At 40.8% G+C, this 144179-nt stretch overlaps 2 protein-coding genes across 3 annotated transcripts; both read left to right on the top strand.

The window, feature by feature from the left end:
• Positions 1-16416: 16416 nt before the first annotated feature.
• LOC139346791 (phospholipid scramblase 1) lies at positions 16417-21982 on the top strand. The gene is made up of 7 exons (XM_070986076.1): positions 16417-16503; positions 17135-17222; positions 18083-18125; positions 18213-18433; positions 18623-18784; positions 19300-19461; positions 19965-21982. Exons 2-7 carry the CDS (start codon positions 17154-17156, stop codon positions 19992-19994), a joined length of 687 nt encoding a protein of 228 aa, XP_070842177.1. The 5' UTR covers positions 16417-16503; positions 17135-17153; the 3' UTR covers positions 19995-21982.
• Positions 21983-29428: 7446 nt separating this feature from the next.
• On the top strand, positions 29429-62330 carry plod2 (procollagen-lysine, 2-oxoglutarate 5-dioxygenase 2). Of its 2 annotated transcripts, XM_070986391.1 has the most exons (20): positions 29429-29801; positions 41201-41292; positions 42291-42427; positions 45502-45665; positions 48076-48188; positions 48280-48343; positions 48656-48753; positions 50502-50603; positions 52574-52699; positions 52811-52932; positions 53679-53783; positions 54734-54859; positions 56226-56367; positions 57110-57172; positions 58413-58526; positions 58835-58900; positions 59104-59208; positions 60723-60869; positions 61110-61235; positions 61395-62330. In XM_070986391.1, the coding sequence occupies exons 1-20, from the start codon at positions 29699-29701 to the stop codon at positions 61548-61550; spliced, it is 2271 nt and encodes a 756-aa protein (XP_070842492.1). In that variant the 5' UTR covers positions 29429-29698; the 3' UTR covers positions 61551-62330. The 2 variants fall into 2 exon arrangements, with proteins under 2 accessions (XP_070842492.1, XP_070842493.1); XM_070986392.1 differs by lacking the exon at positions 57110-57172.
• Positions 62331-144179: the final 81849 nt, after the last annotated feature.

Here is a 144179-nt window from a genome sequence, read left to right on the forward strand (position 1 = left end):
AGGAGTAAGAGAAAGACAGAGAGAGAGACCCCCCTCCGATGCCTCCAGACGCATCTCGTCCCAGCCAGTTTGCAACTCAATCAGTGACATGTGCGATTTTAAGAGAATTGTATGTTTTGCCACTCTTTCTTTCTTTCTTTCTTTCTTTCTTTCTTTCTTTCTTTCTTTCTTTCTTTCTTTCTTTCTTTCTGTCTTTTTTTTTTTTTCAGATGTTCGAGCCGGGGATGGTTTTGAACTTTGACCGCAAAGTTATGAATTTTCTTTTAAGACTCAGAGGAACCTAAGGAAAATATTTTCGGGACAATGTACACAGGATATTCATGTTTCAAAGCAAGTTTAGATTTCAATAACGTTGGGAAGTCTGGCTTTTAACCACGCTGTTTCCACAAGTTTGTTTTCTTCATTCTTTAGAACATTCATAATATTGATGCAAGGAGTTTAGACAACCCAAATACAATATTGATACACTGCTGATCGTAGGACACTTATTAGCTCATTGACTCAGGAAGAGATCATATTTGCAGATGCCTTTTTGTGCGACTTTATTTTGCCAAAAAACACATCAAAGAGGAGAATTAGGGGCTTTCAAATTGCACACTCTTATTATTGATCAGATGTGCTTTGCTGTACACAGCAGCCTGGCCACATCCCCGTGGCCTGTGATCACGCCAGAGGCAGCCACTCAGGGGGTGTAATGCTTGCCAGGAGGACCAAAGATGCTGGAAGGTATTTTGTACGTGGTCAAAGTGGACCTCGAGGGACTGTATGAAAATTGTGAAGAGTGAAGAGGGAGCAGAAGATTTTATTTTTCTTTTAGTTGAGGGCAGCAGTGCAGTTTCAGAATTGTATACTCTTTGGGAGAGTGTATATTTTATCTCAGCCTTCTTTTGCAATATAGTTGATAGTAATGGTGCACTTTGCTGTATGCAGAGAACAACAGCTGCTATACTTGGCTTTGAATAATGAGCACATTGAGGGTGTACACATTATTATTATGTACACAAGTTCCATTCATATATTAAGGTCTAAGTTGGGGTGTACAAATAAACAAGCGTCAATTTAATACTGGTACATTACTTTATGGAACACTTTATATTAAGGTACACATTTACACTTTTAACTAGTTTCCTATTGGCATGCATATTAGCAGCATATAGGCTCTTTATTAGTCATAATAAAGCACTTACTTAATGCCTTCTTCTTCATGGCCGTGTTCTACAACTATTAAACCCTTAGAGTTTTCCCACAATGACATCCTAATGAGTTCTTATTGATAGTAATTAAGAAGTTGTTGCACATGGCTTTATAATGACTAATAAAGAGGCAACATGCTACTAATGTAATTAGTAATGCTAATAAGCGACTAGTCATGGTGAACACAGTATGTGTGCCTTAATACAAAGCGTGATCTTGCTTTTAGATGTCGTAGGAAGGGTGTTGTTTTTGTAAGCCAAGAGAAGGGTTGAAGTCAACATTAATAACCCTGGGGACGGTCTTGCTACCCTCATCGCACCAATAATTTTCAGACGATCCCTAAAATTGTAGCAAGTTCAAGTGCTTGGCTCACAAAGTGGGATTACAAAGTAATCTGGATAACTTGGCTAATTAAATCCCAGAGCACACTTGAATCTGAAACCTGCAGGGCTAAAGTAAGTTACTTTACTTTCCCTTCTGTTCCAGAGAAAAATCACCCGAAAGACATGCAAGCCCTCGTATCGCTCCCTTACCTTACCCAACGACAGCTGCAGACAAGCTGAGGAGGCTGTAAACCACTAAGGGGACATAAAATAAATAAACAACAATAATAACACTTAGGTATCACAGCCTGTACTTAATGTTTATCAGGTGTCGTGGCGGCCATGACACCGTGCTGAGTAAGATTCTCTACAGGAGGCATCCTCTTGGCCTCGTCGCCAGCATGTGGGCACCAACGGGAGCTGAAAAGGCGAGACAAGAGATTAAGGAGGCAAGAAGCTTTGTCTGTGCACCCTCCCTGCCTCAAACACAACAACCTCTTCATACCCCCCTACCCCCACCCCCCTGCAACACACACATAGACTCTCCCATTTTTTCTTATTACCGTAAGCACAAAGGGAAAAAAGGACAAAGTAGTACTTACTAATGGACTAAAAATGTCCCCAACTCCCTACCCTTTCACTCTGAAACAGCCCGAAAAACCACTCACCAAATCTGTTCTCAGTCTCACCGTAGAGGACATTTAGTCATCATACAGCGCCCTATAAGGAATGGATTTCGGGACATCTTGTGAGACTGGGTGAAATGTGAGTTAATGGAAAGAGAGTCGGTGGTTGAGTGAAGAAGCCAGGCAGAGTAGGTAGTTAAAGAGCAGAACAGTGCCTTAGGGGTACTCAGTGTATCCGGACTCACACTGGGAAAAGTGTATTTATCAACTTAATAGCAGGTGTCTGATTGAACATGACTATGATTACAGTAAGTTGTTCCTCCTTTTGGCTCCTCTCCTCCTCCTCCTCTTCTTCCTCCTCATCATACTCCCCCCCCTTACTGCTCCTCCTGTTTTCCACCTTGCCATCCTCTACCTTCTTTTCAAAGCTACAGGAAGGTGGTATGGTGGGTGTCATCATTGTCAACAAAGCGCGATTTAATAAACTTACAACAGCGTAATGTATTGAAGGCACAGATCATCTAGAATTCAGTTTACATGTCAACAGCCTGTGTGTGCAGCAGCGCTCTCATGTTTCTAATTATCTTTTTATTGAACTTTTACAGTGTTCCTCATTGCAAAGGGCAATGACGGACAGTTCACATGAGCTCGATGTGGAGACAAATCTGGAATGTCAGGAGCGGGGACGGTATTCTGAGAGGAAAAACAAGTGAATAAACATGAAGAGGAATCTGGCTTGTGGAAGATGGGGAGCGGGAGCCATTTAGCTGATAAGGCAGGGAAGGCCCTTCAGGTGTCTCCTGCTCCACTGCTGTGTAAATGAGCTCCAATTAAACAGGCGGCCCCTGGCTCAGGGTCTCCCCGCAGCCCTCCCCAGCCTCCTCAGCCTCCTCCATCCCCTAAGCCTCCCCCAGCCCCTTGCTGCTCGCCGTAAGGCCCAACCCACCCCATGGCTCCTGCAGCTGCTCGCTCACTCCCACTCTCTGTTTTTCACTCACACTGCGTGACCCAAAGGCCTGCTTAACTCGCATGTGTACGCGCAATTGTCTGTTGGTGTGCGCGCCTCTCGATGTACGCCTGTGTGTTTGTTAGCCCTGCAGCATTTCAGCTTATTGTCAACTTGTGATAAGTGACAGCATGGTGGAAATGCTGCATCCCAGTGTCTGGTTGATTTGTGTATATTGTAGTAATTGCTCTGAAACTGGAAACTTATCCTGACTGTTGACGCTCAAACATAAAATGGAAAAATAAGCTTTTACTCCATACTGATCCGAACTTTTTCTTATCTAGACTTTACAACCTGGCTGTTCCCAACCGTTGGAAGAGTCTCCGAACGCTGACCAAACACAACATTAACAGTTTGCAAACATTGTCTGATTCCTCAGAAGGCCTTTGCCACGCAGCAACGGGGGTCTGAGAACAGCAGGTGATTTGGCCAATTAGATGAGGCGGTGATTTAGGTGGCCAGATTGGGAGTGTCACTGTTGGCTGCTGGCCAGGACGCTGGGGTTGCCACCCCTGAACCTCGAGAAGCCATGCCACGAGCTCCTAAATGACCACAGCGAGGGAAGAGGAGGGAATGAACATTTGATGACATGAATGGCATTCAGTATTAGCTTCTTGGTCACAAAGAAGCCTAAAGGGGTTTTAGCTTAGCTATTTCCATTACAGAGCGATCTGTTGATTACTCAAACAATAAAATGTACAAAAATAGCTAAAATGTCCATGTCGGCATCTTACGAGCAGCACATTCCCACAACATTTCTTATTGTATCGTCGTGATGAAAAGTCAGACTCAGCTTTGTCTGAGAAGTGCCATTGTTTACGATGCATGGGTCAGAGCTGCGAGTCAGACTCCAGCGTGAGTGTAACAGATCGCTCCTACCTCCTACTGTACGAGGAAAGCACAATTACCTGTTCTTGTCGTGGCATACAGGCCCTGTCAGCAGCGCCTCGTGCATAATACATACCTGACATTCTGCTAACGTTACCTGCCACATGTAACCAGTCACACTGTAAAAGGTGTTTGTCTGCTCCCCTGCCACTCCAAATGCTAGATATTTAAAATTAATGGCTGTGATTAAGATACTTTAAAACCGGCAAATGGTATATTTAAATATTAAGTCACATGTAATTAAGCAGGGAGAAATATTCATTCCCGTTGTTAGGGCAATTATAACAATTTCCATCAAGGGATTTCTCAGCTTGACTTTTGTTCTGAGCAATAGTGATTAACATTATGGTTAATTGAAGTCATTTTCTAAGACTTGGGGTATTTCTTATTCCCTGGCCTTAGAGAAAAGGAAGCTGGACAGTGTGGACGCAGCAGGCCTGGTGTAGAGTCTTAAGGACATGATTTTCTCCTCTCTGGTTCCTTCCTGTGAGCATATTTAACTGTGCGTAGGGGGGTCGTCCCCATGTGGCTGAGGAGGTCAGTCTCCCCTGTGGGAGCGGTGAATCAGTGGACAGTCGGAGATGAGGGCCCAGTGGGGAAACACACCTCGGGTTTGCAGCCATTTCCTTACATCACTGGGGGAAAAAAGGGATTTGCTGGTGTGATGTCCACCTTGCTGGTGATAACAGCTTTGTTATAACGCACCACCGTAAAGCTTTTCCTTCTCAGACAATCCCATTAAAACTACACCAGTAATTAAGCCATTAACTGAGTGGTGGGTGCAAATTATAGTATGATGGTTAGGGTGTCCTCGACTAATCAACAATACGTTTTGCTTTTTGTCACTTCGACCTTCACTGTGCAGAATAATGTACAGTCCAGATTCTAAACAACGCTGTGTAAACATAAATAAAAACAGGATGCAAAAATTTGCAAACAAACTGTATTTACCCCAAACGTATTTACAAAGTGTTCCTGAGCACATGTATTAATATCCTTTATACACTCATGCGTTCACACAGTAGTGAACCTCGCTCTATCCTCGCTTGTGATCGACTGAGCCTTCCCAGGATGCCCCTTTCATACCCAATCATGATACTATCACCTGTAACCAATGAACCTGTTTACCTGTGGAATGATCCAAACAGGTGTTTTTTGGAGCATTCCACATCTTTCCCAGTCTTTAGTTGCTCCTGTCCCAACGTGTTTGAAACGTGTTGCTGCAGAATAAGCAGATATTTACAAAAGTCGATCAAGTTGATGAGGGAAAACTTAAATCATCACGTTTCCTTTTTTTGGGTATCGGGGGTGTATGTGCAGAGGCTGATTTTATCTCCTGAAAGGTGAAAGTTTCTCACCTTTAATCGGAGTTTAGGAGGACTGTTTCACTACTGTTTCATGTAGGAGCATGAATTAGTGACGCCACAACTAGTTTGTAAGCCAGTCATTTGAAGTGTGATGTGGAAATGTTGGCGCCTCTGTTGTAGAAGAATGGACTTTTCAGTGAAGTAGGGGACATCTTGTGTCTAATAGTTAAACTTTGAAGTGGACAATATTTGCATATTCATAGATAATGGATTTTCCAAAGAGGAGAACAAGTAAACATTTTTTAAAAGAAGACATTTTAACAAGATAACTGAACTTTCTTGTGGAAAAAAAACATATCAGACACACATTATCATTCCAAGCATATTCATATGCTGCTTAATAGGCACAGTATGTAATTTATGCCGCTAGGGGGTCAATTAAAAAAAGCAAAAAAAAACAAAAACAAAAACAAAACAAAAGATGTAGATTGATGACATCTTTAAGTATCATGGGATCATGGCAGTTTTTGCCTTTATTGAAACTCTGATGTAACTCAGGCAGAGACGAGTGGTCGAGGTCTTGTATTAAAGTTTTATTCACGTTCGGTCATGTTTGCCGACTTCCTCCCTCACTCTGACGCATCATCTGGTGTTTCACATGTGAACAACCAGAGGGTGTAATGACATGCACTGTTACCTTGTATAAAATTATGAATTTCTCTGGGTGTTGGAGACATCTGAGATAATGTAAGTACACAACTCAACAAAATATCTAACATGCAGTCGGTCTAATCTTTTTCAGACATTTGAATCCGGAAATGGTACATGTGCATTTAAAAAGCTGTCCAGAGGGGGTCTTTAATACCAGCAAGATTACATCAGCCCATACAGTTCCTGCATCAGGATACACTAACAAGAAAATCCCACATTTGTGCTTAACACGATGTTTGCCCACTGCCTCATGTGGAATTCATAACTGCCAGTGCAGAGATGAAGCTCTAATGGTGATGTGGTTGAGGAAACGTATAATGTGAAGCAAAAGTAAGTATGGCTGACATTTGTCAGTCAAACTGACAAACTGTTGGACTGATCTATTAATGCGAGAACTTCTCCTTTATTGTTTTGTCATTTGCAAAACTGACATTTCATTACTCCAAATCTGTTTACGCGATGATGTGCCATGATATCGGCTAATTGCTCTTGTACGGGGAGCGTGCCGTCAAACGGTGGCTCTGTTCAGATGCTCAAATCAAGACGTAATTGTCCCCCGGCATTCACACCAGACAGTACAACTCCATTTCCAAATGTGCAGTGTAAGTAATACCCCTGCATACTGTCACGAGTGACACGGGCCTCTTCTCTGCCACGCCATGACCCGTTTTAAAGATCAACGCCAGCCCGTGAGCACGCACCCAGCAGTTGTCCTCCCTCTGAATGTTATTACAAAGGGAAGCAAGGTCAGATTGCAGAGACGATGATACATGGGAAGCACTTTTGAAATAAGAAAGTCCTCTCTTTTTTTTGCTGCTGCGTCGCATATTGACCTTGGCATTTCTGACAATAGCATCCATCACACACGTGAAACCTTTCCAACAGGCAACACTGGTCTGCTGAGCAGCCAAGTGAATCAGATTAAGGAATAACACCAGTAGATGGATGCCTGACGTCAAAGCGGCAGAGGGATCAACCTCCCTGTTCCTCATGCATTCCACTTCCTCTGCACGCCCCCTGCGCTGCCTGGCTGGGTTATGTTTCTCCGATTTTGACACAAATGATTAACGGCCCCAGGATTACTGTGTCTTTGATCGATACTACAGCATCACGACGGTGATTAATTCAGCGGAGCATTGAGAGGTTGTCGATTGAATCATCTGCCAACCGGGGTCCACCAGTTTAGAAAAAGTAAAAGTTATGTGAGAGTAAAGTCTATCACTCATGTATAATTTAACCACTCCCTCCATACTTTGTTTGTTTTTTATTAAACATTATTTTTATCATGTTATTACAATTTACTATAATATGAAAAGCCTGCCTTGCAATAAAGTGAAATTCAGTACTTTTATGGGCTTTCCAGCTAATCACTGCAGGACATCCCTTATAGGACTAATGAAATACCCATTCACTGCACAAACCTTGTTTTCAAATATCTTGTATGTCTGGTTTGAATTTTCCTGAACCATTAGCCGTTGCGTTATTGTAAAATAAATAGAAAAAAAGGTGAAATTAATCATTTTACGGGGATCCCAAAGTCAGATTCTGGCTGAAGGTTGCTCCGCTCTGGGGTTTGAAAGCAGACTCAATGTGATTTCAGCAGTGCGCTCGTACAGAGAGTATCCTGCAGCATCTGTATAATCTGTCTGATGACAGTATGACTTGATCACTTTGCTTTATTTAAATTTAAGACAACTATCTGTGTTTTTTGCTGAGACTGAAATGACCCTAATGAAATCAAACTATTAAAATAATCAAATCAAAATAGAAATATGGTTTCAGTTTTAATGAGAATTTCTGACTGATTTGCTTAAATATTATTAAAACATTTGACGATCAACACTGTTGTTCTTAGCAACAGAGACAGCATCCCCCCGTCTGTCCAACAATGTCTTCATGACACAGTTTTCACTGATGATATAATGAATGAGAAAAACATTCAGTTAATGCTCAACTTTCAGAGAGAAATGCAGACTACAACACCGCCAAAGCTTTGTACGGGGTGCCAGCATGGAAAAAGACATTAACACAGTGTGTGTGTGAGTGTGTGTGCGTGTGCCTGTGCGCATGTGTGTGTTTCAGAGAAGGGCTGCACTGAAATACTCAGCTGGGAGCATCCAGTCAGTGACCCCTGTCTTTCCAACTGTGTGGAGAGAACTCTTCAGTGTGTCTGCATGAGTGTGTGTGTGTGTGTGTGTGTGTGTGTGTGTGTGTGTGTGTGAGAGAGAGAGTGTGTGTGTTTGCAGGGCAGAAAGAGAGAGACAAAGAGAAAGTGAGATAGAAGTACAGCACAAAGAACAGAGGAGCATTGTGCAGCGCTGAGACTCCTCGGGGCTCCTCCGAGCACGTCGTCCACATGCTGCGGCTCACGTAGCACGGCCTGAGGAGAAGTCCTGAACCGCACTGGCCTTTGCACTTTGCACCGACGCCGACTCACACAGGGCAAGGTGGCCGCCTTGCTGCATCCGTCTGGCCGGGCCAGGTTCAACACACTCCCTGAGAGGTGGAGGAACAGCGCGCTCACTGTACGCGTGGACTTGTTTCTCATTTAACATTCAGAGCTGGTGCACTATCCTCAGCACAACACGAGCATTTTTTTTTTTTTTCCAGCACAGAAGTGGAAAATGAAATCATATAAATTCAAATTTGACACCGAAAATGTGTTGTGGAAGGATGTTTTCTAAAATAAAAATTAACAGGAGTAAAAATTAGAAATGAAACTGTGAAAATAAACATTTAAAATATGTACTTTTAAATTAAACATAAAGTTGAAAATAATTTACTTTAACTCTTTAACACACAGTTATTTTCAAATTACACTAGACGTCAAATGCTATTAATCAGAGCATGTCTAAGCATCTGGACTCTCTGGCATGCAACATTTTTCTTGCAAATAAAATCCCTGTTGATTTATCATGACAATAATTTAGACAAAGACCTTGACTAAATATCTAGTTATACTCTAGAATATAAAGAATAATAAAATAATATATATGAAAAAATTGACAAAGAAATTGGTGGAAAGTAAAAAAAATACTAAGATAATTTTTATCTGCTAAATATCTATAGATGCCTGATCCCTAAAAATTTTAGAAACCGTACATCATGAGTAAATCTTTGTCCATACTGTAAGATCATGTGCCAGTGCCACGAAGTTGATGGTTTTCAGAGGAAAAGGGGACCTGCCGCTCAAAACCAAATAAAGTTTCTGTACTCGAACAATCATTTGCCAGAAATCTACAAGGGTTTTGAAAATAAAAATAAAAACCTTATTTGCACACCAATTTCTTTCCCTCCTCTGCTGTTACAAACAAAATTTGAAAATAAAAACATCTCCTATTTTTCCTTTTATCGGACTCAGCGTGACGGTGTTTTCCACAATCAAGTTTTACGGTGTGCCAGCAGGACACCGTGTCCACAGGGACTCTCCAGAGAAAGAGGTGAGTACCAGGTGCTGCGAACCCTCTCATGCTATTACCACCACACTGTCATGGCTTTCTGTCCCATTTTACCTTGCATACACCCACCCCCTCCACCCGCAAGACGAGAGGGTGGCACCACAACAGCTGCATGTTCTGCAGCTTTGTCCATTTACGGCATATTTCATAGTCTTCAAGGATTTTTTTTGTCCCCCTTTCGTTTGGTGAAATGGAGACCGCGTTGTAGCACTAAACATGGAGGACTCATTTTGTGGAGGCAACTTGCGAGCATAGAGGCACAAAACTAAAATGGAGAGGGGGTGATTTCATTTTTTGGAGGGGGAAGAGAAGGCAGTAGTGTAGGGTTGCAATGCACCGAACAACATTCTCGCCTCAAACATGGACTTGGAGCACCCTCTACCCATCGCAGGTCAAAATGCAGGCCCACTCCAGAGTCCTCCCATTACTACGTCTATAATTGTCTGGGAGCCAGGCCTCGCTCCTGCGCTCCCCAGAATTTTAACAGAAACCATGAGAGGGGAGGCTTCTTTAAAGGCTTCATCAAGTGTGACCAACCGCCGTCAGCAGTAACCCATGTTATACAGGCCGCAGTTATGACACCCTCAAAGGGCTGCCCCCAAGGAGGCAGGCGACAGGGAGGGGGGTACAAGGGGAACAGGGCCTCAGAAGTTTCCCACCTTCCCTTGAACCGCAGCCGCACACCCTCGGCAGGAGGTGGACAGGGCCAGCTTTGAAAAATAACACCTTTGTGATCCCCGGTGTTTGGGGATGGATCGTGGTCTGCAGATGGCTCCGGATACTCTCTCCACGGACGGATGGGAAAGACAGAGAGCGGACCGAGCTCATCCATTTTCTACCTGAGACAAATGCTTATCAGAAGCCTGACCAAAAAGATAACAGTTAATATGATTTCTAAATATTATTCCAACTAAGTTATTGTTTTGTTCGACCAGTGTGGTTTCAAGATGACGTGCTTCAGCACATCGTCCACGCTCAGTAACGCTGACAGCACGACAGAGATGCTCCACAGTCACAGTGATGAATGCGGGCTGCAATTAAGTTATACGCGAAGCCGCCATCTTTCCCAAAGTTCACACGTGTCTTGCATGTGGCTAGCTAATGGGCATGAGTGCAAACCTAAGAAGCAGACGTAGGAACGGAGAGCCAGCAGAGTTTTGTACAGGCGGGAGTAAATTATTACTGGCCCAGCAATGGTGACAGCGTTTTTCCCTCAGTCTGAGGGAAGAAAACAGCGCGCTGAACTTCTAACCCCAGATTCTGAAATCATTTTTAGCTGCAGTTGACAGTCAGTAACCAGCACTTGACAGCGAGCTCACGGAGGCTGGTGACACTTTCCCGCGGCTCAGCGGGCTCCTCGAATGATCCAGCCCTCTGCAAAGGTGATCGGCTGTTGTGCTGTTTTTCTTTCCCTCCTCTTGGCTCTCACTACGGAATAGAGCAGGTTTGATCCCTTTTCCACCTCATTTGCATCTGTCTCTCTTCTCGTTCGACTGCTAGCGTCACATAAAGATCAAATAATCCAAAGGCAAATGTCACAGCATGAACATCCCCTTTTTAGTGACCAGTTAAGGGCCAATAAAAAATATCAGTGACAAAAATGATGGATTTTATTCAAGCAAAATAGCCAGACTTCTTTTGGTGATGTTACTTCTTTTAAACTTTATTCACATGGGCCTTGTCTTGGAAGGTTTTCTACCCACAAAATTTTATGTGATGATTGTGTTACAGTTTTCAAATAACAACTCAGCTTACAAAGTCAGCGTGAGTGCCAGTCTGGGAGCTCAGTGCAGAAGACAGTGCCTCGCGAAGGCTTGTGTTGCCTCCAAACAGCTGTGGTGCCTCTTTTGTGTTATTTGGAGGGCCTGTTGCCCCGGCTCTATTCAGGGCTTTCACACCAGTCTCACTCACTTCTCACTCCCTGGGTTCCTCCTCACAGGTCATAAATTAAGCAGAGGGAGGGGAGGCTTGAGATCAGAGAAAAAAAGATCAGTCAGGACCTCATTTCAGTTTGGTTTTTATCACTCATTCGGTGATATAACAGCGCCGAAAGACTCGAAGTTTCATAAGCAACAGTAAGAAGCGAACCTGCAGCTCGGGGGGCAATTCTCTGATGTGAAGACGAGACAGTGGATTTGTGAGTTGAGACAGAGCATTTTGGGTTTATCCACTCGGGGCCACACTGCTGTTGACACTATATGTTATTTTAATGAGTGTTGCGGCGTAGTGGTTAATGTGGCCACAGCTCATGGCTCAGAGGTGCTGTGCATATGTGTGTGTGTGTGTGCATGAGAGACAGAGAGATGGTGGGGGATGGGGGGGGTCACAATATGGTTATGGTGACAAGCGTTGGGATAACTCATACCGCCTCTCCTGTCACAACAAAGACTACTTGAAGTGAATGAGGTCAGCAGCGACGTACTTTACGGCAACTGGTGAAAGCTGTTGGTGCTGCAGACTTTTCTTTTCCTCCATGTGCTCAGAAGGACTTCAATCTCATTTTCCACTATTCAGATTTTTTTTTTTTAAATGCTTCATGATGGACATATTGTATTCAGTAAGGTCGCCATACTCAACCCAGCAGTGCATACTGTGACAATGACTTAATGACATCAATAGGGGAAATATTGCACAGTTCAGTGGCTTGTATTGCGTGCTATTATCCCTTTGTGAAACAGAAAGATCAAAATTATGAAATATCATGCGACGCATGTGGGATCTATTCAGCAGTATCACAAAACTCCCATTGAAAAACGGTTAAATGGCTTTGCATGAGGCTGTGTACAGAACCATATGGACGCCTCCACATCTCCTCATTTCATACATGTTTCTTTTGACATCAATAATGCCTCGGTATCCAGTGGCGTTTGGAACGCATCCAAAACAATTATAAAGTTGCCGTGGAAACTGAGGTCCTGTGCCAGGGTGAGGCATACTGTCTCCGCTCAGATAACCGCATGGAAAGTCACAGCAAACAAAGCACTTGACAGGGGTGCAGAAATGGGAGAAATAAAAAGAGGGAGGGAGGTGAGGGATGGGCAGAGGTGAAGAGACAGAGACGGAATAACAAAAGCGGTGGATGTGGCAAATTTGGACATCCACAGATGATGAAAACACACCCGATAGATCTGCATTTTTTTGTGTGAGTGTGAATTACAGACACATTGCTTCAGAAAACCCTTTGATGTGGACATTTATAAGAGCTATCACTAGGAAAAGTCAGGTTTAATGTCATGTTGAGGTTCATTTAAGGGTTAAGTTTAGGCAGCCACAGTAACACTATGTGTGTGTTTGTGTGTGCGTGAATGAACATTATCATGGCAAACTAACACACAACCCCTCAGTGACACATGCAATTTCGTGTGTGGAACATTGGGACTGGTGTAATGTATTGTAACCTTATGCTAACCTAATGAACAAGAGGATGAAAGCCGTGTAATGGAGGCATTTTTACATTCATCTTTAGGCGCCTCATTATGCGCCGAATATGACAGCCTCGTTAGGAGTGCACGAAAGATTACCCATGCGGGTAAAGAGCACCACCTTCACGCACAAAAAAAAAAAAAACACAAACACACAGACAAAACAGGTAGGAATGTAGAGAGCTGAGACTGTACAATTGGTTAACACACACACACACACACACACACACACACGCACACACACGCACGCACACACACACACACACACACACACACACACACACACACACAAACCCCTGGTGGGAGCAACTGGGCTCTTGGAGTCAGGAAGACAATCTGACCGGCTTTCAAAGACCCCCTGACTGTCCGGTCTGTTTATTCAGATGGGAGCACAGAACGCCATCATTTCAAAGTCATTGCATTACTTTGTTTTGATCTCACTGATGAAGAACATAAGTTTCAGCGCTCTGGTTGGACAGTTGGGGTGAGAAAATGGGCCCTTGATACTCCCAGCAGTTCAGCTTCATGTGATGTAGTGACTTTAAAGCTTAATTAAATACATACCTAAAAAATAAGAATATATAGCCATTAAATAAATAAGCAGAAATTGAATACATTTGTTTGTTTGTACAGCAGAAAACACACTACTTACTGTGTATGCAGTGTTTTCCAGGCTATGTCAGGTCACTATAGGCAATTACTGTAACATGAATCAATTAAAACATGTTTTTAGTTGTCTGTGCCTGAAGTGTCAGCAGATCTGTGTGCGAGTCATCATTTGTTCTCATTAGTGTTTCATAGAGAAATCAGTAGCGCTTGAGGAAATCAGGTAATTTGTATTCGCAAATAAGGATACTCGACCCAACAACGTCACGTCATTTGTAACAGAGCAGTAAGTGTAATGTGTGTGTGTGTGTGTGTGTGTGTGTGTGTGTGTGTGTGTGTGTGTGTGTGTGTGTGTGTGTGTGCGGTGTGTACATCAGTGTGTGTCTATTTGTGACCATTCTGTTTTACAGTGAAAAGGCAATTTCTGCATTAGTCTCAGTAATGGCCATGAGGCCAGCATCATTAGCTCAACACTGCCCTCCAGTGGACACAGAGTGTAACGACTCACACGTGAAGTTCAAGTGCACATCTGCTGAGTGAAGATTTTTCTCTTTATCATGTAGTTTTGTTACTACATTGAGGTTTCTAACTCTCAGTCTCTCAGATATTATGGGATACAAAGCAGCGCGAGACTGAACAAAATAAACTTTAATATTGGATCGCTTCATGTTTTTGACAGGTTTGCTCAGCTTCTTACTACATGCGAATAAAAGGTTATGATATTCCTCTTCTTTCAGTTGCATGAGTGGCGATGCAGTTCATAGTTTCAAGTTTTGTCTTGTTTTGTTTTTTTTACTGATCATATTTCACATGTGGCGCAAGTGGTGGAGATCTCCCATGTGCTTGTTGTGTAAGGGATTTGATTCTTTCTCCAGATTACTGTTAGCATTGATTATATCAGCTACTATCAGATGAGAAGAATGAGCCTCGAGCTAAAAGGGCGATTCTTTCAAAACGGCAGAGCAATCTGGCGGAGATCTGACAAAATAATCTTGGATTATTGACAGAATAATCTATCTCCAGCCAAAAAAAGAGAAGGTGATTCAAGAAAACAAACACTTCTTAGAAACTGCCATCAAAGCTTGAGGGCATTCAATATGGCTGCCAGGAGGTTACATCATCCGAACGTCCTCTACCTAGAGCCGCCTTACTGTTAATGAACGGAGCACAAGAAATGAAACTAACAAGATGAGAGTGAAGCTCACACACAACTTAGTTAACACACTTTGTATCATACCCTCTCATCTTTTTTCCCAGGAGTCCACACCAACAACCCCCACATACTGTGCCTGTACTCTCTCCCCGAACCCAGCTGCTGCTTCATCCTCTGATGAGTGCAACCTTGATCTATGTGCAAACGTTTCCAGATAACTTTTACCTTCATGTCTCTGTGCTTGTGTGTGCAGCTGAGTGACATGGGGGGCAGCCTTGTGGTCACGGCTGTTAACAGTTATTCCCCCACAGCCCTGTAGGGCCAGCAGAACTGTGGTCTCTCTCATAACATGCAATTTGCTAGAATACAGTAGACGCAACACATACATTTCTTGACATTCGATAGTATAAATATACGGAGGAGCAAGGCTATTCCTGAAGCATAGAGTTCACTCAGTCTTTGTGTGCTGTATCTACACATACTCCACATATTTATTGTGTAAATGTATTTTTAGGATTTTTACGTGTTTTGTTTATGCCATGCATGTCCGAATAACCTGCACAGACTCATATTCTGACCGTTAGGAAGGGTTATAGGTATACCTGCAGGGATATTAGGACTTCAAAAACACCATCTCCTAAAAACATTTGAATAAACTCAGAACAGCATCTTTAACAGCGTCTTCAAGGCCAAACATCCATTACTATATTTTTCTACCCGACAAAGCCCAACTGTTGTATGGATGGAAAACCCTTAGACATGAGAACACTAATTAACTCATTAAAAACTATGAATTAACAACACAGGTACATCAGAGAACACGCAGAACCATCTCAGAAATAACACCACTATCTGGGAAGACACCACAAAAACTCGTCTCATAGCTTAATCGCAGCTTTTATAAAGTACTCTTGCTCTACGCGCCTGGAAAAAAAGGAGTCCTCGACTATAAAATTGTGCCTTAATGGACTGATCAGTACAACACAGTGGAAAGAGTGAAGTTCCTGTTGAAAGATTCAGCTGCACAGTTCAACAAGATCTGCCAGCTTCAAATCAACTTCAAGCCTCAGTCATCAGCATGCAGAAGTTCTGTTTTCTTTTCCACTTCACCTTTCATATTTAGCTGTCTGGGTAAAGTCTGCGTGTGAGCGAATGTCTGGATGTGTGTGGTAAGGCAGGTATGAGGAGGCAGGGAGCAGATCTACTGTAATCTTGAGGTAAAAATAGTCCAAAACAACTTTTTATTTAATCATATGCATTTTATTGATACAAAAACTATTTTACAACAATAGAAATAATCAAAAATGGCCCTACTGTAACCGATAAGGCTTATTGTGAGCCTTGTTTTTGTTGAATATTGTGCTGCACACGTAATGTGCGATAACACTGCAGAGACTTTTCACTCTGCTATATTTGTGCCATCTAAAATGTGAAAATAACCCCCCCAAAAATATGAAATTTATTCCTGAAACACACACCCTAAACAAAAACTTTTTTGAAGGCTGTAATGTGTTCCTCTTAATCAGAAATCTTGGAGAAACGGAGCAAATCAATGCACTGTGTATGCTGTCTATGCTGCAGGTTGTGTAATTATACAGACTGGCACCAACTCACAGTCTGGCATGTTCTATTATGTTTGTTCTAGTCTACCCTGCTCTGCTCTGTTGAGTGCTGTTCTATACTCCCGTGCTATCATTGGCGCATGGATATGGGAAGTGGGATGACGTCGACCAATGAGATTATAGGTTTATTCCATAGTCCTGGTTCCGGAGTGGCCTGTTATTATATTAAGTAGCAGGTGAAATATCGGTGAGTAATTCTGATTGTGATAAAGCAGCTGTCTGTGTCGCGCTTATTGTGAGCTGTACTGACTTTAATGTAAGCGTTAACGATGAGCTCGTCGCTTTAAACAAGTCATCTTCTCCTTTGGACGGAAAGTAGGCGCGTCAAACCTCGGCGTGCGCTCTCCTCACCAGCAGAGCAAACGTCCACAGGCAGGAAACATCCCACTTTTAACACAGTGGGTCGCATAGATCCCGCACTGACAGGCTGGAGACGGCCGGGGTCGCTTGTGTCGGCTTTGGGCCTGTTGTAAACAAACGAGCTAAGAGGATTTCTCATGGTGTGGTCTTCCCGTCACAAGCCCCGTCACTTCCAGATACGAGCAAGATTATGTGTGTCGCCCACCATGTAAGGTCTGAAGCCGCTGCCCTGCGCTGTGGACGAGCTGCTCGTTTACGCACCACAAAGCGCATGAACGCGGCGGCAGGGAGGACAAGGGGGGTCCGGGCTGTCCTGTTAACTTTACGAGACAGCTCAGACAAACAGAACAAGAAGTGCTGTGTATCTGCCGCGATGTGTGTCCATTTGTTTATGAGTGTCACCTGCACGAGCACAAGATGGCGCTAAATCTCATGGAAACCATTCCATTTATCAATAGGTCTCCCTCATCTGATAAAATGAACATGTACGCTGTGCCCAGCCCGGGAATACCAGGCTGTCCACCGGGGTTAGAATACCTGACTCAGGTAAGGAATACAGCCGTTTGAGTTTTCCTTCTACCAGGCCTCTGGACTCAGTGCCGAAATACTCTGAACTCTGGTTATGTGTTTATCAAGTATCACATTCCCTTTTTTAATTATTTAACACTCAGGATTCAATATCACCAACAAGCCCAGTGCACAGCAGAAACTAAAGGAGCAGGTAGCTGATACCATCCCATTCAAACTGCTTTTAAAACATATTTCACACCTAAATGTGAAGACACAGATGTTGTCATGCACTTCTGCAGAGTGAAAGCACAGAAACCAGAGAAAATTACATACAGGTCCAAGTGACTGCACCTGATTTAACCAGTGCTGCACAAAGTATTCAGATCCTTTACTGAAGTAAATGTACTAATTGCACACTGTGAAAATACTACAAGTAAAAGCATGTAAGTATAATCTGCAAAATGTACTTGAAGTATCTGATGTTTTTGGATTAATATCACCGCTGCATTAATGTGTGTGTTGTATTTTGCTGCTGCAGATGTTTATGGTTAAGCTAATTTTAACTACTTTATTACTTTTGAATAGTTTGATCAACAGCAGTGCATCGCATTGTTTAAGATCATGTGTCGTTTATGGCAAAGATTCACATTCAAAATCACCAAATTTGGAGATACGTGGTTGTCACTGAACGGGAAAGGTATGGAAATTTGTAATCTGAAAAGTAAGAAGTAACTAAGGCTGATGGACAACTGTAGTGGAGTAAAAGTACCATATTTGCCTCTGAGATGTTGTGGAGCAGAAGCGTAAAGTCACAAATATGGAAATACTCAAGTCGCCATCTTTTAGTGGCCGGATGCAAAAAGTGAGCATGTTTATGTGGTTTTCTGGTTTTCTAGGTGGATCAGCTGCTCGTCAAACAGAAAGTTGAGCTTGTTGAAGGTATGTAAGCACTCAGAGAATATCTGTCACTGATGCTGCTGGTTCCGCTCGGTCCAGCGATGACATGCATGTTGTCCGTCCACGCAGCCCTCGTTGGTTTCGAAAGCAACAACAAGTACGAGGTCCGCAACGTCATGGGCCAGAACGTGTTCTACGCCGTCGAGGAGAACGACTGCCTGAGTCGACAGTGTTGCGGTCCCCTGCGCTCCTTCACCATCCACGTCCTTGACAATTTTGGCCAAGAGATCATCACCGTCACCAGGCCGCTTAAGTGCATGTCTTGCTTCTTCCCTTGTTGTCTACAAGAGGTGAGTTACACTACTTTGAGACAGACGCGCTCACTTTGTGTCCCTGAAATTACAGTGCTCCAGGCGGTTCACCACATCACTGTTGTTTACACTTGACGGCGTCTGGTTTTACATGTCCCTTTAAAGCACAATTTCTTGTGAGGATACGACTCCAAATCACACTCTTTTCTCCCATGATTTGGCTCACAGCTGGAGGTGCAGGCTCCCCCTGGTAACACAGTGGGGTATGTTATGCAACAGTGGCACCCGTTCTCGCCTAAATTCATCGTTGCGAACGAACACTCCGAGCCTGTGCTGAAGATCCACGGGCCCTTCTGTGGATGGAGCTGCCTTCCAGATGTTGACTTTGAGGTGGGTTTATCTAAACACAGAAATCCATTAAAACATAACAGGACGCGGTAACATTCTCACCCTCTGGACTTTTTTTTTTTTAATTTCGGTAAGGGATCCTCCTCATGCTCTGAAGCAGGAAATATGTTTCCAATCAGAGCAGCTGTAGCTCGGATGAAGCCATCGCACAGGGCATGCTCTTGTGTGGTACAGTGTGGCCATTGTTCCACGGCTCAGCTGGTTTTATTAGATTGAGCTGTGGAGGGGATTTGGGTCAGTGATACAGACCTTTTACCAGGCCCAGAGGAGGGGTAACTGAAGCATGATATTACCATCCCGGTTCTTCCCTAGCAGCTTTGAAGTCATCATGGGGATACAAAACTCAAGTTACTGTGGCAGCGGGCAAAAAGATGAAATTGGATGGGATTATGAATCGTTCCATGATCTGCCTCCAATAACAGCAAACAAGTTTAGGGATTGATCTCTGTCCTAGTGCAACACATGCCAGCGTTTCCCTCTTCTCTGTAACTCTGCAGATTTTGACAATGGATGAAGTCAGTAAGATTGGGAAAATCAGCAAGCAGTGGACAGGACTTCTTCGGGAAGCATTCACAGATTCAGACAACTTTGGCATCCAATTCCCCATGGATCTGGATGTGAAAATAAAGGCTGTCATGATCGGCGCATGCTTTCTCATTGTAAGTGCAGGAATCAGCATTTTTATGTGTCCTTCATTGTTGATCAGCATGTCAAAAAACACAAATTATAGTGAAATTCGCAAAATCAGAGTAGCTGTTGTGGCTGATACAGATGCAGCAGCCTCATTTGACCAGGCTTTCATGAGGAATTATGTGTTTCTCTATGCTGGTAGTCGGAAATTTCATGTACCCACCACTTAATGTGCCACTTAGCCCACATTTTGTGGGAAATGTGACCTGAAACAACCCCAATCACTACAAATGCAAAACAGCTTGTCAGAGCTACTTTCTGCAGTGGCACGAGTCACATTAGCTAAAATGCTTAAATGCTAAATGTTCAGCATGTTTTCACAGTTGATTTGCCAGTGACATGTCACTGATTCTACACCTGGGCTGTTATATGGCTGGTATACGGTATTTTAACTGCAATTAGACGTTAGATCTGTGTCAATTTAATGCTTGTGCTCCTCTATTAACACCTCCTCCTTCTTCTTTCCACACAGGATTTCATGTTTTTTGAGACCACCAACTAGGAGCCAAACAGGATATCCATGTAATCGTACAACATTCCTGGAAGAACGAGGCCACAAAGCCATACCGATCAGTCCCAAATGCCCTAACATAGAACAACCTTCAAATGTTTAAAGTTTAAAGAAAGTACCCCAAAGGTACCTACATGTTACAACTTTGCATGAACAACGAAATAGAAGGTTTGTTTTGGTTTTAGCTGCTCAGGTTGGTTGTTGAAACAGTGAAGTGTTTTTAGACAATGCTTTTCAGGAGGTTTTCATTTGTGTTTACATTATGGTCGCTGAGGCCATCTGGGCCCAGACCCTTTAGTAACGACTGAAAAACGAACAAACAGAAAAAAAACTTGAAGGATAATATCCATGTACAAAAAATGAAAAGGGAATATATTACAGGTGAGTGCTACTGTACAGCTTGTGAGAGGAAGATAGCAGTCATTATGGTTAGGATGCAAAGGGGTCAGCCAAATAGTACTCGTGTAATTTGGTCATAGTAAAGATGTTAATTTCTATAGAACACTATGCTCGTAGCTATATTGTGTGAGAACTGAAGGACTCATGTAATGCAGTAGTTTGTAGTTCAGATATCCGATGCTCTTATTTATTGATTTATGTTTGGTCTGTTTAACAATTTGTCAACATAGAGACAATGTGTGTGTGTGTGTGTGCACTGCTTTGTGTGCGCGTTTGTGTGTCTGTGTGCTACACGCGTACTTGTGTGTGAACTGAAACATAAACTATCATAAGATTCAATAATGTTTTCGCTGCCATAATAATTATGCATTGTCAAGCCGGAGGAGGCTGTTCACTTGGGAGCAGATGGGTAATGGCTTGAGCTGCTGTCCCAGGCTTGTCCACAAGAGGGAGCTGGCTTTTCATTTAAGAAAAACCCCACACAGCTTATGCCATAGGTTTTTATTCAAATATTAGTGTCTGGTGACATTGTACGTTTCTGGACAAACTCAGGTTGATGCATGCTTCTGTATTATAGTGTTGGATACTGCTGGCTCCGGGAATTACACACCTGCACCTGATACTATGAAGATAAAGATTTTGGTTGTGGTTTTGTACATTCAGTCATCTAAATATCAGTTTTTGCGTACATTTCCTAGAATATCAACTTGATTTTGATCTTTCTCACCATTACATTACACATGGTGTGACAGCTATACTCGTGCACCATGCTTCATTATGAAAGTGAAATATGAGTATGACCATCAGTCTGATTAGGGATGGTTAAGTATTGTAGCAAAGACATTATCTACTGTGTTCTTTTGTAGCATCATGATAAAAAGTGTTTTTCACCGCATGCGTGTCATCTGTGGTTCTGCAAACTGAGAAATAACATCCATCTTAGGTCAATTATGAACAGATATTAAGTCTTAAAAGTCTAGGGCTTTTATTTTTGTAAAAAATATGATTAACTGGCAGTTAGACGAGCTAACGTTTCCAGTGTGGAGTTAAATTTTCTTGTGTCAACAGTGTTCGATTCTGCCTTTAATACACACTGACTCTAAGTGAATTTATCTCACCCTTTATGAGCAGCAACTTGATTTTAAGGCTAAATATATGATTAAATGCCTCCGATGGATTTTTGTTTTTTTCAGGCTTTTCTGTTTTCACGGCTTCTTGTTGGAAAAACTTTAAGTACATTTGAATTACATCGTTGCTATTTAGATGAACCTGATCATTTGACATGTCTTGTTTGGTCGAACGTGTTAATAGTATAAGATGCTGGTGCTACATCCTCTGAAGGCTCTTTGATTGTGTTTAAAAGCCAAAAATTAAAGTCAGAATGTGATACAAAGGGGATTTAGCTATTCCCAGTCAGTTATATATTTAAAAACAGTTTAAGTACTTATTCTTCTACTTTTGCACTAATACTGTGAACTAATAAAACATTTAGTCATGCAACGATTACAAACAACCTCTGAGCTAAGCTTAAATTGTGCAAATAGTCCTTGGAAACACTTCAATAAAAAATAATATTGTGATGTGTGCAGTTCTTTTGATTTTTGTTTCTTCATTTACCCAATCCATTTTGCATGAAACACTGATCCTCAAAAACCAGTCACTATCAGTGCTTTCAGTGCAGCTTGTAACTATGAGTGTTACATGGTCAGACCATGCAAATGGTCATGTTAAACCACTGAGTCTTGCTTGGTAATTAGTTCAGTGCTCTGCATACTGTAATTGCCACCTTCACCCTTTAAAAGCAAGTTTTCTTGTGAAATGTTAATTTTTTTTTTTAGGAGGGGCGCCTGAAAAAAATCTGGCTTGCAGAGTAATTGATTGGACCGATTACTTCAAACATAGATGTCCTTGAGGGATAACATGAAAAAGGAAATGAGAACATTTAATTTTTCTGCCTTTTCAAGTAAGCCGTTAACCTGAAGCAGTTAACCTTGTGTGTGACCGAAAGGACTCTCATTTAAAACGGCCTTTTAAAGCTTTTTTTAATCACACATCAATAAAAAGAGCTACTCTGGGACTGAGTAAAGAGCACGGTTGCTGTTTCTGCAGTTTGGAACAGCTCATGCAGAATTTTTTTCACAAAGTGTTATGTCTGAGGGGCAAAAGCACCTTTTCATGACAGATTAAAAAAAAAATCCCTGTTTTAGAAGTATTCTCCAGGGACTCATGTCAGCGTGTTCATTGACACTGTGTTGAATGCTCATTCTTCTAATCCTAAACATTCGAGACCACAGCTTACATTCAAATTCTCGCACTGCATCTCAGACGTTCTGAAGAATTTAATTTCAGTGAGTCATGGCAAATACCACATTTTGGGATAATGATAGATTTTGCACATTGCATGGCATGTTTTTCTGGAATATATGATGCAGCAGTGCCATAGTTACTGAAGCTGTGGTTGGAAAACAATGTGAACTGTGGAGGCTGTACGTGGATAGAGATGATGTCTTATTCCATTTTCTTGTGACCAGGAGATCATATTTAATCCACAGCCAAACTGCTCTAGGGACAGCAATTGCATTTGATTTGATGTGCTACTGATCGAGGTGGATGTTGTGCAGTGTAATTCTCCACCCAGCTCAAAGATGCTGAGACACTTTGCCTCCCAAGATCTCGCAAATCTCCTTTTTTTGTTTTTCATAGTGGTTCGTCCTGTTCTTTGACAGCTGAATCTATTTTCACATTAGTTTGTGAAGTTGACGCGTTACTCAGACTTGTCACCTCACAGCCAAACAACTGAATTTGCTTTGCCATTGGGAATTGGTTGCCACTGATAGCAAACAGAAAGTCAAGAATTGGTTACTAATATCTCATTATGGTTGCCAAGGGTTAACTGCTAACGGTTTGTGTTGAGCCCTGCAGATTATGACAAACAGTCATGGAACATGCTTGATTTTCATTCCAGTAACTGTAGAAGTTCATGAGAATCTAGCAAAAAGGTCCACACGTGTAAAACTCCTGGATATGTACCAAAAACGAATCACTTGTTCACATAAAGCTATCCTTTAGCGACATTTTCTCTTGTTCCCTCTGCATCCTGACCACCGTGGGTGCTTGGCTGGTACCATAAAGTGTTAACTCTCACCCCACTGACCCCACATTTCAATTAGCTTCACTGAGAGCTTATAAAAACAGTCAGTACAGGCACAGCTGTGGTTTCCAAAGATTAATGTTAAACTCCGTAGTGTTTTTTCCTTCTGAGCCAACTGAGGAGACTTCCTCAGAAATCAGCCTCTCTAGGGGTAGTCTGTAACAAAACATTCATTTCTGGATTTGCAGTAATTGTGTTGTAAGATAGTATGTTACTGGGGAACTCTCTACATTCGGTATGAACTCAAATTCCGGACCACACATTAGTGATGTCACTGATGTCACTGCAGCAGTGATTTGCTGTCCGAGATGTCCCAGACTGGGAGAAACACAGATGTTTTCTCTAGCGACAGTATGGCTCTGTTTTGCGCAACATACCATTTAATCGACTACCCTCATAATTAAATACGTAGTACAACTTTGCAGCCCATAAAATGTGAGATAATTTTGTGTTACATGTCTTTAAAAATGACACAATTGATTACACGAGTGAATTTGAAGTCTGGAAGTCAGGAGATGCAAATAAAGAACAAGGCAAACAACTTTAACATGCTTTGCCTCGGTGACTGACGCTGACATGTCAGCTGGGGGCAACCAGCCAGCCATGTGTTGTCATTTATTTATATTACTGGCACATTCAGGAGCTGTGGGCTGAGGTCTTCTATTGTTTGCTTCGTTGAATTGCTGGGTTGAAGTTCTGCCCACATTTTGGGTTCTGTGACAGTCCTTAAAATGAATTTTAAAAGAAGGCTTTATGTCCTGTAACATATTGTTACAGTTGCGATAACAAATCAGTGAAACCAAAGTCTTCATGGAAAATATGTTTAAATTCTGCATCCAGCCAACATGGAACAAAAAATATACTCCTGTGATCACTTTTGGAGCCCGACACAGACTGAGAACGAAGCAGACACTCGCTGCAGACACCATACAGTATCTGGAATTTCTGCTATCCGTGCTTTAAACCCACTTTGACAAACAAATGACTAAAGCAACATCTGTGCAAACACAGCCAGGAAAACACCATATACACACAACTGGCACAAAGAGAGCAGATGTAAAATGTAAAATGGGGGATGGTGATTTACTTTTACAGACTGGAGACTGTTTAGATCCCACCAATGCCGTCTCCTAAAAGTGTCGCTCATACACGTGCAGATTTTATTTTTTATCGGAGCATTGAGTACTTCATTTGTTTCGCCCACAGTACATGCTCCTTGACAATTGCAATGGCATAACTGGTGTTTTTAGGGATCATGTTTAGGCAATTCAAGGCTTGGTTAAAGTTAGGGAAAGATCATAGTTTTGGCTTTGAAAAACGCAGGAGACAGGACACATTGACTTATATTTAACCAAAACCTGACCTTTAACCTTAAGCCTATTAGCAGCTAGTCCTAACATGTGGGACACAGGAATCCCAGTCAATGGTGTCAAAAGCCCTGAGCTTTGTACTGCAAACTAACCAGCCACCCTAACAACCTCCCTGTGACTTCTGGGCAATATAAAGATGTCATCCTTCCTGGATTGGAAAAATCGTCATCACTTATCCACGCAACAACTACGTACCCTCTAAACTGTATTTGGCAAAGGAAATTAGGAGTGTATAAACATGTTTTTAAGGTGATTAGGTGGCACGTTATCAAGGTAGCTGGATTTGTGAAATCACATGAAAACACACAACATGAAAAGTTATGTGTTTGTGGCAGAACCACAATCGACCAATCAGCATCCAATGAGGAACTACAGGTTACTACAATTGGGTATGCTTTAGGTGTGACGATGCGGAGAGAAGCGTGGAGTTACCATCGATGCTGCTCTAGCATCAGTTTTATTAGAACTGGAAATTATTTCTTCATTGGAAGAAGAGCAAAAAACAGCGCTGAAGGACTCCATGGAAAAGATGTTTTTGCTATTTTCCCGACGTCATGCTACAACATAAGGTTTGTTGATCTGATTGGTCGAAGTCAGCCTGTGATGCACAGTGACAGATGGTTCATCCAATCAACTGCCAAGTGTTTCTGAAAGCACCTGCCTTTTTTCCCAACAGTTTCCATCAATGATTTCGCAGATGGTTCTGTGTAACAGACCATGAGGCACATCAGGTTAGGTGGCACTGGAAGGACAGGATTAATGCAAGCTTGAATCCTTCTCTCCTCAACCTACTTCTGGGATGTTTTTGGCAGCCTTGCGGTTTTAGCATGGCCGCCTAATGATGACATTCAAATGAAAGGCTAGTAAAACAGCTCATTATGTGTAATTTTGAAGGAACACTGCCCTAAAACTCCAGTCTATCCGGTAGAAATGCAAATTTATAGGAGTGAAACTCACACAGGTTTGAGAATTGCAAGCATCTTCACTTGTGCATTTAATATAATTTGCTAATCAGATCTCTACAGTAAGCTCATGCTTGCAGTCTGAGACAATAGATGAAAGACCGCCCATGATCAAAGTGAAATAATCCATGTCGAAACCCTTACCCCTTTTCGTGGCCAGACCCAAGGCAGACATTAAAAATGTACTTGCTGTGCTCATTAAAGTTCTTTGGTCTTAGATTAAATGTGGTGTTGATGATATCCCCTTCCTTTGCCCCCTCCCAGCAACCCCTGGACCGCACCCTGGGCCAGCGGATGCCCTGTGGCCTCATAAGTAGGACCTACGTAGACAGAACTGAGCCAGGGATGACGTAAAGGTAAATTCTCAAGAAGACGAGCTGACTGGGGGAAAGGATTGCTGCCCTTTCCATTGATCTGGACTAGTAATTAAACTTGCTGTGGCGTGATCAAAGCCTTTGGGATAAAAATAATACCCATTCTTTTACAATCATGGTGCAATTGCGGGTTCTCAGGCAGGGTTTAGGGGGCCAAGTGACTCACAAGTGCAATTGCAAAACCATCCAGTTGTACCACCAAAAGAGGGTCACGTCAAAAATAGAGTAGAGAGTAGAAAGGAATCTAAGGTGTGTCTCAACCACTGACAGTTTTGCTTAGATATCTCTTAAAGCAGACATAAATGAAAGAGACAACACATTGTTTTTTGGATTATATGCCTGACAGTTATATATACATATTGATGGTAGTCAAAAAGACATCAGGGAAGGAATGGAGGCACAATTTCAGCTGTATTTTCCCCATGTGTCCCTTTCTCACCAAGTTCTGTTTTTCCTCATAGGAATTTTTTTGTCTAATATTCAGTATTAGGCATCTCCTATGTAGTCTGCCTTCTAATGAATCATCTGTTTCTTCTCTCAGCTTCATTAAGTTTAAACAGTGCCTGTCAACCCACTGTCTCCACAACAGTGCTGAAAATAGAGGACGGTCGAGCGTCTTCAGGAAGCTGCAACACTGTTTAGTCTTTCACGAATGCAGGGACAGTCGAGGCTGGAGACGCGTGTGTTTTACTTGGCACTGAAATAAGCCAAAATGAAAAAGCCGGTGCAAGAGCACACCACCTGTAGTGTTAAAAGGTTCCACATAGTCTGTGCTCCCTTTTAAGGTTGATAAACAGCTGTATTTAGCTGAACGTCTATGTGTGCTGCATTCCAACGTCTGCTACCTTCTACAGATACCCAGGCAGATATAAAGCAGGGATAGTTATGTACGCCTTGTTATCCTCGCTTTCTACTGGATCCTCACCCCACTTACCACAGCAGTCTCCAAGCTTCTGTATCTGCCAATTTTTGTGTAATTAAATGCAATTTTCTCACCCACACCGCACACATCCCAAATTTAATCATCAGTGCCACTTCCACCACCACAAGCACTTAAAACATGTCAGAAAGGTAAAAGACTATGAGTGGCCTCATGTTTTTTCTACAGTATCTTGCTGCTACAAGTACAAATCTCCAGTGGGATATTAAACTGCTCATATAACTTCTGGACTTTTTGTCAGTGTGTAATCAAATCCAGAGGACATTTCCCCAGCTACTCCAAATGTGTGGTGGGTGTTCAGACTTAAGCCAGTGAATTGAAGCAAGACACAGCGCATTTCCTATCACATGCTGCCAAGATCTAGCATGAGGTTCTGTACCACAAACACTTATATTTTCCAGCTGCAGAGAGTTCCCTCACCAACCCTCAGGGCAAAAATCCCTCTCAGTTATTTGTCACTGAGCCGTTTGATTGCAAACAATAGGACTGGTCACTGCAGTTTGTATTAGTCGGAGTTTCACAGTACAGCCTTTTTTTGGTTGTACGTGTTTCTACTGGAGAGACAGGCGGCAAGAGCTGAAGTGGTAATTTTCTCATGACACACCAGTTTCCATAAACGTGCCTGACCAGTGCTCAGTACAATAAAAGAAAGCCTGAAGTCCGAGTGTGCAGAGTTCTCTGGCACAGCGCTACATTTTCAGGGTTTATCAGGGCTTTGCTGGAGAGAAGTGATTTACCTCATAAAAAAGTGTGGCCTCTACTCCCTCTGCATTCAAAACCATGAACCCGGTGACGTCATTAAGTAAAACAATCTGGGCACCGGCAGCCACTGCAACTACTATGCAAAGCTTCCACCAGACAGGAATGGTTTTTAGCCGGGGGGCAAGACTGTTACTCCTAATGAAGAATGAGAGACACAGATGAGACAAAGCGTTTCAAGGTCAGCTGAGACACTGGAAGACGATCTGACGGTGAATAGAGGCTGGATTCAATTCTTTCCCCCCTTCATTTCTCCCTTGTGTGTGTGTGCATTGCTGTAGGGAAGCAGGAGCAGCTCCAGCGTCTGCAGCATCAAGTTAACTGTTTCATACACCATCAATGGCTAGATGAGGTCATGAGTTATCTACAGTACTGTATCGAGGAATGGTGGAAAGTAGAGCTGAAGTCATTAGATGATTGAATGAGGTGGAGCAAGAATTCAAAGGGAAGTAACGATTTTCTTTGTCTTAAGTTACAGCAAACTGAGTTATTAATACCACACTATAAAAATACTCTGTTACAAGTAAAAGTCCTGCATTGAAAATGTTACTTAAGTGCAAGTATGTAAGTATAATCAGGAAAATACAGAAAGTGCAAAATGGACAGGTTACGGTTGTAGTAGGTTGAGGTGAAGCTTATTTTGAACTATTGTGTACAGGACAGCGACTGACAGTTATTTTCACTGTGGATTTATTAGCACAGTACTTGAGTAAATGTACTTTAGTGCCTTTACTCCACTCCAGTCCACAAGGACATCTTCTACAACATGTCAGAATATAATATGCATGATAAAAATGATGCATTGTTATAGATCAACCAGCTTAACAGAACAGACCTCCACCTCCAACAATTAGGCTACATGAAAATGCTCCACACATGTTAATATATTCATTTAATAATATACAAAGTACTTCTGACACTTAAAGTACATTTTTCACGTAGAAATGTAAAAGCATGGATTTACTGTAACACTGTATTTTTCCACTAGCGTTTAAGTCAAGGATCTGAATACTTCTTCCATTGCTGTCTGGAGGCATTTTCTGTTTTATATAACCCCATATAGGAGCGTGGTAGAAGAGGGCCAAGTCACGTGGGTGATATATGATCTGAAAAAGGGAAAAATGGGGGGAAAAAACCCTACAAAGCCAATATTGAGTAAAGCCTCCTGCAGTCTGTTGAACATCATTGTGCAGTATTTTAAATCCGACTTTGTCCTTTTCTTCAGCTGAATGAAAAGTCTGTTATGAGTAGAGCAGTGCTGGTCAGGCAGGCGCTCGGTGCTCAGGGGGAGGGGATCAGGGGACCAGGGGAGGGGTATTTAACAGTCAGGGGGCAGTGCTGGGGGTTCAAACACAGCTGGGCTTTATCACACTTCAGCCTAGAACGGCCCTGTGCCAGGGGGGGTGAACGCCGTTATCTTTCCTCCACTGTTGCTCTAACTTCACCGGGAACCCAAGTGGACGCAGCTGCAATTAAGGAACCACGCCTGTTGCGCTCTAAGCCCGCTGCACTGCACTTCTTATTCGACCCATCCCTGCAGCGAAACAGCAGTCTCAATAGCTGCTCGTTCACAAACTTCTGATTCATTGGAGGACTTTTTTTTTCTTTTTACCCCCCCTCGCTCTCATCATTTTATTATCGCGAGAGCGTACATTAGGACCCTCCAGGGCAGAGCCTGACCACTGCTGGGAGGTGGGCAAATAGTCCAGTCGGTCACCGGGAGCACGCACTGTAACAGCAATGGAGTACCTCAAGTTTTGTTTTGTGTTTTCATGCTGGCTGAAGTTTGCTAATTCTGTCTACCCTACTGGGACACCTCAAGCTCCTGCGCCTATTCCTAAAGGTAAGCAGCGATCAAACTTTTGTTGATCCTTCCGACTGTTGCCCCCGAAGTCAAACACAGCCTGAAGTTCTGTCTCAAAGCACGCAGCTCCATCACGCTTTTCCACTTTTGAGTCCCACATCTTCGATCCGCACGTTCAGAGCTGTCATGTGAAGTGTGCAAACAGGGAATATCTATGGTTCAAGATGTCATTTAAAGGCTGCATGATGTTCCTGTGCGGGGGGTGCAGGTTGCATGCCACTGAATGTGCATATGTTCCGCGCTGCATATGCTTGGGGCGTAAAATTACACGATAGCGTCTGCGGTTTCACACAATCCTGTTTTTATTTCATGTTGTTCGGCTGCGTGCAGCCCCGACGGTTATACACAGATGCCAGGCTGTAAAATGCCAGGGCGAGGAATAACTAACCAATTAGAAGCGAGACTTTGATGGTGTGTGTACGTATCCCCTTTCTTTGCATTTGGGCTTGAATGGAAAAAAAACAGGACATTCATACACTTATTAGCCATGATTTCAGTTAGAATGAAATCAGTTTTATTTAAGGCAAACAAGCAATTATGTGCTTGATAGAGAGAGAGGCAGTTATAAACCTGGTGTAAGTGAAGGTTCATGGAGTGGAGCCAAGTACAACCTGCTTGAGAGCTCAGCTATAGGCTGTACTGTACATATATAGGTCTTTGCTCCCCAAAGTGCCCCAGATGTGTCACAGTTTTATTGACTTGTTTCAGAGCCCTTCCCCTGTTAGCATGTCGCTGAGGCTAAATTGCTCTAAATTGCTCTAAAATCATTTCAGTTAAACACAGCTCCTTTCACAGTCCTGGGCATCTTGTAAAAACCTGCAAACAGCAACATAAGTGGATACATATGGGTTTTTTTATATATATACCGGCGATGATGTCATGAGTCCTGTGGGCTTATGTTTAAGATAAGTCTGGAAATCTACTTTTCTAATGATGCAGTTTGCTGGGGAAGGCAGCCTATCAGGGCGCAGCAGCTGCCTTCAGGCTCCACAGGCTTGTTTTGTCCTCCTGTGTGGACTAACTGAGTGTCTTTCACACAGTAGCCACATTAACTTTACGAGGGGTTAAAATGTTTGCTTGTGAAAGCCTTGTCTGTACACTTGGCAGAGATAACAGCACAAGTGATGCAGCTTGCTAAGATGCACACACAAAAATCTACTAAATCTCTCATTTGAGCTACTTTAGTAAGCAAAAAGCTTTCATATATGACCATGCATACTGAAGGTATTGAACATTTCATTTAATGATGTCAACATGTCATTATATTAAAGTATTTTAATTTGAATTTGTGGAGGTTTTCAGCAAGTAACTTTCTCAGAGAATGCAAAATAGCGAAATCTAGACTAGTTTTTGCAGTCTTTATGCAGTCTTTAACTACTTAAGACGGTTTTATGAACTGAACAAGGCACTGGTGAGTAATTCTACTGGCTCAAGTAATAGTTTATGCAGTATAACTACATGAATAGTTTGCAATGCTACAGTAACGTGTCACGAAGCACAAGCCAAATAGACTCGAGCCCCAAAGCGCAGCGCATTCGACATGCATTATAAGCCAAATTTTCAGAAGTTCTTTTGTTTCTCTCATTTTATTATCCAAATAGGAAGCATTTGTTTTGAACTGGGACACACTATAGTGATAAGTCCATCAGTTATGAGCCATTCTGGAGCCTGTCTGGGTCGTAATGTCGAAACACTGCGTTAACACATCTGATGATGTGTTAACAGTGAGGAATATTATCTTGATAAACAAATAAGGCCTAAACCTTCTTCTTTAGAACAAGGCCAGGTGACGTGTCATCCATCATGTCAAGAAGAACATGGACATACTGTTTTAGAGTGACTTTCCTTTTAGGTGGGGCAAGATGCTGGTCATCACAGTGATGGAATATGACAAAGCAGAGACAGTGGTCGGTAAGAAGCCACTAAAAGGGCTACAGAAAAAATAGATTCACAGGTAGCATACAGGTATTTGTAGTCCCTGGTTTGTGTTGCATGCCAGCTGTGCAAGTAGAGACTTAATGCAGCTTTGTGTTGCAGCACAGACGTGAACGGTGTGATTCATCAGTGAAAGGGGGCAGCGGAAGAAGCAGCCTGCCCATTTCTCACCTATGTGCACCTGGCCGGCCACTGTGAACAGCAGACTTGGCTGCTGGTTTGGCGGTTTTGGAAAGTTACAGAAATTGAGCAGCGCGGACCCCCACTGTCCGGCCATCTGAAAGGAGCCTTTCACTCCTCTCGGACTCGCTGTGTGAACAGTACTTCTGACAGAGTAGATACTTCATTTAACGTGTACTTCTTGTGGTGCCAGCCTGAGCCACTCCATATCGCTGAGCACGACTCCTTTATCCTTTGCTACAACACTTAAACCCTCGTTCAAATCATTTTTTTCATGGTTTTGATTCGATCATTTCAGTCGTTTTACAATATTTGTGTCCACCTAAGTAAAACAAAAAGTTCTCCTCCAGCGGTTTCAGTGTCTTCGGCTGCTTGGTAATGTATGAAGTTTGAACATGAAGTGTGCCACTGTCTGAAGGCTGTAAAGAAGATCTAAATGAGTAATCTGACCTTTTTCTTGGTGAGTGAGTGTGTGCGTGTGTGGGAAAGCAAGATAAACGCAATTAGTCAGTATGATCTTGTTTGCTCCACTGTTCCATGGAATAGGCGTCTCTAGATTAGACCTTTCCCAGACATCACTGACGTGTCAGCAGGCAGTGTTTTATAGAGAAGAAAAGGAAACTCCACCTAAAGTTGTCCATGCCTTATATACTGTATAATGGCGCTCTCTATTGCCTGTAATTCCAGTCTGACAAACTAACAAACCCTGTTGGCAGGCCAAGCCTGTAATCATGTCTTAGAACATTGTCACTATATCACCACAAGGTTGGTTCCGTGCCTCATTTCCAGTCAAATATGTGTTGTGTTGTCTACTTTTTCACTCGTCCTCTTTTCTCTTACCTCTGTCTGAGGTGTTTTCTGCCAACTGTCACAAAGATAAAAACAGCAGGATATCAAGCTGACAGTTCCCATTATGCAAACTCTTCCTCTTAAGCAGTACTGAAAACAGATGATGTTTCAGCTTGTTGTCAGGAGTATGGCTGTAGTACAGATATCCCATTGTTCTACCTAGCAAGTCGTTTTAAATGATGACGATCTGAGAGTGGGACTTGAACAGCTGTTGATCCTTTACTGCGTTGGCTGAGTCTTGTCTTGATAAGACAGTACCTGATGGTGTGCTGTTGAAATTGCCTTGTTTTGTTCAAACTCCTTGAGCTTTGTTTTAAATTGTAGCCAGAAGTTGTCAAGATATGACAGACACTAAGGTTTGTATATTAGCTGTAACATACCAACGTGACACAGCTGTTAAAAGGACAGGCTATAGGAAAGCTAGACCATCACAGTAAGTGCGATTCTCACTGCTCTTTCACAGCTTTTTACTTGGTCACATCACAATGATTCATTCATACTACCGAGACAACAACAAAGACATTCACTCTCATGAAAATGTTCTAGGCTATTGCTTTAGGTAATTGTCTAAGTATTCCACTTGTAAAATTTCACAGTGCAGCCTTTTTTCCTGTCTTCCTATGAGCCAGGGATTTCAGTTTGTATTTACTAATCATTGAAGTCCGTTAAAACAAATCTGCTAGCTGAGAAAAACATGCAGAAGCCAAACCATGCACTTAGGGAGCAGCTTAATTCTGGTCTTTAAAGCATTTTCAGTTCACTTTCCATGTAGAGAAACAGGAACTGTGTCGATGTTGTGAAAGTGGGATTAAAATGCTTGGCCCATGTCCCCTTTGCAGCAAATACTATCAAAATATAATAGCTCATATCATAAAATTGTGCTGTTTTCCACTTACAGTAATATCGGCATAAAATAATTAACTAATTTATTCAAGCATGCTGGTTAAACCTAAACAGTCAACCTCTGTAGTGCATTATGTTGTATCAAACTAGCTCAGTGATGAAGAATCTAAAGCTCTACAGTGACGCCGGACTGTGGCCAACGGAGGAAATGACGGTTCTAACATAGTCATTACCGCTGATGAGAGCACTGCATGACGTGAACCAGATGAAATTAGTTGTTTTTCTCTACGTTCTAGTTGTTTTTATAGGATAAAATAAATAAGCTATTCTTGAATAAAAATGATGTGTGACGAGACTGCAAAATTGTTTCCTGGCCCAATGCTGGTGACATCATGCCACATCCTAAGGCTGTAGTGCCTGTGGTTTGACATGTGTAATTGAAAACACAGCCTTTTTCTGCGGATGCACTTCAGCGTTCTTGTATTTTGGATATGGTTGTTTTATCAATTATGGTTGGTATGAAACGTTGCTAGAAAATTAACTCTTTTCTGGCTGTGGACAGTTAAAATAATGTCCGACTAACCAACCTGCAAGTGTTTTGTAGTCCCTTGGGTATCCATCCCACAAATATGGTGACTACTGCTAATTACAAACACATGGGGTGCTCTCCTAGGTAGCAACAGTGGTATTTTTTAGGTGAAAAGGAATGTCTGCATGTCTGGGGGCTCCTGGCTTTTAGACATCAAAAGCGCTACTTCTGTGCAAAGCTACTTGTACTTTCATTAAAGTTCTAATGTGTTCTGAAGCTGGAAAACCTGTTAAAGTAGGTTGGGTAGCGTGCTTCTTCTCCATTTAGCCTCCATATATAGATTCAGCTCCATGCACACAGTCTACAGATGTGTGTAAGTGCAGATCTCCATCCTGAAGCTGCCAAGTATGCTTTAACAGAGCTGCTTGTTGGATCCAATGGTCCAATGGCTTCGGGATTCCACCTCCCCTCCATCGTCACATTTGGGGGACCATTTGTGCAACTTTCTAAATCCCTCAATCCAATAGTCATACCCATTTCATGCAGCGATTAGGAGGATAAGGAGCGAGGGTATGAACTTCTCTCTCCAGCTCTCTTTCTGTCATTTTTAATGTATGCAACACTATAAATGCCTTCCAGATGAGACTGTCTGAAAATGTGTGTTGTCGTCCCGATATCTAAATGATATGGTGTCTCTCTTTTACCCTTGATGGCAGGCTTTTCATCCCACTTTCAAACGTGTCTGTTCCCAACAATGGTCAGGCAATACAATAAGAACTGCTTCTTTTCTATCATAACCCAACCCTTGGCCTTAAAGCAGCTGTGATTTATATATTTATAACAATATATCAACTGACAATGTGAAAACAATGAGCCAATATGAGAGGTCGCTCATAGTGATGAATCTACAGTGAATCATCACACGAATCTGCAGGACCCCCGAGTTCGAGCTCATTGTTTATCTGACCGGTCCACAACTTTACTGTTTTGGTTCACTCTGACTGTTCTAACAGCACCAGCTGTTTTCAGTGGAAAAGCTCTAGAAACTGACTGCATGCTTCCTACTCAGCACCACAGAGCAGACAGACACAGTTAAATACCTGCTGGTGAACACAGTGGAGCATTTAACAGGTGTTGGCAGAGACCAAAAACAGATGAAAGATTATTTTGGACAGAAACATGACCTAGGTGATGATATATCAATGCTGTGTTAACAGCCTGTTTCCACTGCACCAAAATGGCCAAAACCTTTGGAGGTTTATTAATAGCATTATGCCTTTCTGAAATAGGCCAGAGATCAGTAGTCATATCTGACTTTACAGGTGCACATTTGTTCTGATAATCTGATTAACACCTTTCTGGTTCCAGGTGTGACCCAATATCCCAACAGCAGCACTGGTGACTAATTAATCCAAGCAATGAAACTTTTTTTCAATGATTTTTAAAGTATAACTAGCACCAGAATTGTAGGAACCTTTACAGCACAAAAGAACATAACACATGCCCTTTCATTTAGATCCATGGACACTGAGGTGGACGGAGATGAGCTCTGTTGCTGCTCAGCCTGTTCAGTGTCCACAGTATGGATGGTGGCTGTGTCTTTGTCTCCTTGCTGTGGTGACAAAATTAGGCCGTTGACTTGTTTGCCACTTCTCCCTGCTTAGGCCCTGCCTTTCATTTACTTTGGACCAGGTGACAACTTTCTCCGTTCGCATTACTCACTTAGGTGGCCAAACTATATCAATTTCAACATGTTGTGTTTAGACCTTGGAAACATACCAAAATGTTGTCTTCTGCCAACTTCGCATTACGTATTGACAGAAAGCTGTTGTTAATTCCTATATGTTTCTTCTTATGCAACCTGGCTCAAAATGCTTTTCCCTTTTAGAGAAAGTTGTTGCTAGGATGGAAAAGTTGTATGCTGCCTTGAGTAATACATACCATCATACCATTGCTGAAATTTTGGCACAGCTCAAAGACCCAAGGCCCATCCATAAAAAGTAAATGCCTGGCAGTCTGTTACACTTGGCATGTTTAAGCAATTCCGGACCACTCTCCATGTCCCCTGACACTGGTGTCTACTTTAATTATTTCACATGCAGGGAAGGAACGTACAAACTGACTGGAGTTAAATTCACATTTCATATGATGAGGGCTGGCTTTTCAGGAGGGTGATCATCCTGAGGCGACTCTCTAAGTATAGGAATGGCACACAAGGTTGCCCTCAAAAAAGCATAATTAAGCATCAATGTGCAATCCTCCCATGGAAGCAATCCTTTTTCTTTTTCCAATATTAAAGCGTCTTGATTTGCCTGGATTTACCCTGCCTGTGTGGGCTATCAACTCAACGACTTGCACTTTCCTTTGCCTGACACTTTCTGGATAATTGTGGTAAGCTTTAAGGTGAACTTGCTGTGGTGGCTTATTTATTTGGATGGCCAAAATAGAAAGAACAGGAGTTTGTGTTCACTGGCCAGGATTGTCTCATCAAAGAGGAAAGATCCTGTTATCCTCATGTTCAAGGCCAGGGCACATTCCCATGATACCTCTTTCCGTTCTGCAAGAAATGCTTACTTAAGCTTAGCCCCAGCCAGTGAGTCAGAACTTTTGCTCATTGAAGTGTGAAAGTTTACCTAGACGGCTGAGCCCCATGTGGCGCAGAGAAAGAGTAAAGAGTGCACAGTGAGAGGGAAAGACCACTTGCCTTTCTTTGAGAGGAGTTATGGCAGTACTGTATGAGCTACATTCCTCTCCCCCCGTGGACTGTTCTTACGGAACTGACATGACAGTGTGCTGTGTTTACTCTGACTAGACACTCATTCCTCACTTATTCATTCCTGTTGCCTATAAAACCTCTCCCTTTGAGTGTTGCCATCTGTCTCTCAGTTATGCTTAATTATTAGTGTGATTAAAGTGTTTACATAAAAAAAACACATCAATGGACTGGACAATTGGCCCAAGATTACATTTTGTAATTAGATTTGGAGCTACATTTGTACTTCTGTTGTCTGGAAACAATTATTGTTTTCTCTCCTTGAAGATTAATTTGAACAATATGTGACAAGCTGGGCAGTCTATTACTTTCCTGGCAGAAAATAATACATTGTACAGTCTGAATGTTACATGAAAAGGACAAAATACCCAGAGTGGTCTTATGACTTCTGACACTATTTTAAAATGTAGGCAAAGATAATAAAGGGAGACATTTTGGCTAGACCAGAGTGACTGAATTATGACTTTTTATAATAGAAATCTATTTATATTTGGTTGGTGTTTGTGGTTTATGGCTAAAAGCAAAGCACTAACCAGCACTGTTGTGCAATCATGAGCTCACTCAATAAGACAATCCCTTTTTTCCTTAATATAGTGGCAGAAATGCATGGAATAGCATATGACTAACAGCTGGTAACATGTAATATATGCGTATCAAAATTAAAATCAGCAACTCTTAGGTTGTTCACCTAAGATTTAACTTTTAAATAATAAGTGGGTGCAGATCGTCCAATGTAAAATAGAACTGGATATCATCTGCGTATATGTAGAAGTCAGTACTATGCTTGCGGACAATTGATCCCAGTTGAAGCTACATAAACAAACTGAACACTGGGATGAAGTACTCACCTTAAAGGCATACCTCATGATATGTTTTCTCTGCATGAGGAAATATAACCTAAAGTGACATGATGTGCATCGTTACCAGTTAACTGACCCATAACATGTTAATTAGCTGTAGACCACTTTGTCATATTTCGTTTGCTGTACAATCAATCCTCTTTGTAAGTTTCAGATAACATGTGAAGGGTTTATCCCTTTACATATTTTTTAGGTGTGCAGAAGGATGTGATATAAGACTGTGCTTACTTTTATTTATGGTGAACAAGGTCTTTTGCAGAAGGAAACAGAATTTATTTCTGTGGCAATATAATGTACGGGTGAACGTCAGTTTAAAGTCCATTCAGCACAAAATCAGTACATCACTTCATACAGGAGTATGCTCTGTGAGGTCGTTCACATTTAGCCTGTGAGCCACAGTTAGATTTATGGATCACAAATTTACATGTTCATAGTTGGCATTCAGCAATGCTGGCAGATCAGAATTCTGTCCTGTGCACTTTGTGTTGTATTTGGAGACAATATCATAAGTTCCAGCCAAGGTTTCCAGCCATAGTTCGCATGAGGACACAATGAATCCTAAGGGATTTTTTTCCCACCAGGAATTGTGTATGGAAAAGCCATGAAAGAGACTCACCAATGTGTTTGAACAACAAATTTAATGTAGGAAATAAAAGTGTCTCATCTCTTTTAAATTAAAGGTGGTTTGCATCCCCAGGCTGTACTTAACTGGGAGCTTGCTTGCAGGGGTGCACTCTTGTGGCCTGCATGTTTACGACGAGAGGGAAGTGTGTGGTCCCATAAGGTCAGGGCAAAGTCACGGAGGGTTAATTTGTCTAAGCCATCAGCCAATTTCTTACTGATGGGAAGTATCTCCTTGACATCACAGGCAAGCCTTTAGTGTTAGTGTTAGTGTTTTGGAAATTGAAATAGATAAGTCATGCTGAATAGAGCAGGGGTTGTAGCATGAAGCTTGACAATGGCTTTCATTGCACAAATACAAACAAAGCTACTAGTGGTGAACTCCCACTTTATGGGAACAGAAACATGTATTGAGATAATTACAAGGAGAAATCCAAAACGTGTCCTGGCTGTAATTACAGCAGTATGAAATACAGAATTTCATGAAGCTTTCAAAATGTTGACAAGAAAACCCAGCAGAAAATAGTCAAGACAGCAGTATGCTCTCCTCAAGCAAGGATGGAGGGAGGTTCACCACTTTGTGATCACAAGATAACGGATATTACTACATGGGTTCAGAAACACTTTGTAAAACCTTTGTTACTAAACACAGTGTGTTTTAACTTACGTTATACACAGTGTTTCAACTTTTTTTGATTGTCCAACCATTTCCGAAGCCAGCAGTCCATCACTTACACCCACTTCAAGCATTCATTGGCCAGCTGTGCAGAGGTGAGAGAGTAAGCTGGGTTTGAACTTCTTCCTCAAGCTCACTTTTTCATTTATTACTTCACAATTTCTGGCACTTCTTGCATGCATGACACTGTGAATGGTTTCCAGGAGAGACTGAAGCTGTGTCCAGTATTTAAGCCATATTAATAATAAAAAAGCATTGCTTAAGATATGCTTCACAAAGCAAAAAAAGGGAGGAAAAAAGTGACTAATTTGATGTATTGGATGTGTTTTTGCGAAATGAACTGGCCTTCATGCATGGACATATTGCATTTAGCATGCATAAATGCCTGACCGAGGGTTAAACTTTGCCTCTGTGATAGTCTGGTGTAGGGTGAGGAGAAGAATGTAAACTTTTCCTGTCACCGTTAAGATGGCTGCATCGAAAATGTGTTTCCCAAACGTGAGAGACGCCATCCCCACCCTGCACTATGCTTGATCGTCTTCTCCCTCCAAGCCAAGAATAAGAACAGGGACACACCTGTGGCTCGTAACAGACATCCCTTCCCTCTGTGCGATTTCAAACTCATGTTGTTCTGAATCTGCCCAGTCCTTCGCTATATTTCATCTGATGCTGTTAGCTCCCTGTCTGCCTCTAACCTATTTCCAACCTGTAACAGAACCTCTGTGTCAGAGGAGCACTGGAATGGCTGTTAGAGCAGTGACAGGGCCACAGGCTAGACTGGGATGAGAGAATGGTAAAGTCACATTAACAGGAAATGGATGGAAAAGCACTGCAAGGAGGCGGCTTGTAATGTACTTTAGTTAGGACGAGTGGGTGGAAGGCGGGTGATTTCGATTTTGCTGACAAATAATGCTTCAGAATAAGAGCTAGGCTTTTATTTTGCGCTCTCGGGCATTGTTTCATTTACTTGTGTAGAAATAAAGCACAAATACAGTGTGTGTCAGGAATCTCAGTTTATGTTGTTCCATGGCAACCGCAGTGGGTTTGTGTGACCACTCAGTTGGGGTGAGGGGAGTTGACATATATAGCTTGGATGTGAATGTGTATGGTGAGATTTGCTGTGCAGTCAACAAAACAAATAATCAAAACCACACAAACAGAAAATTGCCTCAAAAGTGACACAATAAAGACCTGTTAATCTTCCTCTTTAAAGATTCCCAGCTATCTAACTGTGCTCTGCGGCAGACTTTGTGCTTTCTTGTCTTTCACACTTCCAATCCGACTTGCCAGTGTCCAATAAATAATTTACAAGGCTTTAGTGGAACATAGTGCTGTATATTAAATAGAGGCAGATTGCCTCTTGAAACATGAAAAGCAGGATTAGTATTCAAGTGGTCTTATAAAACCATACTGAAGTGTCATTAACTTTTTGTTGGCCTGTGTCCATACTGACATGGCACAACATATTGCACATTTTGAACTGATATTTTTGGAAGCTGGAAATGAACGAGCCCTCTCCCTTCATGCAGCAAAAGAGTTTGATGAACTAGATCTAGAGATCAGGGTACTTCCCTTCCCTGCCTCATAATAACAGATTGCAGTCTTTCTAATCAAGGCCACCACCAGAAGCATAACAGACAAAGTGAAAACTAGCTTAGTGGCTTTAGCCTTCCACTCTCTAGCTTCACATGAGGCTATGGTGCTAATTTGTATTTGGTCTAACCCTTCTTCAAACCTCAGCCTTCAGCACTTATGGCCACTGGAAATGTCCTGGAGGTTTGTGGGAGTTTGTTTAACCCGTATAGAAAGATATTATTGAGTCCACATTCAAAAACATGCTTCTTTTTCTGAATCAAATCAGAACTACAGTAGACGTTGCTAATTTGAGACGTATGTTCAAACTGCTAAACCAAATAGCTACCAGTTTGTTGACATAGGTCTGAGGTTTACGACTGGTTCACTTGGTTCAAAGAAGTGGGATTCTCAATGCTTATATTTAAGCATCAAATAATATACATATTTGTGTGGATATCCTTCAACGGAAACAATGCAATGGTATATTCCCCACACCCCTATAATTTTATATGGAAATTTTTTTTCTTTCTTTTCCAGAAAAATTGCTCGTCCTAACTGTTGCAACAGAGGAAACCGATGGTTTCCACCGCTTTATGCAGTCTGCAAAATATTTCAACTACACTGTGAAGGTAAGAGCTTGTCATATTCAAAAATTATGTCTCTCACTCACGCACACACACCCACACACACGCGCTGTTTCAACACACTCCCTGATTGATTAGCCTGTTAAAGGAAACAATGAAGTGCAGCAAGCTGTAAAAACATCCATCTTAAAGGGACGCTCCTCAAAGTGGGTTGGTTGAAGCCAGCAGTAAAAAAAACAAAACAAAACAAAACGAAAAACTTTGCCTTTTTTTGGTGTTGTTGATCAGAGCTCAGAGTTGAGGCGCTGCAACCATTTGGTCCTCCGCTTCTCTGTCTGCTGCACCACTTGCTGCATCATTCCGTCACCTGCAGACACATACATACGCTTTGGGGCCTTTACTCAAAATGTTTGTGAGAGGTCTTTCTGGATTAGTTAATGCCAGTTTCCTGTTTTTCTTTGCTTTGTTGTTCGCCTTGATGTGCACCCATCTCTGTACAGAAAACCCAATGAGACTGCATTAGCACACAAAGAATAACAGCGGCCTGACATTTTGAGTGCAACTGCCACAGTACTGCAGGTAACTGCACGTGGATTATCAGTATGAGGCCGACTTAAACTCCAAGGCTCACACTCACAGTGAGATTGTGTGGAGGTGTAGTCTGGCTGCAAATAAACAGTTTAGAAAATGGGCCATTCTAGCTACCACTGGAAAATCTGCCATTATGGTAACATAATGGCTGTTTTTTTCCAAAGCAGCTTCTTTAATCCATTTTCTTAAATCAAGTGTAATTTTGGTGACATTAGTGGACCCATCTTACTCTGTCCTATTTTTGCAAAGTTCTTGGAAATGTCTGCATACTGGGAAGCCAGTTAAAATTCCCCACGCCGCTGAAGTGGTTTTGAGACAATAAAATTTAAGACATTATATAACGTAAAGACAAAAAAAATAACTTGTGAAAATGCATATTTTCACTGTGCTGTTTGTTGTCAAGCCAGTTCGTGTCAGGCTCCACAAGTTGTCTTTCGTGTGTTCTGTTTCAGGTGTTGGGAATGGGAGAAGCATGGAAGGGGGGCGACGTGGGTCGTTCTATTGGTGGAGGGCAAAAAGTCAGACTACTGAAGGAGGCCATGGAGGCTCTGGCTGATCAGGAGGATCTTGTTGTCCTTACTGTGGATAGGTATGGTATTTTATTTAGCTTTTTTCCCTACCTTTCCTCTGTAGCCTGACTTCTTAATAATTCAAATTCAGCATTTTGTTGAGTTGGAGCATCCGTTAAGTAGTATCTCAAGGTCTAAATTAGTCATCAGTGATCTGCATGACTCCCTGAGACATTGATAATGCCAAGACATATATTACTTTCAAATGTCCCTCATCCTGGTTCCATGTTTGCAGCCAATAAGTAAAATAACAAAAAAAGATCAATTCATTTATTTTTTCTTTGCTTGCTTATGTTACTTTTCTCAGAGATGTTCTCTTTCTCCCCAAACATTAGTTTGATTGAGCTTTGCTATGATTTAGCTTTGATTTGAAATATAACACATTTCCATAACAAGAAAGGGACGCAAAACACCTTTAATTGCTGTGCAGATCCGTGAATTAGAAATCAAACTAATTTTAACAATCGCAATAATAATTGCTGTGAAAGCCTCCTCAGTGAGAGCTGCTTCTGCCCATTTATGTTGCGCTAAACCACCTTCTACTCATTCATGTAAAGGCATTATTATAGAGCATTGCCAAATATATGAGGAGAGTAATTTTCACATGCAGGTAGCTGAATTATGAGTTTTCAAAGCCAGTGGAAAGTTTTCCTGAGATAATGTGAGTGGTTTAGAATAATGACAGCTTTGCAGGCCATATTTCCTCAAATAGAGCAGAAGATGATGATACTGCACCATGTCACATGAATAATGTTAGCTATAATTGCTGTGCAAAGCTGTCACACCCTTAAAACAGGTAATTGGAACGGTTATTTTTCTTTTAGAGGAAATGACTATAGACTCACAAACTGCATGTGCATTTCACTGAAGATTATGAGCAATTCAAATGTATTTTAAAGTCTACAATCCTGCTGGACCACCTTGACTGTTTTGACAGTTTCTGCCACTGATTCAGTCACAGTTAAACACTTTTGTCCTGTATGTAATTCACTGACTGTAAGCGACATTGAAATTCATTCACTGTGTTGTTGAGCTTTTGAGCGTGGGCTGAATTCCCAAAGTGAAAAGAAAATGACTACATGCAATTCAAAAGCCATACACCTTAAATGGAGACCACAATTGCTATTCACAGACAGAAGGTTTTGCATGAGTTGGCTATACATCAGTCACTTCATGCACATTCGAACTGGCAGAAATTTGTCATGTGTGCAGTAATGACTTTTGGGCTGCAATGGGAAATTTAACCACTTAGGGAGGCTACACTACTTCCAAACACCACTCTTTTTTAATGCCAGCATGAAAATAAAATGGTGGCGCTTCTGACTTTTAAATTCATGAGGTATGTTTCCTCTCACGGGTGCACAAAAATTTCATACATGCGCTCCAGTTTGGGTGGGTGTGATTAGGGTTAAAGCCACTGCATCAATGGTGAAAACCCAACAGGGTTCCTAACACACTATGGAGTGTTTTGTGCATCATTAAACGTTGAGCTGTTCTGAAACGTTTGACGCTTCAAAGCTTCATTCGTGACATTCGGCAGATCATAAGATTGTGGTGTTTTTCTATCTTCAGTGTAGAGGATTGTGATATTTATTACAAATTCAACTCCTGCTGCCTCACTTTCTAAACACAGCAGGACTGGAGCAGTATGTGTTCTGTGGCACAGTGGCCTTCCATGTTGATAGGTGGTTACTTATGAAATGTAACCAATCAGATGGTGCTGTGGGCGGGACATTGAGCGAGAGAGGCAGCTGTATCAGAGCTCTAAATACATACGTACAGTACATGTTGATGAAACAGACAAATTATATTCATTAAAGAAATTTTATTTAATGAAAAAATACTCATTTAACCCCATGAATTGCTTTATTCAAACTGACGATTTTGTTCAAGGATTTCAAAAAAATTTTAGGGTGATGACATAAAATTTGACAACAGACATTCAAAGCTTAATTGAAAAACCTTTTGACTGTCAATTCTATGTTAATAGTTTAAAGAGGAAACGTAGCTGCATGATTTGCAGCAAGACATTCAGTGCAGCTTCAAACAAGACCCTGGTTTTGAGCTGAAAACCATTAATGCTCTATAACCAAATCAAAACCAAATATCTCACCAAGGTTTGCACCTTTTATAGAAGCAAAGCAGTTCAGTATCTCAGGACTGTGATTAAATCTCTTAGGTGATAAAAAAGGCAACACCCACAATGAGTGTAAAGTTCATTCCCAGGCCAGGTTAGTCTTAAATTTATTTTCAAAGAATGAGCTTTTTAAACATGGTCATGAACGTCTTGTCATGCACTGCAGGTCTTTTTATACTGCAGCAATAACTAGATGACTTAACAGAGGACAGAGGGTTTTTCGCATGACCATGTGTCCACCAGATGTGGATATTCTACAGCACACAGGCCTCCTCACCTATGTTAAGACTTCCGTTCCTCTTATTACATGCCTGACTGAGGTGGTTCAGGTTGTATATAGAACAGGATTTTTTGGGACGTCGGTCAATTTTAGACAAGTCCACAATCAAAGTCACATCTAGAAGAGGGTGTTTTATAGTCAGTGACTGTGGAAATGGTGTCACCAAAATAAATCGGCTCTTTTACTGTTATGACTTCACACCTCAAAGTAAAGTCACCAGAAACATTAGGAGTTTCCACATCCTAAAATATCTGCCCTTTGAATAATGGCATGCTTTTAAACAAGTCGCCACCAGTCCATGGGAAGCGTTCTGCCCTTTTTCCCTCTGACTATCACAGAACTCTGTAGGCCATGCATGCATCAGATCAGTTTACGTCTTTAGTGTTGTAACCTTGAGGAAAGCAGGACCCTTTTGGAAATACCTTCCATTCCAATCCAGAAATGCTTGCTGTACAGTGCACAATGTACAATGCTTGCCTGTACAAATGCCCACTCAGGAAGAATCTCCACTTCTTACATTTAGATTTCTATCTGTCTCAAGCAAGTTGAAGCCTAGGTTGTGTGTCAGATGTAAGACAGAACACAGTTGCTTAAGAAAACTGTCAGACTGCTCTGAAAGGAGAAAAAAAAAGAATGATAATGATCTGTTGTATTTCATCTTCACTCCTCCCTTTTAGCTATGATCTTATCTTTGCTGGAGGTCCAGAGGAGATTCTCAGGAAGTTCCAGCAAGCCAACCACAAAGTGCTTTTTGCTGCAGAGGCACTGATATGGCCAGATAAGCGGCTGGCTGACAAGTACCCCTCAATCCGCAGTGGCAAACGCTACCTCAACTCTGGAGGTGGGTTCCAAAAATTGAAACTATGATCAGAAATGCTGAAGTTGTTGAATCCCCTCCATCATGGCTGGCTTGGTGCTGTGTTGGCAATTTGTTTGGAGAATGCAAAGGTGACCCCCGACTAGCCAACTATCAGTTCAAATTTGAAAGACAGTTCAGGTGAATTATGTGTATTGTCTTCCATTTTACAAACAGAACTATGGTGATTATGTATTGGGTCCTCTGCGCCACCAAAATGTGTGTGACCCATATTCAATACTGTTCCTGAACGCATCCTGTGTAGACGGACGGAGGACTGAAGCTGCTCTGCTAACATGCTGCTCACGCTGTACCTGCTGTGTAGACATGGTGTATTTCTAACCCTTCCCTGACCAACATTTTTCTCCTCAACTTTACCCTGACCCCCATGTTTAACCCTATCTCTACCCAGATCCCTGTTTTACCCTAATCAACACTATATGTAGCATCAACCTGAAGATGAACCATAACCCCGCTCATCTGTTGAGAAAGATTACTGTGATGTTCATTCGTGTGGGTCAATATGGGACAATCCAAAAGTAACTTGCATTATCTGAAGAGAATATTGAGATCAGTGAAGCAATTTTATATATGTTATGTGCATATCAGTTTTATGTTTGGGTAGACTGGTGTTGCAGTAACCATAATGTCTGTGGGTGTGTGCTGGTTTGCATTCCACCATCAGCTGTCGAACTCGGAAGACTTGCAGGCTGAGTTGGAATTCAGGGGGCTGAGCTGCAGTGCACCCGCAGTGTTTTTGGTTTAAAGAGTGGTCGAGCGACCTCAAGGAATGACAACAGGCTGGTGTTAGTTTTGAAATATAAAACCGCTGGACTTTTATTCTTATCTCGTTCTGTAAAATTGAAGTGTATTTCCCTGTAAACTGGCTCCCTGAGGTATTTCCTGTCCAAGTGGACGGGAGTTGACAGAAGCCCCATTCATGTGAATATTAACTGCATTCTTGAGATGTTTTTTTAGTGATCACCCTCCTTGAGCATGCATTGGCAGACTGCACATATGAAGATGTTTGTAGGCATCAAGTACACAAGAGATGCCGAAAGAGGAGAAATTGCAGAATTTGTGCAGACATTTTTAACAAAAGAACCATAACAGTAGAGTACGTTCTCATTCGTAATCCACGCGGCATAGCTGGCTGCCAATTCTCAGGACCCATTCAGGACAGAGAATTACTACTTTCCCTGTGGTCATCAGCCTGGTCTGGCCTCCCATATGGAAGCAGAGCAGCCTCAGACTGATCAGAGACTGTTTTTAGCATTCGTTGTCATTGACATGACATGTGGATTTGTCTTGGTTCTCAGAATGTGCTGCAGTTTGTGTAAAATTGCCGGTTTTGTTTGTGCTCAGACAGCTACCACCCAAATGACTATTGAAGACCGTTTTATAGCATCTGGACACACACTACGGTGTCACAGAGAGTGCAGTGTTTCTTGGATGGAATCAAGATACAGTAGGGTTGTGTTAGTCTGTGGCCATGTGTGTTTATCCAAGCATATTAAATCTGCCCACTAACAAACCTTATGATGGTGGAGACCTGTAAATTAAAGTTTCCATACATTTTCAACAGTCTGTCAAAATAGACGCATATCATGGTAAATTCTATTGTTCCCTGTGTTCTTTCTTCTAACTTTGCAGACAGAATATTATACAGTACACTGTGTTCCAGCAAACAGTGAATTTTTCCAAAAGCATTGGGCCAAAAAGTCATGCACTTCTCAGCACTTTCCGGGATCTGTTGATTTAAAGCCATCATTTTGTGGATAAGCTACAGATTTGAGTAAAATGTCATGATTTCCTTTGAACTTTTTCTTGCTCCAGCCATTGCGATTATGTCATGTCTATCCATCGACTTGTTTACAGTGTCTACGGCTTTTTTAAAATGATGGGATGCAAAACGGCGCACACCAGCTACATAGCCAAACCCTGCAATCTGTTACTGTGGTCAGTGTGAGTCCCTGAGCATGAGAAGCAAATAAGAGGGGACAGGGGAAAAGTGGAGTAGACGTTGCTATGAGAATATACATTTGGCAAGAGTGAAAGTTACTGTACTTGGACAGACTGTTCCAGAAGCTCAGTGAGTTGTGAGACAGAAATATCCTTCAGATTTGAGCTTTCTTACAGCCCATTGCTGCACTGTCTTTTATCTACAGACTGAGAGAAATTCCATGCACATTTCTTGTGTGTTTGGGATTATTGCCAAAAATCACACTTTATGTAAGGCATTCAAGCTTCCTAGAGTGAAGTATTCAGACCAAGGAGCCAGCAGATACTGTGTAATTGTCACCAACAGTCTGCCTGTTGTATATGACCTTGTAAACGTCTCTCAACCCTGTACTTTAAAGCTGGATATGTGTTTCACACTGTTTATTACTTGCAGGTATAATCGGCTACGCCCCATACCTAAACAGAGTTGTTTCACAGTGGAACCTCCACGACAATGATGACGACCAGCTCTTCTACACTAAAATATACTTGGATCCTTTACAGCGCGTAAGAATCTTGTGTTAACGCCAATACTTATTTTGACAATATGTCCCTTGAAAACATATCTTTGATGGCTAAGATACTCTATGTCTTTCAGCAAACTCTCAACATAACCTTGGACCACAAGTGCCAGATTTTCCAGAACCTGAATGGGGCAGTTGGTGAGAAATTACAGAAACTGATTCAATTTCCTACTAATCTGTGTGTTACTTTTAAATATTATATTAAAAGTATGTATTTTAAACCCTAGTTTTGCAAATAATGAACATTTGGCTATTAATAACTTGCGGCACCAACTTAAAGGGACACTGGGCTGTTTTGCTCCCACACTCTGAGAAATATTGCATATTTTGAGGGAGCTTGTAGGCTTGGCAATTCCCCCTGCAAGTTATAAACCTTCACAGCTCTTGTCCATGTGGTAAGTCAATTTTCATAACCTGGCCTGAAACGTCTCTTGTTCTTCTTCTTGGCAGATGAGGTGCTTCTTAAGTTTGGAACAGGCCGCGTAAGAGTTAGAAACACAGTGTACGACTCTTTGCCAGTGGTTGTCCATGGCAACGGAAACACCAAAGTGAGTAAGAAATGATGCTCTTGAGTACACCTAACATAGTGCGATTACGGCGCAGTATAGATACTTTGAAAGTCCCCATTCAACGGGCAGCAGAATGTTATTTGACTCAGCATATTTAAGTGTTTCCTGTGAGAACAGGCAGCAAGGGAGGGACACGTTGCGGATATTCATTGCCGTTTACAGCACTGAATGTATGTTATTTAGCACCACGTAAAGCTATACGTCCTTGGGGAAAATCTATATATCAACGAGCAGCTGGAGGACATCAGAGAGAAAACCAGAAAATGTTTTCTCCATAAAATATGATCCAGTTTCACCCAAATCAGGGAACAAAGTTATAAAGTTGTGCTTTTGCAAAGAAATCGGTGAGGCCTGGCCACAAGAAACACTCCAGTGCTGTCATTAAAAATTCAGAAAGAGTTTCACTGGATGCAATATTAGTATACGCCCTGCAGTGCAGGATGAGTCATCAACATTTTTTTTAGCGTTTCCAGGAAACGACAAACTCTAAAATACCATTAAGGATACCTATAAAATTACTTTTTTGTTTATGTTGGCCAGATACTGATGTATAGGTGATGATCAGAATCATTATAATCATTATTTTTTTTATTTTTATTAAGAAAGAAAGACCTTAAACATCTATTGTGTATCATGGGAACTTTAAGTTAATCATTCTCACCTCACCCTAGCTTTGGGGAGTTATTGAAGTCTTTCATTTGCAGATGAGTCCCTGTTGGCCAAGCCTTTTGAATTTTCATCCAACTAACATTAATTACCAAAGCTTGCATTTCAGTGCATAAATTCCCACACATTTAGGAAATATACATACTGTTCCTATGATACTTGCCAGTAACCCTGGCCATAAAAATCAGCTCATTATTCAGTTGAGAGGAGAAGTCTAGCCAGAACTAGGCTATAATTCTTAATGTGTCCCCCATTTTATTTTCGGCATCACTCTGTGTATTAGAGTGAGGGGTCAGCCAGTTGAAAGGCAGGATGTCCGCATGCTTCCGTCATCATTCTGTGGAATTTTTTCTTTGGCTGGCCTTGTTCCCTCCCCCAGCTCTTCACAAGTCTCGCTCCATCACCAGCTGCCTGTCTCCGGCCTTCCTTGGTAATGAACCATTTCCAGCAAAATGCTGAGTCATTCTTCCCAAAGGCCTCAACATCTGGAGGAGAAGCTAAATGCTAGATCACAGAATCCTTGTCCTAGCAGTGGTTTTCACTGTTTGGAGATGACTAACCAGATCTGTTGCCATTAGTTTATTTTTATCATGCCAAGTACAATTTGGTTACAAATACACAATCACAGTGTTAACGTCTGCAGTAACTGATCCGTAAACAGCAGTGCACTGAAAGTATTATTGTCTGCATAAATTTGAACTTTTCATCTACACTAAATACAGCGCAGACATAATTGTGATTACAATATGCTGACATTTACAAAGAGAATTGAAAAAAAGAATAATGACATCAGACTGTAAAGTTGCAATTTCACTAAAAGAGACATTTATAGCTCTGCGGTTGTTAAAGTCTGACAAGTGAGTCTGCCTGCTGATTCTATTCTATCTTCTCCCAAAGTCCAACAATAAATCAGTGGATTGAACATCCACAGTCAAAGCAGGATATTCCAAAACACACTGTGATGATAAAAGGGAGCTCTGCCGGATCACAGAAAAGATTTGAACTTTTTATCAGTCCCCTGTAACTTGGCATCCACCTGCGCTGAATTCTTTCCTTTACAGATGTACTTGAACTACTTGGCCAACTATGTCCCCAATACATGGAACTACGAAAATGGCTGCAGCCACTGTGATGACGATGTTGTGGACTTGTCTCAGTTAAAAGTAAGTGCTTCAAATTAAGCCATTTTCCTCCTGTTTGCTGTCCTTTTTCTGTCCATTTTTAAAGTGCAGCTGTGGAAAGTTTATATTAAGCCACCTCCCTGTGGAAATAGGAAATGATGAAACATCGCCTGCTCTCTAGCATGAACCATCCATCAGTGTCTGTCTAGACAGTAGAGGTGGAGACCAGTTTGTCCTCTTTCAACAGATAAGCAAGACTGTTGGTGCTGCGCATGCTCCCTTTCCAACAATAACACGATGTGCCTGTTGGTCATTTTGGACCCTTTTAAAAGAGCATCAGTGCCAGGGAAACTACTTGGGGAAAGGGAAGCACTGCACAGCTGTGGTGCAGGATATGGCTTCTGGGGTTTTTAGAAGGGCTCATTTAAAGGGGTGTCACTGTCGACCAGCTTGCCTTTTAGTGGGCTTCTCAGTATGGGTTGTATCCACAATAGTAAGTTATAGTGGTTATGCCGAAAATTTGTCACAGAGTTCAGCCAAGGCTGGCTACGTATAGGCAGCAGGAATGGCAGGCACTAGGAAATGTTTCTGGGTGTGTGGCTGCATCTGTCAACAGCATTACCAGACTTGTCTCTTTATGGGCATAGTAGTGAAGCACAGGGAGGATCCCAGTAAATCTATTCTTCTATCCTTGTTTTTCTACTTTGTTTCTGCATATTAGTTTGACTCAGACCTGTGCAAGAGTGCAGAAAAATGTGTATTTGTAATTAAATAATGACAAAATGTAAAACTGAGACATGAATTCCTTAAGATTTACTGTAACCCTGTAAGTAAATGTGCTGCAATAGTTAAACTGGCGCTGATTCAGTACAAACCCAGCTGCATGAAAAGCATCTCTGTGAAAGCTGCTCTCTGTGACCTTCCAAAATGAGTGCAGAAAAACACTGCTTCTCAATAATAGGCAAGCTAGTAAAGATATTTCATTCCATTATGCCACTCTGTGTGTTTGGGACAGAGACTTCTGGAAGATTGGGTCATGTGGAACACTGGTCATACTGTGGTAAACCCAGGTCACTGGCAGCCTAGCTTGGTTTCTTTGTGTACTTTGGTTTTGGGAATGAGCTTAGGCCTTGCAAAGGCGCTGTGAATGTTACACTTCCAAAGCCGTCCACTGAGCTAGCCAAACCCCCCTTCACTGCCGAGCTTTGTGTTCAAATTAAAGTCTGGTTGTTGCTCCTGTCTGCTCTAATAAATGCTTTAGTCATACCTTTCTCTGCCCTTTCTCCACTCCTTTTCTTTTGCTGCCTGCCGACTGTACAGTGTGTCCATAACAACTTGAGCTCACATTGGCAAGATGCACGAGTTCTTCTTCTTGTGCCTGAAACACAGTCATTGCGGAACTTGCTAATTAGATGGTTCTGCGCAGATCCCTTTTCATCCCTGGCCCAGACCTTTGCTGTGAACTGGTCAAGAGGATCAAGAATCCAGACAGAGCTGTGTGGGCTGGAGCTAGAGTATCATGGGAAAACGTTTCCCTCCTCGCTCCTCGGTGTCTCTTGCTTTATTTCTCTGTATGTCTTCTTTGCCCTGTCTGACCAATAATTTTGCACAAGGGCTGTCCTCTGGAAAGAGTTAGACGTGGCAATCTGGAGTCAGAAGTTAGAGTACCTGTAAAGCAGCACAAGTGGGAGTCACTAACATCAACTGTCCTGGTCTGCAGCGCCAAGAGATGTCATGTTTTGCAGATTGTGCTAATAGTAAACGTAAACAGTTGGAATAATTTTTCATAATGTGAACAGAAGAGAAATATCAAGCATCACATTAGTTAGATAAATGATATTAAAGCAAATAGTCTAATGCAACTTGCTGCAACTTGCAGACAGCAAATTGCTGTCTGCTTATATGTCTGAGGGGAATGTCAAAATCATCAGTGATTTATGCTAAACAGCGTTCCATTACGAAGCTGTCTTGTTTAAAATAGCACTAATTTGTCTATCCTCTAATCTAAACAGGAGTATCCAAATGTGCTGGTTGGAGTATTCATCGAGCAGCCAACTCCATTCCTACCTGAATTCTTCCAACGACTGCTAACTCTGGATTACCCCAAGGATAAACTCAAACTTTTCGTTCACAATAATGTGAGGATATGCAGCTGCAGCTGCTCTTGGGTTTTCTTCAGCAGTAAATCTCTGCCATGCATTGCTCATCATATGAGACTTCTAATCTATTAATACTGGCTCCCTGTTCAGGAGGTTTACCACGAGAAGCACATCCAGAAGTTTTGGGAAGAGAACAGGAATGTGTTCAACAGTTTCAAGGTTGTGGGACCAGAAGAAAATTTGAGCCAAGGAGAGGCCAGGAACATGGGCATGTATGTGTTCGTCCTCTTGAAATCATCTCTCATCTCTCAGAAATCTGTGGTTTGAAGTCCAAAATCGATTTAACCAGATGATGGTGCTTTTGGCCCCAATTGATCATAGCTTTAAGGAAAAATTGCCTGTTACTTTTAAACCTCAAAATGATGCTTGCATGATTTCTATTTGATCAAAAAGTCAGTGTATGTTGCAGAACAATGTTAATGCAGTGTTTCTCAGTTGGTTATGATGGTCCTTCTCATGTTCATGTCACACTAAATGTTTCATGCATGTATGTAGTGTAGCTTAAATATCATCAGCTCAATAGTTATCTCTCCAGACTTGTGATACTGTCTCCCTTCTTGGCCAGAGCATGCAAAATTGTGCATGTGATGTACTATATAGCAGTTAAACAGGTGCAGTATTTCTCCCAGATTCCCCTCATATGGGCCATCTCTCTCATTGCTCAGTGCTAAGTAATAGTCTGTTGTCACGGCAGTAATTCAATCTGAGACCTCAACCCAGAGATCCTATCAAAAGCACAGCATGCCCAAAAGCACTGGTCAGGACAGGCCTGTAATGAAGAAGTCTAAGGTTTATTAGCAGTCTCTAATCTTCCTAAAATCACATTATCCACTGGAAGCTTAAAGATAGTCGGTGAGAGTCTGACTCTCCGTGATTATTTCCAAGTATTTCATTGACTGTAATCAGCTCTGGATTGAATAATCACTCCTTCCTCTGCCATGTTTTTTGATTTCATTAGGGATCTTTGCCGTAAGGATGCCACATGCGACTACTACTTCAGCATGGATTCAGATGTGATGCTCACCAACAGACAGACACTGAAGCTTCTCATTGAGCAGAACAGGTAATCGCACGGCAACTGGAGCAGAAGCCACGCTGCAACCCATTCGGCAAGCCTCCCTGGTAGCTGCTGCGATTGTTGAACCATTGAATTTATCCCTCAAGTGGTAAAGCCACAGGAACATTACAGCGGAGTGAATGAAAGTTTAAAAATAAGACGCTTTGGCTTCCTGTTTGTGCCTGGCCACATGGAAACACTGAAAGAGCCTACTGCACTAACCCCGAGATGCCACTTTGCATTATAGAAAAAACAAACATGCAATCCCTTTCCCTTCTGCAGCTCATGAATGTGAAGAGACTTTCCCATAAACTACATGTCACTGTGGCAGCGGCATGGTATTATAACCTGTTAGAGGCATGCAAAGTAAAAGCCTCTTCTAGGATATTTAAAGACAGCATGAGAATTCTCTGCCGGCATTGGAGTTGTGGGAGGAAAATGCCAATCTATCTTAACCAAGAAAATTCAGCATCAGTATACAGTACGGTAGTGCATCCATATCAACCAACACTGTGATTTATGGCTCAATTATTTTAAGACTGCTCAGTTTATTTCATAATAGGAAAAAAAAACCCTTTCATCGCGGTTTGGGTTTGAATGACTGAAAGAACAGCAGTGGAAAAATCTTGTGTTACTGTATTTCATGCAAATTCTAAGAAACAGACCAGATTCAGGGTTTAGAAAAGCAGACTTCTGCAGCAAGCCGTTACACTTACTGAATCCAGTCCACTATGATTTACAGTTCTGGCTTGCTTTATGCATTTATACGATCTGTTAGTGACTCTGCAGTGATCATATCTTTCCACGTAGAGGTTGATCTCCTTGATGCGGCGCGCTAGTTTTACCACTTAAGAGAACCAGTACATTAGGCAGCTGGCTGTCTGTGAGATGTCACTGAATTTTATCTGCTCTGACAGAATTACCATCTCTCCACTCTGCCTCTTGCTTCCCTACAGAAAAATAATTGGTCCCCTTGTCACTCGTCATAGCAAGCTGTGGTCCAACTTCTGGGGAGCCTTGAGCCTGGATGGTTATTATGCTCGCTCTGAAGATTATGTCGACATTGTGCAGAGAAAACGTGTGTAAGTGCAATGAGGGTACACACAGCAATGGCTTTGCATTTTTGTGGTTCGCACACTAGCGTTGGATCTCTCAGCGTGTCCACGACTGAAATAAGTCTTTTCATATGGTGCAGAAACTGTTCTCATCCATGTTTAGGCATAAACAGCCATACCCCAGAACACACATATGAACAGTCATTAAAGTCGCAATCAACCTGAGCAGAGGCTGGAGCGTGAACAAAGCTGTCAAATTCACGTCTTCTCTTTGACTGACTCACTTTTTCTGTGTTTAAAAATAAGTTGAAATGGTGACCAGATGGCGCAAAGGAATAAAACATTCAGCCACCACAGTAGAAAACCAGGTTTAATCACTCGTGGACCTGTGGGGAGGAAGACAGTGAGGGATCGGGTCCTTGTCACTGCACTAGCAACTCCTAGTGGTTGGTCAGGGTGTGTGGGCGGAGAGGGCTAGAATCTGGAGATAGCATAAACCTCCAAGACAAAGACCGTAGAGCAAGTGGAACTGGCCATAAAAGGGGGGTAAATTTCAGGAAAAAGAAATTCAAAAATTATATAGCACCAGTCAAAAGTTTGGACACACCTACTCTTTCAATAGTTTTTTTTATTTTCATTACTTTCTACTTCATAGAGTAAAACTGAAGACCTCAAACTGCAAAATTATACATATGGAATTATATAGTAAGCAAAAAAGCATTTGCTTGCATTTTGCTTTGATGACAGCCTTGCACGCTGTTGGCATTCTCTCAGCGAGCTTTAGGAGGTAGTTGCCTGGAGTGCTTCTCCAACAGTCTTGAAGGAGTTCCTATATATATATATATAAGCCAGTGTGCTTTCATTTTTGAGTAAAATGGCAACAATATCACCAGCAAAGCACCTCCACACCATCACACCATACATCATGATACCATCTGTTCACCTTCTCTGTGTCTCACAAAGACAGATGCAACCAAAGATTTAGACCAAAGCCACTGGTCCAGTGTCCATTCCTTGGTCCCAGCAGTTCTCCTCCTCTTGTCGGCCTCCTTAGTTGTGGTTTTTTTGCAGCAATTTGACCATGAAGGCCAGATTTACAGAGTTTTCCAACAGTTGATGTTGAGATGTTTCTGCTGTCTGAGGTGCCATTAATTGGCGATTTCTGTGGCTGGTAAGGGTAATGCAATTATCCGCTGGATGAGAAGCTGTGTTCAGACTTTGGACTGGTAAAGCATAAACCAAAGACACAGAATGAATAACATCTTCTACCACATTTCACATGCTGCCTTTTTTTTTTTTGACCATGTACTTCACTATTACGTTCTCTAAGAACAGTTGCAACACACCTGTAGTCATGTGCACTTCCTTTCTCTTGTTCATGTCTTGTTTCTAGGGGTGTGTGGAACATTCCTTTCATGGCACATGTGTACCTTGTCAAGGGCAGTGTCTTGAGGAATGAACTGAAAGAGAGGAACTACTTTGTTCTGGAGAAACTAGACCCAGATATGGCTTTGTGTAAAAATGCCAGAGAAATGGTAAGACTACTCAATCTCCATCTTTAGGGATTCATGTCTCAGCACTGTAAACCGTGTAGCATCTATATAAACATCTCTGTTAGGGACATTTATATGAGAAAATTCTGTATTTACAGAGTAGATTCAGTAGTTCTAGTTAAAAACACAGTGAATGTTAACCCTGACAAAAGTCGACAGCTCAACGGATACGCAAGACTGGCAAGTATAAGCGACGTGACATGTTTTTGTCTGTCATCGAGGCATGCACGTCCTTTGTGTATGGTTGCTCTATGGTGCTTTAAGGTTCTGTCCTCCACTTGTATCCCATCATCCTTCACTTCCTTCTTCCTCATTGCCATATGACCATTGACAGTGAAATCAGTTGCGGTGCCTGGCTGGCTAGCTGACAAAAGTTGTCTTGTTTGTTATGCGTTTTTCAATCACTTGTAAACCGTTCATCCAGCTGCGTTTTCTGTCACCGACGTGTCACCCGTGCTTTGCACTAAACAACAAGCATGCCTGATCCAAACCTGGTGTACTTTTGGATTTCTTGGCCTTTTCCCCAGCATGCATTATCTCACATATTAACCCACAAAAGACATCAGCTTCAGAGGGAACCTTGCTCCTTTTTCATGCAGTCGCATTTTCTCTCCTCCTGAGTTGCTATGTTTGTGACATTTATATTTCAACTGTCACCCTGTCTCTTATTCTGAAACAATTACTTATGTTATCCTATTTACATGATGCTTCTCCTTTATTTTAGACCAGTCACAGAGAAAAAGACTCCCCTTCTCCGGAATCATTCCATATGCTCAGGCCCCCAAAGGTTTCCATTTGTTTTGATTATTCTGTTTTCTGAAACATCCATTTCCAATGGGTTAACACGCAGGAACCATTCCAAGCTTTGGCTCATTTCATAGGTAGATGCTTTTTCAAATGCCAAAGACTTGTACCTGATCTGATTGAGGATTTCTTGGCATCACTGGGTTAAATTCTGTTAATGTGTAGGTGTTTAACTAAGTAAAACAGTGAAATTCAGGCTCCGTTTCTGTATTCTCCATTGGTTTTTATATGACTGACAACAATATCCTAATATTTAGTTTTTGTGTCTGCTGCTGCCTAAACCCTCACATAAGAAATCAGGATGTCTGGCAGCTCTTTGGAAATTGATGTTGACATTTTGCTTGAGTTTAGGCTCAAAAGCAGATATTTTTCTGAGCGAGAGAGAGAAACACCTGTTTTGTGCCCTTTTTTTTTATTATGCCTTCCAAGAGGAGATCAAGGAGGAGAAAGACGGTTGGAGAGACAGTTCACATGCAAGTCCCCTGTCCTGATGCTTTACCCTGAACAGCCTCAGAAACACACATGTAACCAGCTGCTTCCTTTAAACACACCGACTGATCTCAGACTAGGCTCCAACAAATATTTCTGTTTCCTCATGTAAAGCGCCTGGTCTAAATCACAGCTGTCACAAGACAATTTTGTACACGAGCAATTGGAAACTCACACCAGGAAATTGCCAAACACTTCATCATCTCTTGTCCTCCACAAAGCCTAGTCTGATAGTGAGTCCAAATCCACCCCTACACAGCCAACTCCCCATGCTTCACTGTAGAGGGAATACCACTCCTGTATTTGCTTTGTCCCGAGCTCCCCAGCACCCCTCTGTTCCTGTTTTCCCATCCCTCTTACCTCACTGCCCCACCCTGTCCTGTTCCCAACCCACCAACATCCTGCAGCCCACCACCCATAAATAATCTTAGATTATTTATACAGCATCTGTGTCTCTATCCCAGTTGAACATAACCGATTTCAGTGTGTTAAAACGCACTTGAATCATCCTTTATTTTCATTTTTGTGCAAATGAACCTTTGAAGTAGTTTGCCACAAGTAATGGTTTGTCAGTTTTTAAGCCAGTGCTAACCGTGTTCAGGTCATAAACAGTTACTGTCATTCGAACCTGCAGTGCGCGTATGTGCTGTAAATGTGCACGTGTTGTGGTTGTGAGAGTTCAACGCTAACGTTTGAGAAACTGACTGAACTTTTTTTTCGCCCATTTGCTGCAGGGAGTCTTCATGTACATAACAAACCGGCACGAGTTCGGGAGGCTCATTTCCACAGCCAATTACAACATTTCTCATTATAACAATGACTTGTGGCAAATATTTGAAAACCCTGTGGTAAGTCATTATGATTTCTCATTATTCTTCATTATTCCACGAAAATGCATTTTTCTAAATAGCTGAGATAAACAGCAGTTACCTGTAAAGGTTATTAGCCACAATGGAAGGATTGCAGATGTGAGTTGATTTTGAAATAATGACTTCAGTGTGATAAGAGTCCTGACTGATAAGGCTTTGTGATTTACCACTGTATCTCACACGCTGGGACCTGCCCTGTGGGGGAGGGGATTAGCTGTGTGAGGTATGCGGGTCAGCAAACAGTCCCAAAAAAATAGCCACTAATCTAAAATTCTTTCTCTTTGCAGGACTGGAAGGAAAAGTACATCCACCAAAACTACACTCGAATTTTCACTGAGAACTACACAGAGGAGGTTTGTGTGTGTGAGTGGGTGTGTGTCTGCATGCGTCTGAGACACAGACAGAGACTAAAAGAGAATGACATAATATTGCACAGAAATCCCAACATCTGTTTTTAACATATCTGGGCATTATGTTACAGCCACTACGGCTCAAGGTGAAGGTGTGACTCAAGTCTTTTCTCAGAAGTCTGTCTTTCTGTCTGTGTGTATTGCAGCCTTGTCCAGATGTGTTCTGGTTCCCGGTGTTCTCAGAGAAGGCCTGTGATGAAATAGTTGAGGAGATGGAACATTACGGATCCTGGTCTGGAGGCAAACACGAGGTCAGTGCCGTTAGCCCAGTTTCACTGAACACAGAGCTGTAGTCAGCATGCTGCAGCGCCACATGTGCGTACTTTGTGGTTATGTTCACACATTAGTTTAAGGGCAACAATGTGTGAAGAATAATGTTATGACTATGAATTATTATTTCTATTATTCTTTAACTGTTTTTCATTTATCGGTTCATCGTTTCACCAATGAAATGTCGATTGTCAACAATAAAGAGCAAATGTCCGTCACATGTTGCCAGAGCTAAAGATGTCCTCGTCCAATCGCTTGTCTGAACAGTTACAAAAGACTCGATAGTTAACAGCCACGCTAGCAGCTCTGTGAAGCTACACTAAAACAATAGGCACAGCTGTGCTTTGAACTAAAAGCTAACGTCAGCGTGCTTACATGCTCAGAATGACTGCAAACATGCTGATGTTTAGTAGGCAGAAAGTTTGCCATCTCAGTTTCATGTGTAAGCACGCTAACACTCGCTAACGCTGCTGACCCAAAGAGATTCAGTTAATGATATGAAATTGAAAAAAATTGCAAGTCCTCTCAGATCATTTTCATTTGATAAATTACCTAAAGCTTTCATCTTCAAACTGTTGACTTTTTTCTTCTCTCAGTAGACCAATTATTTTAGCACTAAATAACACCATCATCAAAAGTTTGTAACAATAGGTTGGCATCATTTCCAGCAATGGTTGCACACAGTCAGCACAGTTGGAGACACCAGGTCTCATTTTCTAACCTTCAGTAGAAGCCATTTGCTGTAATTTATTCAATACGCATAATAAAAAAACTTTAAAAACTCTTAAATTGTCTGAGAGATAATTATCATAGAGATGAGGCCTTCACTGTCTCATTTTGGTTAAGTGTTTGAGTGTCTGTTTTTGTCTGGGCGTCTGTCTCATATTGCCTTGTAAACAGCTACGTCTTTGTAGTTTCTGGATGAGCTGTTACTTTCAAGTGCCTTCCACACCCTTTTGTGGGGGGTCAAATGTTAGAAAGATGTAGCGAGCAGTAAATGGACTATGGCAACTTGTTGAATTTTTATGACGGATATTTGTTAGGACATGCACAATCTCACACAGACACATGACGGGCGCTGAGGGTACTTGTACACACTTGCTTAACTTTATTACCATCCTCTCCAGGTCCGTCATTTAAACGCAGCCAAATAAATGGTTATGATGTTGTGTTTTGCGTTTTATGGTGTCTAATTCATGTGGCCTTTTTTATGTCGTTTGAAATTGGTAATTAACATGTCGAAAAGTTTGCCTGGTAGACTGAATGTGAATACTTTGACTAACTCTGTTTGGGAAAAGGCTGAAGCTGGATGGGTCATTAAGCCTCACGCAGGCAGACAACAGTACAGCCTGCGGTTTTAAAGACACACAAACCCACGCACTGACACATCATCATCATCATCATCATCACTTTGAAAACTGCAGTCACACAGTTGGGTCATTTGTTCCGTCATTAATCACACTGCAGCATGCTTCATTTTCTCTCCTTTTCTCAGGACAAGCGGATCACTGGCGGGTATGAGACCGTGCCGACGGACGACATTCATATGAAGCAAATTGGCTTTGACAAAGAGTGGCTACACTTCATCCGAGAGTTCATATCGCCCGTCACGCTAAAAGTTTTCTCTGGATACTACACTAAGGTTAGCGTGACCTCATGGATACACGAAAGAGACATAAACAGCAAACCCTACCTCTGTTTGCCCAGAAGCTAAACCCAAAGAAAAAGCTGTCTTTTTGTGAAGCCTGTGTTCACATGTATTAGACATTCTTTCATGAAATGTGAGCTTTAACGAGTGGCTGACAGGTCCTCCACTGAATCCTATGCTAAAGGATACGCTGGCTGTCAGCTGACTTGATGTATTTCTGCGTCTTCATCACAGGGTTACGCTATTATGAACTTCGTGGTAAAATACACACCTGAGAGACAAGCGTACTTGAGGCCCCATCATGACTCCTCCACCTTCACCATCAACATCGCCCTCAATAACAAAGACACAGACTTTCAGGTGTGGACTTTTTCCTTTTCTCGCTTTAGGGTGGGGGTTGCCTAAGGGAGAGGAGTCATGCTGATGTCATCCTCAAGTTTCCCACTTACTTCATCTTCCGAATGTGACTTATTTCACAATTATTAATCCAACTTTTAAAATCTTTTGTTACTCTCTTAGGGCGGGGGTTGCCGTTTCCATAGGTATAACTGTTCCATACATTCACCAAGGAAAGGCTGGAGCTTCATGCACCCAGGACGACTGACTCACCTCCACGAAGGCCTGCCCACCACCAATGGGACACGCTACATTGCAGTGTCCTTCATCGACCCTTGAGCTATCGGATCATGCTGTAAATTAGTCTTTTGACCGTGCTTTGCTTTTTTCCCGTCATGTTTGTTTTGTTTGGTCATCTGATGTGTGGTGTCCCAGATGTTTTGCTGATGCAATTCTGTTTCAAAGCAGTTGCTTTAAAAGAGTAAATAGTTGCGGTAAAGGATTCTCTGTCAAACAGAGTGTGGCGCGGAAAGGGAAGCGGTAAAAGTAATTCACACTTTAGATACAGAACTGAGAAAGAAATATATGATAGCAGGGCACACAATTGAGTCACACACCCATTTCCATTTAAACCATTCACTTTTACATTAAAACCAACATCCTATCAGGGATTATTGGTACTGTAGCTTGTCATATACTCATTTCACGTTGTCCTGGTCAATGTCATTAACACACACTGGCAGCTTTACTAGCAGTTAGCATACAGACAGCTGTTGTGTATCTGTTTGTATTTCAGGTAAAATGTCAGTGAATGCATTTATACTGTAATAACTTGCCATTGTTTCAAAAATGACTACTGGTGCTTATCAACAATCCATGTTTTTGCCTTAGAGTTCAGAGTCCACTTGTGATTTCAGTGAAATTTAAGTTTGACATGTGCCTAGTGGAGGAAAAAATAAATCTATTTTTGAAATTTTGCACACCAAAAAAACAAGACAGCAGAATTCAGTGTGAATTCTGTGTAAATGAAGTTCAATATTCAGTTTTACTTGAAAGGTTTTCCTTCTTCATTCATTTGCTTTCCTGAAAACATTTCTGCAAAACTTTTCTGAGAGATGTGTGAATGGATTTTGAAACAAAAAAACCTAAAGTTGTTTAACTTATTGTCAAAATTTAATAAAAGTCTTAATAAAAATATGTTTGATATCTGCATCATCTATTAGTCCTCAATAAGCCTTTTTCTACAAACTCATACAGCTGATTCAGATTCTCAGCAATTCAGTCGTCTCTGCTGATTCACGAAGCAAAGCAATGTCTGGAAGTGATCTCTCAGCGGTGCAGACAACCCTCCATTGTGTTATAACTGTATTACTTCATCTTCTAAGTCTGTCAAGTTCTTCTCTACTGAACACGTCACATGTAGAAATAATCTGGGGGGAGCAGCACTGGAGTGTTTTGGGTGTGGTGTGATGATGTACACCAGTGCAGATGCAGTTCAGTTTACCTTAGGGGACGAGTGTAAACATGTACACGTAACCATATGAAAGTTGCAGAGATGGGGGTTGTAGGACTGATGGCAGAACAGAGGGGGGAGTATGGAGGGTGAGGTCTACAGAAAAGGTGTCATCTTTCAGAAAGGAGTGTCAGAGCTCTTATTTATGTCTCACTACCATTTTAATCTGCAGGTTGGATTCAGCAACAGGGACAAACTGATGAAATCTCACCAACGGTTGAGTACTGGAAACATAGAAACGACAACTATGAGCAGTCCCATGTCTCTAAATGTGTACTGTCTAGAAACAAAATACAATCTCAACCTTAGATCAGTGCCTCACTCATGAAACATCATCTCAGGTCTCACCTCGCTATCAAATCTCATTACTGTTTAGCACCCACAGCCTCTGGAGACTCATCTCCCGGCTCCCAGAGGTCTATGTTTTTTACCCCACAGCACTGACTCCCTGACTAGGCACACGTTTCTGCTCCCTGCGAAGCTTCAATGAAGGCTGAATGTCTGAGTAGCTGCCATGAGGCAGAGAGGAGAGGGGAGGGAAGGAGGAGATTTAGGTCACGCTCTCTTCTGCTGAAAGAGCCCTTTGTGGCCATCGTTCCCCCTGGTCTGCCCTGTGTTCGGACCCTCTGAAAGGTGACATTGATCCCAGCCAGACACGCAGGAGAACCTGCATACCTACTGAACGAGCAGGTTCTCACAGGAAAAACAGAAATGGAGAAAAATGTTGAAAGCCTTATTTATTTCTAAAGTCAGAAGGAGAAGAAAGCAGACTGGGTATATAGAATGCAAAAGCAGGTTGTTTTAGACACTCTTCCTCTTTGATTGACAAGATTCAACTCCAAAGTGCATGTTTTTACAGTAAACGCTGAACACACCAGGAGGCCCGAACTCCCTGTTTATATAGTCATTCTTAAGGTCAGTGGCTCTAGAGACGGGAAATGTGATCCTATACCAAAGCAAATCCAAGCGTGCCACTAACTGCAGGGTGCCCAGTGACATATAGTGATTTAGCCATTACTGTGGCATATACTCTGGTCCTGACTAAACACAGGATTTAAATTAAGTGTTTGCAACGATGTGAGAATGCGAGTACCCGAGGCCACTCAATGTGTGGTCATATCTGGTGCCAGTGGTTTGAAGGCAGTGGCGCTTTGGGGCAGTCGCGAGCAGTTTGCTCCTATTATGTCTGCCATTGATGCACCACTGATCTTCTCAAGATCAAAGAATTAATCCATCAGCCTTGTGACCTCCTGTGTGCCACAAAGATTTCAGAAAAGGGACAAAAGGCTTACGGGATGGTGAGGCAGGGCCAAAATCAGGTAAAGGCAGTCCAATTAGGCAAACAAATCCACCAAGGAGCTGGCCAGAATAAAAAGTCCAAAGAAAGGCAAAGTCCAGGAACACGAAATAAAGATCCAAAAGACACCCGGAGAACTAAACACGACAGGCTGTAACGCTTGACACAGGGTACAAAGACGAACTGGCACTGAAAGACACAGACTAAATACGCTAAGGAGGGAAGGCTAATGAGGGGCAGGTGAAACTAATCAGGGCGGGGCAGACAATCACACAGGTGGGAAACAGACAAGGGCAGGAAGTGAAGTAACTGAAACCAGAGGAGAGGTGAGTATTTCAAAATAAAACAGGAAACAATGAATGACATGAAACATAGAAAGACATAACCTATGGAGGAGGGCGGGACGCATCAATTTGTCCTTATGCAAAAGCTTTGAAACAGATACTGTGTCTTAATCACACAACTGACTCATTTGAAATCTAGTTTAAATTAACATATACAGCGATTCCTGAGGGGAAAGTCATCTGTGCAGGATGCTATGCAATGTGACGATCCAAAAGCATCATACGAAGCAGGTCAACTGTGTGTGCGTTTGTGTGCACACGATATATACAATGTTCCGCATGATTAACTCCCTGTAAATTTCTCAAATTATGTTTGAAGGAGAGTGCGGAGGGGTGGGGGGTCTGCGGGTTCAGATACAGAGCAATCATGAGTCAGACGTTAGTGGAAAAGTACTGGGATAGAAGACAAATACAGCCAGGAAACATTCAATACAGCTGGGCACAGATGCAATCGAGTGCTCGTGTGTGTGTGCTTGTGCTGGTGGGTGGGCCTTTGTGTTAGGGGATGGGTGAGGGGTAAGTTTGTGTCCATTATTTTTTATTAAATTTTATATTTCATGCAAATGGGACTTCAGGGAACAAAGCATTCTGGGAACTGTGTGTGTGAGTAAGATACATGTAATACACGAATGTCTGAAAGCTTGAGATGAGGCCCCCTCCTGTGTAATTTGCTACTCGGCAGTATGAGGCCTCTGCCGAGATCCTTCATTTTTAACATTCCTTGAAAAATGGGGATGATGAAGTGCGAGGCCTGCTGTTGTTTTGAGACGTGTTCATTAAAAGGTACCAGCATGAAACCAAAGGAAAATGAGAATGAAATAAAGACGCATCAAACAAAAAGATGTTCAGGGCAGGTACTTCTCAGTAAGTTGCACTATTACACCAAATTACACGAGTACGAGTTCAACGGGATTTTTCTGTTTAAAAAAGTACAGGAATCTACATTTAACCTGACTGTATTTCCTTTTTGATAAAAAGCTGTATACGTCTATCATCACACGCTGAGGTGAAGTGATTTACTAGCTGAAGAGGGGGAGCCTTGAATTCCTTAATTTTAACAGCTTAAAACCGCTGCCTCTGGCAACAGTACAGCTCTGACACACTGTAAAAGTAAAAAATCTTTTAGTAAACTTTATTGGGCTCTTTAAAAATGACCACGTGTGCAAAGTCTATGTCCATTTTTGTCTCCCGTTCTGGCATCCGTGATTATACAACATGTGATACAAAGGTGGATTCAGACATGCCAGTTAGAAAGTGATGTAGTGAGCGTGATCCATATTGTATAATTTAACCAACTACTTATTATTACGAGCCTGCCATTATGCCGATCTCCCAGGTAAGTCATCAAATATGTCCACAGTCCACAATACCAATTATAGCTGATTGTATGCTTTGAGACTATCAGCACACTCCCTTTTTACCAGCCAGACTGTTTACCATCTCAGAGTAAACTGGATGCAAGTACCATTTAGCCAAATTACACAGCAGCACTCCGTAAAGACAATCAGGAGCCCCACACTCCCAGACATATTGATTTATGGAAAAGACAAAAGTGAAATGGAAGACGGGTGGAGGACGGAGAGCTGTCGAAAGCCACAGAAGCTCCGTTTATAGTAAGCACAGAAAAATGTCACACAAAGTGCCTTTTATGAGCTATTCTGGGGTCTTCTGAATGACGCTTCAGTGTGTTGAGTCTGGTTTTGCTCCTTCAATCACTGCTTTGCAAGTTGGAGTGTAGATAATTCTGGTGTCAGGGTGTGTGTGCCCCAGTGTACTGTATGTGGCTGCTACGTGTCTCAGGTCAACATGGGTACAGAGGGAGGAGCAACAGGAGGCCAGTGTTCAGACCCCCAGAGCCCTCGTGTGGGTATAGACCGGCTGTGCTATTTCTACAGTGGACGTCAAACACATTTGCCACGGTGGAGTGAGGAGTCTGCACAGTCAGAGGAGGCTCTGCTTCCAAGATGTATCACAAGGAATCAATCTTTACTGATTCACGATAGCTGCTGCAACAATGACGCTGGTGGTTCTGGTTTTCTCATGGCACCGCCAGTCAGAAAAAACAGAAGTGAAAAATAGAAAAATAGAATATTATTGTATTAGAAATAGGGCAATATGGTGATGAAACGGGTGAAGTGCTGCAGTGAAATAGCCCAAACGTCAGATGATGCTACTTGCTGCAGAGTTTGTTGATGCTTGCTGATAAACTTTGTCTCTGTTTGTTTACATGCACTCAGTTTCCTTGCTAGTTTAATCAGTGTTAGTTTGTGATTTTTGGCACAGTGTTGGGGATGGCCACCCACACTCGCCACGTCCATGATGCATGACAAGAATCTGGTGTTTGAGGACAGTGGGTTGACCCTCTACTATCACTGTTAATTTAGTTTCTGCTATTTGGGGGAAGGGGTTTACTGTAAGTAGGTTATGAATCACAGATGGAAATCTACAAGAGGTTTTAATATAAACTTCAACACCATAGGGCCCTTTATGAATTAGGCCTTGCAGGTAAACATGCTTCTCAGGCTGTGTATTATTTTTACTTTCTTAACTATAGTAGGATAGCAAAAACAAAAAATCTAACCGTTCTTACCCTAGCAATCTATAGCAAAAGGCATTTGAGAGGCAAAGCCTGAGTGCGTTGTGTCTGTTGACTGTCTAAGGAGTGTGGAATATCATGTTTATGCCTGACTGACAGATGAAAAGCCATGTCTACAAAAATGAGGCCTTGAGACAGAAAAAATGTACAAAATAATTTGGAGTGCAAGAAAAGGTGGTGAGTATCAGTGTTCAAGATGAAAAATTCTGAAAGTTGACATAAACTTTGAGGTGACGCCAAAGTTTCTGCCAGACAGGTTAAGTACAGTCCACCAACAGTGCCATATCAGCTTTAACAGTAAGGGAGAAACTTAGGGGAAAACCAAAGAAAAACATTACTTGGTGCTTCCTTACAAACATCAATGATGCCCTTAGCATAACTGTGGGTTTCAACAACACACTGACTAGCAACCATCTACCTGAACCAGCAACTGCTGTGATGAAAGACTGATTCAAATATCTCGCTAATCTGAATGCGCCTCAAGGCATAATCAAGGCTCATCCAAGAACACATAATGAATCCACCACATTCATTTTTTCCGGTGCCTAAGTCTATATTTATGCCACTTCTAAACTGTGTGTGAGTGTGTGTGAGCGTGTGTGGATGAGTGCTTCGTTCACAGAGGAAGAGAAAAAGAAGCAGGTTCTCGCAGTATTCGTGACACAAGAGCATTCCCAGCATTGCTCCTGACCTCATGCCATTTCTCCCAGTGCCTGTCTATCCATATTGGTATGACATAATTGTATGTTCTCACTTGTGTGGCTCTCGCTGGATTTGTAGTTTGCACTTCGTCTTCAAGTCCTATCAGATACTGAAGACGAAGGATCTCTCAAGAAGGGTGTGTTTGTTTTCAGGCATCCATGTGAACCTGTTGCCCTCCGAGGAGCCACAGGCAATCCAGCAGCAGACTGGCAATCTGGTGACCACAGCACATCAAGACAAAACCAATGGTGATCCACCCTAATCCTTTTAATTGGGTCTCTGGCTCCAGCTTAAAAGGCCAACCACAAGTTTGGGACTTTTTTCCCTCGGATACCTCTTGTGCATGTACTAAAGAAATCTTCCACACTGAACGTGGTCTGTAGCTTAGTGTTGTGGCATTCGGTCTTGGTCTGGGCACGCTGCCATAACCCTCTTTTTGTTTTGACTCTCACAAGTTTACATACAGGGATAATTTATGATCAGGCTCAAGTGTAACTAGTCATGCAATCCTTCAATATCGAATTTCAAGTGGGGGATTTTGTCAGAAAAAGGCACACACCATGCATACAAACACTGTGTGAGTGAATGAGCTTCCGTAAAACAAGTCAATAAATATTTTTCCTTGCTGGAATTTAAAAAAAGATAAAGATACCAAGGGTTTTTTATTCCCTCGTTAACAAAGCAGGAAAGCTAATAGCAACCACAGATTGACACAGAACAAAATGTTGAGGTAAGAAGTGAAACCTGAGCAGATTGTCACTGTGGTTACAGTGTGATCAACCTCCAAAGATAAATAAATGAACTAGAATAAGAGTCTACAGCCACGCTAGCAGCTGTGTGAGGCTGTACTGGGCTAAATGCAAATATCAGCGCGCTGCTGAGGAATTTAACTCAAACACGACACAAACCTTACAGTGGCACAAGAAGAAAAGCCAGGGGACCACCAAAGTCATCAGTATACATCCTCTGGGAACCATGAATGTCTGGACAAAATTTAGTTCCAAACCATCAAGCAGATGTTGAGATATTTCACTTGAAATGTGGAAACTTTGGTGATGCGCTGAGTTTACATCTGTCGTCAGTAGCAGGTCAAAGTCATTAGGATGCATCCTCTGAGAACACAAATGTCTGTCCTAACCTTCATACCTACCCATCCAACAGTAATGGAGATATTTCAGTCTGGACCAAAATGCTCGACCAACCGGCTGACGGACCAACCAACAGACTGACATGGTTATTGCAATCAAATAGGAAGGGCTATGATGCACTATTTTATTGCACATTACTGGAACAAGATATTATATGAGACAACTTTTGGCAAAAAAAAGCAATACTCCAGGTAAGGTTGCAGGATTGTCTAATAGCTTTTTCCTGTTTTGATGATTGAGAATGAAGGCCAACGTGGTGGGCCGACAGACTGTCATTGCCACCCTAAATGTGGCTAAAACACTGTAAAAACAAACTTCATATCAAAATTAACTGCTGACCAACAGATGGAATTATGTGTTTCCATGACCAAGTGAAACGCACTTACGAGGATGTCTATTCCTACAATCTGCTTAATCAGAAAGCAAAAGCTTGTATTACAAAAAATCTCAAAACTGCACTCAAAAATGTCTTGTCTTCTTATCAGAAAGTGACTTTCATGTTAGTTATTTCATATTGTTCGTGGTGGCAGGAGATGAACTGCATTGCTGCTATATCTGTCAGGTGCTGCTCTGTGTAAGATTAGGGCTGGTTTGATACAATTACAGAGTGAACTGGACTTAGCAGTGGGTCCTGTCTGTAAGATGGGAGAGTGCATTTCATCTTCGAAGGTCAGGGCTTTGCTGGAGAAACAAGTGCCAAGCACAACGCCAAAGTCAAGTGGTGGTCATTATGGAGGACACATGGGAGCCACACCCCAACACCCTCACCCGCCCTCCTTCCCTTAACGCACACATAAACACAGAGGTTAGAAACCAAGGAGAGCTGGGAGAGCTCGAAATCACACATTTCTCTAAAGCAACACAACCTCCCAGGAATGCAAAGCCTGAGACTGGCTCACAAGGTCAAAAGTTCTCTTCGCTCTCTCAGATCTCTTTCTCTGTCTCGCTTCTTTCTTCTCCACCACTTTTTCTTTTTAAACTGTAAAAGCATATGAATGTTTAAAATAGTCACAGCATGCTTTTGATATCTTCTGCTATGTGGCTTGGGAGTAGCCAGTGAGTGCATTCATGTGGCAGAATTCCACACTATCTATCATTCATTGCAGGAAATGTGCACACTGGAAACGTACACATGTTTCCACTTTTGTACATATAGCTTGACTCGCGCAAAGCCCTACAGGGCTGCTAACCCCTGAGCCCATGCACTGTCGCCCTCAATAAGCTATCCCTATGTTAGCTTTTCAACAATTGCCCTAATGTATCCTCAACCTTGGCAGCATTATTCAAACTTTGACTTCAGCGTGCTACACCTTGTCGTTTGAGTCTCCTATCGTCCGCAAAGCGTCAATAGATTTACAAGACATGAAAAAATTGTGTCTTTATAGAGACTGCAGGTAAATCAGCTTGCCCACCGAAAGTCTGTCTCATTTAAGAAAATGCACCTTTCAAGAGAGGCAGCCATGATGACCGCAATGTCACGTGGCAGTAAAATCAAAGTTTTGCTGGCGAGAAAGGAAGACACTGCAAAACTGTAAACACCCTCATAAAATCTTAAAGTTATCATACATTTATGTCGATAGAATGTCTCCATCTGCAAAGCATTGTGTAGTCTCTTGACATAACCTAATAACTCATTGCTGTCTTTTTGCTGGCATGCCTCTAGATGCTCACAGAACAGCTGGAATAGTGTATACTGTACATGGGATAGTCATCTCTTCTGGCTAGTCACCTCTTTGGAGCTGCAGGTGATTAACCCAGACTTCAACTGGAAGATGATCTGGAACATCCCTCATCTAAAAACTTGCCCGCCAAAATACTTAATCATAAACTTCTTCACAGGCAACATTGACCTCATTCCTATGTCTTGCAGACACATCCCATTGGAGGGGTTTACCATGTGCACTTCAAATCGTTTGGGAGTTTGTATTGTTCTGTATTTTTGTTGGGAGCTTTATAATCAATCCAAATAGAGTCTAGCTGTCGTATGAAAGGTCAATTTACATGTTTAAATGAGCAAGAAGACAGAACTTTGTTTGAGAATGCGTATAATTTATAAGTCGCATGGGTAAAATACTACCACTGCATTTTAATTACAAAGATTTCAGCCACAAAGCTACAAAGATAAAGTCATAAATATGCGCACATGTTTGTTTGAATCTACTGAAGGATTTATAGTTTGGGTATATAGAAAGTCAGACTCAAATGGGATGATTTTCCCCTGCAAGAAACACTCATATGCACTTTAGACTGTGTATGTATATTGTAGCTCTTTCAAACCAATCATTTGATTGCAAGCAGGCATGTTAATCTGCATGAATGTGCTGAAGACAGGCAATACCGCACTGCACACACTCATCTACTCATGTACACAGAGACTATTTCAAGCCATTCATTTGATTTAGTCAGTAGGCTGAAATAACTGGGGTCAATCAGTGGTTGCTGTATGTTTGCCTACGTGCATATTCACACACAATTTCCTATAATTTTCACTTGCACAGGAAGCCAGTTAAATGTGCACATATGGCCACCCAGGGCTGGGTGTGTTGATTGCCTTCTATCCCACCCACAATGTGCAGATTCTGCTACTGAAATCTCACAGTCTTCCTCCACACTTCCTCATTGCTGCATGTACAATATGTTTTGTATGTTTAGAGGTTTGCTGATCTCATTTTTCATTACACAGAATAAACATGGAAATAAATGATAAGAATTCAATATGCTAATTCAGTCGGGATGTCTATATACCTGGCTATTCATCCATTTGTATGTTTTCATAGTGTATGCATATGACTTAAGCCTAGCACTGCGAAAAATTCTCTACAGCTGCACAACTCACAATGCAAATGTCCAGAGATTTTGCAAGAAAATTATATGTACATTAGCAATAATGATCTCAAATGGCTCTCAAGTGAGCCATGATGGAATGGAGAACATTTACCGTGCAGGACTGCCTCCTGCGCCAAACCCAAAATCATCAGACATGCATATATTACTCTGAATTTGTGCCACACTCTGCAGTTGCAGACACAAATATATCGCAAGAAGAAAAAATTTACAGCTTGCTAACAAGGCACTAAAATGTGCTTTATAAGTGAGCTGTGAGGGAGAACTCGGTTTGTATTCTGCACCCCAGACAAGCATGATCAAAACCTTGGCTTGTTTCTCATGCAGAAAAAAGCATGGAAATGTGTGTTGAGAAAGAAATGTAATGGCCAAGGTGTGTTTCCTCATAGAGCTACCATGGCACTGCCAACACAGTCATAACTGCCAGAGGTCCAAATGTAGAGCAACATTAAAGCACAGCCTGAAACTAATGAGTCATGGTAGTCTGGGCAAAGGTGACATCATTTCCTTTCAGCTTCAGTGGCTCTGGAATGTAACCCCCTCCTTACCCACCCTCCCCTCCGCCCCCACTGGTGCTATGTCTGGATATGACAAAACTGTGAAATTCAGTTGAGGCAGTCAGGGTTCACAGATACGCGGACCTCTGAGTGAAAGTCAAATGTGACACAAGAAGCAAACCACGGGGATCCGCAGATAAGGAGGCACTATGATAATATGATTTCACTTGAGGCACTTTAAGCAGCATAAAGAAAATAATAAGGGCCCTAAAATGACGGATATTTTCCCGACTGCTATTTACAGCGATGCGCTGTAATCCAGCCTCTTCAAATTGCAGGGTTGTGCCACAAAAAATAGGCATTAAGTGAGTTTTTCTTCCATTATGTCCCAGGCATGGGAGGAAAATAAAGCTAAATGCCAAATTGAATGGTGTTATTACTGCAATGTGATGAAATACTGTGGAATTTAAATGAAGCAGTGTCGCACGTGCAGAACTGTGTGAAAACCAAGAGCATAACACCGTTGAAGGGATTTGGGGAGATTGGGCAGATCTGTATTCTCAGAGAGGACAAAAAGATTCCTCAGAACGATGTCTTTAAATAAGGCTTACTTCCCCTGCACTGAACTTGTGTCTCAGTCCTGATGAGGACAGATAAATACTGTGGTACTTTACGTGTGATTGAGAGCTCTGTGGACAGTCATACATTCTGGCTGGAAACACTCCACAGCCTCTCTGCTGCGTGGGACAGACATCTGGTCAGTGATGTATGGGAGTGGAATGTAGCCAATCATGCATCACTGTTAGACTGGACCCTCTGATGTGTGTTGTTGCTGAAATTCAGAGCTGAGAGAGATAACTATGATCATTTAAATGTTAGTCAAGTTTCCGTAACTTTATCTTCTTAATAAACTTAAACTGCTTGTTAGTGAGCATTTGGACTAAATTTGTTTTTCAGTAATTTGAGTAAATAGAATGGAGCCACTGCTGCATATTTGCACCTGACCATACAACTAAAAACACGGACTGTGGGAGCTTTGGAGTACCTTGCTGTAGTCTCTCTGCATCAGAGGGATGTTTGCCACCCTGTGCATCTTTGACTACCTCTGAATGAACAACATGCCAAGGTGTGCTTACTTTGTTCTGGCTTTCATCAGGTCAGATCAGATTTATTCAGTTTAGTGCAGAATGTCAGAACTGCTTCCAAGTTCCAAGCTAACAGAGGTGGTGGCATCTGCTCTCAAACACCATAAAAAAACTGGATATCTCTAACTAGTAATGCATGTGTGTGTGTTCACAGCTGTTCGGGCTCACTTTGAGCTCACCATGTGGTCACATTACAACATAAAACCAATGGTTTTTAATACACAGGACTTTCATCATTAAAATATGAACCTATCTTTAGCTTAAAAAAAGACATATTTGATATGGCAAAAGATACTATATACTGTGATGGAACAATCACTCAAGGGTTGTGCTTGACAAGTGCTTATATGTCGTTGTAACCATCTTGAATGAAACAACTAAAACTGTACAATAGGATTTCAAATGTTACCTTATGTTATGACACAGTTCAAAGGTTTGATGCACCTGAATTTAGATGCTGCTTTTGTCAGCCAACCTCCACAAGGTGTCACTGTGAGGACGACCCTGAGCAGATGTGCTACAAGTCCAAAACTCCACCAATCTTATGCAAGATAATCAACACATTACAGGGAGAGATTTAAAAAATATGCTTCTGAAAACCATTTGGATCAAGAGACTGATTAACATTTGCTCAGTGCATTTGTCAAATGCTCATTCATCAGAAAATTCAAAAGTTGAGTGAAGTTGTAGTCAACATCATTAACAACAAAGCAGAATTTCAAATGAAAGAGAAATATTTGATCACTGAGATGAGAAGCTTGCATCTGTTCCACTCTTCTTCCCCCTTGTGGCTGAGGACGGGACACAAAATCAGTCCTAATGAATCAGTCACTATTGGAATTTCTAGCACGTAGTTTAAATGTGTTAATCCTTGCCTTTAGATACTTCGGCCAACAAAATCTCATGAAATTTGATTAATTATAGCAGAATGAATTATTTTCTTACACATAACCTTCTGATTTATTGATTGTTCAACTACTAACATAATTTAAATAAACAATAAAATAGTAATAATGTTTAAAATTTTAATGTATTGCTACAAAGAGAGAATTCAGGGAGGAAAAATAGGATGTTTGTCTTTACACCACAAGGCAGCGCCAGTGAGCTGCAGATGGAAATCCAAACTCCAACCTGCACACAAAATCCAGTTTAACTCCACAAGTAACTGCTCACAGTGGCGGGGAGCTCCTAATTGATGATGTGGGTTTTGAGTTTCTGCACCATTCAATGGGAGCAAACTGGGTCATAATTTACAAACATCATTTAATAATAATGCCAATTCATTAGTGCAAGACCCAAGCAATCTCTTTCATCAGCTGAATAGAAGAATGCCACTGGGGCTTGAAAGCGGGTCGGGGTAGGGGGGGTTGGGTGGGGGCGGGGAGTGGGGGGCTAAATAGCAGCACGCATTCGCTGGCTTAATGTGGCTGTCTGGTGGATTTCTGTGCCTTCAGTGAATTTGTGATCAGAAATAGGCTTCATCTGCAAAGTAAAAGTAAATGCTTTTGTGAGGCGCAGCGACAGTTTGGGAATCACTGATGTCTTTGACGAAAGCATAAAAAAAAAAAGATGTGCTTTTATTCTCCACTCTCCTCTCATAAACAAATTGAATGGCCCATATCGTTTGTAATAAACTTAAATCTGCAACATATTTCCCCTCGAAGATTCAAACATATTGGCGTTGGGATTTTCAGAAGCAAAGAGGCAAACTAGTTTGGAAGTGTTGTCAAAGAGAATTGTTATCCAGTCCATCCTGCTTTAAAGAAGATCAGAGAGGCCTGCACAAGTAGAAGAAGAGATGAATGGTCATGGAGGAGGCTTGGTTTATCTTGTGTACGTTTGTGTCTAGGGAGATATGATGGATGCCTGTAGTAACCATGACTCTAGGTGTTGTCTGGATGGCAGAGGCATAATAGAATGTGAGGGATTTTTCTCAAGGTGGGTCCCGTATCACCCAAGGATAAGAACACTTATCTACCAAAATTGCGGTCCTGAGAGACAACATCAGGTGGCAAAGGAATGGAATTGGCTCTCATCCTGCTCTTTGTGTCTGATAAATGACAGCACCACAAGCAGTTTGCTCTCATTTTATTGAATCAGCTTGCAAATCCCGGGGACTGACTCATATCATAGACGCCGCGAATGGTAAAGGCAAACATGAGCCATATTCTGAGTAAAGAACAATAAGAAAAATATTATTAGGGCTGAAATCATTCAGTTGAACCTCAGAATCTCTGATGATCAATCAATTGTCATTCATCACGAATACAAACATTTAATGATTTTTAGCCTCTCCAATGTGAGGTTTTACTGCTTATCACTGTAAAATATGGCTGCGATCATTTTCATTACAGATTAGTCTTTTGACTAGTTTCCCTATTAAACGTCTGGTTTGAAATGTCAGCAAACAATCTAAAAAATGTCATGACATCTTTATCATGTGTTTTGTTTTTCTTTTCTTTTCTTTTCTTTGTCCAAACAACACTTCTAAACCCAAAGAAACCCATCTTATTTTCATTTAAGAGAAAGAAGAACTGGAAATCAACCAGCATTTTTTTGCCCTTCTTCCATATTGCAGATTCATTTTTGTCAATCCACTAATAAAATAAAACAAATAATCTTACACAGAGGTAATGTTGTCACACTGCTTCAGACTGGTTCAAATCTAATTTATCAAAAAGAACTTTTTTGGTAATGAACAGTGATGCCTCCTCTTCTGTTGCCCCTCTAACTTGTGGTGTTGCCCAGGGCTCGATTGTTGGCTCCCTGTCGTTCTGTCTAATTGTGCTGCAACATACATTCAGTTCTATTGTCATGTAGATGACATGCCATTAAAATCCAAAGATGAAGGCAATTTTCATCAGTTATTATCTTGTCCATCAGAAGCACCAGGTGCTGGATTTCCCACTTTTTTCTGAAATAATTCTTTCTAGTCCCCCAGAGTCTATCCCAATTTTACAAAACCATTTTAGCTCCCTGTCAACAAATGTCAAACCTGCAGCCAGAAATCTCGGTGTAATATTTGACAGTGACCTTTCATTTGAAAAACAAGTTACAAAAGTCATCCAATCATGTTTTTTATCATTACATCAAAAATAGGGTCTTTTCTCTCTTGGCCTGATCTCGAGAAGGTCATACATGCTTTTATTTAATTTCAGTTAGATTAATGTAATTCGCTGTGTTCAAGGTGAAGTGACTCAAACTTTTTTAACACACTTTTATTTCCAACATGTTTGATTTGAACTCCATTTTATTTATTTATTTATTTCATTTTTTTGTACTTTGTTTTGAAAAGTGCTGTATATTTAAAGCTTTTCATTATCATTGTTGTCTAAAAATGTCACACAATAAGATTTGGAAAGTTAGATGGCCTTTTCTAAACTATTTTCTGACACGTCATAGACTTAATCGATTTATAGAAAAGTAATCTGCAGATTAACTTTTAATAAAAACAACTCTTCATTGCAGCCATTATTTCTTCTCATTATTGTTATTAGTAGTGGTTTTATAATTTCCCTCCCTCAAAAGCTTTCTAAAGGGTATGAAAAGGCATTAGAAAGTCTGTCAATTGCTGTCTAGCTGACAGTCAGAGAGGGCCAATTGAGTTAAGGTCTTGTCTATTAAGTCATCTTGTAACACGCAACTCAATACCGACTCAGGACATTATGCCAGTATCTCAATGTCGAAGCACATTGAATTCTTAAAGCATCTTAGAGTGCTCATCCCCCGAGCCCCTCTCAGGAACCGCAACAGGACAATGCACAAGGTGAATTAATTCAGCTGAGAATAAAACCTATTCAGGCCCAAAGACACCTTTCAGTGTCTTAGATGAAGTCCCACATGTGAGAAAGGTAGATGAATTATTAACGGTTGGTTCTACTCTCTGTCCATTGCGTCCACAGAGTGCCAATCTGATTTCCCATCATCCTGTCAGGAAGATGTGGTCAATGACGCAGTCATAAGAATGCTGACTGTTTATGACCTTTCAGCTCTTACTTGAATTTTGTGGGTTGGGAAGTGCAAACTTTAGGTTTGCTTAAAGTTTGCTAAAAACCTCATGCACTTACGATACTTTCTGTACCACTAAGAATGCTGCAATGTTGGCACTGAACTGGTTCTCCTGATTATTGCAGTCAGTGTACTGGCGTGGGTGACAAAGGCATCAGTGGTGGCATAAGGGCAGCAGGTGGTATCTGGGTGATGAATTTAAGAAAAATGTGGGAGGTGAATCATAAATTGAGACATCGCCTCTCCTCTACCCCTGCAGGCAGCTGCCTGTAGTGCCATATCTACCATATTCCCATTACACGCACCCTCTGCGCTTTTCTTCTGTTGAATCACAGCAAAGTGGTAAATAAGAGGGACAGAGAGAGAATAAGAGAAAGCAAGAGAGGGAGAGGACCTCAAATACAGGCATCCCATATCCCTAGCCCTCCCACCATAAACGCTGTTGTCACTGCTGGGTGCTGGAGCAATTAATCTCAGCCAGAGGAGGCAAAAAAGAGAGATGCACAAGAACAAAAGCTATCAAGATGACAAGACTTCACAGTGCAATTTACTAGGTTTCTACTGCTGTCAGGGATATAAATGCCACGATAAACTTGTTATTGTGTGTTGGGAGCATAATGCTGATGTGAGGTCTGTGTTGATATTGTTGTAATTGAGATTTTCAATTCCATCATTTTGCAGCTAAAGAAAATAATAGTGTCCTCTCTAAGAGCACACAGGGGATGCATGAGCCTGTCCTCACCATAAAAAGGGCCATATAGGTCGACTTTGCAAGTAGGTTATTTCAACCCATATTTAAGTTTATTGTTAGGCGGTGACCTTTAGTGGCAGTAGTGATTATAGTGGAGGCCAAAGGAGGATGTCAAGTCAACTTCCAAGGCTGAAAAAGCCAATGTGAAAGTGCCCAAAACTGCAGTTCCTCAAATGGCCACTTGAGGCTGATTCAAAAAGTGAGTCAATCCCCATATTAAAATGGGCAACTAAAATAAACACGCTTATAGCCCGGTAATAAAAACAAGGGATGAGTGTGGTGATATGTGTCATTTTGGGAGTCACTGGCAATCAACCCCTGCAGACATTTAGGTATGAGGATGTGTGTTGGGACACATTTGTAAAATTAGCTGGCATATAAGCATAACTGCCCTTAAAGAGCCTTAAACGTGAAAATCAGTCTCCATGGGTGAATCATAAGAAGAAGAAAAAAAAGGATTCTAAACTCTTATGAGTAGTCTTTTCAGAAATAATGAATCGAGACATGAATTCTGCAAGGCTAACTGAAGTAATGTCACAAAGTGAGATGAGTGTTCAAGTGGCTGGCCTTCACGGAAGCATACCATTATAATGGCCAAAGGAGAAAGGCCTTTTGGTAGAGTACCATCTGTATTTTACAATCACAGCAGTGCATATAATGACACGAACTAAGGGGACAATAATTATGGACTATGAATACATCTAGAAGTAAACCCTTCCACACTGATAAATACTAACTGCTGCCTTGTGCATTTCTAACAATGTACCTTTTTTATGATGGTAATAATAAAAGTCTACAACTGGGATATCTCTTAAAGTTATCAATAATAACAGACATTTTGACTACTTCTCTCAATGTAAAGAAATAATGCCTTATCATTTTTAAATGCACTGTGATTTTCACGGGTACTTACATGTACGACTGTGATTGTGACTTTCTTGCGAGGAAAACAAGGATGGTCTCTGTCATACATTCTAACAGGACTTGCGAGGATTTTAGGATCTATGGTGGAATCCATCAAAGTACTCGAGCACAGTGTTAGATGTATATACAATAGTTCTGTAACAGATGGCATGAGTCCTGTCACTGACGCTTCAAAGAAAATATAAGTCATGGGCTGAAAATCCCTGGTGCAAAGTCATCGCTCATATCGCTGTGAGAGCCGGGTATGTTTTCTTTAAAATTTCAGCAAGTTGTTGATGAATGTGACGTTGATTGACTCATTTTTGAGGACATTAAATAAACCCCGAGTTAGTTAGGTTAGCAGTTAAGCCTAATTTGAAAAAAGAGCAACTGAATGTGAGAATATAGTAAGTGCAGCACATACTGGGGGTAGATGGATTGCAGCCATAAAGGTGATGATAATTAACAAAAAAAAGTCCACATTATAAAATGATTATCCTGTGAATATGCTGGCGGTTCAGATTCAGATTTTATGGTCTAATAAACAGTTAATGTCATCAAGGGGCATTAAAGGTATAATAATTTTATATACTTACAAAGCAGAATTCTGTGCATGATGTACAGAAGTTTGGAAAAAGGGTTTATGGGTTTATGCAAAAGGTACCTACGGCATTCAACCAATTAAACCACTGTACTGACAAAGAGTCAGTGGTTTTTCTATGGTTTGGGCTATCAATAGCAGGACAAAGTAATCATTAACATTTATGAACTATCAATTTAAAAATGCAAACAGTAGTCTGCAGCTAGCATCCGTCCTTTGTCAGAGACAAAAGAAGTTGTTGTATACTTATACTTCCTCCACAGATATCACAACCATTAAGGCATGCAGTGCTTAAAAAAAAAAAAAACCCTGAAGAATCATCAGTGCTGTGGGCAAAGCCTCTAACCCTGATGAGCAGCCTCTTTCTATATACAGTACATAATTACTGCAGTCTGGACTGTACAATGCAGAGGTGATGTAAGTTTAAAAGCAATAACTGAAATGAAATGGCTTACACAGAATGGAACAGCATAAACAGAGGGTAAAATAATATCAGCAAAATAAAATGGCATTAGATCAAATGGAGGAGTCTCTGCATTATTTATGTGCACAGAAACAAAAGAATGACCATCCTGCAGAAAAAGAACAGAAATACAGATAGGCCTGTGAAGAATCAAAACAAAACCCACAAAGAAAAAAAAAGCAAATGTATGACTTCATATGTTCCAGTGTGGCAACTGAGCATGGTGAGGAGAATAGGATAAAGGAAAAAGCAAACATCTTTTTGTTTTTTAGGGCTTTAAACCTTAGACTGACTGTAGATAGATTTATGCGAACAAAAGCAATCCCATTCATGAACATAATTGTATAACGACTATGTGTTCTTATAAAATCCATGAAAATACAATTCATCCAGAAGAATGTCATGATTGACTGTTAAAATCTGTGGAATGGATTTGAACACAGCGCAAACTGGTCAAATGTAAAGCTTTCTTTATGTGTCCTTTGAAAAGCAAAGCAAAGAAACATCAGTCCATCAATTCAAGGCATTACAATGGAACTTAATGCTCATATACTGTCATATAACTGCAGCTTCTCGGTAGATGGCAGCTGATTCAGTCTGCCAAGTACAGGATAACATCTTAATAAGTAAGACTTGAAATCATAATCTTGGCATGTCTAATGGTGTGAGCACCACAGACATTCTTCCCATCACTTCCCATTTTCAGTAGTTTTGTACTTTAAAGGACCAGCGCGTAAGATTCAGGGGGATCTATTGGTAGAATATGGCACAGTCATAAGTATTCAAGTTTTCATTTGTGTGTAATCACCTGAAAATAAGATCTGTGGTTTCATTACCTAAGAATGAGCATTTTATATCTACAGAGGGAGCGAGTCCTCTTGAGAGGAGCCCACCATACTGCACCACCATGTTTTTACTGTAGCCCAGAAAGGACAAACCAAACACTGGCTTGGAGGGGTGAGGTGAGGGGCATTCAGTTGGTCGCAATCAGAAAATTCATATTCAGAATAAGCATATATTTACAAAAAACAATGAAGCTGATGAGGTCAAACATTGTCTTTGTATTGGTTTCAACTGGATAGATGTCTTATGTATGTGTTATGTTTCACACAGCGTCCCAACTTTTTTGGCATTGAGATCATGATCATTCATAGGCAACAAGGCAGAAGCACACATCCTAATTTGGTTTACAGGGACTGCAGTAGTCTCCGTATTTCCCATATGGAAATGAGATGCATAGGTTATTCAACAAGGCCAGGATCAGCTGATCGAACTTTCCCATAATTGGGTTTATTGAAGATGCAGTTTACTTTTTATGCAGCAGAGACACTGGATGTCCTGGGGACGTGAGCAATGGAGGAAATGATGTTTACAGAAGCAACGCAGTACCCTTCTCTCAGAGGTGCTCAACCACTTTACATTACAAAAGAGGGAAACAGCGACAGGGAAAGCTAATTATTCACCTGATATTTACCATTCAGCCAGACAATCTCACATAGTGGGTTGTTTTTGTAATTTTTGTCTCTGTATTAGATAAGATACTGAAAACAGAGCTGACTTTTAATAAGGCACGTTCACCGCGCTGCCTTTCTGCTCCCCAAGAATCAACATTCCACCAGAGAGAGGCAGAAAAAGGCATACCAAATAGGAAATCATTATTTCTGCTTTTCACAATACAGAAAATGAGGGGCATAAGGTTTTTCTTTGGTAGCAGAGAAGATGGAAAACATTAAATTTTCTTTCTTTTTTTTCTTTTTTTACATCTTGAAGTTCAGCTCTCATATCAAGTTACTGTATGCTTCGGACAGATGTGGTGGAGTGAGCATTCCCTGTGCTTTCACTTCAGCTGTGCATTTCAGAGGCAGGCATACAATACAAACCATAACTCTGATTTTCATGCTACGAGACTAATAACCTCAAGTATAACCTTCAGCACAAACGTATTGCTTTCTACATAGTAAACAGCGATTTGTGTCCCTGTAATGGTTTTCCAGAAAGAGAGAAAAAAAAAAAAGATGATTAATGGACTAAACTTAAAGGTTCATTATTTCCATTCCTCCTGGTAATGACATCTCAGAAATATCTTTGAATCTCAACTCCCCAGCTGAAATGTTAGCACCCAACACTCAAACTACTGCACAGATGCTAGTCTTTACTTGGTGATGTCAAATCCAGTAATGATGGCAATTCAAATGTTTTGGTCGCTCTGTGGGCTTGTTTTAACAAAGCTTCCCCGACACTTTCATCTTGTCTTCTGAACTATTTTTGTTAGCTACAGTAGATGGTCAGACATGGTTAAGTCCTCATTTCAACCAAGCTGGCACAGCGCTTGAGTCCAGTAGACATGGCCAATCAAGCGGCTGTAATTGAATAGCTAATTAGCCTGATTGTGTCCAGCTGTGCAGCTTCCATTCTCTATTCAATATCCATGCAGCTAACCTGACTTTGGTCTATGGTGTAATTACTGTTCTTCATGTTCCAAGTTTTGATGACTACATCTAACTTTTGTACAATAACTCTTCATACAGTTACTCACTGAAAATTATTAGCCAATAAAGATTGTGTGTTTACATTTGCTTAAATTGCATGGTATACATTTAAAGTGTGGTGTAACACATGACTAACAGCATGAAACTACTCATACTATTGCTTCTGTTTTAGCTGATGTTTCTACTTTTCAAACTGCCAGATCTTATATCAGGTGTATTCTGCACATCTAAGTGCATTTTATATCTTAATACTAAAGCACAGTGGTTCATTATAGACAGACTTCAAGGCCAGTTCCCACTGTTTTCATGAAAAAAACACATTGTCCTATTATTCATGAAAATATTCAGCATGCACTCTCACTGTGTTCCCTGCTTTTCAAGTTTCATAATAAGGCATTCTTCAGAGGTGGCAGGAATGATAATGATGAATTATTAATTGTTGTTGGCCACAGATGCTGCTCTTTGCCACCGTCTACAAGGGTCAAGTACATACAATGTTTTTACTCCTGTTTCCTGAGTGAGACAAAACACTAACAATGTAAACAATGCACATACAGTAATGTGCTAATGTGCCCTGAATTCAACTCTCATCATTCAAAAAAAAATCAATATCCAATTCAATTCGAGCACTGCAGAGGGCCATGCACTGTGGTTCATATGCATAAAGTGTCATGGCAGTGAAGAATCTGTGCACGAATCAATACTTGTACATTTTTGAGATTGGCCTCTGGACATGTGTTGATATATGTATTAAGAACAGTCCACACGCACAGAAAACATAAACAAAAAGTGCAGTGTGCAAAAACACATTTGCATTATTATTGCTGCATTAAGAGAACAACAAACATGGAAGGTAGGTTATTTTTAGAGGGCTGAAGGCAGAGGCATTACTGCTGGAGGTCTCGTCCGCCAGCCTCTCCGTGGCTTGCCAACAGATGGCCACTCTGTCGGACCTGGACCACAGGTCAACATTATTTGCATATCAAATCACTCTCTGAGCAGGAGTCACTCAGCTTGCTCTCACCTGTTTCACTCATCCTCAAAGAGCAGTTGGTATATTTTATGTTTATGTATAGAGCAGCAGATGTATAAATACAGTGTTTTCCCACATATTAATTGAAAAAAATCCCCACAGGAGGCATTGCTCTCCAGTAGTTTGTACAGTTACTCTACCTCCCAGGAGTTTCTCAAATCCCAGCCTTGTGTGTTGTGCATGTTGACATCGGTTTCCAGTGGCATGAGTACACAACAAGCAGGTCACCGTGTTCTTTACTAAATGTTGTAGTGTGATCTTTGAGCTCGGGTCAAAATGGCAAAGTCATGTCAAAATAAGCTGTACGCCGCCTCTGGTCAAACATGATTAATCTTGTCATAAACTGTATTTTTCCATCCACTGTGAAATGACGAATATAACTGACTTACCACATTTGCCCGAAGTTTAACAGAACGATCATTTGTTCTGACAAATTTGTTAAAGCCATAAATATTTCCCCAGAAACTAGCTCTAAAATTATGATGCTTCTGTCAGCATTTCTGCAAAATGATTTCACTTCTGTAGAAAAAGGCCTTCAATTTTTCATGACCGTGGATAACAATGATGAAAGACGTGCTCTTTCTAGGGGCTGGAGTGCAATACATTCTTCGCTTTTGGACTAACTTTTCTGTCATGGTTACGGACAATGAGGTTTGTAATGAAGTCACTCACTTTTCCTGCTTGCAGGTTATTGAGAAAGATGTTGTGCCTGACTTGGACTTCCCTTTCAGCTTACCCTCCACTGCTCCTTTCCAGTGGTGTTTTGTGGGGTAGAATTTGCTCATATAACACCAGCTCACCTCCATAAATTAAAGGAGGGAAATGTGATTCATCTTCTTCTTCTTGTGGTTCCTTTCAGCTGACTCTTTGAAATAACAGCAAACATAAATAGGGGGTATAAAAAGGGGCTGTGAACGCTTGAGAGAGTGGATTACGCCATGAATCAGTTTATTAACGGTGGGCCATGGAGCAGTGTCGGCGCGGGGGGAATTTATTCATTCATAAAGCAGTGTTTACAGCATTTATCTTCACTCGAGAGCAGGCCCCTAAAACGTAACAAAGCACCTTAAGACAAAGATATGGCATGATGGATCTAAGGCTTCCTGTGTCAAGGCCGCCGGCAGACTCTGAGGTATTCCTGCATTGCTGTAGGTTTTGGCGAGGAACAATATAATCTTCAGCACAAAGCATTGCAGCACACAATGTTACTATTGTCTCTGCATGCTGATTCGATCTGGTTTGCACAACATAATCCTCAGTCAGAATAACAAAAGATGAGGATGAATGTCACTGTAATGTATGTTGTGTCGAAGCTGCACTTGGAGGAGAAATGAAATCAACAAATGTCGCCAAGCATAGGAACGCTCACAAAAAACACATATACACAAATACATGCTACTGCGGTTTGAAATATTGTTTTCATAAGCTACGTCTTAATGGGCTAAACCCCTGGTGTGTATAATATGGATAGAAGAATGCAATTAACGTTTATGCTGGATCCTGGCTAGAGAACGCAGTCTTTGAAGTTTGCTCGATTACTGACTCTGGTTGGGCTCTTAAGCAATGGGGCATTCGAAAGACAGCACGGATGTCTGACATTTCAAAAAGGCAAATGATGTCAATACAAGGCCACAACAGAATCAATCAGGCTGGTGGCTGAAAAGTAAAGGTCCAAATACGGAAGTGCACTTCTCAAAAGGACGGGGCTAAATACAAAGGCATGACATCTTTTTCCTCCTCAACCTTATTCTCTCCGTATACATTCAAGCCTCATCCAGTAAATAGGAGAGACAAAGCTTGTTTCAGTGTGGATTCATAGCCACTGAGCTCAAAGGAAGTCTAGTGATACTCGATGAATTTCTTAATGTCAGCCAATTCCCTGAAAAGATCAAAACCAACAGTGAATTGATCCTCACAACAAAAATCCTCCTGATATAGCTTACTGTATTTATCCGTGCCATAGTGCCCTATTGTTGTCTAAAAACTTTAAAAAGCTTTTAACATGCTCTCCTTCCCATAAACATGGGCACTGCAGTTTATTTTGAGTCAGCCCTACATACACTGACCTGCTGTCCTAAATACTCACTGTAGAGCACCAAATGTGCATTAATTGGCTCATGAAAATAGTCCCCAAAAATGCAATATTTTTCCCAGTTTGTATAATGTTTGCAAAAAACTACAGTGCCCAGATGTTGTAGGAAATTACTGAGGCTATATTAAAAACAATAAATGTGACTGAGACAATGCAACAGAGCAGGAAAGCTGTACCGAGAACCCCAGTGTAACACATTGTTGGTTTTGGTCTTTTTAAAATATCTGTTGACAGTAAGAAAATGTTCCTTAAAGGTATACAATGCAGGACTTTTGACCATGTCCATTAGGACGTGATGCTATTTTTACAGCAATAACATGACATGAAGTGACCATTCCTCGAATAGATTGATGCAAGTTTGTTTTGAGAGAAGAAATAATTCTTGAAGGCAGCATTAAAATATATATATATAATATAATATAAACAAAAATATTCTCCCACACCAAAGCCACAGAACATCACTATCCAACTGCAACCCCAACTCCTCAGAAAGTTCCCTAAATGTGCACCAAGCAAACAGATAGATGGTAAAGGCACTTTGAGATGAAATGTAGAGCAGATGGCACCCTGTGGGTGGTACCGGCCATCTCTGATATGGGCAGTCATGCTGGGCAAGACGGAGTCCATGGCTGATTGGAGTCTATCTAACCCACTGGTTGGTTGATTACTAGCATCACACACCACAGGATACAGGCCTTGTGTTTGTGTGGTGACAGCACAGTGGAAGAATCATTACAACTGTGAACTGACTTCAGTCATCATCGAGATACATACATCAATCTGCAGAAAAGGAGGCAAAAACTGCAATCTGTGCCACATGATTGACATACAAAGAAAAAGGCTTTCGGTGCAGCATTATGTGTCCATATTTGTACACTGGTGAGGTGAATTCAAGGAATGAAACAGGCTCAAAGGTAATGAAGAAAAGAAAGAACCAGAGAATGAAAGCACATTGTGTTTATGAAACAGACATCTCTAAGTTTTTTCATAAACCAGTGTGACAAGGTCCCTTCGCACTGTTGCATCATTAAATGCCATTTGCTGAAACACGTGGCCTAGTGATATTTTTCTCTACCCGAGATAAAAGAATGCATTATGCCTAACAACATGTCAAGAGTACAGTAAGTGGTGATCAACTTGCCAGTTTTAAACATAACAGCTTTTCTTTCTTTCCAACTTGGACAAGGCCAATCTTAATGGAAGGAGGATGAATCAGAGGATGGACAGACATTAATCAGAGAAGAAAGCTACATAACACAGTGCGTCAGTTATCTAAACACTCCTCTGGATTCTCACAAATATATGCTCTTAACACAAATATATACAACTAGTTAGTTGAGCAACAAATAACCAAATTATTTACATTTAAAAGCAACATGTTGACTCAATTTAAATGAGATAAACATTGTTGAGAGTGGTGGGGTCTTTGTTGCGAATGATTGATCTGTTTGTCCAGAATTGAGTAAAGTCACAGTGAATTTGATGACATTTTGATACGACTGTTATCCACTTGGCAATGATCAACAACAGGCTAAATTATTGTTTTATACAAGTAGTTCATCAACCACACCACTATGGCTCAATGCTTATTAAATGCAGCTCCACGCTGCCACTTCCAAGTTGCACGTCTTTCAAATTGCTCACTGACATCATGACAGGTATTGAAGCCAAGTGGGCTTTCAGTATTGACTCATTCTACACCAGTAATCAGCCAAATGAGGTTTTCAGTAATAGAAGCAAAAATAATTCAATTTTTTTCTTCTTGTAGACAAAGGCAGATACCAGACTTGTCAGATTACTGAGACTCTCTTTGGAGAATAATTATTTGGCATCTTTGTGCTTAAACATCTCATCTGATAACAATGAAAACAACAAAAGCCTGGTCTCAGCACCTTTCCTGGTATCTATCCTCTTGCTGCAATTACTTATCTGAATTTATCTTTTAATATTTCAACTGAGAAACATCAGATGATATACACCTAAAAAGGTTTGGGGATGTAGCAGTTTGTCATTTTTTTGTGCTCCTGTTGTTCCTGCTGCTTCTGTCCCGCTAAACAGCGAGGCCCCCCTCGGCTCCCCTGCAGCTCATTTTTCCTTGTTCGTTACTGGAGCACGGAATATTGATGCATGTCAGAATCTACTGCATTTTGTCAATATGAGATGGCACAAAGAAAAAAAAAAATGAAATGTGAGCACACAGGAAATATATCCTGATACCCCAAGAATAGCCGCTGTGGCCGACAAGTCTGTCAATCATCAACGCTATGAATAGCACGACCCATATCCCAACTCACCGCACAAACAAAAGAGCACACTGGCTGACCATGCGTGGGATTCAAGTAAATGAAGGTTTGGGTCAGTATAGTCAGATCACTGTAGAGGCATTTCGATCACAGCAGGGCAGTGTGAAAGCAGAGCTGTGATATTTTCACTTGGATGAGACTGCCTCTTCTGTATGATAGCTAGTAACTGCTAACCTTTTTGTGTGTACTGAGGGTATTCATCATAACCCTGACAGGTTCTTTTGTTTACTCAGAAGCATTAGCAGGGAGATGTGCACTATAGTATACACTATCTATACTTATATACATGTATATGTGTATATATGTTTGTGTGACAGTGTTCTTGGGAGAAAATATGGTGTGATAGATACCAGTGAGCCGGCTTGTTTATGCACATGTGTGTCTGTCTGCCTCTGTTGGGGCTTTTATAAAGCAGCTGGGGCCAAGGCTAGCTGTTGCTAGGAGGCGTGTGAGACAGCTGCATATGGCAGGGAAAGGCATAAGCCAGCGGGCGGGCAGTAAGCAGGCAGGGCAGCAGTGACACGGGACCAGTCTGAGCCAGGGGCTGCCTGTGTCATGGAGCAGAGTCCCTCCTCAAGTGGACTTCATTGCAGAACTGGGCATAAATAAGATGGGTGTGTGAGGAAAGCTGGATGTGTGGGTGCATGCACCTATTTAAAGCCACCAATATACTGTTGCTAAGACTAAAGAGGACAGTCAGCGAAGAAAAATAACAATAACAACAATGAACTCTGGATCGAATCTCATCTTCAGCAATTTATATAACACATGCGTGCACTGGCTTTTTTTCTCTTGCATCACATTCAGTATGGCGCGTGCATGCATCATTTCCTGTGAATCGCTTGTGGTTGGGTTTCGGGGTATAAGTAAAGTTTTAAGAATCATAACTTTACACTTATGCAGATCTTACAGTTAAGAAACGCCTTGATGAAAATTTCACAGATAACACAATTTAGTGCTGGAAGCTGTGCACCAGTAGGTAAAGTCTATTTTCATTTTCTTAGCCTAGGCAGCTGTGAAATTGTTCACTAAAACAATGCAGTCTTGGAGGAAGAGAATGGTATTCTACAGATTGTGAAGGCCAGAGAGGGTGGACAAAGAAGCAGGGTACTTAAGTGTTCCCTCCTGCAGTGATGCTCTTGATTTGCCCGTGGCCTTTTGCACCAACGCAGCATAAATCACTGTCCATGGTGCTGAATTTCTGTCATCCCTGTGTAGACACGCTTGACAACCATTAGTTACAATAGCATCGAAGGCTTTCTGGAATATAGGCATGCTCTTACCATTTAGTGAGCTTTGCAATTTATTGTGATATACTCTGATTTAGCTTCAGCTAGGGCAGAGAGTCAGAAAAAATTGCACACTATTTAGAGGTATTCGAGCTACTGCAGCTGAAAAGAGACATTCATTTTATTATATTTAGAGGCTTTTCAGTAAGATGGATACCAGTCAGCATTAGGGCCTAGCTTCTTTGTACCGAGCATTAAAGAAGAATGCCATCATTACGCCCTTCTGCATCGCCTTGTGCTAAAGGAGAGGGTAAAAGGAAATACACATGTGCAGACATCCATTAACTCAGAGTTCTTGAAAATACAGCATTAATTATGGTGTGTTGTTTTATAGTTTGCATTAGCTTGGGACTAAACCAGAAAATAGTGATTCAGTGCACGAGCTCTGACTGCAGATAGCAGAGCAGCATTTCCACACAGCTATTGTCCTGGGCCCTTGCTGCAGCCTTGAGAGTACATTTCTAATGTAATGGTCTTTTTCAAGCTAAGGCTGAGCTCAGCTAAGGGCTTCTGTACAAAAAATCTTCAGCAGCTCTGAATGCACTTGCATATATTACTTGCTTAGCATTCAGACATAAATTCCTAATCCCCTCTGAAAGACATACAGTGTTCACCACCCTTCTCCCCACAGTTATATTGTTGGCATGCTACAGTGCTACAACCTGATCTCAAGCAAGTACCTTATTAGCTACTTGAGAAGGGTCTTACGCTGGGGGTCTTGCCTCTAGAGACCTGATTAGGCTAATAAAGCATATCCACAGCAGGCATGTACTGCACGTTGATTTGGCCAATTAGGAAGGTGACAAACCCTGGACATATTCTCTATGCAGACGCTCAGAATCTCATGTTATGATAATGACGCAAGGGAGGAATTTTGGAACTGGACTTGAAAAAGGATAAGAGAAACCAGTTTTTCTACCAAGCCTAGACAGAGGGGGGTTCTGACACTTACTTCAAACATCTTCTAAGGTCATCTAACAGTGACAGATTGCAAGGGATGTGTCATGATAAAATAAGAAAGATATCACACAGATCCATGTTTGCACTGTCATTTTGTCTGAGCTGAACGGAGATAAACAACATCATTCAGTATCATTAAGTTATCAATTAGATGCAAAAGGCGTCATTTGGGTATATTTTCACTGGCCAACTGTAGTATTGATTCTCAGACAGAGTATTTTGTTTGCTTCCTGGGATCCTGAAGTGAGGTTGTCTGTTGGGATAAGGACACACTCATTGGTAGCTGAACTGTGTGTTTGTACTGAGCACTGACTGCTGTTTTGGTGAAGGTTAATAAAAAACTGAAATTTTGTTTTAAAAAAAAAAAGAAGAAAAAAGTGACAATATAACAAAACATCTCACTTCTGACTAAACTTTGGCTCTTACAGATAATGAAAAATGCTACCTTCAAATGAAATTTTGAAAAATATAAAACATCATGAGTCCTGTTGTTTAGTTACTATGATTTAAAACTGCAATGTCACAACTGCAACTTTCAATGTTTGCGTATGACAACCAAGGAAGCGTGTATGTGCATGTGTTTTCATTCAGGGTGCCAGCCTTTTTTTTTTTTTTTTTACCTTGGTTGAAGGTGACATAAATCACTTTCTTAGTGAGAACTCACATTCCACCTTGAGAGCACCTAGTCCCATTTTTATCAGTATTAATGGTTGTCCCCTTACTTAGCCAAAGCTATTTCACACTTGGTTAAGTAAGGTATGAGAACGTCTCCTTGGCTGTATATTTAGCCGGGCCTTCCTAAATATTCTTGAGATCCCTAATCACTAAGCAAAAGCTGCCATGTGCACTAAAACACTATGAAGGCTCACAAAAGTAATTCATTTTCACTTCCTAGATTGAGCACTTCTCAGTTAACGCACTCTGAAGCTGGCGGTGAGGTTCTTGGAGAATCCTAATTGGTAAATGTTCAATAATGTTGAGCAGCTCCCCCCCCGTTTTATGTTCTGGTCACACACTCTTACACACATAAGAAACCCAGTCGTACACACAAATCCCTGAAAGACCAAAATCTTAAATATTCAGAAGTGATTAAGTGTAATAAGTAATGTCACAATCTTTCACAGCTTTTACAGTAACTATATGCACATGATTTTAATATGGATTTCATCTGAATTAGCTGTAAAAGTGTCATTGCGCTTTCGCCTCTTAACTATTCTCACATCCCATATAACCAAAGTCAGTTCTTTTATTTTTACAAGTTAGCAGCTCTTAAAAAAAATTCTTTCCAGTGACACTTAAAATGATGAAGCAACTTTTACAAAGGGCTGTAGGACCAATGAATCGGGTTCTGAGAGAGCCAGTTCACAGAAGAAGTTGAAGCAGATTTCACAGCAAAGCCTTCAAATTATACTTTCCTGGGCAGAAGTGGTTTGCTATTGTTAAACTTCCACAAAGCTAGTCTTCATCCTTCGCCCCATGTGGCCTTAACAGGAGCACTGTCTCTGCTGACCCCCTCTGTCATTCCACACACTCAGGGAGTGTGGGTCAATATCCACATTACTTCCGGTCTTCCTTTGTTTTTTTTTTAAACCCCTTTAAACTCTTATCCTCTTCACCCACATGGCTCTCTCACATTCGCATGAAAAGACACAAAAACCTACGTTATGCATATACACTCAGTTACACAAAAAGACCGTCTCTGTGCCAGGTGGAATGTATTTGCTATTCAATTCCCTTTACCAAATGGAAGATTCAGTTTGCCAGCTGGGTCAGACCCTTGGATGAGCAAAACTAAAAGAAGCAGTGTGTGCATATAGTGCACTTATCAAAAATAAGGCCAGGAGCATGCCCTGCCTCCTAAAGCAATCTGAATTTATGAGGTGAAGAGTGGAAAAAGACTTAAATATTTAACATAAAACAAGGTTGAAACACATGTCCATCTATGTATAAAACTTTTTGATGGTAGTAACACCAGTATGTAGAAATAAAACCCCTATTCCAAACATAAAATAAGAAATAAAACGATCCCATAAAGATGCAGATTCCCATGTAGACTTCTTAAGAGGTCACCAGTGGTGATTTTATTTAACTTGTTCAACAGGACTGTTGCTGTTATCGAGCCAGTGCGTCATCATGGATTGATTCAGCCAGTTAACCGCTATTATAACATTCTACAGTATGTTTTGTGTAACCTAACACCCTTAAGATATATCTTCCTGGATGGCTTATAATACTCTTTAAATCTAACGGCGCATGAAATAGAGTGTGTTGGTCTATTCACTGCTGTGAGATTTGCCCAAAAATTCTATTTGACTTTGACAAATTCAGGCTGTATGCATGCAGCACGGGTACGGCATGCAGCATTATTCTGGAAAAAGGGAGATTGGGAACGAGTGGCTGCAGATAATTACAAAAGCAAACACACTTGGTGGCCATTTAGGCCTAAAGTATTTCTAATTTCACAGATGTGATCAACCTTGCCGGGAGTCTTTCTCTCTCCCTCTATGTGGTGAATTGCCTCACTCCTTCTGGATGTCTATGACAGTGATGATGGAGTGTTAAACAGGTTTCTGCTGCACACTTTGTCATTCTGCTGTCTAGATGATTCGGAGACTCTCCGAGACAGCGGTACGGAGCTTACAGCAGACCACTGGACCATGAAACTGCCAAGTTTGCCCTCAAAGCTGCTGGAATACCCTTGAGAAAACACTCTGGCCTAAGTAATTTTGGGATATAAAATTTGACTTCAATAAGGGTAGAGATAGACTTAATACAATGATGGCGAACATTACTTTGACAGAATTAATGATTAACAGCTTTATAAGAGCAATATTGAATGTTGTGGCTTCCATGCGCATTAAGCACTATGTTGACTATGTTGAACTCGACTGTTCATTTGCCGTGAAGGTCAATTGAAAACATTTAATGGAATTGTTAGGCTCTCCTCCTCCTCTGCCGAGGGTCTGCTAACATTACCTTTAAGTGTGACTGCAGGTGTAATCTGTCAAATGGGCTCCTCAAAGTGAGTCATTGGCTGGGCGCTCAGATTCAGCCGAGGTCTCTGAAAAAGCCTGTGATTAAATGGGAAGTGTGACATAACTCTTGTTTAATGGTAGAAAAACAGCAGCCAGTATGTTGGCATAAAGCCTGGCCCACGGAACATAAATTCTATTTCCCCACAGATGCTGCTTGTAAAAGGTCAGCATGACTTTGAGTCATTTCACTGTTAAAAATTAAAAGGCAGAAGAGGCCAATCCATTGTTTTCATTTGTTTGCATAGCCCCGCGTGTAGCATTTGTCAAGACAAGCCTGAGGTTGTCATCAAAGCTTGGCAAAAAAACCAGACCAAAAATCAATACAGCTGATTTTCAGTGAAGTGTCGTTCTTTATCTGTGTGCAGCATTGCACATCTCTGCACAACAGCTCTTCACATGCAAATCAGCTGGATGAAATGATCAATAGGATGCATCAGGGAGCTGGCCTCTCATGAACTTGACCAAGGGGCAAAATAAATGTTTTTAACAGAAACATGAGCTCTAAGATATTACAGCCAAGGGAACGTAGTCAAAGCAATCATGCTGAAGAAGTCCCCCGACACTCACACACAGAGTAATCTGGCTATTGATAAATCCCATGTTTCAGTGTTACAAGTACAGAGCGAGACAGGACAGAAGAGAAGATTCTGCGCTGAAAGCAGATGCGATGCTGATTTTAGGCTGCGCCAGCATCTCTGACATGACAGTATGACTGCACCTTGATAAATAACACTGACTGTCAGTTGTGTGTATAATACCACCACGTCACTTCACTGCTGGTCTGACAACCATGCCTTTAAGAAAAAGCAGAGCAAAGCATATGACATAAAATCGACATTGCCTAGGGTCCTACTCAGCACAACCGAAAAGGGACAACAACTTGGTGACTTATTGGGAATGATCGACTTTTCCCTTAGAGAATGCAATGAATAATTCTCTTTTACCAGGAGAGGGAAAAAAACCCTCCCCCAGGGTATTGAACCAAATCGTCTTTTCTCTCTTCATTAGAAAAAAAAAAGTCTACAAAGTCTTATCAGCATTCTGCATTCTCTGCCATTGGAGCTCAGATAATTGATTATGTTTAGGAGGTTCACTATTGGATATGCTGTGCCTCAGTAGTGGAAAGAGATATAGCAGTAAATTAAGTTTACCTTCCCAGGGCACAGTCAGACAAAGATTCACTGACCTCAAAGGACACAGTGAAATTGAAATTACATTATAGGGAAAAAAAGTGTCATTCAGAAGTATTATCCCAATTGGCTCCACTGCACACCCATATTTCCTTCTTTAAAAGACAGAATCATGAAGCAAGTTTCATGTCATCTATGATTACAAGCTACATTTTATTGGCTCAATTGTTATTGCTTTAGTGAAGCTACTTTTTTACAGTCCAAATAAAAGCTTGTATATTTGCTTCCCCTGTACCATGTTTCACCAGTTTTACCATACAATTAAATCCTTCTATCCAATGTGCATTTACAACAAGAGAGAATTAAACTTGCAAACCAGGCAGCAGAGACATTGTTCTCTGAGTTGCAACCATATGAATTAGCAGGTGGGATTCATTCAGCTCCAATTGGTCTGCCAAATGTGGAGCCAGATTTATCTTTATTTGTTTGGACTGACTGTTTTTCTATTGTCTTGTTTACTTTCATACTCCAATCCCAAGTAAAGAAAATAAAACTGTTGTTGCTGCCCAGGCAGGAGTTTTTCCTAAGGTTATGGCTCGCAAAATCGTTAACCGACCTTCCTCTTGCCTCCTTGTGCTGAAGCACTTTGTTACTCTCTGAAGAGTGTCAAGCTCTGTGCACTATATGTGAGAGGTGTTGACAAAGAAATCCACCAATTTGAGTTGAGCACCACAAACAACACAAAAATCCTCTGTGCTTGGAGTGAAACTCCACCTGGCGGGATGTAATTTCACATTGGGCCAAAACAAAACTACATCTGGTTAAGTAGTGCAGCTCAAATCATGTTAAACTTCACTTTATTTTTAGCTGCCATTTCATGCCTCATGAACATGGTTTTGTCACTGTGGATGTGACTGTGGCTGTTGGTATAGATGTCGAATTCCCAGACAAGTTGGATTTGAATACAACAACGGTTGTCTGATGAAGCTGATTTGAGAGAAGGACATTAAAGTTTTGATGCTTTTTATAATAGCCTTGAACTGTATTTACGTTCTCTAATTACCTCTCTGCATATTTTTTTTAATTGTTAGTGGCAAGGTCCGCCATTCCCACACTAAATTCAATTTGCCTTCACATGCACAAGGGATTTCTTGTAAATGATGCACCGCAACATTATGCATCGAAAACAAGACGACATTTATTTATTTATTTATTGCAAGGGAATGAAACAAGAGGTTGCAGCCACAGTGAGCTGTTGTATGTGGAGCTGCAGGTAGTGGGGCTACACACCTCCAGCAAGGTATCCAACTCCAATTGCCCGTGCTGTGCTCCACTGTTGGATGGAAACCTCCTTGCCCAGTGTGCAGAACAAAATCAAATCATGGTTGAAATTATTACTGACTGACTATCAGCAGTTGTTTTTTAGTTGTATGTCTGACCAAGTGACTGCACAAGGAGTATTTGTGGTATGAAACCACACTTGCCGCTACCACCTTAAAGCAGGGGTGTCAACCAGAACTCCCAACCAGGCGAAGGGTTGCAATGGTGCAATAACTGGGTCAGAAAATATTGCATACAGTATTACACAATTATAATTATTATTATTATTATTATTCTTATTATTATTATTATTATTATTATTAGCAATTACAATGGTCCCTAAAGGAAGTTTTTTTTGGTTGAACAAATGCTTTATTATAAGAAAATGTACATGTTATGACAACCATCATGATATACTGCTGCAGCTAAGAGTCAACCATCAAGTCAGTTAATGTCATCCATCCACACATACACTCAAAGGTTTCTGGGATAAAAATCTTACAAACGCTCACATGATCTCTGTCTAATATATGTCTCTCTTACTGTCCAGTTCTGCTCCCCATAAAATAGCCTGAGGACATAACAAACACTTACTGCACAAGAAAATGTACATTCACACGAACACAAAATTGCCCACTCTCTATGATTACTGCTGAAGATGGGCAAACATCTCAGGGCACAAAAATTACTATCTCCGATATACAGGGAAAATGTGGGTCTATTTCATTGCCTCTCCAGTAAGTTGAGACTTCTCCAAGTTGGTTAATATTAAAAATTGTAAGTATAAACATTCCAACAGCAACTCCTTTTCCTTATAGTTGGATTCGTCCTCTGTTCATGAACGCTTTCTTTTATCACAGTCCACAGAGGGACCTTGGGAGATGAAGGGGCTATTAAGGAAATAAATAAAAGCCTGTACAGACACTTAGCTTGATCAAGACCAAGCATTAAATAATTACTGTAATTCACTTAGGTTTCTTTTAAGCTGCGTAACGATTTTCCCTGTTTCCCTCCTGCATAAAATTGATCTGATGAGGAGGACTAAACAAACGACCTCTGAATTAATTGGGATTCTCTCCGCCCCAAAGTAGTGCATCTATCTGTAGAAGAATTGCAGAAAAGCTTTTAAAGAAGAGAAGATAGGACAGAGCAGGAAAAAAAAAATCTGAAAAGGCCTGTATAAGCTTTGCATCAGCCACCATCGCAGCAGACATGTTGTAATTGAAATGAAGGTGACTGGTACATTGTGAGAACCAAAGCCACCAAGTGAATTTAAATATCACCGTGTCCTTCTCTTCGAAGAGCAAACAAAGAGAAAAGGGAAGAAAATGCATGTTTGTCTGGACACATTTGTCTCCCAAATGTGTGTATCAGTGTTGAAGTCAGCGAGCTGTAAAATAGACCACATGTGGGGAGGCGATGAAAGAAATAAAGAAAAGAAAAACAGTGGAAGTTGAAAAACCTAAGGTGGACATCACAGGACATGACACAGAGTTAATGTTGACAGCTGGGGCCAAGCCAGTTTAAGGGCCAAATCCTCTTGGAATCAGATCACATTATCTTTCTAACGTAGCTGACGATCACCATCCATCTTCTAGAGCTGGTGTCCAGAGGCAGAGCCGAAGCCGTGAAGCACGCTGTAATCACAGTGCTACTCTCTACTGTTCCTACTCCTGGTCGTGGATCAAAGAACCTGTGCTCCCTTTGAAGTGGAAGGGCCATCCTCTCAGGGAGGAAGGTGCGCTTCTTTCCATAGGCTAATGAATCAAATTCTTCTCCTAATTATCTCTCTGTGTGGAGGGAAATTGCAAAACATCACTGGTCCTCTGGCTTTCTTTTACCATCAATGACAGCAATGGGAGCATACAGATACTGTACAGACTTCAGTCCGTGAAAGCCACAACACACACTGGTCTATTAATGTGCAGGGGAGGAAGAAAACCCACACATGACATTAACCCTAAACCAGAGTGATGTTTATGACAACCCTGACATGTAATCATCATTAAACCAGAAATAATACATTTGCATAACTTGTAATGATAAAATAATTAAAAGCAAATTTCCATGCAGTGCAGTCTTTAGATAACTTCACATAATGATAGAACTGGCTTTTGTGGGGGCTGATGCTACACATACTAATAGAGCAATTAGAGAGATAATTTCTAGATAAGCTTGACTAATAGAGTAAGTATACTGTTATTAAAGGTAATTGCAGTTTGGAAAGAGCGAAGTTGATCACCAAGATGACGCCGCGGACGGCTGCCTCGGTGTGTTGGTGGGCGTTGTTTTGTTTTGTTTTGTTTTGTGTTTTAAGTCTGATTCTGAGACGTTGATCATCTTTCCCCCACTGGGTGAGAAAGGTCTTTCTTTAAGAGGACTCTGTGTGTATTGACACGACCAACCAGACATCCAACAGCAGGTTGGAAATAACAGATAATTCCTCCTGCCAAGTGTGAAAAGGATGAGAAGGTGCTAAAGTCAAACAAGCTTCTCTGTTCCTCCTACGTTTTATGAATGACTGCAGTGAATATGTCAAAGTTTGTGCTGAGAAAATGCTCGCACCAGTTCTTATTGATTTTTAGTTATTTCTTACTTAAACTACCTTAACTCATCATAATATTGTCAGAACATGAAGGAACATTTACATATCAATTGGTATTGTAATCATGCGCAGTGTGAAAGGAGCTGCTCAGAGTGACAAGCTCACAGATAATTAGAACTGCCTTTGCAGTTCCCCTCAGCTCAGTGGAGCATTTTTGCATCTTTAAGCTAATTGTTTTGGTTCTGAGGCCCACAAATTTGCCATTTTGGTTCAGTCTCACTGCTCTGATCAACCCTGTTTGCAGCAATTGCATGCAGCTGCTGCTGGAAAAAAAAAAGAAGCACCAAACAGCACACAGACAAAGTTTGAAACTAGCTGCTAAATTGGCTGCTAAAGAGACTGATATTTTTCTCAAGAGTTGATTGAGACTGAAATGGAGCTGGTGGCCAGAAACTCCAAATGAATGCTAATGTAGCTCCACATTTGCAATATGAGCTTCATAAAGTGATGTTAATGATAGCTTGGTCTGCTGCCTACAAGTGGATTAAAAATCAATTATTGTTACTTCGAGTTACCGCTACTTTATTTTTATCCTGTTTTTCTTTTGTTGTATGGGTCCTAATTTTTTTACCTATATACCTCAGAGGTTACAGTTAGAATATATGACTAGTCTAGACTTTCAGCCAATCTTACATAACTTACAATATCACAAATTTTCTTCCTCTCCTCTTCCTTTGACATTTTTGTATTTGCCTGTCACTGAAGGCACAATGTTTTCCCAGGCTTAGCCAGTCTGCCATCAATCTACAGTATGTGGGATGCTGTCTTACATCCCCTTAATGTCCAAAGGCCTCTAGAGGACTGCCAATCCTGCCTTATCATTGCCAGTGTAAATCTAATCTGTGCTTGTGAGAATAAAGTTTGACCTCTACTATATGTGATGGTTTGGCTGACTTACTTGATTCATGACCCCACTGCATAGACCACAGGTGAGAGCAACTGCTGCCAGATGCCCCTGAACAGCCTGTCATTCCTGAAATATAACACCTCCTTTTTTCTTCTTCGTACTTTGCTGCTCTTTCCACCTTTCCATCCCAGGTGTAGTGTCAAAAATTCAGATCTATGTTTCATGAGAGATGACCTGTTCCGTGGGGGTCTAGAGATGGTGACTGTGGTCTGGAATAGGATGATAAACAATGAGAGTAAAGTTATGGACAGAGACCTGCTCGTTTATGACTACACTCCCCGGCAGCAAATGTATGGCATGCCCACGGAGAAGGCAGCCCGACTTGGCAGCTTCACAGAGGCCACAGCCACACAGGCTTCCTCTGTGATCGGTTTGGACAATAATACAGTATTTGTCGCCTTAGATATGGCCTTAAGAGAGGATATGGCCGACTGATTTTTAGAAACTTTCCACTGGACAAATGCAACTGTAATCAGTGAAGAAGGTCACTCTGTGCTGGCACAAGACAGCTCTGTGAAAAAACAGAAAATCTTGCAAAGGTACCGCAGGGTGTCATATTTTCTTGGTTCCTGGCTTAACTCTTACATTAGTTTGACTACTCTGTGATATGTGACATGCATAGCGATTGTTTTAATGAACCATAGTACTGTATAAAAATAGAGTAAGCTTTCATGTTTTCATATCCTAAAAATAAAATGATTAATGAATATTAAAGTCAACAGAGTAGGTATGGTCTATGCTGTAAAAAACATTTATCCATTTGGTTCAGATCAGCTCTGTTAGGCTGATGTGAGAGGATCTGTATCAGCTGCCCATGTGGCTGTGTTAGACCTGGGATTGTGTTGTGCTTATCCTCATTTGACAGGATTAGCTTCAGCACCAGAAGTTGCACGGCAAATTTTGTTACATCACATATGGCACAGAACTGCATTCGATCCAGCTGAATTTCCACTGGTGATATGTAATTAGGCTCTGTAATTTTAAGAAAAGGTAAGATAAGAGGTCAAAGATGGAGTGTAAGAGGATTAGAAAGGTGCAGAAAATGGCTCCAGTTTACAGCCCTCTCTTTCAACTACTGATGCATAGCAGAACCAAGACGGAGAAAATATGCCATCATACATAAAATGTGACACACATATTTAGGATAAGTAGGTTAGAAAGGAAGCTTGCTATCTCCCAGTTGTGCTTTCCAAAACAAACTGAGACTGAGCCTGCACAGATGGACAGAAAGTGTCGTTCTGAATTAGCCTTTAGACTGCGGACTGACAGCAGGGTTCAGCGTGCACCTGCATCAACTCAATTGGCCTTCAGTGGCAGGTGAGCAGAAAGGTGGTTAAGAAGACAGGCTCAATCTCATCTAGTGCAATGAAGTCAGACATTTCTGTGGGGGATTGCTCTTTCCATTTGCCACCAATTCCAATCTTCTACTTTCATCATACAGTAACAAAACCATTATCTGCAGTAACAAGAAATAGGAAAAAGGTGATGGTCATTTCTAAGACATATGGGCAGTGAATAATGCTGTCAGAAACCACATCCACTGTGTTAAAAAACAGAAAGCTACTGGGTCTTCACTGCAGTTCCAGTCCAGTCATGTAGGAATGATTCACCCTTGATATGTCAGAGGATTTCACTGCGAGCAAAAGAATTTCTTCGCGATTTCCTTCCATTTGCAGCTGAAACCAGAGACACGTTTTATTGAGACCCAGACTGCTTAACATCTGTGTTCTTGGCCTTGCGTTGTCTGAAAGTTGTTACTTTTGTCTGGGGGATAGAGTGGGTGATGAGGCGAGAAGAGGCACAGTCTGCAACTCTCCCTTTGGGCTGCGATTTCTCCAAGGTTGCTCCCTTGCAAATGGGGCCGCTGGTGGTCATGGATGGAAAGGCTGATAAAATCAAATATGTGACAATGGATGGGGTGAGTTGACATCACTTAAAATATTTAGCCCCCAGCCCATTCTCATCACCCTGGCAGGCCCGGTCTTTCAATGACACTATTGAAATGTAGCATAGAAAATATTGAGCACAGACCACACTGTGATTTTAACCCATCTGTGGTTAATTGCTATAATCATTACAGCTGCATCAGCTTCAAGTGAATTTATCTAAAGCAATGAAAGTGCTGAATATGCTTTCTATTTTTTGGTAGATAAGATTATTACCCGACATTGAGATGCTACGTTTCTTTTGTTTGTTCGTTTTTTTTGTTCGTTTTGCTTTGTTTCCTTCAATAAAGAAAATGATCATTTGTGGTGACAAATTAAAAACAACACGTTCTTACTGTGCGTTCCCCGCAGAAATTCCACTTATTTCAACATGCCGCGTGTACTTAATTCTATCAGCTTCTATCCTTGTAGGCTGAAAAGTAAACAGCTACCCATAGTGGATTAACACTCTCCTGTCATTGATTAAACAACTAAAGACCCATCTCTCTACCATCAATTTTACATATTTAGAAATTATTTCCATGACAAAAATCCCATCATGCCTTAAAATGGTTCAGATGTAACTCTAAGCCTTTGACTTCATTTAGTATGCGTGGATCTATGAAAATGTCTGCTTTTATTTCCACGCACCCCTCCGCGGCTCGGCTGCAGCGCCAGTATACCTGCTCACCTTCGACTCATCAAAAACACACAAACCTCTGCTCGTTTTCTGTTCTGCCAGCTACTTTACACTACACAATGGCACATGGTAATTCAGGAGTAATTCACCCAGACATGCTCAAACTGAAAACAGGTTCCAAAGAAGAAGAGCAAACTTGAACTGCTCTTTTCACTCCTGATATGTACTTAGCATATAAAAAGCATCCCATTGATGTGTTAACAAGGTCAAAAACTTGTTTTCCATTGGAGCAGGTCGTTAATACTCAGATTTCTTTTGACATGCTCTGGTAGAAATGTCAAAGGTCTCACGTAAGAGATCATCTGTTGAGCATTTTCACATCATAAGACATAAACACAGATTGCAGCTTCCTTTTAATTGAAGACCAGAAAGAGAACGGCCTAGTCTCACTGTGGAACACGAGATGTCTTTTGGCAGTTGACTGCTGAGTAATAAGGCTTAACGCCAACAGGCTTTATTAAGGCAGAACCTAGACTGAGATTTCAGCTTTAGGCACATATACCATTGTGGCAGATTGCAATGAATCACCCCCTCAAATCCCTATCTCACCCCCTCCAGTCTTGTTTTTCGCAACAACACCGCTGCCAAGCCATCAACCCACCCAAGCTGCTGCACCTTTCTTCTCTTCTGACATAAATTGGCTAAAAAAACAAACTTCTTCATGGATGTTTCTTCTGTGCCCTCACACGCATGCACAAAAACACCCTCCACCCCAAATGCAAACTCTAATCCTATTTGACTGTGTCATTTTGGAGACCTGTGGCACGGTAAGGGAAGCAGTAAGCTGCTCTTGTCTTAAGGGCAGCATGTGGAGAGTAAGACACATTAATCACAAGGGCACAAGGTGGGAGCGGGAGAGAAAGGACTAGAGTGTGAGGTGGGTGGCTAAAAGGTTGCACTGCCAGAAATTACCATCAGTTTGTCACTGCTGTTGTCTCACATGCTGGAGGCACCTGCACACCAAGTTGGCACTGCATTACTATTTGTCCACACAACATCAGGCTGCGTAACTAATCATATCACAGAAGCTCTGTTAAATAAATACATGCAAATGATAGTTGGTATGCAAATACTCCCACAAGATATATCCATGTAGATGCAAAGCAAATGTTTTCTGCCGGTTCATTGTCTAGTGGATTGAGAGTCATGACTTCAGATGCTTGCAAATATGAATTTTGTATTATATTTGTAATGCTGAGACGATCCTGAGAGACCAAGGCAATATTACAGTACATTGAGCATGTTAGGAGCATTCCCCGCTGATTCAACCAAGTAACAGTGAGGATTGTGAGGAGCAAAAATCAGTTTGGAAAACCATGCAGTAACAATTCACCAAGGGTTTAAATGTATGAGGGGATATATTAATGGATGGATGGACGAATGCACAGAACAGACAGACATGCAGGCAGGCAGACATAAGATACCATCAACATCAAGGAAAAACGTCTTTGTCTCCAAGAGAGACACATTTTAAGAGTGACAATCGACAACATTTCCCTTGAGGAAACCTTGCTGATACAATAAAGTACCCATCTTTAGCCAGAGGTGATTTAATAGAACAAGGCTGATTCCCTGCACAAGACTTAAGACATAAATCATGGGACCAAACTTGTGTTTAAAATCAGAAAAAATTTGATGGTCGGATGCTTATGCAATGACCGCTTTGTGCAGCCGGAGGATTCATGAAAATAATTCCAGAGGCACTGGAAAGATTATCCCTCTAACTCCATTGATCCCTGAGGGGTGAGTGTCTTTGAGTAAAATGACCCTTCGCCCCTGAGTCTGTACATTCTAGGCAGAAACAAGAAAAAAGAAAAAGACCTCGAATCCATTGAGATATGAAACCTCCTTGCGATAACCTGGAGGCTCCCTATTTTTAGATGACTCCATTTCTTTTGTCTCCTCAGCTCTGGGCGAGATGTTTAAGTAGGTCCAACTTGCTGAAGTTCTACAAGAGCGGATAGGCTTTGTGATGGGGTTACTGTCAATGACAAGTGCCAGAGGCCAATATTCCTCATAAAATGGGGGGGGGGGGACTTTCAGGGACAATGCATCTGCATTATGAGGAAACCGCTGAATATAAACGGGTCATACTTTCTTTGCATGACATTACATCAAATGCCCGGTTTGAAAATATCTTGAAACTCTTGGGTGTTTACAGGGTGTTCATTCGAAATGCCCCAACTATCAGAAACAGGACTTAATACAAAGGACTTTTACTTTACAAAAAGTCAATGACAATCCACTTCATCTTTTTTGTAAACTGTAATCAACTGTTCCTGTTTGACACTGAGCCCCTATTCCTGAAAAGAATACTCCACCAATTTAACACTGCACCAACAATAACACTGTCAGACAATGGGTGAGTTTTTTTAATTTAAGGATCAAGGATCAACTTGATGCAGCAGAACCAGAGACAGTATATTTTTTATTCTACGTATTCCTCTTCCTTGTCAAAAGTATGCCTTGATTACCCACAATGCAGCTCACAACTACAGACAATTCAGCCTGAGATTCAGGTACCGTACGTTATGTTAGCAGCTAATGAAGCCTTGCGTTGTTAGCTTCGAGCAGAGTTGCAGCAGACTACAGAGGTCTGGTAAGTGCACCTCTTTCTAACTTCACACCCAGGGCCCTGAGAGAAGGGAGAAGTGAATCAAATGTAAAAAACAGAACACTGCAGAAACTGCCAAATGTGGATGCAATTTATAAAAATCAGGGTTTTGTCTACCATGGCTCTGTCTGACCCATTTACCAGGTGTGTTCGACCTGCATACAGAGGCTGTCCTGCAGAAGATCCATTTAGAAAAAAACAGTCTAATATTGTGTTGGATTAAATTCATTGATATTCAGTACATTTCAAATATTTTCTTATTGGAATGGTGAAATTTTATTCATCCACCACAGAATAAGACGCTCTCTGTTGACAAAAAGAATTCAGAAAAAGTAAAACAAAAAAACACAGATTTCATAGATATTTTGAAACTTGTAGTCTTCAGCCCCAACCAAAGTTTAAGTAGCATCACTTGAGGGAATTTACCATACTTTGTGCAACTGCCTCTCAAGCCATAAAAGCCTGATGAAAACTTTTTTTCCCATAGTACTCCACAAGACCTAGAAACAGACTATGATGTCTAAAACAGGTGGAGGTGCCCTTTAATTGATCTGCAAAGGGCACAAACAAATGCACGGCAGATATCAATTCAATTAAAATTTACACTGACAGTGTTTATGAGTGAGCAATGTGCACACAAAATGAACAAAAAAAACTGTCAAATAAAATAATTAAGACGTCATTTTGCCCCTACTTTGCTATTTTTGCAGATGGTGTGCAATATGCCGGTGCTTCTAAAGTGCTAACGTCGGTGGATGAAAAGACAGCCCTCGCACACAAACACTCAGACTGACAGTTTGGTGGTAATAGCAGGTTTAAGACCTGCTGATTGCCCCTTGGTGACATTTGAAATCGTACAACCTTTCGTTTTAGCCTCAGGTTCTTCATAGATCAGATGAAAGTTGTTTACAGTTTTTCAAAGGTTTTTCACAGACAAAAAAAATTAGTGAAGACGCCATTTTCTGTATGGTTTGTTTTTCTTTGCAAAGGTCTGCTGGCTGATTTTCCGACATTCACTACTTGGGTTGAGGAAATGATTGAATCTTAGGTTATTAAGTTTTCTTAGGAATAATTACAGGATCTTTCAAGAGTGATATAAATTTTCATCTTCTGCTGAGCCCTCCATAGAAAACTAAAATAAAAAGCGTCATCAGTCCTTCCACACAGATCACAGCAACCTGTTGTGGACCAATAATAACAGTTCACTAATGGGCTCTCAGTAACTCTCACCATGGTAACCTCGTTGCTCCTGCTGAGCATAAGTCTGATGATGAGGCGGTGCAGTTCAGGTTTGATGGACTTCCTACATAGCTTTCAGCTTTTCAAAACATCAAACAAAGAGAGTACACTTACATGCTCTGTGGCCTATTTCTATGATCATGTATGCATCATTGTGCTTACTATGGAGTGATAAATTAGGTGCAAGAAAAACTGTGTAAGAACATCTGACAGACAGCAAAGGGTTGCAGTCACGGCCAATGCAGAGTGGAGTAGAAAGATGCATTGATGCAAGATGGGAGAAACGTGATAGATGGTCAAAAGGCTCTTGGGGGTGTAAAACATTCAATTTCCAACATTTTGTCTTTCCTTCACATCAAACAGCTCTCACCAAAACCATCTATTCCCTTTCAGTCACAGACTCACTTCATACCCCCTGCCTTCAAGTAACCATGCAAAACTGGCACCATCTGTAGCTTCAGTAATGATGATGAGAAAGAGAACTGGCAAAGCTTTGAAAGCCATCTCTTTGACTTTGGAGAGGCCAAGATTAGCACCTGAAATCCAGTTTCTGCTCCTGGAGCATTGCAGCAGCTTTGAAATCTCAAATGAGGAGCAAGAAATAGCGTTGCCTGCAATCATTATCTGTAAAGCATCTGTTTTTCTGCATCTCTGTCTGTGTGAAATTAAAAAAAATGTTATACGCAGGGGCAATCCATTGAGGCAAGCATCGACATGCTGCCTACTTTGTAAAATATATATCTATACACACACACACATATATATATATGTATATCTAAACATTTGCTTAGCTCATGGAAATGTCATTTTAAGTTTGAGAGAGAGGCTGAGAGTGAGTTTTGGCTTTCTGATCATTGTGACTCGCTTGTGGACTGTTGCCAAATAAACTACAGTAAACTATACAATAATAAACTAAAGTAGCTGTTAATAGAGAAATGTGATATTACATCAATGGCAATGTGGTAGCCATGCATTACTTTCCTTTGATCTGAACAGAGACATGATACGTGTGCAGATGTGAATGCAGTTCTAAAGAGGAATGATACCAGTTGTACGAAAGTATAAATGACTTGACAGCTGTTTATTAAAATGTGAGATCCCGTCATGAAAAGTTTCTTTTTTCAGCTAATTATGAGAACAAATAAATCCATGATGTTTATACGTTTCAAAAGCAAAGAGGCTGAATAATTCACTGGGGACAGGAAATTTGGACACAACAGATCTTTCATGTTTTGAAAGAGGTGTAAAATATTGATGTCTTTGCTGGATCTATTCATCGTCAGTAGACTTTTTCTTTCTTTTTTCTATTTTCAGTGCCAAGCAACTTAAAGACAAGTCTTTTGTCTGTGTTATTATGCATTCCTCTGAATCAGTTTGACTTTGAAAGCGAGCGGTACAGAACAAATCATTGTGCAATTCAAGCAACTTTTCTTTAAATCAGTGCATTCTACTTCTTGCATCCTAATTAAAACTCATATTTTCACTGCACCACACAATATCTGTAATAATGAATGAGGAAATGAGCAGCACACATTCAATATCTTACTTTATTCATATAGACCTGAAATGACAACTCTGTGTCCCTGGCCTCAACCAGAAGACTGTGCATCTGGTTCAGCTCAACCAACCCATGTTCTCCCACACTACACTGCTCCTCCACGCCCTGCACTGGTTACCAGCAGCTGCTCCAATTCAGTACACTTGTACTTGCTTACTGTGCAGTGAATGGCTCAGATCCATCCTATATCTAAGACATGGTCAACCAGTCCGTCCACTATGCTCCACTACTGCCAAACAGCTAAAACAAGAAAAAAAAAAAAACCAAAAACCTGTTTATCTAATTGTCTGAATGTAGCACTTGATGCAGTTCAGCATATTTGATGACATTGATGTACATGCATGATACATTGCAATTTTTTGTTGTATACGCATGGTTGACTGTACTTCTAGGCGTCAGCTCATGTAACATGAGTTAGCGTGATCTTGAGGAGAGAGACACGGTAATGTGAGGGTTTAGTGTATAGCAGACATAGCAGCTGGACAGCCATGCTTTGTATTATGTGTATTATTAAAAACACACAAACACAATCGATCAGCATCAGTACTGAAGAGCGCTAACAAGAGACAACTATATTGAAGGCCTCACAGTGTCTGGAGGAAAAAATCAACATAAAAAAATATCTGCTACAACATTACATGACTGTCTCAAGGTCACACAGGGGCCAAAACAGAGAAAACTGAGACATGACTATATTGTGATTAAGCAGTTTTAAAGTGATACTCTGCTAAAGCATGAGTATTAAACATTAATACTCTGTAAATTTGATATGTGGTTGTAAAAAAGAAAAAAGTTTGTTGCTGTGGCTGTGGTAAGCACAGATTGACACATTTTCGTAACAGAAAAACATCAAATTACTGAAGGAATTTCTTAAACCGCCCCTGCAACATAATCCATTTTTCTGCTGTCCATCTATTTCCTCAATATGTTCCAAACAGTCATAATTTCGCCTCAATATGCTTCCACCTCAATCCATTCTAGCCATTCATATTGGCTGATCACACTGATGTCTTTCCTTCACAAATTTGAAACAGTTTTTTTATTGTTGTACTTACTGCAGAGTTAAGGTCCACAGTAGGTGTTTGAGAATGAGCAACAGATGTGTTTTGATCTCATTATGAAAGGAGCATTTCCTGTATCTTTGTGACATCTCCCTGACGAATGGCACTGGAGGAACTGACAGAAAACAGTGATTAATGGTGTGGAATACCAAAAGAACCAACCCACAGCTCTAAATTATGTGCAACAGCTTCCTTGGGAATGATGTTCTGTATCAGAACAATTCACTGACAACACTGTCACCACGTGAAATGCAAAAGGATGTGAAATTTTTCACTTTTTCTCCATAGCCTGATCTCCCGCAAACTGCGTCATGATAACAGGATGATGCGCACTTCCCTTTTCAAACACCTCTGAAGAGGCAAGTCACAAGTAGTCTAAGAAATCTCTCCGGGATGCGATTCAGATATTTACTTTTAACTGCGGTACTGCAACTCACTAAAATCCTTATCAGCTGCTCTGCCTCTGTGATGCATGTTAAACACGGAGTAATAGACCAAGGGTTGTTGGTTATGATGGCTAATTATGTGCAGGATAGAATATGGATTACTGCTCACCATTGATCACACTACCTGTGAAAAATAAAAAGCAGTGACTACACAGTCTTTGCCAGTTGCAGCTTAAACCCCTTTGTGCCTTCAAACAGGTTTTCACCAGCATTGCGGCACATTATAACACCATCAAGCTTTTTTCACAAATGGCATAATTTCCCCACACATACAGTATGTCTCTACAAATAGAACTTGGCTGTGCAACGTTCCATGAGATGCACAACTTTGTAAGTCTGCATTTCTGCTCTGAACATAATGAATGTCAGAAAAGAGAAGTGAACCAGGGAGAGAGGGACTGAGAGAGGGTGATTATGCTCATGCAGATGAGTCTGATTCACACAGTATATGTGGCACAGGTGCTTGGCCTCACAGAATGAAGATAAACCTGGGGGCTTTGCCCAGTGGCCATCATCATAGCTGATTCTCTAATCCAGTCTGTCATACCTATCAACCTCACAAGAACATGTGATTGAAAATTTCCACTGCCTCCATTTGTTACGGTTACACACGTTTTCTATCTTCTCTCCACTTTGTGGAAAATATCTTTTTAAAGTTTTTCATGACATAGGTTTTCGATGGGATGTGAAAATAAAGGAGAGATGTATCTGGGGACTAAGATGTTACCACACTTAATTAGCACATCTTGTCAGCACTCAGGTGGATGAGAAATTCCCTTTGGAGTGATGCATTACAGAATTCACTCAAGAAGACTGACAGTGAAGCCAAGGCAGACAAAAACACTTCTCTCCCACTTCCCATAAATAAGTTACATTTCGCAGGTCCAAATTCTCAAACACTGTGAGCATGTACCAGTGCTGAGCCCTTGATGCATTAGAGCTATCGATGTTCTGTGCAGAATGATTAAGGTTTGCTTTCAGTCCTAAGTGAAGAACATCAAAGTATAATGGGGAAGTGACTCTTTAATTGACTGTTCTCACCACTGTTCACAACCAATCTAGGCTTTTGGAAGCTGCTACCAGCAGAGAAAGCGTTGAATTGAAAAAAATGATATTCCATCTATATTCATAGTCTGTCTTTTAATTGAAATGTTGAAATGCTAAAAATTACATGTGACGGAGGGGTGAAAAAGCCGCTGACATAACGATTAGATCATGAGTAACGAAGCATGATCGCAGGTTTGGATGAGATCAAGGTGAATTTCAAACATACTCTCAGTAAACCACATGATTTGCTGATATCTCTCACTGATTAAAAAGGCCAACCTATATTGATCTAAACTCAGACTATCACGATGCAGTTTCTGATCTGAGTACCAATACTGGCCATGACATCTGACAATATCCTGATCTTGACGGTTTGTATGCGAAAAGGATAGGCCTGGTGATATTCTACCTCTATCTTGCTGTCAAAAAATCCCAATGATTCCACTGACTAATACTACCTAAGCAACCAAAGCCTGATACAGGTTATTCCTCTGTGTCAAAGAGCTCCATTGTTGTCCAAAAACTATTACAAACACATCAGTGAGCCTCACCATTACACCGGATGACATGTTTCTTCATTACGATGAACCTGGGCACTGGGCTTTATTTTCCCACGTTGGCATCGTAGTCCTGCTGCCATAAATACTCAGCAAAGCGCAGCAAACCCACTGCTGAAAACAGTTCTCAACAGCACTATTTACTGCTGTTTCACCATCTTAATCAAATCTGAAGAAAATACACGAGAAACTAAATTGCCATTATCTTATAATACCTTCATGTAAAACAGCACTGAGTCTCTACAGCCATGCCAGCGGTTACGTGTGTCTTTAATTAAGTACAGCAGTACTGTGCTACTACTTTACCATGATCACCATAGCATTAGAAATCGTCCTCTGGCAAGCATGAATGTCGTACAAAATTTCATCACATCAAATAGTTGCTGAGATATTTCAATCTGGACCAAAGTGACAGAGAACACACAGACAAACCAACATTTCCAGCCCTAGGGCCATGCTGTAAGCCTCTAGTTTCTAAGAACACATTCATTTTCTCCTCCTCTCCTCTCCTCTCCTCTCCTCTCCTCTCCTCTCCTCTCCTCTCCTCTCCTCTCCTCTCCTCTCCTCTCCTCTCCTCTACACTCCACTACACTCCAGGAGCCTTGTCCAGTGTATTTCCAGAGCCTCCAACTGCATGTGTGACATTTTCCTTGCCCACCGTGAATACAAAGCTGTTAGCGAGTTGCCACTCCTGCCACTGATGGATGCTGTTTTCTCAGTGCTGTTGGTGCTTTTCAAATTATCATGCAGGCAGAGCAATTAGGCACACACAAGTCTCAAGGTCAAATGTAATGGCCTTCTTTATAAACAAGACATCAACAGGCTGCACTTTGAAACACAATGGTTTTTACAGTACTTACTGTAGCCCAGGTTTCATGGCACTGAGTTGAATACTAAAGCGGACATTTGCGTCGCTGCATGCTGTGCTTAGTTTGGCTCTCTACCTCTGACTCACAGTCCACAAAGTAAACCATGATTCGCATCGTATTTCTAATTTGTTGTCATTAGAACATGGCTGTAATGACAGCTTGACTCTCAAAAGGCACACAGCATCACAGCTCCTATTCAGATGACTCCCTATGACAATGTTTATTGTGTTTATTCACTCACCCTGCGCCAGAATGTCATCTTGGAAAAAATTTCACATTCAGTCACAAGAAAAAATATGAATAGATATGTCTGAAACTACAACCAAAATGAAAAAGCCAAAACCAAAATTAAAAAATTATACCCGGCCTCTTAAACCTGCCTTAACCAACTTCAAAATTCATCAGCAAAGGGAGCAGGAATGGGACCTGTCAGAATATCCATCATCGTTGTCAGAAAAATCACATCTGTATTCATCAGGAGACTTGGGGCAAAATGTGAACCTGCTTATCATCCCTCATGGGCTGCTTATAAGGGTCACTCTTGAAAAGTCAAAGACAGATTCTGAATGCTGAGATTCTGATAAATTCACTAGTATATATTCTATATGTGACACACATACACAAAGACACACAGGCCACTTCATTCAGATACACTTGTACGATCTTATGTGATCCAATACAACAGCTTTGCCATGAATTCTATTTTTGAAAGAGCTGTTGTATTATTAGACAGACTGATTGAAGTGACCGATGACACACACAGGCCGTATATACATACAAACACATGGTTTGTTCTATGTTGGAAGTAATCTGTTCAAACAATCTCTGCCTAAAGCTTCTGGAAATTACATTTATTTCCAATCAAAATTTTCCAATCAGCTCTTGTCTGGGTATTTTTGAAGTTCATATAACTGAGCTTTGTTTATTACAAATGTCTGCCCTTCATTTTAATCTAGTGGGTCATTTCAGAAGATCATCTCAAAGCCCAGAGGGTTATCTTTGTACTTCACAGCCATTTGTGCCCAAAAGCTCGACACAGACTGAGATTGCTAGTCTGATTAAATCTTGAGTGAACAACCGAACTGCTATTTCAGGAACAAATCAGTGTAATTTGCTTCTGAAAAATAAAGATAGTGGATGAAGAAATGTTGAGTAAGATTTTTCCCGAATCATTTCTTTTGCTCTCAAAGTGCCCCATGGGAGGAAGGGGGACAAACAAATTAGAAGTAACCTCACTGGGAGGGGTCAGGCATCTGCTACAATCTTCCTCCAATCAGTTTGAGAAAAGAGGCCACTTTCCATTCCATGGCGTACGTCTCCCCTGAGCAAAACATAAAGTCAAATAGCCACAGAGTGATTTCGGTACTCTGACCTCTACTGAGATGATACCTACTTACCACACACAATTATGGTCTTATTGACTTGCAAAACAATGCTCATGCAGCATCCACCCCAGGTTGAGCAAGTGAGAATTAGTATAAAATATGGGATTAGGTGTAGAGGACATTGATTTGTTCTTGTGTTGTTGTTCTCAGTGGCTTTTTTTCAACTTTGCAGGTAAAAGAGGACACTTAATGTCAGTGACATTCTATATACGCTACCCCAGCTCAAGTAATTCCTCTTCAATGAGAAAAACAAGGGTGAGAAATTGATTTAGCAAAAAAAGTTGCAATAACTATTCTAATGGCAAATGTGTTACAACAGCCAGGTGCCAGCCAGAGTCTCTGCTGTTTTTTCCAGGTACAGCTACTGCACTGATGCAATAGGGCATTACATTACAAGTAAAACATGAACTAAAAAAGAACACATTCAGTGTATATGGCGCATTGCCTGCCCTGCTTGGTGTGTTCGCTCCCTCCTTGCAGTGTTTTGTTTTCTTTACTCTTGCATCTTTAATAATAATGTGCGAGCACTATCCCGATGTTTTGGCATGCTTTATCCTATGTAGTTGAAAGAACCTGCTGCTACTTAATGTTAGCTGTTTTGACAACAGCTAACATTAAGTTACTTGTGTTTGCCTTTGCAGAGAGCAGCTGAGCTCGTTCCCCTTGATTCAGGTTGCTACTGCAAGTCCTATGTGGATTGTGTTTCATATACAATCTGGAAACTTGTGTGACGTCAGACAGATATACAAAACAGATGGATCTGTGTATGACAGTTATTTGCAATACACTTTGAGGGCCATGCAAATTATGGGAATTTCTCAGGAGAATCAACAAAACAAGAGGGCACTGAGACGTGGCCTTGAAATACGAGACGATGCGAGAGAAACCTGGGAGCGTCGGCAGGTATGCATTGGACATTAACTGAAGAGAACAGCCTGACTTTTGTTTTTTGTTTTTTTTTCCTGACTGTGAGTGCCTTTTTTATACCACTGGTACTTGGCTCAATTAAATAAGCCTGATTATGACAAACATGTCTCAAACTCACTTTAACAAGAAGCTATTCATACACCAAACAACAATTTTTTTTGTGGGAAAACTTCCCGTGTATAATTACTCCCTTTATTATAACTGGATCTACTGAGCAAGCACGACAATTTAAGCAGAGAGACTTATCCTCCTTTTGTGTGCTGCCACATCCACGAAGATGTTAAGTGTAGATTAGAGAGGGCAGTTTGATTAGCTAAGGATTTTTCTGTCAGGGCAAAGGAAGGTAGGGGTCTGTGCCGACGCTGGCACATCCTTCCTTTCTCTTATCCTTCCACTGATTAATGGCAGAGTCCCACAGTCCTCTGAAAGATCGCTGAAGCCCAGGGAAACCTCCAGAGATGAGGCTCCCTGCCAATTACCTTCCTCAATAATGTCCGCTCAATGCCTGAATGACAGGGGCCTGCCCCCGAGGGTCTGAGCAGGCTGCTATTAAAGCCGCAAGTCGCAGGTTTCATGAGTGAGTGCAGCTGCATATGTACGTAGGTGGGGGAAAAATAAAACTGTATTGCTATTACAGTGCTTTCGCTATATGTCTCTGCCTACGTTCTGTAATTATGTATAACTGTGTGAGTGTGAAGAGGGCACTACTCAGTGATCCAACCCTGGAAGAATTCTTTTCTTTAAACGAATAGAAAATGGATAGAAAATACAAAAGGTTTGCATGATTATACGTTGATCACAAACAGAATTCCTTTTTTAAAAAAAATAATGACTATGAGCGAGCAGTGACATTGTTCTGTATACAAAAAAGGAGTGATACCACAATGAGTGAGTGTATATATGTGTCTATCTATATATATGTACATACCTTAGCAAATATAGGTTCCAGTGAATCATCGTACATGTGCTCTATGTTCTAAAAAAACACACACAGCTCACCCTGGATGAAAAAAGAACAGAGATGACATGCGCACAAGTAAACTTTTTGATTACACGTCTGGGGGAAAAGATGCGAGCCTTCAAGGGCAGGGCACAAGGACTTCAAACTGTGCCACCTTTGGTGAACTTCCCTCTGAGATAGTTCAGATAAGCGGGGCTGAAAGGGGAGATTAGGAGCTTGCAGGAGGCATCTGCTTCTCCCTGCTGATTTGGACATCCATTTTAATGGGACACTTAACACTTCGTCCACACCTAGAGCTGGAGACTCACAGGATTCCTCTGAGCACAGTCTCACTCCTCCCTGAGCAAAGGAAATGGTAGCCATTGTGTGCATCAAAAATGCATTACCTATGCTCCTCTGTCCGCTCAGCATTCTCACCAGTGGCACGGCTTATTGTCAGCACAGTCACCTTACTGACAGCAGAGCAGTTTGTAGTCAAAAGAGAAAAAGGGCTGTAAAGATCTGAACTACAGCCTACACTATAGTCAAGAGAAACCATATGCTTAACAAGTGACAGGCTGTATTGTATGACAGTGCTGTGATTTTGCAGAATTCGGTGTTGTGAATATGAGCAGTCCCAGGCTAAAACCAAGATGACCTGGACTCTTCTAAACTCACGCTGTCTTCAGTCTGGTCTTTATATTTGTCACATATTGAATGTGGACATGAAAACTGAATAAGGATTCTAGGGGGTTCACAAAGCCACTCAACAATTCAGTATCAGAGCAGAAAGTTTTGTTTTTGATGTCTAAGGACTTGCTGCTGAACTCTCTCTTTCACACATTCTTCTTTTTCCGGCATACAGATCGATTCTGAACCAAAATCTCATTAATTGCTTCACTATAGAGCTACTTGCATCGTGCTTCCCAGAGTGGAGGACCATCCAATCCTACAGGGCCAACAACAGACACTCTAAAAATCGATCCCAAAGATACTGAAGGCATAATGTCAGCCACTCTGTGATAAGAAACATCAGCAAAAAGGTGTAATTGAAAATTATAAAGACCTGTCTTCCTCTGCCCAAAGCTCTGACTCTACCTGTATATTGGTTCAGCACTTCCTTGCTTTTTCCAGGCTGGCTGAGAGTATCTACCTGTCGAAATGCACTTAGGTGTAAAATGGTGCTAAGCACATAAAGCTATTAAAGATAACAAGCCTCTGAATATATTGGGAGAGTTAAGATTAGGAAAACATGCCACACACACACACAAAGGATGTAAACAGCTCAATAAAGACGTTGTTTATAATCACCTTGATGACGGTAGAGGAAAGTTACAGTCTGCCATGTTAATGCTGCTTTAACTTTTGCTTTTACATTTGTGAAAGGGAAGGGGTGTAACTTCAATTCAGGACGCTAAACAACATTCCTGTACGGTTATTGTAATGTATGTATATGAGTTAATGTTAGGTAACATCAAAAGTACAGCAAAAGTAATTTCTTTGATTTGGACCATTTTGCTGCTGAAAAATGTCTAAAATGTTTGTCTTGTGGCGACATCATATAGTCGTGTTTTTGTTACATTGTTTTGCAACAAATTAGTTTGTCTTTCCTTGACAGGATTAAAATGGGAAATACATCCCAAACTCTCCAGAGAAAACTCATTTCAAACCATTACAGACACATAAACACGCTGCCAATTAGAATGAGTGAAGTACCACAACAATGGGGCCCTGTCAAATTATTTTTCTCATTTCCTCTTCCTCTCCCCAGCAAACACGGATACTTCAGACCATTACACAGTCATTACACCGCACACACTGTGAACATCCATGTCTGTTTCTATAATGCATGGACTCCATGTGCGGGGCGGAGAAATTATGTTGTCTTCAACTCACACTGGCAAGGCGCATAACTCATAAGAGCACAAACAGTGAAGGACAACACTGCAAGAGGAAATAGGTTGGTGTGGTTTGCCTTTAAAAAAGGTGGTAGTGCATCTGATCTGTCAAACAAAAAGATTTTTGACATATATCTGGACATGAGCACTCAGTGGCCTCTGCCCTGCAACCATTTCCCCAAAGAACAGCTATTTATTCTCCTGTATTAGTGATGACATTCAGATGTGTTCTTATACCCTAACACCTAGAATATAGACTACAAGAGGCATTTCATTCCAAGCGATTGCTGCGTGTCTTTACCTGGTAAAAACAGATTAAGCAGAGGGAGTGTAGTACATTTTCATTAGCATACAGTACAAAGAACACTTTGTGGGCAGAATATTAATGTGTTTTTCAGAGTAATGTGACAAGTGTAGATCTTGGCCTATGGGCTCAACCGAGCAGGAAGAGAAGAATGGCAAGGGAGAAAGTACTTAATAGTGTTTTGGTTCCAACAGCTGGAAGGTGAAAAGAAAATTAGTATTATATATAATGTGGTAACAAGAAAAAATGGATAGCTCAAATGGTGCACTGCCAGATTTAAAGTGGAGGAACTGCAAAATACCAGAGGACACAGCAGCTAAACAAGAAAGATAAAATATGTTTTGAGCATGAGGGGTAACAAGTCGTAATAAATTGTCTTACTGTTTCCAAAGTTGGGATGCGGTGTCAAACATAAATAAAACAGAATGTGATAACTTGCTGATCCTTTTTGACATGTACTCAATTGACAACAGTAAAAAGACAATTTGGTGCCAGCAATACGTTTTAGGGGCAACTAAAGACTGAGAAAGGTGTGGAGTGCTCCAAAAACACCTGTTTGGATCATTCCACAGGTGTTCTTGGAGCACTCCACACCTGGTAACAGGTGAAAGTGTCATGATTGGGTCTGGCTCAGGCGTTCACAAGCGAGGATGGAGCGAGGTTCACCACTGTGTGATCACATGATTGTATCAAGGATATTAATACATGTGCTCAGTTCAATTTGGAAAACCATTGTTTGCAAATTATTACATGTTGCCTCTTTATTTATTTATTTGTGTTTTAAACTGCATCCCAACATTTTTGGAATCTGAGTTGGAAATCATCTCAATTCCATTCAGCAACATCACCTTTTTGTCGATGACTGAAATATAAAAGTTCTTGAAATGGCAAACACTAATTCAACACATGTCAGCCTTTAAATGGTTCAAGCCCTACAGATGTGCCAATTAGTGTGTATAACTGCTTGCATTGAATCGTGGGCCATGTATAAATCATTGCTTACTGACAGCATCACTCCCTTCTCTAACAACTCATCACAAATCCACAAAGGGAGCATTTCATGGTGCCAGCAGCGCCACAAGCAAGATGCACACTACAGAGGATATCAATTGATATCCCTCTTTTCATCTCCCTGCAATCCAAACCTCCCCTCCCCTCACCACCTCTCAATATAATTTTATATCGCATGGCTTTTTCTTTTTTCCTTTTTCAATCCCCCATAGGCTCAAACAGAAGCATGATTATAATAGAATGGAGAAAGAGGATCAGCAACTTTGGTTGACTTGCCAGCCAATTGAACCGTCTGCTTCATCTCAACTCAATCCATTGACCTTCTGTCTTCTGTCTACAAAAGAATAGCAAAGGTGGCATCTGAACTCACCTACCCCCACAGCTGTCTGATCAAGGCAAGGAAATCATCAATACCTTTGTGTTCACACTCAATCACACCGGTAAATTACAGTTAAGTGTGGAGCATAACAACGTCCCTGCAAACAGGAAAATGTTTCTGAATACAAGAATGAATTCAGGTCAGACTACACCTTGCAATCATTACAACTGATGCCGACATGTGTGCAGCTTTTTTGGACGTGTGTTGTCCCAGAAGAACACGATCCCTGTAGGTATGAGCTGTCGTCTCTGACTTGACTGATTTCAACTTTTTCACTCAGGACTTCAAGCTATTCTGATAAGGGAGTGCTTTTCGAGTGTGCTGGGCTTTATAGTGCAACATTTTAGTGCAGAGCCAGGGTGTGGTGGTCAGGGGTCACATCCAGACTCAAAAGGATTAAAGCTTATAACGATATTAAAGCCTGCACTAATCAATATTTTGACATTAATAATGGATCAAATAACTCTGTGTCATATGAAAGAGGTCGCTCACAGACATGACTTGTAGAGAATTATTACCCAACTAGTTTTCCACTTACTGTACAGTAAGTAAGTTAGCAACACCAATACAAATGTGTTATATGTTCAGTGACTACGTTACTAATTAAAAAAAAAATAAACAGTTAGCCTACACTCTGTAGCATCTGTTGTATGGATTAAAATTTACAAACACTACTGATATGACATAATGACAATCGAACTGAAAAACTGAGAACATAGTGCAGGAAAAAAGTGCAACAGGAAAGCCAACAACGGAAGCAAAATGTGGTGATTTTAGAGATAATTGAAGCTAAATTAGACACTGGCCCTGGAGAAGCAACAGAGGATTATTCATTCAAATGCTAGTTAAGTGCAAGGTAGCAGCCCACCACTGACCCCCAGAGTCACAGGTAGAGATCTGTGATAGGCTTAATAGAAAATGGTACTAATCGCATTAAAGTGACAAACATCATTGACTGGTCTTAGTAATAGGGGCCAGCTGGTGTTAAATAGTTCAAGAAGGCTAATAGGCTCTGAGTTTTTTTATTGATTGGCAGTCTGGTGGGACTGGTAAACAAAACATTTCCCTACAGTCCTTTGCTCCAACAGCTATGCCTTCCAAAATAGTATATGTGGATATTGTGCTTTGCTCACTTTGCTGTTGAAACAGTCTGTGATGCACTGTTGTCATACACAGTTTACTAAAACATAACCTTGCTCAAGTCTTGTATTACAAGTAAATCACCTCATTACAATTATCTGTTTCTCATCTCCCCACTGATGTTCTTTTTTATTGCGGTATCCACTTGGAAAAGCTGGCCCAGTGAATGATAATGAAATGCCTTATTTCACTTTGATATTGATACAATCCTAGCACCCCTCCCCAGCAGTCTTTCCAGAGGTTAAAATTACCCCGCATGTTTGTGCTCAGTCTCTCTTCAGACCAAGACAAATATTGCCAATCTGGCTTCTGCTGGCTCCTGCTCGACTCTTACTCTGTGGCCAAAAAGAAAAATGGTCTGCTTTCCCAAAGGGGCAGAGGCAATAGAGCTACGTGCAAGGCTATCAGGGCTGTGCAACTTACGGATGCTGTAGATATTAGACTGCACTTCCTCTCCAAAAGAATGCAATTTATCTCTTCAACCTGAGCCATCTGATTGGTGGAGATGGCTTGCTTTGTACAGATGTCAGGGGTGACATTTCGAGACATCCAACTAAAATAGAATGTTTGGAGTCATTCAGCGCAATAGCTCAAATGTTGACAGCAGGGGATATGCCAAGCCCTAAGAGAGCACATCCCTCAAGTGAAACATTTTTGGAGATTGGAACCACCATATGCCAGATGGAACAAGATTATGATACACTGTCAGTTCTGACAGCATCTGGCCTTGTCCTGGTTATCACAGAATGTTAAATTTGTTCACACATTGATATTTACCTGTCTGAGAAACTGTGCATTCATATCAACATAAGGACTTCATTATCCCGCCTTTGGCTGCTAAGATAATATATCACTCAGTGTCGTTCATCAAGTAAAGGTTCAGAATGAAAGTGCTTTGATGTGTCAAAAGACATGAACATCCAAAGCAAAGGTTGACAGTTCTGTGTATATTCAACACTTACCAAATCAGAATTGCTAAGACATCTCAGTTATACAACATTTGAATGTGGACTTCCTTTAGATACAAGACAGGACTTGAGCATAGTGGTGAGATCCAGGCTTCAATTGACAGCTTCACACTTCCACTATTGTAATTAGCCCCTTGGAGACATAAACAACAAACTGCTGAAGAAGATATCATTACTTTCTCATGCTCTTGTCAGGAGTCACGCACCTAGTCCCAGTTGGAATCAGTAAAACAGTAAAACAAACAACTATATACAGTACACTTTTAAATGTAAAACACATCATTAAAACATCTAAATGTCGCTGTGTTTGTTGTCTTCTTTGGATCTGCACAGAACAAAAGACACATTTTGAACACAAATAAGCAGATTTGCTATAGTGTTGTGTTTTCAAAAGAGAGCATAGATTCAGCATTAGAAACTATAATGCATCCAATATTTCATAAGGTTTGTTTTTCTCTGCCTTTCTGACTGATTATGGCATGTAAGTTTATTCAATAACATGAAACTATGCCAGAAATAGATGCAGAGAAAGACAATAAATCAGTCAGACAGTCAGAACAAACATTCAAATGACACCGTTGTAATGGAATTTTGTCAACTGCTGTCTTGAGAAAGAATAATCATTGCGTTAACAAACTCAGAAGAGGACACTGAACAGGGGCTGTTGTGTTAAAAAATGTGTTTAGGCTGTTTTAAATACACCTGTCCAACACAGAGCAAATCACATTGTTTTATGCACTGATTTTCTTGTTCGAATCTGGCAAGGCAAAAAAACATGCACAAGGACACGATGCGTTCTCACCGCGGTCGTCTTTGATTATAATTACAGATAGAACCCAGCAGAAGAAAGTTGTTTTGTCTACTGTCTTGTTGTGAGTGATTGAAAAGGAAAATGCAATGAGTTTGGCCTTCAAATGAATGAAAGCGAGAAGTGGTCCGTTTAAATGTTTCTTTCTTTCATATTTTCCATTCAACTCGCACATCCTTTGCAATTAACATGGTTACATATAAAACATATCTATACATCTTATATTATATCCTTGAAATATTGAAATGAATTAGGGGCGGGCGATGTGACTGAAAGTCTATATTACAGTTTTTATTTTTTGTTTGTTTTTTACAGTATTGACAGTGACAGTGTATTATATCACAGTACCACAAAAATAAAAGGGATACTCCACTCAAAACATGATTCCACCATGATTCTCTTTTCATTCTACTAACACATCTTAAGAAAGAAAAGAGAACTAAATTTGTTGGCTCCAAATAGAAAAGGAAATGAAGTATAGGCCTTCATATGTTTTGGGAGGTGGAACCTGCCCCATAACGTAGGTTAATTATTAAATGTAGTGTGATTCATTCTCAGAGTTAGACAAGTGGTAGGATTCAGCATCTCATCCGCATCTGTTTGGCAGAAAATACAAAGAATATAAGTACAATAGTTAATGTACCACGGTTGCATGTCTACCAAGTACATCTACATATGGCAGCAACAAACACCAGTGTTGCAAAAGCTCATTTGAAAGTATAGTGAGCTAAGCTACCAGCTACATTAGATGAAGCTTCACTACACCAAAGCTACCCCCAGAGAAATGTGACCAGCTAAGCTACAGCAACACGGCAAAAGCAGTTTACTATAATCGAAGCAATTAGGTTTTTTTTTAATTGGACACTGAACCAGCTTCACTCCAAGTCAGTGCTATCTTAGTGATCAATAAAACTGTCAATCAAACAGGCAATAAATTTTAAGTTTGACATAAAAACATTGATGGAAATGTGACATTTCTTTTAGTTTTATCCATCTGTTTTTACAGAGGTGAGTGGAGATCATTCTTACAATATGCAAATAATCACAGTCATATAATTATGTATTAGTATGTATGACAGTCCAAGTATAAACACACGGAAATACTCATCTGCAAGTGGGTTATTATGACCCATATTTTTAGGCAGCAAGCTCTAGTGGCCAGAGTAAATTATGACCTGTTACATAACATACTTAAATAAAGTCACATTGTTTCAATCCATGATTTTTTTTTCCAAATGTAACCAAGCAGTATTGGTGCATAAACTTAAGCAAACTGTGACTGTTTCACAACGTTAATGCATGAGGATGACGAAGGTGGATGGCATTCTCCAACGGTTATATGTGCCTTTTTGTGAGTCATTCACAATCAACACATTCAATCATTTGGGTATGTGGATGTGCTGCAGAAATATGTGCAAAGTTGCACAGCCACATTTAGAAGCATCCAGTCTATTCTGTACTGACACAAGTTATTTGTTTTCTCTATATCAGATTGATTTCCTATTGTGTACCACAGATGCATGGCTGCTGTCTGCTGTGTCAGCTGTTACAGTAAACCCTGACTTGTGCATTTGAGCTTGGCTGGCCAAACATGAAAAAAGATCTGAAATACAGCGAACTTTAAGGACATAAACAAATCGATAGCCAGTGAGCTCTCAGTTTGTACCAGCTTGTAGAAATCCTGAATGTATGATACACAGATATCAATCAATCAAGTTTATTTATGACATAATCAAGTAATGTATAATCACAGTGAAATGTAAAATTTGTAGTAGATATTGCAGTGGTATGCTCTACTCAAAACCAATGAAACTAGTCTGTTTGGGGTCAGCTTGAATATCAGGCTAAGATGGAGAAATCCTGAAATATTAATTGAATTTATACAGGGAGCTATAGGGACTTAAAGGCTATGTCCAGTCCAGCAGAGTCTTTTTTCAGCATCTTCGTTGTTTTCTTTCCTACACCTATTATATTATCTGCTTGGTACCAAACTTTTTGCTATTTCATCGGTGATGACAATATTATTGCACAATTAACTACCAAAAAAAAAGCAACCTTTTTGTCTGTAGTTGCAAAATACATAAACAGAACAGAAAGTCACTGACTGTCTGTTTAAAAGCTATCTAAGTCTGAACTTTAGTGTGTGAGTGACAGTTGGTAGTTGAATCATCAGGAAAAAGCTTGCAGATTAAAATGGGTAATAATAGTGCTTTCAAATATTAATACACCATAATCAAAAAAAGTTAAATAAAAAAATGCATTGAGCTGAAGCAGTTGATAAGGACAAATGGCCTGCCCTGTGTTGAGGAACCAACAATATATTAATATACTCCCCATGGACTATGCGTTTTGTTTCTTTCAACTAAATAGCAAATTGCAGTTATTACAGCCAAAGGAGCTAATAAATTCTGGACCCTTTGGAACAATAGTGCAGACAATGAATTCAACACACTCCTTACGGGTGGTTAAGGATTTATGAGAAAGGAGAAAGTGATTGTTCATTGTGACATGCCTGAGCTACAGCAGGAAACCTCCCGTGGATGTGCGAGGCACTGAAACTTCAATTAAAGACCAATGACAGTCTCAGATTGTGGCAGCCAGGGCTTCATATGTAACATACCTCGGGAGGCAATCCTGTCCACTTGCAGGTTGGAGCTACAGTGAAAGGAGGGGTATCGCAGAAGCCAGGTGTAGCTACATATCGCTATTTTGCAACCTTCAGTATTTTCAAAACAATGACAGACATGTTCTGTTTTTTGGTTGCAAAGTTGCAAAAGGATAAATGGAGAGCCTTCAAAGTAGAGCTGCAACGATTAGTTCAGTCTACTCAAAGAAAATTTATCAGCAACTATTTAAATAAATCAATCACCCATTGATCCTGGGGACACACCAAATACAAGCCAACATGTTGGTAAGGTTATTTTTCTTGTGCTTCATCGGCTGACTGTGTACAAACAAATCGGCAGTGTGGCAGATGTTAGTTTCATGATGATTCATGTCAAACGTTACTCAGTTTGTCAGATAACTCAGCTGCTTGTTTAGATGATGGTGGCATTCATTAGAGTAAGAGAAAGCATGTCATTATAAAGGTTGTCCTCATAAGCTGCTAGCATGAGGATAGCAAGATTAGTTAATTCAGTGCACATAGCAAGTTTTCCTTCAGTGCCTTCTGCCAGGACGCGTCGTTTGTGTGTTTGTGTGCCGAAGGTGAGCAGGAATGCTCAGCCTGCAGGCAAGCAGTGAAGGGGTGGGTGGAGATTAAGGTGGGACTATTTGCATATTAATAGGTTCACGCATAAAAAATCAAGAAAAAGATGTAGAGTTACATCTAGGCGGCTTTAATGACATGACAGGTCTTTTTTCATCGAAAAAACTTATAAATACGTAATTTTGACGAGCAGAGATGAGTTTTTAGGGGTTTAATCAATGCAAGGAGAGCAACTCTAAATCAACTTTCAACTCCAGTACTGAAATCTCATATAGGACAGGGGCTGTATTAAAGGGATGTGAGAAGTGAAAGTGTTAACCTAGCACAGCCCAACTTTCTCTAAATAAGGAGTTTCCTTGAAGCTGTTAGGGAAAAAAAATTCAATTCAATTCAATTTTATTTGTATAGCGCCAAATCACAACAGAAGTTGTCTCAGGACACTTTCCATATAGAGCTGGTACAGACCAAGCTCTTTTATCTACAAAGAAACCAACAATTCCCCCATGAGCAAGCACTTGGCGACAGTGGCGAGGAAAAACTTCCTGGCATCTTATTGACAATAAATTCTTTTTTATTATTATTATTAATCTCAATTGTATATATTTTTGTTACATAGTCACTCCTGCTTTTACTTGGGTAATGTTTTTGGATTTAATGGAGAGGAGATTTTCAGAATTCTACCCATTAAGAATTGTTAACCTTAGGAAAATGAGACAAACAAGATATGCAATATTTTCCTTACAGGTGGCCAAGGACACACTACGTTACTGTAGTAAAGCTGACCAAGCAGCAAATAATTCAAAAAGAAAAATCAATATGTCACATTAGGCTGTACATTACACGAAGAGGTAAATCGAGCAAATTGTAAGCCTCGGTAGATGTTTGTGTGTCAAATATTCAACAATATCAGAGAACAGCTTCATAACATCACAAAATGTTTGGTGTTCATCATTACGAAACAGTCTCTATCACTCATCCATCATAATGCATGTCATTAAATATAACTCCCTCCTTGCCAGTGATCTCTGAATCCAATCCAACAACTACAAAAGCAGCTGTTTAAAAGAGAGGCTCCTTTTTGTTAATGCAGCGCACTTATCTAACATATCCTCGGGCAATGTTGTCTGTGCGGACAATAAATCATGCTGTAAAACTGCGTGTGCCGAAACGAATGTAAGCCTGTAAATGTTTCCATTCGCAAGCTTGCTTCAGCCTGCAGGTTCTGTTTTTCCTGGGGGTTGAAGTGAATTGACACGAAAACGCTGGGTGCTCAATGAAGTACATAGAAAAGAGAGAAACAAAGGGGCGATATCAGAACAATCCGCTCTACGGCAAAACACGAGGGACATTTCCTATCAATAGGTTTTGCGAGGCTCATTTATTTGTTGAAAGAGAACAGTATGTTCTGGTATATGCATTCCTTCTACTCTTTCCTCACATACTTAGATATTCTCTCTATACGCTCTTCTTCTCACTGTACTTATTCTTTGCTCCTCCTTGATGGAACTGCACCAATAAGCTCTACACAGATGACTTGGAAACAGCTGAAAAACACAATTTATTGAGAAATGCTGGGCTTCTTTCATCTTCTGTCTTCTTTTCCCTGTTCTTTCTTTTCCTGCTTCTACTTCATCTGCTTTAACACATATTTCTGGGTTTCGGCAAATAGTTTTAGTTGCTTTACATCAATCCTCTGGCTGGTACTACGTCGGAACCCATCTAGATTTTGAAGGAACAATCAAACACTTTCTACAGCCCTAGTTTGCAACTAAATAAAACTGTACACAGTTTATCTATCAAGATGTGACAGCCAAATGACAGTTATCCTAAAAATTCACACTTCTCCAAACCAGACCTCTCAACCAGTGGGGATCAGTGCCATCTAGTGGTACTGCTGAAAGGTTAGATTAAAATAAAGCTCGCTATTTTTATTTCGAAATTTGTTTGAGAATTCACATAAACAAAAAAACCCCATCAAAATTAAATGCATAATTTCACTGACCAGTTTGGTTAGAGTATCACCGCGACACAACAGGTGGAGGCAGAAGTTTTTTGCCACTAGCTAGCCAACTTTCCCCGTATCCTTTGACACAAAATGGATCAGTTTTGAACAATCAGAAGTGGGCCTTAAGGTTGAGAATCCCTTTGAATTCCATGCAAAATGTAAAGCAACGGCAGGAAATCTAAAATTAATTTTTTATTATTTAACTGACAACTGTAATTTGAGACACTTGGCTGTGATCGCCTGAAGACTGTCCACAATCTCCTAGTGCTACAGTAAGCTCCCTCCCACTCTTTATGATAAAACGAAGTGCTGCTCCCAGGTTACACTTCATTACCCACAGTAATGCCTCAGCACAATGATGTATGGAACTCTTCTCACTCCCAGACTTGCTTCTGGCAGGAATGGCTCAACAAACTCGTAAAAGGGATACAACAAAAGTGTTTCAAACAGCATAGTGAAACTTTTTATTTCCTCTTTAGGGTTGGAAAAAGACTGGCTTAAATTTACGACAACAACTCGCTGTAGTGGCACGTACATAACTGTCCTTGACTTTTGAAATGTGTCAGTGGTATGTCTCATCATGATCAGTTAAACATCACATTAAAGTTAAAGTCTGAATGTTGAGTGGACCCTCAGTACATAGCACTTTTCTCAAGGTTAAAATAACAAACAGGGATTCTTTGTGTTGATCATTTACTTTGAAGTTATGCATAGGTTTAGGTATTTGTAATCATTTCAGAGCCTCATTTCACACATTTGTCATGGCTGTCTTGTAAAAATGTAGAAATACTTTTCCTTTTAGAGTTCCAATTATGGTTCAGTCTACCGTTCTCATAACTGCTGTACCTGTAAACTAACATTACATAGATTTTTTTGTGCTTGAGGTCATGTAACTTTGTCCAAGGCCTTTACAAAATCTTTATTTTTGATGTTTCAGGAAAAAGTTCTTGTAACCTTTTGGCTGACATTCAAGCCAACGGTGACACACAACCAAGATCATAAAAAAATAAGTTGGGATTCTTCATAAAACATAAAAAACAGAATGCAATCATTTACAAACAAACTCTGTTTTCCGAAGTGTTTCTGAGCCCGTGAAGTAATATCCTTTATACAATCATGTCTTCACAAAGTGGCGAACCTCTTCTTTGTACTGTTTTCAGATGAGCGTATGTCAAAAAGCATTCACAAATGATCACATTCTGTTTTATTTATGTTTTACACAGTGTCCCAACCGTATTGGAATGACATTTGATGAGCTAATATATCTGCCCACCAATTTATCTGTTAGGCTCTACAGTGTATAATGCTTAAATATTCCTTTTCACATATATGGACAGCTGTTAGTTGCAAGTGGGATCCATATATTTACAGCTCAAAAAACATTTCTTTCTTTTGAAGTGACTTCTTAACCATGCAATATCAGTTTGATGTTAAAAATATGATGTTGCACATTCCCACATGGCTAATCTTTGTTGTTAATAAACATGCAGTGTTGCGTCCTGACACATTTCTCTGTTGCGCAGTGAATACTGCATGTGATTCCAGCATTTCTTTGGCTATGTTTTGGTTCATTTCACTACCATGAACATGAAAATGCCTGATACTACACTAACTCGGTGTTTCCCTCACTCCTCACCTTCAATCTCTTTCTCAGAGTTTTTCTTACCTGCTCAGCCTCCCTCTTTCATCACTCACTTAATCCTTTGCCTCAATCACCCGAAAGAGCCCGCTCTGGGCAGTTAATTGGGAGAATGCAGTGGCCTGAATAAAATGTAGATTGAAGACAAAATAACAAAGATAAAGAGGAGTTGGGAGAAAAAAACAACACTCAAGAAGAACAATAACACACTGTACTGAGGACAGCATGAATCTGCATTCCATAACTGCCCTGTAGGACAGCAGGTGCACAAACTGCTGAAGTTTTTATGGATTATGAGCTCAGAAGAGATCAGCAATTTTTCAGGCTATGTAAATCATCAGACTGCCATGTTTTGGTCACAATTAGGTAATTTTTCCATAGATTCACAAATTTATATAGAATAATCAGCCATTACTTTAGCCTAATTTGAATACCTAAAATATTTCTTGAAAATAAGAAAAATAATTTTTTTTCCAAATTCTAAGGAAACACGTAAGTAGTATTCTGAGACCTTATTAAAACTTCTAGACACTAAACAGACATGAAAATGACTGTACTCTGGAGCCATGCAGGTAATTTGCAATAGTCAAATGCTGTGTGTTTCCCACCTCAGCTAATTATAATCATCATAACCCAAAGCCCTGCAGTATTTCATTCTATTCATCTAATAGGAGCCGACTTAGACCTAGAATGCTGCATGAATACTAACGACCGGATAGAATAAAAAACAGGAGTATCAGAGCACCAGAGTTTGCTATTGGGAACCACTGTTCAGGGAGTGGAAATGACTGGGCAACAAAATTAAAAAACATTAGGCAGTGCTGGATGGAGACAAAAAAATGTTTAAATTGTCATGTGAGCAGATGGGATCACAGTACTTTCTGAAGGAGACACAGACTTCACTGCTAAAAATTAGCTAAATTCTCCTGTATTTTTTTTATCCTCTGACTTTCAGCAGTAGTGATACATTTGATGAAATAGATTTGGGGGAAAAAGGAAAAGAAGGGTTTGGCTCAGGGAACATCTTAAAGTATATTGTTTTTTGATTTTTGGACAACATTTGTTTTCTGTACCCTCTTATTAGATTTCCTTACCTTCCTTGTCTTTCAGTTTGTCTAGTTGCAGCATCTCTGGTTTCAGCCTGTTTTTTCTGTTTTTGTTATCTGCTGTGCCACTGCTCTTAAAATTCTAAAGAGTTACTCACCAGTTTATTGAGAGAACGGCCTTGGTGTTCGACCAAGTAATAATTTCTCTGACCACAAAGTGTGGAGTGTGTACACTGAAAAATGTATCAACAGCTTATTTCAGTCCAACACTGCTGAAAAACAGGACTGGAAAAGATACGGGTGTGGCTGGCTTCCACCTCCCCACATTTTGTTATAAAGAAATGTGTAAGAAAGAAATGCAGCTGAATTTTCCAAATGATGTTTTTCCTGACATCTAGATCCTTCTTCCACAACGTGATAAATCTGACTGATAAAACTGAAGTATGTTTTTTTTGTGTGTTAGTGCTATTAGATATATTTATTATACAGGCTATCATAGGGCAATCCCATTTTCTGTTTTGATAAAGCATCTGTTCCTTTATCCGTAACTATCTGATTATCTGGGTCAAGCCTTTACCTGCCCAGTTTTTAAGTGTTGTCATTAAAAGTTGGTTTAAATTCCATGTCCAATGCAATCTCTCATAAGTATTAGATCCTTTTTAACATGTCCTAGTTTTGTGGCTTTTATCCAGGCCATTATTACAGTTTTTTAGATGTATTTTGAATGGATCTAATGTCTTTAGTGGTTATCTTTGCAGATATACACAGTTAATGTTCCACAGTTTACCCATCTGTTGGATTTCCAGTTCTTTTCACTTTGCTGCTGAATAGCTGCATACCAATAATTAAAGCAGCATAATAATAAGTGATTAAATTTGGAAGAGCCAGTCCTCCATGTAGTTTGATTGATTTGATTGTCTTAATTTTCATGCAAGGTTTTCTTTCTCCAAATAAATGTATAAAAATGTTAAGCCATTGGTCAAAGATTTTTCATACAAATTCTCAATTTTTTAAATAAATAAAAACAAATGTTATTAAAATGTTTTTTTATAATAATCTCAATAGCCCCTTTTATTGTTAATGGGACCAATATCTTTTTTTTTTTTCTTTTTTTTTTCTAATCTAGTTTAGTTTGGCTCTCCAAAATCTTGCAATTATAATGGTATAGCTCGTCTTGAGTGATGGTCATTTCTAAATATTTCAGTTTATTTTGGACCCACCTAAAACGTGAAATCTCCTTCAAGGGCATGACTTCTCCTTAGATATTTGACCACTTTGCCCATCAGCTGAGATGACTAAAGCAAAATAAATAGTAAAGTAGCTCGCCTCAATGCAAAACCCACATTTAGTGACTCATTCCCTGTATAAAAAAACAACAATGTCGTTTACTGAAAACATTTCAACTAACATTATCATATAAATACAAAGCTTCCATCGCAGAATAATGGGAGTTGCATGAAGACATATTGTGAAAACCTCATTAAAATGTTTTGCTGTGTCTGTCAACAAAGTACACGGAAAATCATGATGAGTAATTGAGACAGTATGTACAGCACCAGGACTGACTGAAATAGCAAGACTGTGCTCTGTGCAAACTGCAGGAATTTCTCCTTTTTAAGACAATGGAGAGCAATTATGTTAAACATTCCTCAACCGGGGACAATACAGCTGAAATTTCATCCCTAAACCCTTAGTGGTGCATTATGTCATGAACTCGTCCATGGCTGAGTGCTTCCTCTTTCCTCCAGTTCAGGCAGAGGCTCACTACACCCTCACCCCGTCCACTCTGCCTCTGTTTACACTCTTGCAAAGAACATTCAGAAGTGGAAAAGGACAACAAAATTCTCAACAATGGATTTGACCAGTGCACACTTAAAATACACTGCACACACATGCCAGAGAATAGAGCAAACACGACATCAATTTAAGTTCTTTCTTGCCACATCATCAAATATTAATTTAAGCATGAACATGAAACTTGGCCACCTTTACCTTACTGTATCTTCAGGTTCTGGTGGTTCTGGCACAAAAAACAGATCATGTAGCAAAGGTAGAAAAAAACATCAGTTTGTTCAGGGAAAAGGCACAAAGACCTTTTTTTCTTTGTTGTTCTACAAGAGCCACAATTCCAGCTGACAACAACATTGTGAAGAAAAGAAAAACTTTACTTTCACATTTTCTCAAACTTTTTGAAGCATCTAAGGAGGCCATTTCACAGTCACTGGTGGATAATCAGTGGTATGAAAAGGGTTGATGGGTTAATTGTTCAAGATGGGTAATCAGGTTCTTTCCATGTGGTTTGTTGTTGTATTACAAATATAGCCCTCCAACTAGTTATTGACATGTAGGCTCGCACAGAGCATAAGTGCATGTCAGCATTAAGCTGGTTCACGTTGGTGTTAATGTGCAACTTTTGAAACATACGGCGAGGCAACAGTGGCAACAATTTTCATGCGCATGGTTGTGAAACTAACTCAACCTCAGCCAAGTGCTAGAATCACATACAGCATTCAATGTGCTATAGAGAATGTGTCAAGATGCAACACCATATGTATATTAACAACAAAGATTAGCCACCTGGGAATGTGCAACGTTGTATTTTTAACATCAAACTGCTATTGCATGGCTGAGGCAACATGAAGCGTAATCAGTCAGCCTTTGTCAACACTAGAAAAAAATCTAAAGGAATCTCATTCAAACTTTTCATTATGATAGCACAGAAGCATTATAGTCATCTTTCAGCATTGTGTGAACATTTCTGCAAATACACTGTATGCACTATAGTGCTGCATTTATAAAACTCAGTTGAGCCCTGAAATTGATGCAAATATGATGAGACTAGACTGAAATACTGCTAAAACTGATACAAATTTTAAGTGAAAAACAGATTGGACCACTGCAGAGGTAAGACATGTCTGTCACAGGCTAATACGAGCTGCAACTCTGCTGAGATCAAATACACCAGATTATCCTTCCATTAACCTACAAAGGCCTCCAAACAACGGTCACATGACGGCATCAAAGTAAGTCTTATAATAGCTCTTTGTTGGCTGAAAGCTGGAGCGGGCGGAGAATAACAATTATTCTTAACAGTGGATGGAGCCAGTCGAGAACCTAATTAGAGGGTCAGAATGTGAGTGGGCACTTCATTGCACAACGACACTAATCTAGTTTGAGTTCTTAACATTTTTGTTGAAATATTTTTGTGCTTTTGAGAAATAATTAGTTATTTTCATGCTTGCCAGAGGGGATTTGTCTGTTCCCAAAATCAGGGGAAAATCCTGTTGGAAGGCTTGGAACGGATAACTGCCAATGATTATTGATGGTAAATCAAGTGATTATTAGGACGTGCCACAACTATAATATTTGCAAATCAACATCAGCACAAGCCCTGAAATATTCTTGTAAAGTGAGGGTTTCTCCCGAGACCACAGCACAAATAGCAAGCAAGACATTTGCAGAAAAGTGACACAGATACATTAGAATGAAAAGAAAGGCACATTTTGCTTGCTAACATTGCCAGTTATGAATATTTCTAAAACATAATGTTAAAATGTTTAATGTTTAAATGACAGCAGCATACAAGCAAAATCCTTACAATCAGCATTCAAAAAGATGCAACACTGCACTGCAGTGCATTGCTACAAGACTGTTGGGGTCTAAAGTACAACAGGCCACACTATAAAGGTTAATGCAACAATGCCTTATTGCCATAAGTTTTACCATTCAGTAACTTGTTAATGCAGGGATACGGTGGTTTGAAATTTGGTTTCAGTCAACTGTGTATGTTTGCATTGAAAATCTGACCCAAGGAGACTGAAGTAACAGAGACCAAAGTGAAATATATCTGTCTCAGACAACAAACTGGGAGTCATCAGCTCCTGGGGTGGACAGCCCTGTTAAGGTGCTGGTGCCATTTCCAGGGCAACTGGGATTGTTAGAACTCTGAGAAACAACAAACCAGGGAGCAGAGGGTGTAAAGCAAGCCCGTTGCTTAGGTGTAGCTGAAAGCTGGGGTTCAGAGATCCTTCCAGAAGGCTGCTGATGATTTCAGAATAACGAGAGATTATAGTATTCCAGCCTCTCTAATGGTGGTGGTACCAAACCAGAGGAGGATCAGATGATGTCACTCTCAGACACCTGGGAGGGTACTGCAGTCAGTGACTTAAAGAAGTGAGCTCAACCTTCTGTGTAGTGTAAAGATGTGGTTTTCCAGTGGAGGCGTCGCCAGAATGAAAGAAAGGTACATTAATAGGCAACATTAAAAGTAGGATAAAGCTCCTGGCTAACTAGTTGCACCTACTCTATAGCAGCAAACATCGGACTGCCATTAACAGCTGATGATTTGTTGACACCAGCCCAGAAGCTAACAGCCGCTGTGCAGCACAAACAAACAGTCCTGAAAGCTGATTGAAGCTCAAATTTCAGGTGATCCAGGATCAGGTAATCCAACAGCAGGACAATGCAGTCCGTTTGCACACAAATCCAACAGCAAACAAACAGTAAATCCAGAATATTGTTGGAGGATTAATCAGATAAAAGGGGAAACATGTGTTTTGGCATGTGTATCATTTAGAATGTCCCAAAACAAACAGGCAGTGAACGCTTTTACTCATCTAATCTAATCATCTCTCTGCTGGTACTTTTTTACAGTCAGATTAGTGGGGTGTCAAGCGTAGACTTTCAGTCGGTTTTCTCCTTTCCAGCATGCTTTAGGTTTGACTTTGAGACACTTTTTCTCACGCTGAAGGCTCTGCACAGTGCTGACTGAATGATCAAAGGACCTGCTGTGTGTACCTAAATATAAAGAAGTACGGGTCAATCAAAAATTGAGCTGGCTTTTGAAAATAAGGGGATGATGCTTAATCATCCTGCAGCTGATATTTGTGCATTTCTGTCAGGCTGTCTGACTGCCTTACGCATTGGATTAGGCACTTGACTGAAAACCAGTGTTGGCCCATTTAACCCTGTATCCTAGCAGCCAATTGCATTTCATCTCATTGTAAATGGGTATAAGAGTATTGTGCTGTGCTGTATTATATATTACAGCCTGAGTCTTGAAATGTGCACCTCGTAAACTTAACAAACAGCCCCGATTTCAAATGAATTTGCTGTCTTTGTAGCTTTACAGTACAGCGGCAAATGATTTGTTGTTGTTTTGTTGTGCTCAGTGTGGCGAAAAGATGATGGAGGCTGACACCAGCATCCTTTGATATTTGCATTTAGCCCCAATTTTTGTTTGGTTCATTAGCAGTGTTCCTCATGTATGTCAGGATTCATCCCTGGGTTGGCAATGAACTTGCGGGTTTACCCAATCGAAACAACACGTTTCAGTACTCATAGTTGGCCTCTTGTTGACTTGATGAATTTTTCCCCATAGGTGCACTGCAGATAGTAAAATCATTCTAGGAGTCCTCAACTATCACAGTACTGTTCTACAGTGTCTCTAAGATCTGACTGCGTGCTCTACAATAAGTTTTTTTGTGACCAGATCTTAAATTCACATTCAGCATTCAGCCCCCATCCAGCGCTGTTAGTCTCTATTGTTAGCACTTCACACATTAGCATCCGACTTATTATCATACCCAAAGGTGATACCGTGGATCAAAGGCAAGGATGTACTGTTTAATATTTCTGCCTCATTACAGTAGAAGGGCTTTTGATTACTGGCCTTTGTCTGCTTCTGTCAATTTGAGGCAGTGATGTCCTTTGCTGTTCAGCAGGAAGTGCAATATTAATAGCAACAGATCTTCGCTCCTGAATTAGGAGCACTCTGAGGTGCAACAGACCAGGTTCCAGGCAGTGCAGGCCCTGTAATTGGTCTTCATATGTCACCTGCTTGACTTTATGTCACATGTTCTCCCTTTGGGAAAACTACTGTACCCATTAAACTTATCCCACTGTCTATATTCATCTCATCTATCCAATGTAATGATCCCCTCTTTCACATTTGACATCTCTGAGTCACTGTAATTGCTACTCAACCTCATGTTATTAGTGCACAAAATGTCATATTTAAGAAACATGAATGTACAAACCAGATTTTTTTTCCCCCCAAAATTCCTTGTTGTTTGACCTATGTGTCTATTTCACTTTAATTTATACCAGTTGCATGCTTGCTTTTTAATCATCTTATATTTAACACAAAAACAACAATATAGGCCATTTTGCAGGTCTACATAAGTGTTACATTAAAAAAGGGGGGAAGGCAAAGCTTGGTATATATTTAGCTTGCCCCACGCCCTTTGAGCAAGACACACTGGCTAATTTCACCTGAATCCAGCCTTCTACTTAGCGGATCACAACATGCTGTTGGTGAGCAGGAAGAGAACAGTCTAACTCCCTTGTCAGTATTATGCATATGAGCCCATTATCTGCTCATTCGGAGCTCTGTGAGGAGACATTCACAGTACCTGCTCTGGAACATCCCTCTGCTCCTCTGTGAGAGCCAGAGCAAACTGACACTCTGCAGGCGCATACATCTCAGTCCTATATGCTTGAGTAATTAGAGGAAGAGGTCTGGGCTAACACAGAGGTTCTGTTGTTTACTGTGGTTGAATAAACAGTGTGATGAGATGGGCTGGCTGACTGATGGTGCAAGAACTACTCCGGTGTCGATGCATCGATTTACTTGTGCGGTTAAGCTGATGAAGCAAACAGCTCTGAGTTCGTCCCCTCCCCCAGCTGTTGACAACCTATTACTAACCAGGTACAACACACCTCTCTCGATATTATATTATTTCCACTCATGTGATGCTTATGTCTGTGTGCCGCATTTGCGACAGAGAAAATAACACCCACCTGCTCGATCATTCAGTAGCTATTAGCAAATCGACAGCATGAGCTTTAGGACTTCTGTTAAAGCCAGGAGTAATTATCTGACAGAGTCCAGAAACTTTGTCTTCAGAAGAAAAAAGGTCATGGACGTATGGAGCACTGCTGCCCTTCAAGACACCAAGGATACTCTTCCTCCACCACCACCTCCTCCTCCTTTTCTAGCCCAGGGGGCTCTGAAAATCCCACAAAGGAATTGTTTTCACACCGGAGAAATCAATTTGACAGTTTTCAACTAAATCTGTCGTGGTGGTGATGAGTTTGTCCACTTCCATGCATATTCTTTTTTTTTTTTTTTTTTTTTTTTAAAGCAATAGTTGTGCTCTTCAAATTTTGATCGGCTTTGAAATATTCTAACAATCTGATACGCATATTTGCGAAAAAGTAACAGACTCTTATGAATTCATTATACACTCATTTCCAGCTCATCGATCAACAGCAAATACCCCAGTTTCATCAGGCAGGTTGGAGGGTGGACCTGGTTCTTATCGCGCCACAGAGACCAACACTGAGCTAATCCCAAATGGAATGACCTCACCTGCAGCACAGCATGGAGGAGATACTCTAAGTCAAACTACAGCTCTATGTGTCATGTATGTGAGATCCACAAGCTTTCGTTAGCTGCAGGTACGAAATTAGAAGCACAAAAGGCAACTACCATAATGACGGACATGACAAAGAGGCAAAGTGGTGAGGAAAGGCAATTAAGGCTTATATCTGATTCCTACACACACATTCATATAGGTAAAATTGTAAGGCAGCTACAGTTGTACAGCGGTATCTGGGCACACCCTGTACTTGGCACAAAGAAACATAATCTGTTCATTGGCCAAATTCAGGCCAGTCAGTTCATCAATCTCAAATTATGCTCTCCCTCTTCATATTAACTGATGCTGGCTCACTCAGTGTTGGGTATAACTTTGCAACCTTGGCAGTTAATTTATGAGCAATTTTACAAAGGCAAGTATTTTAGCCTAAACTACACTTGCATATCGGGCTGGGAATTTATTATGCCCACCACTGTTGCTGAAACTGTGCTCTCTCTCTCTCACCATGCATTCAATGAAGCCTGCTCTACGAGTGTTCATATCGATGAGTGTTTCTAGCAGTGGCTAATATATGCTGGCAAAAATATTATTGGTGCAACTTGACTGAACTGTCTACCAGATGTTAAGATGATTAAGTATGGGTAATGTTAATGAGATGCTTTGCTACTATGATGCTGAAACATATGGAGCCCACAAAGCGACAAATGTCAGAAGTGTTACTGAGTAAACACGTAAATGAAAGTCAAATAATTCAAATGAGATGTAAAAAAAGAAATAAGAAACCCTTCTCCATTATCTCGAGTCTGTTGATAAGATGAATCTAAAATGTTTTATCTGGTGGTCAATTATCTTTTGCTGGCTTTTTCAATCTTTTATTCATTTCTGTTTTTATTTAACAAAATTTCCATTTTACTCACAACATTTCCAATTTCCCAAGTTGCTATATGATGATGATAATGGCTCATCTAAGATGCTTGGGTGGCATATAATGAAAAAAGTTTACTGAATATTCAGTTTTTATTCTAATACAATGGTGTGCTACAGTGGTTTAATAAAACCAGACTGCTGATTCACATCATGCCTAATGCCACTTACGGATGTATATTATGGTCTGTTATTGTAAATCACTAAACATATTCGATGGTGTGATGTCGAGCATTTTATTTCTCAAACACACCCGTTTTACATTAGCATGCCGAATAATGTGCCTATAAACACCATTCTACACACGCCGCATTACGGTAGGGTTGAAATGTGGTTGACAAATTGAAGAAAATAGTGTAAATAGGATTAAACTAACAGAAACACAGTCACACGCTACAATTCTCTTTCCCACATACACATAAACAAAACATTCGCACACCTCTTGTTTATACAGATGAGAACTTTCAGCAGTGTGTAGCATTAAATGAGGCAGATTCCCTGTGATGTTCTTATCACCTCATCCCGCTCCTCTCCAGGGTCCACTAATGCCTCCCCTTCCTCGCTGATGCTTGACAGAGCCGATGCAGTCTGGAATGAGATGAGCGGCTGGCCCAGATATGACAGACAAACAGACAACAGTGAGGTCCTCTGCCCAGTAGGGATGGAAGTAATTACCCACAATATTATCTCCAGCTGTGGGCTGCTCGGGCTGCCGTACTTTTTCCACACTTTGCCTCAGAGTCTTAAGGTCTACTGGGATTTCCTTCTGTTGTTCCTCCGCTACCTTTTTCAATTTATTGCACAGTTGCTCTCGTACAAATACTATGCAAATTCTGCGTGATATATTATACATGCTTAGGCTTAAATATAGCACACAGGAATATGCAACGTCACACTCTTTTTATCCTCCTGGTACAAAAAGAAAAAAAATCCCTCACCACTCTGCTGTAATAAATGCACGTTGTCATGCCAAAAACGATTTTGAGGTCTGTAAATTAAATGAACAGGAATTCTGTTAATCATTGTTGCATTTTAACCCCTGGGAAATTATGTTTCACCCACATGAAAATGAGTGAGGTCTGTTTTCATTGTTAAAGAAATGTGAAGATGCTCATCAATTATAGGCACTACAGATATTAAATGTTCTCCACCTTATTAAAAAAATGCACCTGGCACAGGAAGGAGAGTTAAATAAAAAAAATGCAATCCCGGTGTCACAGTCTTTATTTTAGGGGAAGTTTGAGGGAGGTAATGGTCCAGAAAGATGATGAATGTATTTTTATCCTGGTTTTTCCACTTTCACCGGGCTGTTTATCATGATGAGCTGCTCCCTGCAGAGCTAATGTCAGTCACACCAGTAAACACCGAAGTGTGATCAGCTCATTATGGTGAGAGAGTTAGCGCTGAATAACGATGCTGGCACACTTTCTTCCCTTCCCCTCCGTATGCTTGTGTCATACCACATGTTGGCATTCATTCGTGGGCCTGAAATAAGTGCCTATGGAGAAGTGCATTGTGTTGCTGAATTCCCAGCATTCACTTTAATGTGCGAGCACAGTTGGGTTTTGAGGTTGCAGCAGAGGGAGCTGTGTACAGATTAGCTGTTGCAAAGTACAAAATGAAGTAAATGGTTTATTGATTGAGCCCCTCCCTCAGACAGAACATAATAGTATGAGACGAGATGTTAATAAAGACTGAAGCTTTAATGAGATGACACCCACACTGTCTGGCACCTGCTGAGTGTTGAATTCAACTACAGTGCACATGGAACATTTTCAGACCCTTTCAATTTTTCCACTTTTTTTTTTATGTTTCAGACTCATCTTAAAATGGATTCAATTAATTTTTTATCATCAATTTACACAAAATACTCCCCAATGACAAGGCAAAAAAAGGTTTTTGAAATATGCAATTTCCATAAGTATTCCTATGTTCCATGTTAGGACAGTTGCAGCTCTGGTGCTTCCTACTTTTATTGAAGCCCTCGACATGACTTCGAGCACAGTGGCCTCAATTATTATGAAATGGAAGATGTTCGGAACATCTTCCAACAGACCAACAGACATCACCACCAACAGACTTCCTAAATCTGGCCACCAAGCAAACTGAGTAATCGGGGACAAAGGGCCTTGGTCAGACAGGTAACCAAGAAGCCAATGGTCACATTGAATGAGATCCAGAGTTCCTTTGTGGAGATGGCCAAGCGGAAGACATTCTGCTGGGAGTTAGCTAAAGGCACATTGACGTCTTTCAGACCATGAGAAGCTACATCCCTTGGTCTGATGAAACGAAGACTGAAATATGTGGCCAAAATAGCCAGTGGTGTGTGTGGAAGATACCAGGCACTGAGCATCACCTCATTAACACTATTCCTACAGTCCAACACGGTGGTGTCAGCATCATGCAGTGAGGATGTTTTTCTGCAACAGGGACTGGGAGACTATTCAGGAAAGATGGAAAATTTTAAAGCAGAACTGAGTGAAAACAGAGGTTTACATTTCAACAAGACAACAACCCAAAGCATACCACCTAGAAAACACAGGTGTGGCTTTGGAAAACCTCCATGAGAGTCCTGGAGAGGGCCAGCCAGATTCTGGACCTGATCCTGAGAACATCTTGGGAAAGATCTGAAAATGGCTGTGCACTCATACGCCTCATCCAACCTGATTAAGCTTGAATGATTCGGCCTAGAAGAACGGGAGTAACTTCCATAAGAAAGGTGTGCCAAGCTTGTAGGATCATTTCCAAGACTTGAGGCTGTCATTGCTGCCAAAGGTGCTTTAAGCAAGTAAAATGTCTGAATACTGATGTTAATGGGATATTTCAGTCTAATATTTTTAATGAATTAACAAAACACTGCAAAAACCAGTTTTTACTTTGTCGTTGTGGAGTATTGTGTGCAGATCAGTTAGAATAAAATTAACTGAATCCATTGTAACTGACATAAAAATGTGAAAAGCTTGAGAGGGTCTGAAACCTTTCCGTATGCACTAAATAGTTCCCATAGACTGATCCTCTCCACCTCTCCAGGTAGTATAGTAACATCAGTGAATGATTATTTTACTGTTGCAGAGAGATGTGAAGTTCCCAAGGTGCCAAGATCAAGGATTGTAATATAACTAAGTTACTGTTTCTGATCCTTTTCTAAGACTTAAACATAATATAAGTGGGCTTGGACAAGGATTATTAATGAGTTGCATCAGCCCAAATTGATCAGAGCCTTAGAGAAGATTATCAAAAGCATTTGAGAGAGAAAGAGAGAGAAACTATTGATTCTTCGGGTTGGTTGCTTAGCTTTTCCACTGAAATCTCATTAAGGATGAAGAGCCCTGCCACAGTTGGCTTTGAGCAGTGTTTACCATCTTCCACATAGAATTTTTTAATTACGGGAGCTGCCTAGCTGCCAGAATCAATAGCTACGAATTTCACACCAATGAGTGGAGAGACGAAGCCCACTTCAGTTTTGGAGCTGGAGAAATGAAACAGATGGACTTCATCTCTTTGCATGGGGCCCCAAGTTCACAGCACTGTCCTTCGCCTCTCATGGCCTTGAAAAAAGACAGGCAGAATGGCAAAACAGACAGAAATGGGTATGATGTGGAAGAGTGGTCAGTTATATTTTTTCCTCGCTGATAAAAGCATCATTAGCTCAAGGTCAATCCACTTGCACTTCTTCTTGCATTTTCATTTCCTTCACATGGGTTCTGTTTTTCACAAAAAGGTGCTTATATGCATGAAAGGAGAAAAGCTTTCCTCCTGCCACAGACCTTGCAAACATGATTAGTTGATGATTTCATCCTCCGTAACATCTACATCAGCATTCTCTCTGTTAATCCAGCACTCAAAAAAGATACACATAAAGACACACTGTGACCACTGTCACTGTGGAAAATGAAGATATGAATTTGCATTTTAATACCACTGACAGGAACGTTCATCAATCAAAGTAATATGGTCATGGATGTTTCTGTAGCATGTAAATATTTCGAATCATGTATGAATATTGTCCATTACAGACCAGTGGCCAGTGGCAAGGGGTCGAGCGATATCGTTTTATCAATACTAGTAATCAAGGAGACAGATAACTTACATCACCTGGAACCAATATACACAGTACTACAGTAAAAACATCTTGTTGTTTTGAATAAACAACATAGAATACATACTCCATCACAAAACAGTTTACTATAGCTTAATATGTAAATAGGAATAGAAGTGAGTATTCAGCTCTGACAACTGTACACCATCTCTGCAGTCCATGTATGGATGAACACAGACGTTACATGTGGTTGCATTACGTCTCGACAATTGTACTGTTTTTAACTTCAGAAATATCTGTTGCCTGAATTTCGAAACATACCTCCCTTCGCTCATCAGAGCTGCTTTAATCTGCCTATCAGCACTAAAGCACAGTGGCCCTCAGTGTTGATACTCATGTGTGTAACCAGTGAGATAGCGCCGTGGGCGGGACATTGAGTGAGACCACAGAGGTGACTACAGACAGAGAGAGACAGCCAAAGCAGCGCATTTTTTAATTATTTCATTGGCAATCAGATAAAATACATACAAATAATATAATGGGGTTGTTTCCAAATGTTACCACTTACTGTAAAGTCAGGAGTTTTCCTAATATTCACCACAGTAGTTGGTTTTTTAAAGCAAAAAGTCTGAAGATGGTACCTTAAACTTAACAACATCCAGTCATGAGTAGTTACTAATAATCAAAAATGTTTCTCTATTAACCTGAAGTGGTATTTCTGAGGTGGATATATCATTTTGGAAAAGGAACACTCCATATGTCTTCTGCTAAGTCCAATTTAACTGCAGTGTAAAATAACATTAATGATTAATTAAAGATAGAATTCATTTCACATAATTAACATCTCCCTTCCACTTGAGGACTGCAACCACACAGCGAAAAGGACGTGGCTGAGGAAAATTAGTGTTTAATGAGAGCAACGCTGTTGAAGAAGAGACAGTGCGAGACCTGGTGAGAAAATATAAATTTTTCATTGAATAGACTGAAGGGTTTTACAGCCTCTGAATTTTACTCCAGGCAACAGGGCAGTAAAACAATTCTGAGACCTATCAAAATATTTGACAGTGCTAGAAACACATTGCAGCAATCAAATCAAAAACACATTAATGCCAGAGATGCTGTTACTGTGTGCTCAGGTATGTTCACGATGAGGCCGGTCTCCACAGAGCAGAGTCGAGAAAGCGTCAACATTGATCAGTGGCATTTTGCAGGCAGAGCATTCGCGCCTCATTACATATTTATTGATAAGGGTTATAAGAGCTTAATTCAATTAGGCCAATTCCTCAAAATAATGAAGCTCCCTGTTCCATCACAGCAATTACATCCACCATTCAAGTTGATGCCAATAAATAATGTACTTTAATTAGCTTGACAAACAGTGGGTATTCCTTTGTATACAGTATCATGTCAAAATGTCATCTTAAATGAGGATGAAAACTAAATTAAGATCAGGCCCAACACAAGGTCTCCATTTTCTGATGTACAAATTACTTTCTGATTTGTCAGGAGCGCAGTGACCAGCAACTGGTACAGCTGCAAAACATTTTACAATGAGTTGCTTTTACTTTAATTATTTTGGCCACAGATAAGGTGAAGCCTCCAAACCTGGCATTCATTCATTGTCCACTCAATCTGTTTTATAGGTAATGAAACCCATCCAATATTGCGGAGTACAGTGTAAGGGTGCAAGAGGACACAAAATAAACAGTATTGACACACAGCGTACATGCTTTCTTGATGTCCTCATCAAACTGTCTGGCTTAAAAGCCAGCTGCTCTAATTAGCTATAGATTCTCCTGTACAGTGGCTCTTCCTCATTATTTGACATGATGTCATTTGTTCAACCACCAGCAGTAAGTGTTTGAGCAGCTGCTACACCCCTAAGTGAACCTCTGAAATATGCTTCATAGAAGCATCAGTAAACATAGCCGGAATTGCTGTCACAGTTTATATAGTCAAGGATTTTCTTTTTGGCCTAGCATCAATGTCCACTTTGAGTTAATACCTCCAGTGACAGATTATTGCTTAAGTGAACACCAGTTTGTCAGACTGTAATGATGTCACTGTAGCTGACTGGGAGACTGGAGAAGTTGAACCTCTGACTGACTGCTAAAATGCTCCATGTAACATGTTTTTTTCATCCCTGTCTTTCATCAACAATCAAGTGTACAGCCACACTAGCAGCTCCATGAAGTTGTACTTGAGCTACATGTTAGCAGTAGCATGCCAACATGTTCACAATGACAATGCAAACATGCTGATGTAATTACTACAGCGTTCATCATCTTAGTCAGCATGTTTGCACGCTAAAATCTTCTAATTAGCAGTCCATCTGAGCCTTATGGGAGCATCTTCAGGTATTTCATAGACCAAAGAATTGAACAAAATAAAATTGACATGCTGATTTCACTAGATCAAAAGTCAGAGAATTGCCAGTTATTACAATTTATCCTGAGGGGAACATAAATGTGTGTACCAAGTTTGGGCTAACCCATCCAGTAGTTGTTATTTTACCAGATAAGAGAAAACTTTCACCTGCTGGCGGCACAAGATGAACACTAAGGGGATAACTAAGGTACGTGGGTTTCATCACACAGGGACCAGAGTCAATCCATCTAATAATTGTTGAGATATTTCAGCCCGAACCAAAGTAGTGGACCAACCAAATGACCAATCAACGGATCAATATTGCCATCTGCCATGCCACTAAGGATTTCAGTGATGCTGAGAGATTTCAAACATCCTCAAAAAGTCTCCCTGAGCACACAGTTTAGGAGTCAAAAGGTGTTTACAAAATTAAAAAAATGTAAAGCAAGTATAATGGAACCCATACACTGCTTGATGTCTTTTGCACACAGTAATGAGACCACAGAATTTAGTTGAAATATCATCCCAATCTCAGTGTAAAACGATCTCTCTGACGTCTGACACTGTGTGCTAGTAACTGGCTGAGTTTCATCTTGTTCGGCATGTT

This window comes from Chaetodon trifascialis, chromosome 18 (assembly GCF_039877785.1).
Source record: "Chaetodon trifascialis isolate fChaTrf1 chromosome 18, fChaTrf1.hap1, whole genome shotgun sequence".
In the NCBI taxonomy this organism is placed as follows: domain Eukaryota; kingdom Metazoa; phylum Chordata; class Actinopteri; order Chaetodontiformes; family Chaetodontidae; genus Chaetodon; species Chaetodon trifascialis.

What these genes read in the sequence shown, in the direction of transcription:
- LOC139346791 (XM_070986076.1), top strand. Translation starts at nt 17,154, where the DNA reads ATGAACATGTACGCTGTGCCCAGCCCGGGAATACCAGGCTGTCCACCG. An exon ending in GAAAGTTGAGCTTGTTGAAG is followed by an intron (nt 18,126 to 18,212) that starts GTATGTAAGCAC and finishes CCGTCCACGCAG; the next exon opens with CCCTCGTTGGTTTCGAAAGC. An exon ending in TCCCTTGTTGTCTACAAGAG is followed by an intron (nt 18,434 to 18,622) that starts GTGAGTTACACT and finishes TTTGGCTCACAG; the next exon opens with CTGGAGGTGCAGGCTCCCCC.
- plod2 (XM_070986391.1), top strand. Translation starts at nt 29,699, where the DNA reads ATGGAGTACCTCAAGTTTTGTTTTGTGTTTTCATGCTGGCTGAAGTTT. An exon ending in ACTTGGATCCTTTACAGCGC is followed by an intron (nt 48,189 to 48,279) that starts GTAAGAATCTTG and finishes TATGTCTTTCAG; the next exon opens with CAAACTCTCAACATAACCTT. An exon ending in GAGGCCAGGAACATGGGCAT is followed by an intron (nt 52,933 to 53,678) that starts GTATGTGTTCGT and finishes TGATTTCATTAG; the next exon opens with GGATCTTTGCCGTAAGGATG.